The sequence below is a fragment of the Lethenteron reissneri genome, chromosome 9, assembly GCF_015708825.2.
Source record: "Lethenteron reissneri isolate LAM-NWPU_2019-01 chromosome 9, ASM1570882v1, whole genome shotgun sequence".
In the NCBI taxonomy this organism is placed as follows: Eukaryota; Metazoa; Chordata; class Hyperoartia; order Petromyzontiformes; family Petromyzontidae; genus Lethenteron; species Lethenteron reissneri.
In genome coordinates, this window is record NC_083787.1 from 9,576,251 (window position 1) to 9,708,831 (window position 132,581).

Here is a 132,581-nt window from a genome sequence, read left to right on the forward strand (position 1 = left end):
CCGAAACGTCGCGATTTAATTTAATTATTAGCATTTATTATTATTTTATTATTTATTTGTATTATTTTTTTACCTACGTGACTTTACCGAATAAACCTAAGAGTATGAATCCTTGCAGTCACGAAAGCTTCAAATCTAGAATCAGTGTAGGATATATGAAGGTCTATGCACGTCTAGTGTAGGATATATAAAGGTCTATGCACGTCTAGTGTATGATATAAAGTTCAATGCGTGTCTAGTGTAGGATATATAAAGGGGTATGCGTGTCTAGTGTAGGATATAAAGTTATATGCGTGTCTAGTGTAGGATATAAAGTTCAATGCACGTCAAGTGTAGGATATGTAAATGCCTATGCACGTCTAGTGTAGGATATAGAAAGTTCTATGCGCGTCTAGTGTAGGATATATAAAGGTGTATGCGCGTCTAGTGTAGGATATAGAAAGTTCTATGCGCGTCTAGTGTAGGATATATAAATGTATATGCGCGTCTAGTGTAGGATATGTAAATGCCTATGCACGTCTAGTGTAGGATATAGAAAGTTCTATGCGCGTCTAGTGTAGGATATATAAAGGTGTATGCGCGTCTAGTGTAGGATATAGAAAGTTCTATGCGCGTCTAGTGTAGGATATATAAAGGTGTATGCGCGTCTAGTGTAGGATATATAAATGTATATGCGCGTCTAGTGTAGGATATATAAATGTCTATGCGCGTCTAGTGTAGGATATAGAAAGGTATATGCGCGTCTAGTGTAGGATATGTAATTGCATCTGCGCGTCTAGTGTAGGATATATAAATGTCTATGCGCGTCTAGTGTAGGATATATAAATGTCTATGCGCGTCTAGTACAGGATATATAATTGTATATGCGCGTCTAGTGTAGGATATATAAATGTATATGCGCGTATAGTGTAGGATATATAAATGTATATGCGCGTCTAGTGTAGGATATATAAAGGTGTATGCGTGTCTAGTGTAGGGAAAGCAATTGCGTCGGCGGCATGGCTGTACGCGCCGCGCTGAGGCCGTTGCGCGGGGCTTTGGTCTCCCGGTTGCTCCCCGAGACGGGGCCGGGGAAGCGACACGGCTGGGCCGCCCTGCAGGCCGCGGGGGTCGCGGGGAGAGGAGGAGGAGGAGGCTTCACGCCGCGGGGGAGGACGCGTTGGGGCCCGGGCTGGGTCGTGGCTGCGGGATTCGCCATCGGGTCCCTCCACGCGGCGAGCGGCGGGGACAGAGGTGCGTGTGTGTGTGACAGTGTGTGTGTGTCAGTGTGTGTGTGTCAGTGTGTGTGTGTGTGTCAGTGTGTGTGTGTCAGTGTGTGTGTGTGTGTCAGTGTGACAGTGTGTGTGTGTCAGTGTGTGTGTGTGTGACAGTGTGTGTGTGTCAGTGTGTGTGTGTCAGTGTGTGTGTGTCAGTGTGTGTGTGACAGTGTGTGTGTGTCAGTGTGTGTGTGTGTGTCAGTGTGTGTGTGTCAGTGTGTGTGTGTGTCAGTGTGACAGTGTGTGTGTGTCAGTGTGTGTGTGTGTGTCAGTGTGACAGTGTGTGTGTGTGACAGTGTGTGTGTGTCAGTGTGTGTGTGTCAGTGTGTGTGTGTCAGTGTGTGTGTGTGTGTGTCAGTGTGTGTGTGTCAGTGTGTGTGTGTCAGTGTGTGTGTGACAGTGTGTGTGTGTCAGTGTGTGTGTGTGTGTCAGTGTGTGTGTGTGTCAGTGCGTGTGTGTGTGTCAGTGTGTGTGTGTGTCAGTGTGTGTGTGTGACAGTGTGTGTGTGTGTGTCAGTGTGTGTGTGTGTGTCAGTGTGTGTGTGTGTCAGTGCGTGTGTGTGTGTCAGTGTGTGTGTGTGTGTCAGTGTGTGTGTGTGACAGTGTGTGTGTGTGTCAGTGTGTGTGTGTCAGTGTGTGTGTGTGTCAGTGTGTGTGTGTGACAGTTTGTGTGTGTGTGTCAGTGTGTCATTGTGTGTGTCAGTGTGTGTGTCAGTGTGTGTGCGTGTGACAGTGTGTCAGTGTGTGTGTGTGACAGTGTGTGTGTGTCAGTGTGTGTGTCAGTGTGTGTGTGTGTGACAGTGTGTGTGTGACAGTGTGTGTGTGTCAGTGTGTGTGTGTGTGACAGTGTGTGTGTGACAGTGTGTGTGTCAGTGTGTGTGTGTCAGTGTGTGTGTGTCAGTGTGTGTGTGTGTCAGTGTGTGTGTGTGTGTCAGTGCGTGTGTGTGTGTCAGTGTGTGTGTGTGTGTCAGTGTGTGTGTGTGTCAGTGTGTGTGTGTGACAGTGTGTGTGTGTCAGTGTGTGTGTGTGTCAGTGTGTGTGTGTGTCAGTGTGTGTGTGTGTGTCAGTGCGTGTGTGTGTGTCAGTGCGTGTGTGTGTGTCAGTGTGTGTGTGTGTGTCAGTGTGTGTGTGTGACAGTGTGTGTGTGTGTCAGTGTGTGTGTGTCAGTGTGTGTGTGTGTGTGTCAGTGTGTGTGTGTGACAGTGTGTGTGTGTGTGTGTCAGTGTGTGTGTGTCAGTGTGTGTGTGTGTCAGTGCGTGTGTGTGTGTCAGTGCGTGTGTGTGTGTCAGTGTGTGTGTGTGTGTCAGTGTGTGTGTGTGACAGTGTGTGTGTGTGTCAGTGTGTGTCAGTGTGTGTGTGTCAGTGTGTGTGTGTGTGTCAGTGTGTGTGTGTGACTGTGTGTGTGTGTGTGTGTCAGTGTGTGTGTGTGTGTCAGTGTGTGTGTCATTGTGTGTGTCAGTGTGTGTGTCAGTGTGTGTGTGTGTGTGACAGTGTGTCAGTGTGTGTGTGTGACAGTGTGTGTGTGTCAGTGTGTGTGTCAGTGTGTGTGTGTGTGACAGTGTGTGTGTGTGTGACAGTGTGTGTGTGTCAGTGTGTGTGTCAGTGCGTGTGTGTGTGTCAGTGTGTGACAGTGTGTGTGTGTCAGTGTGTGTGACAGCTTGTGTGTGTGTCAGTGTGTGTGTGTGTGACAGCGTGTGTGTGTGTGACAGTGTGTGTGTCAGTGTGTGTGTGTGTGTGACAGCGTGTGTGTGTGTGACAGTGTGTGTGTGTCAGTGTGTGTGTGTGTGTGACAGCGTGTGTGTGTGTGTGACAGTGTGTGTGAGGAGCGATAGTGTAGCGGTTAGCGCGCTGCGCTATGAACCTGGCGACGCGGGTTCGATTCCCGCTCACGGCTAACACCAGTGACGATTATCTGAACCGGTCCCGGGCCTCCCCTAGGTCGACTCAGCCTCAAATGAGTACCTGGTGCTGTGTGTAAACATTGCCACTGGGGAGACAAAGGCGGTCGGGCGTGGTGCTGGCCACCCACCCCTCGTGTACTGTTGCGGCCTTCATAGGTGCTCGCTAACAGCACTTGCCCCTACAGTCTGTTAAGGCTATATGGGGGATCTTTGTCTTATCTTTGTGTGTCAGTGTGTGTGTGTCAGTGCGTGTGTGTGACAGTGCGTGTGTGTGACAGTGCGTGTGTGACAGTGTGTGTGTGACAGTGTGTGTGTGTGTCAGTGTGTGTGTGTGTGACAGTGTGTGTGTGTCAGTGCGTGTGTGTGTCAGTGTGTGTCAGTGTGTGTCAGTGTGTGTCAGTGTGTGTGTCAGTGTGTGTGACAGTGTGTGTGTGTCAGTGTGTGTGACAGTGTGTGTGTGTCAGTGCGTGTGACAGTGTGTGTGTGTCAGTGCGTGTGTGTGTCAGTGCGTGTGTGTGATAGTGCGTGTGTGACAGTGTGTGTGTGTGTTTGTGTGTCAGTGTGTGTGTTTGTGTGACAGTGTGTGTGTGTGTGACAGTGTGTTTGAGACAGTGTGTGTGTCAGTGTGTGTGTGTCAGTGTGTGTGTGTCAGTGTGTGTGTGACAGTGTGTGTGTGTCAGTGTGACAGTGTGTCAGTGTGACAGTGTGTCAGTGTGTGTGTTTGTGTGACAGTGTGTGTGTGTGTGACAGTGTGTGTGTGACAGTGTGTGTGTGACAGTGCGTGTGTGTGTCAGTGTGTGTGTTTGTGTGACAGTGTGTGTGTGTGTGTGCCAGTGTGTCAGTGTGTGTGTCAGTGTATGTGTCAGTATGTGTGACAGTGTGTGTGTGTGTAACAGTGTGTGTGTGTGACAGTGTGTGTGTGCGACAGCGTGTGTGACAGCGTGTGTGTGTATGCGACAGCGTGTGTGTGCGTGACACCGTGTGTGTTACAATGTGTGTGTGTGACAGTGTGTGTGTCAGTGTGACAGTGTGTGTGTGTCAGTGTGTGTGTGACAGAGTGTGTGACAGTGTGTGTGTGACAGTGCGTGTGTGTGACAGTGTGTGACTGCCAAACACCGGTACCAGCGGTGTCAGATCGGCCTCTGTGGAGGAGGAGGCTCGTGAAGGACGCTACTGGGCACTTGGAGGCAGTCGCCCTCCAATAACGCAGGGCAGAGGAGCGACGCTCACAACAACGAGCGGAGCGCTGGGCAGCTAAAATACAACAATTGGCACAATCGTGGGTACAGCTGACAGTCATCTCAGTCGGCCAACCCATGGCACAACCTGGTTCTGCTCCGTGACTTCCTGCCAGCGAGCCTTCAACACTTCACGTGATAGCCTCAAAGTGCACCTAGCCTGGCACAGGTGCCGTGGTGACGTCACCGTCACTTGGTGTGACAGCGTATGCGTGTGACGGCGTGCGTGAGACAGTGTTTGTGTGTGACAGGGAGCGATAGTGCACTGCGCTACGAACCCGGCGAACAGAGTTCAATTCCCACTCACGGCCAACACCAATGGCGATTATCTGAACCGGTCGTGGGCTTCCCCTAGGTCGACTCAGCCTCGAATGAGTACCTGGTGCGGTGTGTAAACATCGCCACTGGGGAGGCAAAGGTGGCCTGGCGTGGCACTGGCCACCTACCCCCTGTGTGCGCATGGTGGTTTTGTGTGTGGCTGTGTGTGGTGGGTGAGCCTGGTTTGCTTGTTCTTGGTTTCCTACAGGTGAGCGTCTGCTGCGGGCTGCCCGGACAGGTGACACAGTGGAGGTCAACAGGTGAGGGCAGCGTCAAGCGGGCAAGGAGGCAAAATTTAAGCTCTGCTGAGTAATCATGAAAGTTGTTACATTTGGTCTTCGCGCTACAGTATTCTCATCACCACGGAGGCGCTATGTTTAACAAAGTCTGCAATAGTTTCACAGATATGGGCGATGTTGCTATGTGTAATCCCAATTGAATGATTTACAGGTAAATTTTTGGAATTTTGACTATGACAATGGCCTGCCTACTCGTTTCGCATTGTACCATTTCATTTTTAACGTCTGCCATGAAGCGGACAGCATTTATTTGTATGGTTTGATACACTTGTAGTAATAACCAGGGCAGCCTGCCGAAATCGAACTGCTCACCTCTAAAACAAGCAGTAAAGTCGCTACGGCTGGGCCACGTCACCCCCCCCCTCCCGCTATCCTGTCTTCACTACATGGATGGGGAAGCTGCCACGGTGTTATGAGCAGCGCATTGGACTCGCAATTCATAAATTGTCGGTTCAATTCTATCTACTGGCACAGCAGTTGAAACAATGGGGCAAAATTCCTAAATATTCCCTATCGCTTCTGTCCACCCAGCCATATAAATGGATACACCAGTTAGTCGATCACCAGCTCGTGTATGTGGGGTAAAGTGTGGGTATGCCCACCTATTGCGTTTTAGGTCCGCAACCTTGCATGCGTTATAAATTATTGTTCCTGCAACATTTTCACTGAAAATTATGACCATTTTATGACTTTCTGAAATGGTAATCGATTCTTACAAGAGTTACCGTTTTCCAACCCTAGTCTTGACAAGCATGTGCTAGCAGTTTTCAGATAGGAGTTAAGTCGGTGGTTTCAGGCTTTTGTGGGTCATGATGGACACCTGCCAATCTGCCAGAGAACTGTGTTCTGAAGCAAATTGACGAATGCGTTGTGGATTATTTAACTGCATATCAGTGACGGGGGATGGACATAAGTGGCCCGCACTGTTTACCCATAAACAGATTGGAGGCTGCAGGTGCCACGTAACAATGACAGTTTAGAGGCAGAGTTTGAATGAGCAATGGCTGGGATGACTTCCAAGTACTTACCCACGCGAAAATTATGCACACGCACTCGTGCACTCAATTCACGAAGACAAACGCCAGCTACTTAACCAGGAAGGTAATTATTCCAAGGACTGTTAGGAAGCCCCCTAATTAGGGTTGTTGAAAACGTGTTTGCTTTACTGATAGTCGCATGAAAAGCCAATAAAAATCCGGTTCCCAACTTTTCACACATATAGAAAAATGTTACATTTTGACAAATTTACCTGAGGCACGAAGGGAGATGCTGCGGGTTAATGGTGTGCGCACTTACCTTGCAATCTCGTTCGATTCAATTTCCTGGCACGGTAGTTGAAACAAATGGGGAAAGTTTATTAAATATCAATACCTTTGCCTACGCAGCAGTATAAATGTATGGTATATTGTCACAGCCAGTCGGCACGTCGAGGGCAAATGTACCACGCAGGAGTTAGGCCCCTGTGTAAGGTGTCACGTTCCATTGAATACACGCATTAATGACTACATTTCCACTGGAAACGATTACCGGCTCCTGACTATTGGAACCAGTAATCTATCAGAAAACGGTCACTGGTTTACCAGTTTTTAACAATCCTAGCACCTGTTAAGGCCAGAATGGTGTATAAGGAGATGCTGGTATAGATAACACAGCATTGATTGCTCATGTCACAGTATATACATTTCCTATTTGACGTTTGGTCACACATGTGAGGCCCAGGTTCAGATACACTCCCTCCTATACCTATTGATGCATAGATGTGTGTTGTGTGCCTTGGGTTCCTCGCAGACTGCTAGCTGAAGGGGTGGATCCAGATTCTCGCCATGAGCTTGGCTGGACGGCCCTCATGGTGGCGGCCATCAACTGTCACCACAGGTGCGTGAAAGGAACAACTCTGAGCTGTGGAACTTGCACTTCCCATAGGCACACACTGAGGATTGTGTTGGGTGACCATGACGCACAAGTCAACTGATCAACAACAGTCCCCGTCTCTTCCATGGCCTGTTATTGGCACCTTCACCACTCCGTGTCAATGTGCAACTGGCCTGACACGCATGCGGCAATAACGTCATTGTCGCTAATTACTGGTAAAAATTCAGCCCCGCATTTTGGTTGCCCGTACTGTCCCATTTCGTACGCCAGTTTAGCAGCAAGACTGCCGGGAATGCACTCACGACCAGAAAATGACCTGTCCAGGCACACATACATCATTACCCTCTCGGTAATGCGCCTTAAATGGAGAAAGCTATTCTGAAACACCAGAGAAAGACTCGGCCGCGCGCCATGCATCATGGGTCACTGGTGTAGGAACGAGTGGGAGAACCTCCGATTAGCACGGTTGGCTACGTACGGTGCGAAAGAAATTCAACTTACATAAAACGCAAAATATCATCCCAAATAAACAACTCATGGAGGGTCCCACCACTACTGCCCAGCCATCAGGAAGCTCACTGTCCCACAAGCAGCAGGTTGCCTTACATCGTATGTGGACTTGTCAAGGCAGCTGCAATAAGCTTTTCCTATACAAGAGAAAATTGAAAGATTATTTCCACATGCGATTGCAGCCCACCACAACTAACAACATATTGTGAGTTTATGGGTCTCTTTGTGAGTCTCTGGGTCCTTGTGTGAACTCACGTCCACTGCGAGCTTTCTGCGGGGGCCCGATTGGTATTTCCTGGTTGTCCTCTGAAGCCAGCAGCAGGATTTACAACTTAGACATGGATTTATTGTTACTACTCAACTCGTGTCCATACGATCAAGAATGGTTAATGGTAGCTTTCGTGTGATTTCCAGTGTGGTTGAGGTGCTCCTTGCTGCTGGAGCAAATCCTGATGTTGGCGACGACTTTGTCAACGTCTACAGCACGGCACGCTCACTGGGGATGCACTCCCTTGAGGGTGAGTGTGCACACACCACGAACCACACACACACACGAGCATGAGCAGGCTCACACTCGAGAGAGGTGGATTCGTGGCAATGGATAACATCGGCTACAAGTCGTGTTTGAGGGAGTCGAAGGCAGCTGGGCATGTTATTGGCCATACCATATTCTTGTGTGCCATGTCAGCCTTAATTGGTGCTCTGTAACACCACGTGCTATAATAGTTTGTATGGCTATACAAGGGGCTCTGTGTGTGTGAGTGAGATGTGTTTGACTGTGGCTGCGTTGTTCCTAGCAGCTGCTGGAGCAACCAATACCCTTCCTGCTCGTGCTGCTGTGCCAATGTTATGATTATGTTGTATTGAAGCAACTTTGTTGTTTATATGTATACATGTGTAGCATTTATTTATGAATGTATTGTTACAATGTGAAGACGCAACACAGCCTCCAGCACAGATTTCACTGAGGAGCTGCACAGGTTCCGTTGTTGGATGATTCTATGTTTGTTGTCTTATGGATGAGAGTATCGCAATGTTTCTCAAGAAGATAGTTTTGAATTAGTGCGTACCACCTGCTATGGCATATGGATTAGAAACATGGACATTAGCGATTTTTTTTAACAAACACCGAAACTTCTTTCTTTCACACCGTACTTAGCCAACCGTGATAATTGGAGGAACAGGGTGCAAAGAAGCGTTGAGCGATGCCTGCTCAGAATTACATTGAGAGACAGAGAAACCCGTGGATTAGAGAGCCTCTGCAGGTGAATGAGATCATAAACTATTAAGAAATACGAGCGGGCTTTGCCGGGACACGTCGATTGAAGGGAGGACGGACGATGATCAAGAACAGAATGGAGCGGTAGCCTCAGGAATGGAAGGTGTCCGAGAGGGTGCCCAGCGAGGAGATGGAGCCATGAGATCAGTCCGTGCGCGGCTGCTGGATGGATTGTCACATCGCTGGATTTTGAGAGCTGGTGGCAACTTCTTCTTGGTTCTTTCGGTAAAGTCACGTAGAATGGAAATAATAAAATAATAAAAATAAAACATATTAAAATAATTTTCACGACGTTTCGGCCACAACGCATGTAGCCGTCCTCAGGTGAAGATGAATCCCTGCAGTCACGAAAGCTTTAAATCGAAAAAGCTGGTGGCAAGTTGAGAAGGCCTTCACCCAGCTATGAATTGAGCAAGGCTGATGATGATGTAGTAGTTTTGAAATTAATTGGTTTCCTGTGTCATGGTCATTTATATGTGTACAGCAAACCCTTGCCCATCGCGGGGGTTACGTTCTTGAAAATAGCCGCAATAGGCAAATCTGCGATTTGTTAACTCCAAGGCAAATGGGAAAACTATGATTTGGTTCACAGTTAATAATATGACAACCCCCCCCCCCTCCTTTTGTTTTACGTTACCCTACATCAACGAAAAAATTCAACAGGAAGCATTTTGAATGTAAAATATGCTTAATATTTTTTAGTGTTAAATATAACTTGTACAGTAAATGTATAAAATGCAAAAAGTAATGTAGTGTACAATACTGTACACGTATCTATGTACAGTACTGTACAATACAGTTATAAAAAATTGTACACCTGAACCTCATTGGCTCTTCACTGGAGGCTGGGAACACCATGTGACCTGGGACCTGCAATGGGCCGCTTGGAAGACGAGATGAACACAAGATGACGCCGTGTGTTCTTCCGTGGCAGCATCATCGTGAGCAATGCAGTTACGGATGCGTACAGGAATCTTGCGGTCGGCTAAGAATGGTCGAGACGCAGGGGCGCGATTGGCTAACTGTGCCTTAATACATGTGGCACAAAACCGCGATCGCTAATCCCACGAGAGGGAAGGGTTTGCTGTACTCATGCATTTGATCACTCATATGTGTTGGTGCATGTTTGCAATGTACATGTCAATCACCACCATAGACACCCTTGCAAATGAAATATTTTAAGAAATAAAAATGCCATAAAAATGATCATCTCTGAATGCATATGGTACTTTCTTAAATGCCTCAGGAATTCAAAGCGCATTACATAACATCTCATGGCAAACATATAAAGGTCACCCCCAGTGGCAGCTATCCCTGTGCAGTACAAGGGGACTCAGCAGTGGCCTGCAAGTGGGCATTAGTTTGCCATTACGAAGCAATGAATGCTGCCATGTGTAAAGCCAGTTTAGTAATTTACTGGTAATTTTTGGAATTGATCAAATTTGGACAATGACGCTGGCACACAATGGCCTAATCATTTTGAATGACGTGTTGGTGGTGATGTGATGTCGTGTGTTTGCCCAGTGCTGGTGGTTCGTGAGGATGAGTTTAGCGACCGCCTCAACACACGTGCCAGTTTCCAGGGAGTGACGGCGCTACACTACGCAACTCTCATCGACGATGCACGCATGGTCAAGTTGCTTCTGGATGCAGGTCATACACACAACTCCAGATCACACGCACAGCTCCAGGTCACACACACAGCTCCAGATCATACACAACTTTGGGTCACACACAGCTTCAGATCACACACAGCTTCAGATCATACACAACTCCAGATCTCACGCAGCTCCGGATCACACACACAGCTCAGCATGTTGGGCCATTGGGCCTGTGTTCCGCAAAAGTGATAAATAAAAAACGAATTCATGTCTACGCCGATATCACAAGAGCACTAAGGTAGTTTAATTTTAATAAGCTTCATATTATTCTTTGATTCTTTCGGTAAAGTCACGTAGATAAAAACATAAAAATAAAGTGAATAAAAAAACACTTATGTATACTGTAGCCTGGTTCTAAATTGGAGTAAGTGTACTGGCAGTCTATAATGTAGACTGTAGCAATGGTTATTAAGCAGGGTGAGTGTACTGACAGTCTATAATGTAGACTGTAGCCTGTTTTTTAAACTGGCGACTGTATTGGCAGTCTATGATATAGACTGTAGCAATGGTTATTAAACTGAGTGAGTGTAATGGCAGTCTTTAATGTAGACTGTAGCCTGGTTCTTAACCTGAATAAAATAAAATAGAAAATAAAATAAAAACAAAAACCATGACGTTTCAATAGCAACACAAGCAGTTGTCATCAAGAAAAGGGGGGTTAGCCTCTAAAGGCAAACTGTTTATAAAGGTTTAGAGATGGGCATAGCCCAAGTGTGTCAGCAGCATGGGGGTGGCAGCTGTTCAGTATGCTCATTCAGTTTAATAACCATTGCTACAGTCTACATCATAGACTGCCAATACGCTCACCAGCTTAAAAACCAGGCGACAGTCTACATTACAGACTACGAGTACGCTCACCGAGGTTAAGAACCAGGCTACAGTCTACATTATAGACTGCCAGTACACTGACCAAACTTAACAATCAGGCTACAGTCTACATTAGTGCCTTTTTTGTTTATAATTTTTATTTTATTTTTACAATTTTTATTCACTTTATTTTTATTATTATTTTTCTATCTACGTGACTTTACCGAAAGAACCAAAGAATATTAATTCCTGCAGTCACGAAAGTTTTAAGTCAAAATTTAAGCTTCATATTGCCAGCCATCCTGCGATAGTCTCGGTGCATGTTGACACAATAGGTGTGTACTCAGTATTGTTTTTAGTTTCCTCTTCCTGCAAAGCATTAACTATACACTATTCCCTTTTTAATTACGAACTTGTTATCCGGGATTTTGGCTGTTCTCGAATGACATCTGGAACTCTACACGACTGCATCGAAAGAGAAAGAAAGTGATGAGATAAAGTGATGAGAGAGAATGTGATGCGAGAAAGTGATGAGATTTCATAACGAAATAAAGTAATGAGAGAGAATGCTATGCGAGAAACTGATGATATAAAGTGATGAGAGAGAATGTGATGCAAGAAAGTGGTGAGATGTGTATGTTGGAGATTGTCTATGTAGGAGCAGTAATGACATCACAATGATCATCTTCACCACCATCATCGTCTTCAGCATCATCATTACTGCATCTTTCTACTGCTGAAGCATCATCATAATTTAAGGTAAATTCATTGATAATTATTATTTAATACTTTCATATTTATTTGTATTCACTTTGTTTATTACAACCAATTTGTTTTTGTGTTATGATAATTTTCACGTATTTAATAGCTCATTTATGTATTTATTCAAGGTCGTTAATTTAAAAGATAGGTTTTTGTAGGCCAATATCACACGGAGAAAATTATCTCTGGCTGTGCTTGGGTAAAATTCACACAAAGGCCTTGTTTGAGGAGCCGCTGGACTAGACAAGGGTTCCTCAGTGGTGTGCACTGCGTCTGCTATGGTTTACCGCTTTGCAAAGACCCCCCCCCTGCAGCTGTGGGGGTCGTGGGTTGATGGGACAGGGACAGATGGAGCGCCTGTGTAGAAGCCTGGGGAGGTGGGCCTGCGGTGGAGTACAATAGGTTTGTGTTTACTGTTTTGGGTCTTCTTGTCATCTGGCAAAGTGGTCGCCCTTGAAAACAGCAGACGTGCAGCCAGCCAGGTATCTGTCAAACACGCTTCCTGTGCATGTCTTGGCTGATGTGTTTTTTGCTGGGTGGGTTTGCACGTGTAAAAGGGATTCATTGCTCAAATGAGCGTTGAGGAGGTAGTGGTCATCACCTGTTCACTGTCCTGAGCCAGTGGTGGAAGTTCTACATTACTATGGCAAGAGTGAGTCTTCCCATGGGACAAACACTGTTGGCTTCCCCACAAAGTGGTACTCCTTTTATTGGCCTAGAGTGATAGTGGGTCGAGTCAACCCCCAACCAGGATTTCAACTCGCAAACCTTCCGATTGCGAACCGCTCGCTGTACCACTGAGCCCCCTGGCCAGATCAGTTTCAGTTTTCACTTTCATTTATTTTGTATCGCCCTGTGAGCCATTCGGCTCTTGAATCGGGTGCAACCGCAACAAACAAAGAACAAAAACATGAACAAGAAAACATCTTAAAGTGACTATGTGACTATGCGCAAACTGAAAATTCAGGAAAAAAACAGAAAAAATTCCAGAAAAATGCACCGTACACCAACGCTGTGTGCAAAAATCCCAGTGGGATGCAAGTCAAACAACAACAACAACCACAAGACAACTTAGATTAATTCTAGATTTGAAGCTTTTGTGACTGCAAGGATTCATATTCTTAGGTTTTTTTGGTAAAGTCACGTAGGCGAAAAATTAAAATTAATAAAAGTAAAATAAATAAAAAATATTAACTTAGATTAAGGCCATCAGTCTAACTCCGTACTACAACAGATAATTACGGCTGAAAGAGAAACATTAGTACCCTTCTCAGGTGCTGCAGTAACATCTGCTGTTTTAGTTGTGTATTTGTCAAAATATGAACGACTGAGCATTGTATGTTTTGTAAACTATAATCCTTGCAGCATTGCAATGTTCATAATTATAACGATGCTGGATGTAATTACCAGTGAAACGTCGTACTCAAAAATTTTAAATGTTGTGGTTTCACTCTTCAACACACCAGTGGGCTAAAGTAGTCAATGATTTGTCTTTTGTCAACGTAACACTTTTTTGCTGAGTGGCCATGTCGGGTGGTGGAGGGTTACGACACATTTATAAATAACGCGATCTAACCCAAAAACCTTTATTATGAATAATATTGGTCGCGAAAGCCTACGTGTTAAACTGAGCATTGCAATGCATTGCTGCTGAACTTATAGCCCGCAGCAGTCGCAAAGAATTATATGTATGTATGTCGAACGTCTTTCGCACCGTACGTACCCAACCGTGCTAATCAGAGGTGTGATTTGTGCGTTGTGCTCGCATTTGCCTCTCTGCTAGTGCACGTTTCAGTATGCATGCCCATTCATTCATCTGTGTGCGCATTCCCTCTGCTTTTATCTGTACATTTGTTCACTCGCCTGTGCCTTTGCATGTGCGCATGCAAACTTCCTCGATTGTATACGCGTGCGTATGTGCCCCAGTGTCTTCACGGATAAGAGCGCATCCTTGGCTTATGTTAGCGGAGGGAGTCAAGCCGTACTTAACCACTCGGGGTCACTCGTGCGGAACCCCCCCAAGGCTGAGTCTGTTAAACTCTGACTCCTGAGCACCCCCATTCCCTTCTGTGCCCCCTCTGTGTGTCTCTGGCGACCAGCGAACCCCCTCATGCATGACCCTTATCCTCTGTGGTCAGAGCTGGCCACAATCCAGCAACCCTGCATCCATTATTCCTAATTCCATTTGTGCTACTCATAGCTGCATTGGGCCATTGGCCTTACAACCTGAAAAATATATATTTACGATCGTAATAGATTTTGAGATTTATGTCTTTAAAACGTACGTGACCTTTCTACTGGTTTTACAAGATACGTTTGTCCATAATTGGTTCATGTTACTTTTTCATGCTTACATTTTGCATAACGGAAACACTATTTATTTCCCTAAAACACACTTGCAGATTGTAAGTCACAATTACTTCACTCTGACAAAGGGGATCGGAAGTGCACAACAGGCATGTTTTAAACTTTCAGCTCGCGTGGACTAACGCTAACAAGAATATAATAACGCAATAAGGAATAAAATAAAGAGGCCAACAATACACCCTTCACGTATTTAGCCATTCTTTAAAAAAATGTTAAGTATTTTTTACACATCCTATCAGCCACATGGCCTAAGATTGCAGAACATTGGCTGGTGAACTGCTATATTTTTATGGGCAAGAACCACGTATTTTAGATATGGGTCCTAGTTTGACACAAAATGATACAATACACAACACAAAATAATGATTAGATTCTTTGTGGAGAATATAAGTAATGAAATAAATAAGCAGACAATTTTCCACTTTCACACATCTGTCCTTCCACGTAATAAATCAATAAGGTTCAAAGGGTCATCATAGCCATTACTGGAGGTCCCACCTCCGCACTGCTGCTGCCCCCGTGGTTTGAGAGCGCACGGCCATCGAATACATTAACTACGTGGGTGACAAATCAAACCCCTAACTGTGTAATTCTCGGTCCCCTTCACAAGTTTTAAACTGTCTGCTTCGTTTACGTCGAATTTTATTTTCTAAAATATTTCACCTGAAACATCCTTTGAGAGTAAACACCTCATTTGCAAGGGTGTCCAAGGTGTCAATTGATACATCACAAACTCATAAACCTATACATACATGCACACACACTATACACAAAATACTAAGATCCCCTATATAGCCTTAACAGGCTTTTGGAGCAAGTGGGTAGCCAGCACCATAGCCTTTATCTCCCAAGTGGGGATGTTTACATATCACACCAGGTATTCGTTTGAGGCTGAGTCGATCTTGGGGAGTTCCAGGACCGTTTAAGATAATCGTCATTGGTGTTGGCTATGAGCTGGAAGAGGCCTCGGTTCACCGGGTTTGTAGTGCAGTGTGCTAACCACTGTGCCACCACTTCCCGCATATATACAAACAAGTACATTCAATGTTTATTTCTTACAGGGAAAATCCCGTTTCACAAAGTCACTTGAAAATGAATCTCTCGGAGCTGCTCTTCATTGGCCATACTAAATCAGATGGATTTTAACTTGGAGCCGGGCGAGTAAAATCTTGGAGAAACACTAAAGTCAAAGGTACACAAATAAAAGAGAGATGCAGTGAAATGCGAGATGAACACTTGAGATGTTGAGAGATGTAAGATATGGTGATACCCCGGTTTACTTTGGGGATGCGTTCCTGAAAGATGCAAATATGGAAACGACGTGAATCAAAGCAATTTGCAGTGTAGGTGGAGGTGAAGGCCGTGCTGGCCTCCATAGGTGCTCACTAACCCCACTTGCCCCAAAAGTCGGTTAAGTCTATACAGTAAAATTTCGATTTAAAGCTTTCGTGACTGCAGGGATTCATCTTATTGGTTCTTTCGGTAAAGTCACGTAGAATGGAAATAATAAAATAATACAAATAAAACATAATAAAATAATATAATCGTCATTGGTGTTATTTTCTAATGGTTTATTTTTATTATTTTATTATTTCCATTCTATACAGTAAGTTGCGGAAGACCTGACTTACGGAAATCCGACCTTACAGAAATGCTCCCATAAATAATGTAAAAAAATTCAATATGCGGAAATGTTTGCGTTAGTTATGTAAGTGCAAGTATTGCAGCACGGTGAGGTTGCAGATGAATAGCGCGTAAGACGGGGCAGCCTTGCACCTCGCTTATTTCATAGCATTACGTAATTGTTTATTTTAGAACTATGTCTTTTTTCCTACGTTTCTATCGCTAGTTTTCTTTATTTTAAGTTTATTTCATGAATTATTTACTGCGTGTCCGTTATTTAACACAATTACACTTCCATTGCTTGTGGTCTAGGCCTAGCCTAATGCACGGTAAGCGAACATTTGGAAGAGGCTGATGTTAATAATTAATATTAAAATGTCTCGTGGTATTTATAAACAATTGGATACAGTATTTACGTTCCATTAGTTTAATTATGGGTAGTGTTAGGGTAGATTTTTTATGAAATGAAAGAATCGTAGGAAGTGCGGAGGGTATGTACAGCGATATGATACGGACAGCGATATGATACGGGTAGCGATAGTTTCAGTTTCATTTATTAGGTATAACCCTGTGAGCCATGCGGCTCTTGACTCGGGTGCAACCGCAACAAAACAAGAAACATCTTAAAGTGACTACACACAACAGAAAAATTCAGGAAAAAACAGCAAAGATAGAAAATTGAAGAGAGCGCGATACGGTACTGAGAGAAAACAATCTAGTAATCGGGAAAAAATTGTTCAGTTTCCGACATACGTAAAAGTCGGGTTACGAATCATTCTCGGAAACCTAACCCTTTCGTAATCCGGGGACTGCCTGTACGGGGAATCTTTGTCTTACAGGTGCAGACTCCACACAAGTGGACGTTGCAGGCCACGCAGCGCTGGACTATGCTCGCGAAGGTGATGTCAAGAAAATGCTTTCCAAGCACCAGGTCAAGGTACGGTTGCAGTGTTTGCATAAGGGTTGTTTAAAGGTTACCGGTAAACCGGTAACAATTTTCACAACCAATTACTGGTTCCAAAAGTCAGGAACCAGTACAGTAAGTCGTCGTTTGACTTGGTAGATGCGTTCCTGAAAAGTTCCACTTTAAGCTAAAAACGCATTAAGCAAAAACAATTACTCCTTAAATATAACGATAAAGTTTGGCAAGATACGACACGTACACACAGGAAGATGGCACAACAAATAACTGAGGGTTTGCCCACCGCATTACTGTATCATTTTGTGTACTGTATCATACTGCTCAGCCATGCAGCTCAACCGCGCGTTTTGCGTTATAATGTCGCACGTTGTGCGAAAAGCGTTCCCTAATGAAAAACCGCGTTATAGCGAAAACACGTTATAGTGTGAAAACACGCGTTAGGCGAGGACTTGCCGTACCTGTTTCAAGGGGAATTTTACGAATGACCTCGAGGGCAGCCTGTCCTACAGGATGGGGCTATCTTCCCCATCGGCTCAGTCGCCTTCTCTCAACTATTCTCCCCATACCGGTTCCTCTGCCATGGACTCCACCCCTACTTTGTTGACCACTCGGAACTCACCAGACAGCTGCCACTAACCACCTGACACCACTGCCAGTCGTCCACCAGACACCTGACATGTGACCTTCTCCTGACACCTCACCACTCCCACGACACCACTTACCAGTCATCCACCTTAACCCTCACCAGACACCACACCACTTGGTAGACACACACCAGGCACTACTCTGCTGACACTTATCAGACACACTGCTATCCTGAAACTTAGCAGACATCACCCACTACTCACGCGACACCAGTTACCAGACTAATTGTCCACACACTCACCACACCCACACACCTATGACATCCACAATTTGTACTCCAACACCACACCACTGCACCACAACACTACATGAATACACCGAACCACTATAGAAGATATTCTTGTTTCTTTTGGTAAAGTCACGTAAAAGGGAAATAATAAAATATTTTTTTAAACATTTTCTTGCTGTGGATTTCACACCTGATGATGATTGCTTGTGTTGCAGTCGAAACGTCGTGAGAATTTTTATTGTTTAATATTTGTATTATTTTATTATTTCCCTTCTACGTGACTTTACCGAAAGAACCAAGAATATGAATCCCTGCAGTCACGAAAGCTTTAAATCTAAATGTAACCACTATCGAACACACTACGGAAATTGTGTACACGACTGCACTATTACACTACAATACTTTACACAAGACCACACAACTAAATGACACCGCTAAACTACACCCTCAACTACAAGTACACCAAATTAATTCCCTCATTTACTCGGTGAAACATTTCATTTTTGAAAAGTACATAGGCGCTTTAGAAAATAAGTGATTTTCACAATACATGTCAGCAGATTTGTGAAAGATGTTTTGGATATGTTTTTGAGCTAAAAAAATTCTTATTCATCTCTCATGCAGTCACTCATTCCTCTAAATCATAATTCTTAACTAACTTAATCAATCATTCCACTCATTGATTGACTCAATCGTCTCATTGATTGCATTAATTTATTCCCCATTTACTCATTCTCATTTATGATTTATTTTCTCATTCTATCCTGCCTCATTCACAAATTTCTCCCTATTTCAATTACTCTTTCCTCTCATTCATTTATGCACTCAATATTTTCACCCTCATTCTTCCCTCATTTACTCATTTTCTAATTTGCACACACGCTGTGTTCTGACGACCAGCAGTACAACTTTTGTAATGTACATAAGTGCTTTAGATAGTCGGTGTTGAATTTCACAGTCCACATAAGCAAAAATGTGAAGACATTTAAAAAAATATTTTGAGGTAAAAATTCCTCTCATTTCTCTAAAACTCATTCATCATTCATTCTCATTCTTGTATCGGTCATTTAACCATTCCATCCAGCACCCCCCACCAAGCCCCCTGATGCTTTGCTTTGACTCCTGCAAGGACCAACCATTGATAGCGATGCGTGTTGCTAGGCTCACGGTCCCTGAGGCTAGCAGAGAACCATTTGTTTCTGTAGCGCACATAAGCACGTTAGTGTTCCGTGTTTTCTTTTATTTAGTAGCCCACATACGCGTGCTTTTTGCTTTGCGCCCCTAAACTTGGCATGGGAAGATCATGGAGAACGTTTTTTTGCTTCGACATGTACAGACGACAGGCTTCGACCGACACCAAATCTGCACACGTAGCTTGAACAATGTGGATTTGTATAAAGTTTGTTCCAAGTGCGCGCATACATACCCCCAGACAGCGGAATTATTTAATATATATAGATGCACTGATTGGCACGCGCCAACGTACAAAAGTCACTGGCCAATGTCACTGTGTGGAGCCCTGCAATTGTTTGCTCACACCATGCTGGCGTAAGGGCCTCCAATGGGTTGAACTCTAGAGGGTAGGGTGAGGGATAGAGTTTGGGGTATTTGATCTACTTCCACGCTGAGCAGGCGGGCGTACCTACACTCTACATTTATTGCTCTAGAAATCTCTACATGTGCGGCAAACCGGTATTCACCAGTTTTTTACATCTTTTTCGTGTAACCGGTAATAAAAAAAAAAATTTTGCACCCCTAGTTTATTCTCATTGACCAAATAAGAGCTGAGAAAGGGCAGTGTTCAGATTGTAGCTCTGTATGCCACGTGGTTGCCGTGTGTGTTGTGTGGACGCTAGAGCAAGGAGCTAAAGGACAGCCAGGATGCAGCTGAGAGAGTGCGCTACCCGCTGGAGCAGAGGTTCACGGAGTACCTTGTGGGACAGGAGGGTGCCATCGCTACTGTGGCTTCCGGTGAGAGTCAGTCACAGACGTGGCCTGTCACTACCTCCAACATGCAGGAGACTGGCTGCCTCATTGTAGCCCTCAGAGACCAACTCTGGTTGCTAGCCAGCGTGCTGATTCTGCGTATTAATGTCCGTTTGCTAAGCGATGCACTTTTGCGCACAGCTGCTCAGGACCGATTTGTTGGGTTGGCCGTGCTGCTGGTGTTGTTTGGGCATGCGTGTCTCTGGAAAGCCATTCATACTAAAACGATCTCTGTGTTGGCTGGTCCTTAATTTTGTTGTGCACTAAATGCCCAAAATAAGGACTCGGATCAAGATGTCCTCATGGCCATTGCCATTGATACCACCACACCTCGCTATGGACGATTTCTACCCTCTGCCAGATTCTGCAGCTACTGCACAGTAGACATGCAAAACTCCAAGATATGCCCCAACAGTCTCCCACCATCTGGCCTTACATCTTCCTCTTGGTTGCCAGACTCAACTGGTCCTCCTCCAACCTGCACATATTCCACTGAGTGCCGCCATTTATTTCTAATAAAATCTAAGATACTTAACTGCTATGTTCTCTTCTGGACTTCCGCATTGCTTATCTTGTCTTGCCATTAAATGCCTAGCATCTATCTCAAGACACCTGTTCTCATATGCCAGCAACTTCTTTAAATAAATATGAATGTAAAATAAACCTAAAGTAAGACATTGTGGTAAAGCACTTAACCTGAAGCTACCTTGCTCCTCCTGTGGTTGGCCTGCTAGTATTGCTATAATTTGTGCATCGCTTATAAAACACAAGCCTTTTGAAAATAGAGGGGGAGGGAAGGAATGGGAGAGCAAAAATGATAGGGAGACGAGACCTACAGAAGGAAGGTAGAATGAAAACACGCAGGGTGTGTGATTACGTGAGTGTGTGGGTGACTGTCCCTGTATCTGACAGTCATCTCAGTCAATCAACCCATGGCACTTGGGTCTGTTCCGTGACATCCTGCAAACGGGCCTTTGACATTTCACATGGCCTCAAAGTGCACCTCGCACGACGCAAGCGCCGTGGTGACATCACCGTCACTTAGTGGTGAACGGCGGTTGTTGTTGTTCCTGTGTGTGAGGATCAGTGAGTGTTCATGGGTTGCAGGATAAGTAGATTTCATATTTCTCAGCTTCCATTTCAACCACTGTTCATACATACATGTGATGTATCTGTACAGGAACACTTTTGTTTGTGCGCGCGTGTGTGTGTGTAGCTATACGCCGGAAGGAGAACGGTTGGTATGATGAGGAGCATCCCCTTGTCTTCCTTTTTCTGGGCTCTTCCGGAATTGGTTTGTATGACACATGCGTAATAATCACAAACAAAGAAAGATGTGGAGCTTGTTGCTGTGCTCTGTTAACATCATCTTCCAGTTGAAATGCCGATACGGGATTGGACCCAGTATGTAGCAGGCTTATCTGTATTTTTTTTCTTTCTGATTATTGTTCTGTTAAAATTCACAAAGTCATTAGCAAAGTACAGATATATTGTCTACATTCTCCAAATTACTCAATTGAAATTACACAGAAACCATTGCCCCTCCAGACAGACTAATGCTCATTTACACCTGACGAAAGAAGCTTGTGTTGCCTCCGAAACGTCGTGATTTAATTAATTTATTTTTATTTATTATTTTATTATTTTTATTATTATTTTTTACCTACGTGACTTTACCGAAAAAAAAGAGTATAATGCTCATTTGCAGGTTGGTGCTAGGTCACTTGTATAATGAACACTCATCATTAATTGGCTGAAAACATCTTTCAAAAACAAAACAATAATGTGGCATTGGGTTAATACATCCAAAGTAATAACCATGGTGACCTGCCGGATACATTTAATGAGGAAACGGAGAGATGTACACTTGTCTTGTCGTACGTGGAATGATTACATCTGGTTCCTTGGTTGTGTGTGGACAGGTAAGACAGAACTCGCCAAACAGATTGCCAAGTACATGCACAAGGACCTGAAAAAGGTGTGTGATTCGTCAATCCCATCATAGGGTCTCATGTGCCACTTCGGGTGCAAATGGGAATAGGCCGTTTTGTTCTGGCAAAAAAGCAAATCAAAGATTACATTAGTATAAGCAACAACATAAATAATCAGTTGGTACAATACGCCTTTTTCGCATATTTTTGCCTTCACATAATCTGGCCAGGTGGGTCATCGGTGGAGCGAGCAGTTCACAATTGGTTGCGAGTTGAAATGCTGGTTGGGGGTTGACTCGGCCCATTATCCCTCAGGGATCGATACAGTTAGTACTACTTTGTTGGGAAGTCATCAGTGGTTTTCCGATGGATTTCACTCACTCCAGCAATAGGAATGAGGAAAATCCACCACTGGCTGGGGGCTGTATAATGGAGATGTGCTTCAATGCTCATTTTAGCATAGATATGGTTCTTAGTTTTATGCAACACTATGTTATACATAACAAAAACAAAGATAGCACATGTGCAGTGGATTCAGACGTACTCTTTGGAAGCAACACATTTATTAATACCAACACACTTAACACAAAGGGGCAACTGCCCCTTTACCAGATAACACCCTATGGTGGTGGACCACCAGGGTAACTACACTAGTTACACTGGGAGGAGCTACAATGGACAGGACCCCGGCTTGGGTCCAGGTCCACGTGTTGGTGACTTCTTCTTGGACGTAGAACGTAGAACGTAGATCTTCAGATGACAACAGCAACGCTGAACCCCGGTCCCTCTCGGGGACCCGGTTTATATGCTCGCTGGCCGTGGCTGGCCACGCCCTTGGCCAGGACCACCTTTTCGAACCCTCTAGCAGGATCTTGCCCCGGCACGTGACCACGCCCAGACCCCACTTGGGGCCCCTGTGTAGATCTTACTCGTCACGTGCCTTCCCGGGTCAACCAGAGTGCCATGGCCTGTGGTAACCTCATTCCATGGCTGACACTCTCACACCCCATCCTTTAGGGGTTGGCACTGCACGCCACACGTGGTGCCACTTGGCGCTCACCGAGCCCCCTCTAGGGCTGGTACTTCACCCATATACGGGGTGTCCGCGATGGCAATACATCGCACGCCATGCCTCGTTAGAGCCGGCATTACCCAGTGACATCCACGATGTCGCTACATACGTGATGTCTGCGATGTGAGTACATCGCATGCCGTGACTGTCTAGGGCTGGCACCACACAGTGACATCCGCGATGTCACTATACATGTACTAATGGGGACTGCATTTATTTTAGTGCTGGTTCCATTGGCTTCAGTTATATTACTATGGAAAAAATGCCACAATGAATTTGAATATGGATGAGTGGGTAATATAATCTAATCAAGCCTATACAATACAAATATGAATTTATCTATTCTTTAATATAGTTTACTTTAATATAGTTTCAACTAACAATTACCTATAGTTACTATACCTTACTGTAATAATTAACAGTTAATTGATAATTCATAAAGCAGTTAACTCCTACTGTGCTAGACACACCATGCTGTATTGGCCTTCATTAGTCCTTTATAATCGCATGTGTTAAGGCTGAAGGGAATACTTTTCTCTGTTTGCACAGGGATTCATACGTTTGGACATGTCGGAGTTTCAAGGGAAACATGAGGTAAGCAGATCTTGCCTTTGGGTATGGGTGTGGGTGTGTTACCGAATGCGTGCTCTGGCTTTCCCTGTAGAGTATTCCTCATTGACACGAGAAATCTTTCACAATCTCCTCTATGAGTGAACTCCTCTGGCAGACAGGGATGTGCTGTATTGGCTGAGTCATGTATCAAGGAAGCCCAGCCGTGTGTGCCTAAACATACACAACTCCGGACTGCATTGAAGTCAAAGTTAGATATGGAGAGCCTCGGTAACCTCCATGATTGTACGGTAGTGGTGCACGTGTGGTTTGTACGAAACAAGATATTGCTTAATTCAAGAAAATCCGAGGTTCTGCTCGTTCTGCTGGTTGCCACTTGGGCTCAGGTGAAAACATTTGTGGGAGGATCAGGTGTGGCGGTCGTAGATTGCTGGATTCTACTCACCTAAAGCGCCTCGGCACCATACTCGACCGGAATATGTTGTTTGCTCATCACGTGCAAAATATAGTCCTGCAATTTTCATATCATGACTTTACGACACATTCGACCACTATTCAGTCGTGACATACATACGTACGTGACATAGCCAACACAGCAGCGTGTAGCATAGTATCGACAAGGCTCGATTATAGCAACTCACTACTGTACGGTACATCTGGCAAAAACATTACCAAACTGCAGCATGTACATGGCACGTGTCATGATGACGGGTACTGCAAAATGCGGCCATGTCTATTCAGTGCTCGCTGAGCTACATTGGCTTCTGGTTCCCGAACGAATACATTGTAAGATCGCATTCATTACACACAAAGTGCTTTCCGCAAATGAACCACAATGCCTTGCTGATCTCGTCAAGGAGCATAAACCATCATGCAAACTCCAGTCATCCTCGCAGTGACTTTTGGCGAAAACTCGACAAAAGACGGCCACTGCATCGCGCGCTTTCAGATGCGCTTCTGTGGCTGTCTGGAACGCTCTTCCTTCCGATATTAGGGAGCCATGGGGCTATGCACTTTTAAATCTAGATTGATTTTTGTGTTTATTTGTCCTTCCCCCACACCTCCTATTAGCACGGTTGGCTTTGTATGGTGCGAAAGAAGTTCAACATACGTACAAACATCTTTTGTTCAGCTGAATAGTCGAGTCAAAAGTCAAAGCAATGTCCTGCTCAATTGAGCATTGAGGTGGTGCCAATCTCACGCCTGAGGCAGTGGTGGAAATTCTGCATTCATATGGCAGGGTGAGTCCAAAGGATAAGCACTGTCGACTTGTCCACAAAGTAGTGCGCCTTAAATGGAAAACGCCATTCTGAAACACTGGAGGAAGACTCAGCCGCACACCGTGCATCATGGGACACTGGTGGAGGGACAAGTAGGAGAACCTCCGATCCGGATGGCTGTCTATGTATGGTGCAAAAGAAGTTCGACATACAAAACATATTGACCCAGGAGGATTGGTGGGCTGAGTCAACTGTTAATCAGGATTTGAACTTGCAAGCTTACGATTGTCAGCAGCTCGCTGTACCGCTGAGCCACTTGGTGTTGGCTGCATAGAGGATGTTGAGCAGGGATGGTACAAGCTGGGGAAAGAGATCAGTTACTGTGGCACAGGAGGACTTGCAGCTGAGTTGACGTGCAGGATGGCTCATGAATTGTGTTATTGGGTGGCTTGCTGCAGACTGGGTTCCTCCAGTCTAAATAAAGATTTTGATTCTGATGAAAGCTACTTTACAGCCTAATGGGAAGCCGAGGAGTGGCTGTTAAAACCAGCGGAGCGTTGGCCAAGTAGACCACAGCGAGTTGACACAGTGAGAATTGCAGGTGGCGTATCTTTCAGTCGGCTCACTCTTGTTTACCGATTGCGGCGTTTGCGTTGAGCCCATGACCAGGAACTTTCGCGACTACATATGGCCTCAAGCGCACCTAGCCTGGCGCAATGGTCACGGTGTGTAATCCAGCATCCGCGCGCTTGTAATGGCATGCGCCGGAGCGGTGTGCAGGTGTCCAAGCTGATCGGCTCGCCGCCCGGCTACGTGGGCTACGAGGAGGGCGGCCAGCTGACCAGCCGTCTGAAGAAGTGCCCCAATGCCGTGGTGCTGTTTGACGAGGTGGACAAGGCGCACCCGGACGTGCTCACAGCCATGTTACAACTGTTCGATGAGGTGAGGGATAGTCCCAATAAGGTACAGGTGTTTCACACTATGTAAATGTTCCCTTCTAAACCAGTTTCAGTATAAGAGAGGGTGGAGGAGTTCTTATTATTAGAAAGTGTGCTTATTTATGGTCTCTAATTTGCCAGCAGAGTTATTTAAATCGGTCTTGGGCCATTTATTAATTTAACCGAGTGGAATAACCAGAATAAGCACCTCTTTTGAGACCCAAACATTGCACCTCCTGGCTTAGACCTTTCTCCAAAACGCTGGTGAAACCATCAACCGCATCAGAACACTAACAGACCAATACACACATCTCCGTTATACATGTAAAATCACAATAGTCTGTGCTCCTGCAACAGAGGAATAGAAAAACTACACTCTCTCCTGGCCAACGGATCTCGACAATGGGATGAACACATTGCCATACGTAAGAATATAATCAAATTAGTTATCTACATCTATTATTAGACTAACATAACCACCCTTTTGAAAGTAACAGCAGATGTATATATTTATGAATGTATATGTAGCACTATGGAATGTGGCCAGATATCTGGAACAATCTTTATAGATCTGTCTTGAGGATTTAAAACCCGTACATCACATGCTGCTCCTGAATCAAATGTTGGGACTATGGCCTGATGTGTTAAAATGGTTACAGTCCTCTCTTGCGGTGTTAGTCCACCCTTGCCGGCTTAGTCCTCCCTTACTGGGTTACAGTCAAATTCATTGGGTCTTTTTCGTGCAATTTTCACATTGCATACACTGCCATCGAAAAGTTGCTTTGGGGTAATTTCTGTACGCATTGCTTAGAGTACAGTATGTGCAAGTTGAAAAAGGCTTGTATGTCAAATAAATATTATCCCAGCAACTTCAGTATTCGTAAAGTGATATAAAATAGACGAATTATTCGGTGAAAATGTACGGCGTTGGCAGTGGTACACAAGTACAAACAACAAAAACGGAACACGTTCATTTCTAACACTGGCCCTTCTTCACAGCACCTCCGATTAGCACTGTTGGCTACGTACGGTGAAAAAGAAGTTCAACATACGTACATAGCGCGACCTTAGCGTAACGTGTAGCTTTGGTGTGCGTGGTGTTGCGTTATATAGTGTGTCATCCCAGGACGCAGGAATGGTCGGGTCGCTCTGCGTTGTTGAGCGCAGTGCGGTTCGTGGCTTGACCTCGCTGCACAAGACAGTTGTGAAGCGATCGCTGCCGGCCTGGTGAGGGTGCAGACGAAGAGATGTAGGGGGATGGGCCGCGGATAGAGAGAGAGCGGTTGTAATTGCATCGTTGGAAGAGGCAATATTGCCAGCAGTGCTGAGGGGCCACGTGGTGGCCCGGATTAGCACTCGCCAATAACGGCACGTCGCCAGTCGTTACCCTAATCAAAGCGTGATGCGACACCCATTAGGGACAGGCATCCCCGCACACAAACTCTTCACCATGTACATGTGCACACCCACTCGCAACATCCTAAACTGATGGGACCTACGCAGTGTGGTTACCGCTTAATGGTCGCACCGTTGGCGCTATTCTCAGCAGGAGGTTAGGTGTGGTGTTTGCAATATTGTTACGATGTCTGTTATGAAGTAATTACCCTGCAGTTGTACCTTATGCTTACCGATTCATCATAATCGTAAGCCATGTTCAATCCACTGCTGGATGAAGGCCTCCGCGAGTCACCGCCACCTCTCACAATCGTGCGGTGTAATGCCCCGCCCAGCACCTGCACGCGAGCCAACCTCATCGCAGCAGATCCCAGTCCACCAAGGGGCGGATGTCCTCTGGGATCTGCTGCCCTCCGTGGCTGCCGCTCCGTTATTGTTCTCGACCCTTGGCCATTGTCACTGAGAGCGACGTGTCCTGCTTGAGCCCACTCCTCGTAATAGTTTATAATAAGTCATTAACCTCAATATTCTCTCCTCTAATCAACGTGTTTCTTGTTCTCTCTCTCTCATTGTAATTCCAAGCACGTCTCTCTTCATGCTTGTTTGCACACTTTCAGTTTTGTGTTCTTTAATTTTTGCGAACCACGTTTCTAATCGATATGCCATAGCAGGTGGCACGCACTGATTGAAAACTCTTTTTTTTTAGGCACGTTGCTTTTCTTTGTCAAGTTTAGGTTTTCCAAAATCACTCTAGTCCGGACCGGTCCACCTATTTATTTTATAGCTGTCTCAGGCTCACATATTTTGCTGTCCTCCTGTTGTGTCTCTCCGACAGACGTCTCCGACTGTCGAGTGAACTTATTGGTACATTTCTCTAGAACTGCTTTTGTGTGTTTAGTTTTTTGCCCATCCCCCGCACCTCCGATGAGTACGGTTGGCTATGTATGGTGCGAAAGAAGTTCAACATACATGCATGTTTGTTGAACTTCATTATTATACCAACGTAATTCAATCTAGATGGTTCATGAGCTGTTCGCATTTATGCCTGTATTTCTTTAATTACATTTTCGGAAAAGATCTAGGTTTAGTGTAAGGTGTCACCTTGTCTGGCTCCCTTGGTAATGTGTAGTTTTGTATTCAACAGTGTGCATGTTCTGTTTTTGTAAATGGATATTTATTTTTACAAATATTTGTTTATATAGGCCTTGGTTTATGAGAGCGTAGATGACTGCATCAGTGTTTACTGAGGCGAATGATTTGTCATAGTCTACAGGGATGAGGCAGAATGGTATGTGGTAGATGGTAGAGAAACCTTTCCTAAACCCTACATGCTTCTGTGCTTGACTAGCCTTTAATCTGTTTATTATTCTGCTCCCAATGATGTTCGTAAACATTTTTACAATATATATATGTTCAATAAGAGGCCAACGGTTTTGTAGTTCAGTTGTTTAATAATTTTGGAATAGAAAAATGAGGCATCATTGCCTGATAGCAGTATTTCATTACCGAGTAAACATTTTACGAACGAGTTGGCTACCTTTGTTTCAGCATTTGCTCACACTTTCATGACGTCGGCAGCTGTTACGTCTGGTCCAGCAGCTTTCAGCGCTGCAAAAGGCAGTCTGACATCTGTTAACCTTCTTATCTGAGAGTCAGTTAACCATACTTCACTACACTGGTCAGTGTGAGCTGGTGATGGCAACGTATTTTGTCTCGCCTATCGCTGAGTACCTGACTGGTATGGGTGCCCCTTATCCAGCATAGCTACTCAGGTCTACAAGGCTTCTCCCCGCCTCGAAGCAGTGCCCCAAGAACAGTTGGTATCAATGAAAGCTGGTACATTGAACGTGTTCTTCGTACTGACGCCCGTGTCGTTGGTGGCACTAGGTACGCTGGGGGAGGCTGGCTTGTTGCTGGTTGTTATGGCACTTGCTCGAAAGCTTCCCAGAATCCGCACCCGGGTTTGATCCCTTCTGGTGCCTGTGTGGTGCGCCCTTGTGTTTACAGTTACGAATGTCCATGTGTTTGCTTGTCTGTGTCCGAGTGTGTGCGTGCGTGTGTGCGTGCGCGCCTATAGCTGTTTCTGTTTGCTCGTGCATCCACATGTAACGTGTCTGTATCGTCTTTGCACTCTCCATTGACCAGCAGCCAGATGGGCCCTGTTTGCTTAAGTTATTAGTCCTCACCTCCTCCCTCTCCGCTGAGACGATTATCAATGGAAACTAGGATTGTAATTCTGTTTCATGTTTTTTTATGTGCTGGGATTAATACTGAGAACACATTATGAATGGTTGAATGAATATCTTTGTAAATGTGGTTCCTCCATCAAACTGAGAAGTATCTGTAAGTGTAGACGCATGGTTATTGGTTACTCTACAATCACGGCGTGAGCTCTGTGGATGAGTGGAAAGAAATGATGTTCATGCAGTGTCCCAGACCGGTGCTGAGCAAACAGAATGATGTATTGCCTCACTGAAATGATCATTAGCTAATCTCATTTGTGGCACAGCAATTATGGACCGTCAGGTGCATGCAGCAGGCTCGCAATGTTACGCGGGTGTGTATGCGTAGAGGTGTGCTGGCATCTGAGCATGCGGGTGTTTGTCCGTGCAGCTGTATGTGTAAGCGTACGCATAAAATGTGCGTGTAGGTTATGGGGAGCGGCGATGCAGTGGTTAGCGCGCTGCGCTGCGTATCCAGAAAACCGAGGTTGATTCCATCTCATGGCCAATATCAGTGATGAAAATCTGAACCAGTCCTGAACCAATATCAGTGGTGCGATGTGTAAACATCACCACTGGGGAGACAAAGGCGGTCGGACGAAGTTATAATAGCACCACCCCCTCATGCGCAGTGCTGGCCTTCATAGGTGCTACTTGCTCACAGCACTTGCCCCAACAGTCGCTATGGCCATACGGGGAATCTTTGTCTTTATAGCTTATGTGCACACACATTTGTGTTCAAGTTGAATATACATACACCCACGTGTGTGCGGACATGTTCTCAGGTGGATTTGCCTGCCAATGTTTAAATATACAATCTCAACGTGGAGGTTTTTGCAGTCAATGTTATCATTTTTAAAATAGATGTTTGCGTTAAGCCACAAATTTATCTGGCCAAATTTGTGCAGAAAGACCCTCATTGTTAGAGTTATGACTTACTGGATTTTCCTGAAGGTGTTTGGCGCAGTTTCAAGCGAAACTTCTCGTATATCAACTGCTGTATTTGGTTGTGAGAATTATTCTTCAAATTCCCAGCGAGGCACGATGTAATAATTGCTACGTTAAACGCTTGTACACGTGGCAATTTTATTTGGCTGTGTCGGGTATTGGGAGGGTCTTTCAAAACCCATTTGTGTCATCTTCCGCTCATCTGTAACCCTGCCACTCTTCAGAAAAGATTTACACTCGGGGGGTGGGGTGGGTGATGATTTTATTGGGGGGGGGGGCACCAGGGAGGAGAGAGAGACAAGGGGGTCGGAGGGTGGCGATCACGGCAAATTAGCGGGCGCGGCGGGGACGCAGAGACGAGGCGCGCCTAGAATGCTGGCATCCATCTGCAATGGCTTAATGCGATTACCCGCGTGCGGTTATGACAGCAGCCATACATTATCAGCCGACACCGCATATGCACACACACACGCGCTGCCTCACACCTCTCCGCTTGCTCTGCATCATAGAGGTATCCCAAGATGTGCTTGCACTTGGCCCGCCTGGTTGATTCGATTACGATGGACAGAGACAGATGGGCTAGAGGGAGAAAGTACAAGGGCTGAGGGGGCCGAGCTGCCAGAGGCCCCACCTCGCTCAAAGCGATCCTGCACAAAATATCTATCTTTTGAGCGTTTTTAGATCCCTTTATTTTATTACAGCGAACTTTATTTCATTATCCGCACTTTTCATTTATTCACAATTTCACTCTGTGCTGTCCCTTAGCAATCGCGGCGAAGTCTTCCCCGTGTGCGTGCGTGCGTGCGTGCGAGCTTGCGCGATGGGGGAAGGGAGCGCGGTGGCGTGGGAGAGGTGATGCCCCGGTGGTGAGGAGCGACCGGACGCCACCCTGGCCCCCGAGCGCACGGTCGTCATCGTGCCGCGTTGGCCGCGGCGAATGTCTCGCGCATGCCGCTCTCGGGCGTGAGTGGTGACTGCGCTGCGTCTGTTGTTCTAGGGACGACTGACAGACGGCAAAGGCCACACTGTGGCCTGCCCAGATGCCGTGTTCATCATGACCTCCAACCTTGGGAATGAGGAAATCGCAGAGCACGCGCTGGCGCTGCGCAGAGAGGTGGAACAGGCAGGCACATGTTGCGCAGAACAACTCCAGCCTCGGTGAGACTTATGGTTAGGGTTGGCACGAGTAATATTTAACACGTTTCTTGAATTGAGCAAGGTTACTATGAGCGCTTGGGGGGGAAGAGACAATGGGGGTGAATTCCAAAGTGGAGCAATGCGAGGAAATAATCAGAAAGAGAAGCGTTGTGACCTGCAGTGTGGTGAGTGGGTGGTGAAAGATTGAGCGATGTCCATCTCCTGGATTGGGCTGTGCCCACACATTACAGGCGCAAGGGCCACTTCAAACATAAGACATGAGTGTGCGTGTTCGCGTGTGGTTGTGTGCAGAAGAGACACCGGCCTCAAATCAAGTAACCATTTCCAGAAGTTTCAAGGAGGATGTCATCCGGCCCATACTTAAGGTGCTGTGTGTGTTGACCTGTGCCGGTTGATTCGCGGTGTTTTTTGGAAAATCAGTAGTGTGCTTTCTGCTTTATGTTACCACGGCCTAAGCTATAGTTGTGCATACTATTTGTTATTTTACATTACCAGTGGCCGCATGAAAGAAACCATGAAAAACAATGGTTACCGGTTTTTGCCACACATACAGAAACAAACGTAACATTTCCTTTTTATTTGAGGACTAATTGTCAGCACGTTGGACTTGCCATCCAGAGGTTGCCAGTTCAATTCTGTCTCCTGTCGCAGTGATCGAAACTTATTAAAATGAGTGCATTCATCAAAAAGTTCCACTGGAAACGGCGACCGCCTCTTGACTTTCAGAACTGGTTACCGTTAAACAACCATCACCTTGAGGTTGACTCGGGTATAGAGTGGGTCAACATTAGCGATGCTTTACAACACAGGCTGTTCGTCGTGCGTGGTGTGCCTGCTTTGATAAGTGCTCACAAACACCCCATGTAGTCTCTAAAGGCTAGACGGAGAAACATTTTCCGAGAGTTCCGATGATGTTCATTTGCATCATAATATATTTTATTTGGAAAAACTTGAAAACTAACGTGTCCATGCTTGGTGAAATGGCCCAGTCATAAGCGATTACTGCTCATTGCAGAGGTTCGCAGTTCGAATTAGGCAGGCCTTCCTGGTTATTACTGCGGATGTATGCACCTTAAAATTATACGCCGTTTGCTTCACAGTGCCCTTTAAAGTGTGTCGCGATGATTTAATTTAAGTCGTTTGCCATATATCAAGCACTCTGAGATGCACCGGGATACAGGATGCTCCATCAAACACCGATTGGCATTGCAATCAGAATGCTTGACGTGAGCCCGACAGGCGCCACGTGCCAGCACGAGTGTGTGTGTGTGCGTGCGTGCGCCCGGCTCTTACTGTGGGTGCAGACGCACTTTGGAAGGGATGAGTTCCTGGGTCGGATTAACGAGATCGTGTACTTCCTGCCCTTCTCGCACGCCGAGCTGCTCCAGCTGGTGGACCGGGAGCTCAAAGTGTGGGCCCGCAAGGTAACGCAACATCGCCACAACTCGATGGCCAACAATATAGCCCATTTTACGTGATATTAATGACATTGACGATGATTTGTGATACAATACACATCACGGCGGGGAGGCTCCGTGCACTTTACACGCGATAAGCGACTTGTACCACATCTCATCTGGGCACATTCCAAGGGCACCCTCAGTGGCAGCTGTCCCTGGCATGCAAGTGGGCAATAGTATGAAGTATGGGGCAATGATTACACTATGTAATCCCAATGGAGTAATTTGCAGGTAATTGTTTACATTTAGAAAAATTGTACCATGACCCAGGCACACAATGGCCACTTGTTTAGAATGATGAGCGACGTTTTGCATTGAGTGACGTTCTCCGTGATGAGTGATGTTCCTGTGTTGAGTGACCGCTCTGTTGAGTGATGTCTGTGCTCGGTGGTCTCCATCACGGCGATGCTCTGCGATGCGCCAGGCGCACGAGCGCCACGGCATGGATCTACAGTGGGAGGCGGAGGTGCTGCACGTGCTGGCAGAGGGGTACAACGTGCACTACGGCGCTCGCTCCATCAAGCACGAGGTGACCATGCGCTCCTACGCTGCCACCCGAGTCGTTGCCGCGGCGCCATGGGAGTGGCAGAGCAGTGGCTTCGCTAACAGATGTCGGCGCTTCTCAAGCCGTGGTCCGCAAGGTCCTGCGGAGGCGGTTTGCGGTTCTCGTTGCAGATGTTGTGATATTTGTTATCAATATATTTTTTTCTGCGTAGTGGTCTGCGAAAATGTTTTGAGGGTTGACCGTGGTCCGCCTGTGCAGAAATGTTGGGAACCACAGATGAAGGAGTTGTAATTATTTGGTGTGAAAGCTCCTTGTATAGACTGCGAGGCTTTAGCACTGCAACCTGCGACAAGGGCCACTTCGTTCGTTTGCGGGTCATTCCACGTCCACTGGAGCAAAAATAAATGGAGATTCCCACCTAAAGATTTATATTTATTAATATTTTGTGCAGTGAAAGATAACCCATCGGTTCTGAAACCGGGACAAATATTGAAGTACGCTGATTAATCTTTAGTAAGGTGCATCCCCTTCAGTCAGGCGGGGGTGGGGGGGGACGATCAAAACATGTAATTCATCTCATTTTTAAGTTGTTCTTTAACATAAATGCTGAGCACAGGTCCAAAAGCCTAAAATATCAACCGGCCAGCAACGAAGAGCACCATCACATTTGTAATGTCTACGAGTTAACACATTTGTTGTATTGAGCAAGGTTAAAAGATAATGGAAGTCAATTTGAAGCCCTAAAGATGGTATTCAGAATGACAGCCCCATTGGATACTTCTGTGCAGATTAGCGGTTAGGGTTTCTGTAGAATTCATAATAAAGAATTATCAGGGCCAGCGTTTTCTTTGAGGGAACGGAGAACGCCTTATGAGCGTACACGGCTGAATGTGAACAGCAGCCTGCGACGTGCGGTGGAGCGCGCGTCACGCTGTGCGTGCAGGCCGTGTTCTTCTTGCTGCGGCAGGCCACGTGCTGTGGGGACTACATACGGTTGAGTTATAGGCACTAAAGTTCTGAGTGCAATGTAAATAGTGGACAGCTAACCCTAACAATTGCTGTAACCCTAACCATAGCCACAATGCTAACCATAGCCGTAATTATAACCCTAACCAAAATGCTAACCCCAACCCTAGTCGCAGCCCGGGGGCTTCCCTGATTATATTCTGGTTTCAGGCAAAATCCAATTTTAATAAATATATTTTAATTGATGCGGCTATTGGGCTTGTTGCACGCCTCTAGGCCATGGCTAAATAACACATTGGGTGGTCGCAATAACCTGCCTTTATAAGCATGGGGAGCGCATGGATCAATGAGCCCCAGGCCACCCTCACAGACACCGCCTGGAAGTGAGCGACACAGTCAGGGTCTTAATGACGCGCCGGCAGGGACGTACCGGCTGCTTCGCTGCCACTGCTGCACGTGTCAGCGCGTGTGTTCACTGTGGCGAGCGGTGGCGCGTCAGTTAGCGTGCTGCACTACGAACCCGGAACACCGAGTTTGAATCCCGCTCACGGCCAACGTCAGTGACGAATATCTGAACCGGTCCTGGGCCTCCCCTAGGTTGACTCAGAATAAAATGAGCTCCTGGTGCAGTGTCTAAACTGCACTAGTCGGGATACAAAAAGGCCCAGGCGTGATGCTGGCCACCCACTGCCTCATGCCCTGCCGATCTTTGTAGGCACTCATACGCAACTCAAGATGAACACGAGTTTGGGAAAGGAGGCTCGTGTGCTGACCGCAGTCGCCCTCAATCCTGAGCCCACCTCCACCTGTCAGGGGACACTCGGGGAAATGGGGTGGGCAGTGGCTCATCATATCGACACTCGCGCCATGACATACGTGATGCGGCTGGGGGTGAGGCGCACCCAGCAGGTCGCTTGCGGCATAGACCCCGTGTCCTCCTCGCCGTGGGTGTACGGCGCCAAATGGGGGTCCAACCTAGCCAAGTAACGTCAGTAGTGGTTGTGGGTGGAAAGGCTTTATTGAGCGAATAAAATCAGGGTGACTCGCACACCTTCCCACACTGACAGTCGCCCACAAACCCTCTCACATTCATTCACACACCCTCTCACACACCCTCATAAAAGACAAAGATCCCCCCGTATAGCTTTAACAGACTGTTGGGGTAAGGCCAGAACAGCACACAAGGGGGTGGGTGGCCAGTACCACACCCGGCCGCCTTTGTCTCCCCAGTGGCAATGTTTACGCACCACACCAGGTACTCATTTGAGGCTGAGTCGACCTAGGAAGGCTCAGGACCGGTACAGATGAGGTACAGATAATCGTCACTGGTGTAGGCCATGAGTGGGAATCGAATTCGGGTCACCGGGTTCAAAGTGCAGCGTGCTAACTTCTACACTACCGCACCTCACCCACACACACCCTCACTCACGCACGTCCTCATTCACACACGCACGCACACTGCCGGTTGACCCCACCGCTGCCGCGTGACGAGACCGCGGGGCGCGTGTGCGTGTGGCGAGCAGGTGGAGCGTCGGCTCGTCTCACTGCTGGCCACCGCATTCGAGCGTGGGCTGCTTCCCCGGGGCTGCGCACTGAGAGTCCGAGCGGCGTCCGGTGGCCGTGTGGGCGCGACGGCGGCGACAACGGCGACGCGCACCCTGCGCCTGGAGTTGCTTGAGGAGGGTGGGGAGGGCGCACGGCTCCTCGATGTCCACGTGCCCCTGGAGCCCGAGAACGTGTCCTGTTGGTGACAGCGCCGTCGTGGCTGTGAGGCTGCACCACCGATACGGCGGCCACGCCACTCAACGGCAGAGCGAGCGGGTGGCTCGCATCGGGAGGTTGCGAGTTCACATCCTCGTTGGGGGGTCGACTTGGTACATTATCCCTCCCTCTGGAGGCGATAAAATGAGTATTCCTTTATGGGGAAGTGATGGATATAAATGTCGAATTTCCACCATTAGCTTAGTGCTGTAAGGAGAAGATGAGCACCACCTCAATGCTCAATTGAGCAGGGAATCACATTCGACCTTTTTAGACTAATCGGAACCCCTTTAGCTTCTACTCAGCTATGCAGCAGGCACACAAGTGGAAATCCACCGAGTGATCACATCATACGACTCAGCATGTGCTCTCTGCTTATTGGGCGATGGAGCTCTGTACGAAAGTTAAAGTGCTGGTGATTACATCTTCGTATGGCTGATGTTGATGTAGAGCAACAACTGTGTTTATGTTGAGTTTGTCGAGTCAGATGATTGCGTCAGGAGTAGTACGGCATCAAGGAACTTTCTGGGGCGAAGTGCGAATGTCTCGCAAACAACGTGTCCAACTGAAGTCTTGTCAACAGCTGTTTCATCGGTCGGGTTGTAGGGCTACATTTGCGAATGTGGTGATGGGTTCCCATTGGCCTGGATGCCAGAGGCCATGCGGAGACCTCTGCTCCACCAGGAATGCTTGTTGGTTCGTGTGTCCATGTCCTGACACTGTTCATTCCAATCACAGCCATTGTATATTCTTACGAAAATAAAATATAGACATCAGTGAAAAATGCTGCCTTTGTGTTTGTGTAAATATTGGGATATATATAGTCCTTTGGGGTTTTAACATCTGCGACTGTGGGGCAGAACACCGGAGCACGTGGTCAGCTGCTGCCTGCCCATAAAGGCCATCGATGAGCACGGTTTGCTACGTAGGGTTCAAAAGAATATCAACATACATCGAACGGTCGCACAAAGGCGATTTACCAGCTCACAGTCTATAGAACCCAGACTTCATTTTAGAACTCTTGCTACTGTTCCAAACGCAGTTGCAAACTTGCCATGGAAATACGGTCCTTTTTCTGATGGGCAATGATCCAGCCAGAATGGGTTTTCTTTTTGTTCCATTTTCCCATTTAGATTCTCTGGTCCATTGACCTTGTCCACCAAGCGTCAGACTAGAACCCCTTGGCTACGGAGTCATGTACATTGATAACACACGCACACGTAAATATACACAAGGTGAGGCATCAGCACAGTTTGATGTTAGGACGATGTCGGCCTCCGATGAGCACGGTTGGCAACCGACGGTGCGAAAGAAGTTCAACATACGTATACAGTCTGCCATGCTTAATGCTACGTGACTGTATTCGCTAATAGCATTAATTTGGTTGATGGTGTAGAAAACCCGGGAATTCACACAGGTGAGGTGAATGTGTGTGCAGAGGATGCATGTTTATTGGCTAGCACCTTGGCTGGAGCAATGCAGCTGTTGGAGGTCTTCGGCAACTGAGTCCAAACGCTGGGGCCGTCGGTGTTCCCAAAGCAAAGTTGATGTCGGTAGAAACGGGGTTCCTGTAGTACCTCACAGACTTCGCTCCCGGTAAGAGGAGTGAAGGCTGAGATGGTATAGGACTGTGGAAACCACTTTGGAAGATAAGAGAGGTGAGTCTGCGTGTAAATGAAAGGGTGTATGAGGTGGAAGGATATCTGTTTGACTGCAGATCAGCGAGTTGGACCCTAGCAGCTCCAAGAGAAGTTATTGGGATTTGAAATGTAGGTGCCTGACACAAATGTTGGGAATTTCGTAGCAAGACAGAAGACGCCATACAGAAGTCTGGTGGAAAACAGGACACGTGAGTTTCGTGAAATATGGTGTTAGGCAAACACGGCTTCGCTGGGCAGGGCGCGTGTGTGGGAATGGGGGAGATCGGTTACCGAGGCCGGCACCGGAGCGGTCCCAGCGAGTGCGGCGACCATGGGCAGCGCAGACCTGAGAGCAAACACTGTGTGGGCCGTCAGGGAGAGTAGACGCTGGGGGGCCGTCAGGGAGAGCAGAGGCTGGGGGGCCGTCAGGGAGAGCAGACACTGTGGGGCCGTCAGGGAGAGCAGACGCTGGGGGGCCGTCAGGGAGAGCAGACACTGGGGGGCCGTCAGGGAGAGCAGACACTGTGGGGCCGTCAGGGAGAGCAGACGCTGGGGGGCCGTCAGGGAGAGCAGACACTGGGGGGCCGTCAGGGAGAGCAGACACTGGGGGGCCGTCAGGGAGAGCAGACACTGGGGGGCTGTCAGGGAGAGCAGACACTGGGGGGCTGTCAGGGAGAGAAGACACTGGGGGGCCGTCAGGGAGAGCAGACACTGGGGGGCCGTCAGGGAGAGCAGACACTGGGGGGCCGCCAGGGAGAGCAGACACTGGGGGGCTGTCAGGGAGAGCAGACACTGGGGGGCTGTCAGGGAGAGCAGACACTGGGGGACCATCAGGGAGAGCAGACACTGGGGGGCCGTCAGGGAGAGCAGACACTGGGGGGCCGCCAGGGAGAGCAGACACTGGGGGGCCGTCAGGGAGAGAAGACACTGGGGGGCCGCCAGGGAGAGAAGACACTGGGGGGCCGTCAGGAAGAGCAGACACTGGGGGGCCGCCAGGAAGAGCAGACACTGGGGGACCGTCAGGGAGAGAAGACACTGGGGGGCCGCCAGGGAGAGCAGACACTGGGGGGCTGTCAGGGAGAGAAGACACTGGGGGGCCGCCAGGAAGAGCAGACACTGGGGGGCCGCCAGGGAGAGCAGACACTGGGGGGCTGTCAGGGAGAGAAGACACTGGGGGGCCGCCAGGAAGAGCAGACACTGGGGGGCCGTCAGGGAGAGAAGACACTGGGGGGCCGCCAGGGAGAGCAGACACTGGGGGGCCGTCAGGGAGAGAAGACACTGGGGGGCCGTCAGGGAGAGCAGACACTGGGGGGCCGCCAGGGAGAGCAGACACTGGGGGACCGTCAGGGAGAGCAGACACTGGGGGGCCGCCAGGGAGAGCAGACACTGGGGGGCCGTCAGGGAGAGCAGACACTGGGGGACCGTCAGGGAGAGAAGACACTGGGGGGCCGTCAGGAAGAGCAGACACTGGGGGGCCGCCAGGAAGAGCAGACACTGGGGGGCCGTCAGGGAGAGAAGACACTGGGGGGCTGCCAGGAAGAGCAGACACTGGGGGGCCGCCAGGGAGAGCAGACACTGGGGGGCTGTCAGGGAGAGAAGACACTGGGGGGCCGCCAGGAAGAGCAGACACTGGGGGGCCGTCAGGGAGAGAAGACACTGGGGGGCCGTCAGGGAGAGAAGACACTGGGGGGCCGTCAGGGAGAGAAGACACTGGGGGGCCGCCAGGAAGAGCAGACACTGGGGGGCCGCCAGGGAGAGCAGACACTGGGGGGCCGCCAGGGAGAGCAGACACTGGGGGGCTGTCAGGGAGAGCAGACACTGGGGGGCCATCAGGGAGAGCAGACACTGGGGGGCCATCAGGGAAGACACTGGGGGGCCGTCGGGGAGAGCAGACACTGGGGGGCCATCAGGGAGAGAAGACGCTGGGAGGCCATCAGGGAGAGCAGACACTGGGGGGCCGTCAGGGAGAGCAGACACTGGGGGGCCATCAGGGAGAGCAGACACTGGGGGGCCGTCAGGGAGAGCAGACACTGGGGGGCCATCAGGGAGAGCAGACACTGGGGGGCCATCAGGGAGAGCAGATACTGGGGGTCCGTCAAGGAGAGCAGACGCAGGGGGGCCATCAGGGAGAGAAGACACTGGGGGGCCATCAGGGAGAGAAGACACTGGGGGGCCGTCAGGGAGAGCAGATACTGGGGGTCCGTCAGGGAGAGCAGACACAGGGGGGCCATCAGGGAGAGCAGACGCAGGGGGGCCATCAGGGAGAGCAGACGCAGGGGGGCCGTCAGGGAGAGCAGACACTGGGGGCCCATCAGGGAGAGCAGACACTGGGGGGCCGTCAGGGAGAGCAGACGCAGGGGGGCCGTCAGGGAGAGCAGACACTGGGGGGCCATCAGGGAGAGCAGACACTGGGGGGCCGTCAGGGAGAGCAGCCACTGGGGGGCCGTCAGGGAGAGCAGACACTGGGGGGCCATCAGGGAGAGCAGCCACTGGGGGGCCATCAGGGAGAGAAGACACGGGGGGGCCGTGAGGGGCAGATCTCGGAGGCCGCTGCCACTCCCGTGCAGCTGCGGGGCGATCTGGCGGAGTGGGAGAATGCGTTGGCGATGAGTGGCGATGAGTGGTGGTGGTGACATCGCCGGCTTTTGGTCACGACGATGACACGTTGATTTTGAACGGATAATGAGTTTAAAGTGGGAGGAAAGGTTAGAAAGCACACAGCAAGTTGAGGAAGAGGAGATAGGTAAAGAGATGGAGATGCTGAACCAACGTTTAAATGCACGATTCTGTAAGCGAGCAGGAAAACAGTGAGAAAATATCGGAGAGCAGTGGCAACAAAAAGATTGCAGGTGTCACCACAAGTGATGGCAGCATGGAAACAATTTACAAATGTAGCCCTGGAGGGGAAAGATGGAACCACAATAGGTGACAGAGGTAGACTCTCAATACACTGTCAATGGTGACAATTGTATTTAATCACAATTAATTTTGATACATTTCACGTGTCATTCTGTGTGTCTGTTTTCTTACATTGAAGCGAACATACTCAAAACACAGAAACTGACGGCATATACAAAATTATAAAGTTTAAGTGGGTTTCAATCAAGGCTCATGGGAGCCAAGTGAAGACATTATAAATGTTTAGGTTTCAGTGGAATTGTAAAAGCCCCTACGCCGCATCCTCGTTCTTAATCAGTCCTGTGTTTGATTTGTATCGAGGTTGAAGGGCGAAACGAAGCTGACGGTAGCGAAGCGCGAGAATGAACGAATCCGTCACGAGGCGTCCTTCCAGGCACTTACAATTCACAGAGAGAACCATCCTCGTTTAAAAAGAAAAACTCTGCACTTTCTGGCCGATCATCGCAACCTTCCCAGCGAGCTCCTCCATCGCAAAGCTTCCCAGCCACGCAGGGAGCACGAGTCTGCGTAGATAGTGGAAGGGGACGGGGGTTGAGTTGAGAATGGAGACGAATGGTGGTAAGATTTGATGCTGAGTGAAGGACGGCGATTTAAAGGTTACAGAGGTGGAGAGGTGGTGGGTTGAGGGCGCAGAGTGGTGAGTTGAAGATGGAGAGTGGAGAGAGGTGAGTTGAGGGTGGATCGTGGTGAATTGAGAGTGCGGAGTGGTGAGTTGAGAGTTGAGGGTGGTGAGTTGACGCTCGAGAGTGAAGAGTGGTGAGTTGAGAGTGGATAGTGGTGAGTTGAGAGTTGAGGGTGGTGAGTTGACGCTCGAGAGTGAAGAGTGGTGAGTTGAGGGTGGATCGTGGTGAGTTGAGAGTTGAGGGTGGTGAGTTGACGGTCGAGAGTGAAGAGTGGTGAGTTGAGAGTGGAGAGTGGTGAGTTGAGAGTTGAGGGTGGATCGTGGTGAGTTGACGCTCGAGAGTGAAGAGTGGTGAATTGAGAGTGGAGAGTGGATAGTGGTGAGTTGAGGGCAGAGATTGGTGAGTTGAGGGTGGAGAGTGGTGAATTGAGAGTGGTTCGAGTGGAGAGTGGCGAGTTGTGGGTGGTAGTGGCGAATCGAAAGTGAGGGTAGAGAGTGGTGAGTTGAGAGTGTAGAGTTGAAGATGGAGAGGTTGGAGGGGGAATGAACAGCAGCAGCAGCAGGAGGAGGAGGGCCTCCCTGAGCGGTGACGTCACGTCACCGCGGGCCATTTAAAGCGCGCGGCGCGAGCGGGTGCCACGCGCTCCGCGTCTCGGCACGGCGCGTTCCCGGCGTGCTGCTGCTGCTGCTGGCGGTGGTGGTGGTGGTGCACACATGTTCGCCATGGATTACCCGTTCCTCCACAGCAGCGCCGGCTACGACGCGCCGATTCACAGCGGCGTGGACTCCGCGGGGCTCCCGTCCGCGTACGTCGACTTGAGTCCGTGCGCGCAGCCCGGCGGGTTCCAGTACCCGCCGCTGAGGACGGCGTGGGGACCAGGCATGGGCGCGCTGCGTGAGTCGCTCACGCCCACCTACAGCTCGGGTAAGAACGCGCTCGTCCTGGTTAATGTCCACCACTAGCACTGACCTCCACCACGTAGACTGATCCCACCGCTTACACTGACCCCACCAATAACACGACCACTCACACTGACCCAACCACTTACACTGACCGCACTACTAGCAGTGACCTCACCACTAGCAGTGACCTCACCACTAATACTGATCCCACCATTAACTCTGACCCCACCACTAACACCACCACTCACACTGACCCAACCACTTACACTGACCCGACCACTAGCAGTGACCCCACCACTAGCAGTGACCCCAACACTAGCACTGACCCCACTACTCGCACTGACCCCACCACTAACAGTGACCCCAACACTAACACTGATCTCACCACTGCTTACACTGACCTTACCATTAGTACTGATCGCACCACTCACACTGACCCCACGACTAACACTGACCCCACCACTAATACTGACCCCACCACTAGCACTGACCCCACCACTAATACTGACCTCACCACTAACACTGACCCCACGACTAACACTGATCCCACCACTAACACTGACCTCACCACTAACACTGACCCCACGACTAACACTAACCACACCACTAATACTGACCTCACCACTAGCACTGACCCCACGACTAACACTGATCCCACCACTAACACTGACCCCACGACTAACACTAACCACACCACTAATACTGACCCCACCACTAGCACTGACCCCACGACTAACACTGATCCCACCACTAACACTGACCCCACGACTAACACTAACCACACCACTAATACTGACCTCACCACTAACACTGACCCCACGACTAACACTGATCCCACCACTAGTACTGACCTCACCACTAACACTGACCTCACCACTAACACTGACCCCACGACTAACACTGATCCCACCACTAGTACTGACCTCACCACTAACACTGATCCCACCACTAACACTGACCCCACGACTAACACTAACCCCTCCACTAATACTGACCTCACCACTAACACTGACCCCACTACTCGCACTGACCCCACCACTAGCAGTGACCCCACCACTAGCAGTGATCTCACCACCGCTTACACTGACCCCACCACTAACTCTGACCCCACGACTAACACTGATCCCACCACTAACACTGACCCTATCACTAACACTGACGCCACCACTAACACTGACCCTATCATTAACACTGACCCTGCCACTCACACCGACCCCACTACCTACACTGACTCCACCATTAACACCACCTCTCACACTGACCTCACCACTAACAATGACTCCATCACTCACACTGACCCCACCACTAACCCTGACCCACACTACTAACTCTGACCCCACCACGTACACTGACCCTACGACTAGCACTGACCCTACGACTAACATTGATCCCACCACTAACACTGACCCCACCACTAGCTCTGATCCAACCGCTCACACTGACCCCACCATTAGCACTGATTCCACCACTAATACTGACCCCACCACTAGCACTGATCCCACCATTAGGAATGATCCCAACACGAGCACTGATCCCACCATTAGGAATGATCCCAACACGAGCACTGACCCAACTACTAACTCTGACCCCACCACTAAAACCACCACTCACACTGACCCCACCACTAGTACTGACCCCACCACTCACACTGACCCCACCACTCGCACTAACCCCACCACTTACACCACCACTCACACTGACCCCACCACTCACACTGACCCCACCACTTACACCACCACTCACACTGACCCCACCATTCACACTGACCCCACCACTTACACCACCACTCACACTGACCCCACCACTAGCACTGACCCCACCACTAGCACTGACCCCACCACTCACACTGACCCCACCACTAGTACTGACCCCACCACTCACACTGACCCCACCATTCGCACTAACCCCACCACTATCACTGACCGCACCACTATCACCACTACACTGACCCCACCATTAACACTGACCCCACCACTAGCATTGACCCCACCACTTACACTGACCACACCACTAGCACAGACACCACCACTCGCTATGACACTAGACCAGGTCCTTATCCGTCCAGAATGCGGAGCCCAGGCCACCGTGCGCTCCCCCACCAGCCCCACGCTCCTCGCCGCTTTGAAGCGCCGCCCTTCGCCCAACCGCGGCAACAATCGTCTCGAAGCCGCTGCCCGCAAATCGAGCTAGCGAGAGCAAGCGAATACCTTTCGTGCTGCGCGGCTGGCAAACGGCACGATGGGAGGAGCGCACACGGTATATACGACACACTTAATCCCGCTACTTAACCGCCAAATTAAACCGAGGAATCTAATAGTTGCACGGTTAATTAGATCGGTCAGGCACCGCGTTCTTCCCGGGCGCCTCCGCACGGGACATTCACCGAGACAAACCCGCGAGCTTCACCTGCACACCTCTCTCCACCTGCGCCGCTCTGCCCACCTGAGCCCCTCTCCTCACCTCGCCCTCTACCCCACCCCCCTCTCTTTCTGTCTCTGCCGCGCTATTCTCCACGCCGCCTCCTGCTCGTTCCTTGCCCTTGACACCTCCAGGCCTGAGCAGTCTCAAGAGGTTTGCAATGAGCGAGTTCGTGATGGGGATGCTTGACTCATTTCTATTCTCGGTGGCTTTGGGTGTTGGGTGGGTGGGGGAACCCCCGAATCAGCACGGACCAAGGCTGGCAGCATCGGGTTTTTCATGGTTTTAATAAAAAAAATCCGATCATCTCCGATGGCCAAACATCCGGTTTTATTCGGTTTTATTGCCTGTTAATCCCTATAATTATAGCCCCCACCAAAGAGAAGACAAACAGCACGTCGCGCTACAAGATGATGGTGAAAGGTCGCAAGACGCCGATGGAGTCCTGGCTGTCCTATGGAAGTGAGTGGCCCGAGCTGCAAAAGATCGCGCCGTCAAGCTGTCCAGCATCGCCACGTCCAGCGCCGCATCCGAGAGGAACTTCTCCACCACGGCCTTCGTTCACTCCAAGCTGAGGAACAGCCCGAGCGTGAAGTCGGTGGAGAAGCTCGTCGTCTTCATCAAGAGCAACATGCACACGCCTTCTTCGACGGCGTGGCTGAGATGATCGCAGAGGACAGCGAATCCAATGACTCTGGCGCCGATAGACGACAACTTGACTTGCCGGATTAAAACCATGTATTTTTTCGACAAAATCGGGTTTATTTTAAAAAATAAAACCAATAACCCCAATAAAATTTGCCAACAAAAATCGGGGTTTTCCCACCCTTGGCACGGATCGCGCGTGGTTGTAGCTCTGCCCCCACCCCCAACCCAGATGGTGACGCCTCTCAGGCCGGCACGTGGGTGCCATGCACGAGCGTCCAGTTGCGCAGGAGTTGATGCAATTCCACGTCTGTGGCTACTTCCCCGCGTGTTCACTCCCGACAAGCGGTCTCCTTGCCCGTTGTCTCCAGTCTGACGGGTTGTCTCGCGTGCCCCCCCCCCCACCCCAACCAGTCCCCTACAAGTTGTTCGGGGAGCCGGGATCTTTGGCCGAGAAGCGGAAGCAGCGCCGCATCCGCACGACGTTCACGAGCGCGCAGCTGCGCGAGCTGGAGCGCGTGTTCGCCGAGACTCACTACCCCGACATCTACACACGGGAGGAGCTCGCGCTCGGCATAGACCTCACGGAGGCGCGCGTGCAGGTGGGGCAGGCTGGATGGGCACGCTGCTACCACCACAACTACTACTACCACCTCCTCAACATCACCACAACTACTACTACCACCTCAACACCACCCCACCACTACCACCTCGACACTACCCCACCACTACCACCTCAACACCAATACCACATCAACACCACCACCAATACCACCCCAACACCACCAACACTAGCACCTCCACCACCATTACCACCTCGACACCACCCCTACTATTACCTCAACACCACCACCACCACTACCACAATTACCACCTCAAGACCACCCCACCACTACCACCTCAACACTACCCCACCACTACCACCTCAACACCAATACCACATCAACACCACCACCAATACCACCCCAACACCACCAACACTAGCACCTCCACCACCATTACCACCTCGACACCACCCCTACTATTACCTCAACACCACCACCACCACTACCACAATTACCACCTCAAGACCACCCCACCACTACCACCTCAACACTACCCCACCACTACCACCTCAACACCAATACCACATCAACACCACCACCAATACCACCCCAACACCACCAACACTAGCACCTCCACCACCATTACCACCTCGACACCACCCCTACTATTACCTCAACACCACCACCACCACCACTACCACAATTACCACCTCAAGACCACCCCACCACTACCACCTCGACACCACTACCACTTCAACACAAACACCACTACCACCTCCATCACCACTACCACCTCAACACCACCACTACCACCTCAACACAAACACCACCACTACCACCTCAACACCAGCATCACCATCACCTATACTCAACACCAGCACCTATACTCAACACGACCACCAGCACTCAACACCACCACCACCTATACTCAACACCAGCACCACCTATACTCAACACCACCACCACCACCTATACTCAACACCAGCACCACCTATGCTCAACACCACCACCATCTCAAGACCGACAGGAACGTCAGCACAACACCTTCACAATCAACCGCCAGCTTGTGGTTGTCGTGCCGTAGTGGAGTCCCGCTTAGGTTGACACAGCATACTCGCTCGTGTGTGTTCCTGTGGGAGGTGCTCGATAACAGCACTTGCCCCACCAGCCTGTTACAGGCTATACGGGGATCTTTGTCTTTGTTTGTACCTGTGGGGAGCGGTGGTGTAGCGGTTAGCGCGCTGCGCTACGAACCCGGCCACCCGAGTTCGAATTCTGATCACGGCCAACACCGGTGACGATTATGTGAACCGGTCCTAGGCCTGCCCTAGATCGATTCGGCCTCAAATGAGTACCTGGTGCGGTGTGTAGTAAACATCATCACTCGTGTGCCGTGCCGGCCTTCATAGGTGCTCACTAACAGCACTTGCCCCAACAGTCTGTTCAGGCTATACGGGGGATCTTTGTCTTGTGTGCCTGTGTGTGTACCTGTGTGTGTATGTATCTGTACCTGTTTGTGTGGGGAGCGGTGGCGTCGTGGTAAACGCGCTGCGCTGCAAACCTGGTCGCTAGAGTTCGATTCCCGCTCACGGCCAACACCAGTGCCGTGCTGGCCTTCATAGGTGCTCACTAACAGCACTTGCCCCAACAGTATATCAAGGCTATACGGGGTTCTTTGTATTTGTATTTCTTGCTGTGTAACGATGTGGAAGCTTGCTAGCCTGTCACTCTGCTTGAAGCTTTTGGTCTTCTCGGCCACAGTTATGCTCTCTCTCGTCTCTATGCTTGCGACACGTGGACCCCTCTGATGGGTCATTTACATTGGTTTGAAACATTTAGGCTGATCTGCCTACGATCCATCCTTGGTTTAACCAGGCTAGATTGTGTGAGAATCTCTAAGATCTTAAAAAGATCTGGACACTCATTCATCAGTGAGCTCTTCCAGCAGGCGAGCCTGCGTTGGCTGGGTGATGTAGCCCACAGGCCCCTCCACAACATGCCCAAGCAGATTGTTTGCCCCCACAGAACGAGTGGCGGCATGGGCTAGAGAAGAGATAGGCTGATGCAGTTACAGAAGGTTGGAGGCAGTCACCCTCCAACAATGCAGAACGGAGGCGCGACGCTCAAAATAGCGGGTGGAGGGCCGGGTGGCTAAAGGGCAGGGATTTTGTGCTGTGGGGAGCACAGGTGTTGCATCTGCCAGTCATATCAGTCAACCCATAACACCTGGGTCTCCCCCGTGACCTTGTGTCAACGAGCCTTCGACACTTCACGTGACCTCAAAGTTCACCTAGCCTGGCGCAAGTGACTTCACCGCTACTTAGCGGCGAATGGCGCCTGTTACTGTCGTGTGCTCGTTGTGCGGTGTGGCTTGTGCGAGCTCGTGCCGTTGGTGACTTAGTTGTTGCGCATCGTTCCCTCCGTCCCAGGTTTGGTTCCAGAACCGCCGCGCAAAGTTCCGCAAGCAAGAGCGCGCAGCCGCGGCGGCCAAAGGCGGCGCGCAGCACGGGGCGCGCACACCGGGAGGCGAGGAGCCCGACGCGGCCGGAGCGGGGATCAGGGAGGCCAAAGCGCCGGTGCCGGACAGCACGGGGCCCAGCGCGGGGCCCGGCGCGGGGCCCGGCGCGGGGCCCGCGGCGTGCGAGCTTAGCCAAGGGATCGTGCCCACGCCGGCGACCTCGTCTGCTGGGAGCCCCAGACCGCAGTCACTGGCGTGGGCAGGGCCCCCGCCGAGGGTCCCGGAGCCCCTCGGAGGGCCCTTCGCCAGCGTCTTGTCCTCGCTGCAGCGACACTTGCCGCACAAACAGGGACCCTAGGGAGTCTGCCCCCACCTCCCCCCTCGCTTCACCCCCTGTGGCTGGCCTAGGGGAGATTATTTATAACTCTTCGCGACGAACAAGGGGACGGTTCTCGTTTGGTTTTTTCTCGCATCGCGGCTCTAGAACTGCCAGGGGCACAGCGGGCCCAGCGTGCCCGAGGGACGATGCAGGCTGTGGTCGAGGAGAGCTGCGTTGCTCTGTCTTTGTTCTACCCAGGGTGGTGAAACCGCGTGTTTTGGGGAGTGCCATCAGAGGTTTTCAGTATAATTCTAGCTGGAAGATGTGGGCGCGCCCACACATTACCCCACCACACGCGCCCTGTAACCATCCATACCACTCGGTGGACAGAAGCGGGAGGGGGTTTAGGGGCCGTCCATAAATGACGTCACGCACCTGGGGGGGGGGGGTCAGACATTTGTGACGATATGTGACGAGGGGGGGGGGTTGAGAAATGTGACGTCACATCAAAATGCGCAACTTTAAACAAATATAGAAAACACGTTCTACTTAATTAAATAGACGTTTTAATAAATGTTTTCTCCTACAACATCAGAGTGCAGCACCACATTAAATACGCACTACAATGACAATAGTTTAAAGCGATTTGAAGCATGTTTTTGTTTTTAGGGGGGGGGCAGAGCTTTGTGACGTCATATTTGAGGGTGGATCTGACTTTTTGTGACGATGGGGGGGGGGGTAAAAAATCGTCCAAAATCGCGTGACGTCATTTATGGACGGCCCCTTAAGAAAAGTGCCCCCATTGATTTAACTCGCGCGCGCCTGGAGATGGAATCAAACCCGCCGATCCTCGTGATGGCAAGTCCAGTGCGCGCGCCGTGCGTCACACCACGGCAGCTATTTTCGATGTCGAATTTTAGAAAGGTAACAATGGTCATGCGTCTCGATAGACGTTGTACGTGTGGCCAAGTGGCGATCGGTTTGCCCGGCAGAGGCGACTGCGCGGATCATCCTTGTCGGCGCACAGCGTCGTGCCCGTTCCCTGTAACTCGGGTGATTGTTGTTGTTACAATTAAATGTTAAGTTATTACGTTTGCGTCCTGACATTTTTTGTTGTTGTAAACTATTATATACCATTTGGTGACAAAAGGCGACTCACTGGACGCGTCATCGGTGAGTGCGAGGCTCACGAAGGGTGATGCTGGGTAACGCCAAGGTGGTCGAGGCACGGCAAAACCAGACCATCCCTTCACTGCCAAGCAATGTATAGCAGTGTAGTGGTGTATAGTGTATAGTAGTGTAGTGTATAGTAGTGTATAGTGTAGTGTATAGTAGTGTATAGTGTAGTGTATAGTGTATAGTAGTGTAGTGTATAGTAGTGTATAGTAGTGTAGTGTATAGTGTAGTGTATAGTAGTGTATAGTGTAGTGGTGTATAGTGTATAGTAGTGTAGTGTATAGTAGTGTATAGTGTAGTGTATAGTAGTGTAGTGTATAGTAGTGTATAGTGTAGTGTATAGTAGTGTATAGTGTAGTGTATAGTAGTGTAGTGTATAGTGTAGTGTATAGTAGTGTAGTGTATAGTAGTGTAGTGTATAGTAGTGTATAGTGTAGTGGTGTATAGTGTATAGTAGTGTAGTGGTGTATAGTGTATAGTAGTGTAGTGTATAGTGTAGTGTATAGCAGTGTAGTGTATAGTGCAGTGTATATTGTAGTGTAGTGTATAGTGTAGTGTATATTGTAGTGTAGTGTATAGCAGTGTAGTGTTTAGTGTAGTGTATAGTAGTGTAGTGTATAGTGTAGTGTATATTGTAGTGTAGTGTATAGCAGTGTAGTGGTGTATAGTGTATAGTAATGTAGTGTATAGTAGTGTATAGTTGTGTAGTGTATAGTGTAGTGTAAAGTAGTGTAGTGGTGTATAGTGTATAGTTGTGTAGTGGTGTATAGTGTATAGTTGTGTAGTGTATAGTGTAGTGTATAGTCGTGGTGTATAGTGTAGTATATAGTAGTGTAGTGTATAGTTGTGTAGTGTATAGTGTAGTGTATATTGTAGTGTAGTGTATAGCAGTGTAGTGGTGTATAGTGTATAGTAATGTAGTGTATAGTAGTGTAGTGCATAGTTGTGTAGTGTATAGTTGTGTAGTGTATAGTGTAGTGTAAAGTAGTGTAGTGGTGTATAGTGTATAGTTGTGTAGTGGTGTATAGTGTATAGTTGTGTAGTGTATAGTGTAGTGTAAAGTAGTGTAGTGGTGTATAGTGTATAGTTGTGTAGTGGTGTATAGTGTATAGTAATGTAGTGTATAGTATATAGTAGTGTAGTGTATAGTGTAGTGTATAGTTGTGTAGTGTATAGTGTAGTGTAAAGTAGTGTAGTGGTGTATAGTGTATAGTTGTGTAGTGGTGTATAGTGTATAGTTGTGTAGTGTATATTGTAGTGTAGTGTATAGTCGTGGTGTATAGTGTAGTGTATAGTAGTGTAGTGTATAGTAGTGTAGTGGTGTATAGTGTAGTGTAATGTAGTGTATAGTGTATAGTAGTGTATAGTGTAGTGTATAGTTGTGTAGTGTATAGTGTAGTGTAAAGTAGTGTAGTGGTGTATAGTGTATAGTTGTGTAGTGGTGTATAGTGTATAGATGTGTAGTGTATATTGTAGTGTAGTGTATAGTCGTGGTGTATAGTGTAGTGTATAGTAGTGTAGTGTATAGTGTAGTGTATAGTGTAGTGTATAGTAGTGTAGTGGTGTATAGTGTAGTGTATCGTAGTGTAGTGTATAGTAGTGTAGTGGTGTATAGTGTAGTGTATCGTAGTGTAGTGTATATTGTAGTGTAGTGCATAGTAGTGTTGTGGTGTATAGTGTAGTGTATCGTAGTGTAGTGTATATTGTAGTGTAGTGTAGAGTAGTGTAGTGGTGTATAGTGTAGTGTATAGCAGTGTAGTGTATAGTCTAGTGCAGGGGTCGGCAACCAAAATAACAAGAAGAGCCATTTCTTTCCAATTCGGTACAAAATTCAGTATTTCAAGAGCCGCAATGCATCTGAGTACATACTGTACATATCGTCAAGAAGCAGCCTGTAAAGAGCCGCATGCGGCTCCAGAGCCGTAGGTTGCCGACCCCTGGTCTAGTGTATAGTAGTGTCGTGTATAGTCGCATACCTGTCAACACTGGCGGAGCCAGTGGGGGGGTGGGGTGGCATCTGCCCCCCCCCCCCCCATATTCAGATCGAAATCCCTAATTTCGATCAGATCATTGGGTTTATTCGTAATAAATCGGCATTTTGCGACCTCCCACTGCCACTGTGTAGCATAGTATGTGCCATGGACTCTATGAGATGATAGGACATTAGTCTGAGTCCATAATTGGCAATAAGTAACGGCAAAGCAGTTATAAGTGACTCGCAGAATTGTGCGCAGTTGCGTATACAGGACACGACTTCCCTGAAGGCAAACATCTTCAGCGAGCACGATGCCGATCACACAACGCGGTTCGAATTCGACCCTTGATCGACGGCTGCGCCTTTGCCGCACACGCGTCGAATAAAAAGCAAGGGGCAAGTCCTTACTTACTAACAACTATAATGTTTCATTGCTGGAGGGGTTGCCCCCTCTACCTGAAAATTCTGGCTCTGCCATTGCCTGTCAACCCATATAGTTTATCCGTATTCTTGTACGGGGAAATTGAATTTTCAGTTCCATATGGTGTACAGCCGTTTCAATATGGGCAAACAAATGTTATGTCTATTTGTCTGCGTTTCTCCCATGTGACGTGACTTTGTAGGATGAACGTTGAGATTTATCAGGGCACGGGGGTGACCAATTAGGTCTGCATTGGTCTGTAATAAGGTAGGGGGGGGCATTGATAAGGGGTTGACAGGTATGCACGGGGTGCAATCGGTGTCGTCCACCTCCTTGCTCACGCTGCTCAGAATTTTTTTTCTGCAATCTCTTCAATAATCTCGCGCGCACCTTCTCCCCGCATCGCGAGTCCAAACGGGGGAACGTTCTTCGGAGCTGGGAATCGTCACCGTTTGGTATCGAACCGAGTATAACGCAAAGGGGGGTTTTGAGACCAGCACAGTATATCTGTTATAAATAACGTGACAATTTTAAACTGCATGCTGTGTTGTTGTTTTAGTGTCTCTGCCGTGGTGATTGTCGTGAATGGTATTCACACAAGACGGACAATTCCTCGCCATTCGTACGAGACGTTTAGAATCACAGACCCATCGCCACTCCCTGGGCCCGAGGACGCGACGGTTCGGGCCACACCCCACACGGGCGCTGACTGCTGCTGCTCGCTCCACGTTGCAAAGAACGATGTTCACAGAAACCAACTTAAATGTTGATGAAACAATGTTTTGAAGCGATTCGAATTTTAATAGATGTCATTGTATGTATATGATCGTACAATGAAATAGATGTACACACACCTTTGATATATATTTCATTGTAAATTTTACAGATAATTCGCCGAATTTTGCCATTAATTGCGTTTGTGACCCTCCAGAAAACGGAGGAAAATGTATAATTTTCAGGCCTAGTACATATATAAAAAAAAATCACAGGTGACGAATTCAATACAGTACAGCATTTACTACGGTGTTTCTCATCGATGACAAGCGGTGTAAGGAGCGTTGAGCAAAAGTGGACTCTGATCGTCGCGAAACACGACAGAATCAAGATCTTTATTTAAACTGGAGAAATCCGATGAGTGATGAAGCTCTTTTTCACAAATGTCCAGAGACAATGACCCACACGCCCCACTCATTCAGTGCCAATATTTTGTGAACATTGTAGTTATGCAATATACTGTCAAATATACACAACCCTGGAAATTACCTTATTATTGATTGTTTCCAATGGAAAATGCGTTAAATGTTTACATTTGTGTTAATTAATAATTTCTATAGCATCGTAACATGGCAAACCATTACAATGGTGCTGAAATGGGTATCTGGTCTCTTTGTGAGTCTATGGGTCTCTAAGTCTATGGGCAAAGAAATTCAACATACATATCTGTATGAGTCTATAGGTCTGTGTGAGTCTGTGGGTCTCTGTGAGTCTATAAGTCTCGATGTGAGTCTGTGGGTCTCTGTGTGAGTCTATGGGTTTCTATGTGAGTATGGGCATCTGTGCGTATATAAGGTATTATGTAAGTCAATAGGTCTCTGTGTGAGTCTATAGCTCTCTTTGGAAATCTGTGGGTTTCTGTGAGTTTTTAGGATTTTGTGAGTCTGTGAGTCTCTGTGTGAGTGGGTCTCTATGTGAGTCTGTGGGTTTCTATGAGTCTATAGGTTATTGTGTGAGTCTATGGGGCTCTGTGTGAGTCTGTGGGTCTCTGTTTTAGTCGATGAGTCTCCGTGAGTCTATGGGGTTTTGTGTAAGTCTATGGGGCTCTGTGTAAGTCTGAGCCTCTGGAAGTCTATGGGTCTCTGTGTAAGGCAGTCCCCGAGATATAAACTTACAACTTACGAACATCCGCACTTACGAACGAACCTCTACCGTAAGACATTATTTTTAAGCCTCCAACTTGTAAACATACCGTTGTACTTACGAACCGAACCACGGAACTATTTTGCTCGGTGGAGCGATCCTCCACGAGATGTAATTAGTCCCAGCATCCTCTGTGATGCATAACGACAGTGAACCGTTCGACTCAAGGTAAGTGAAATATAACATCATTTTTTTCATGTTATTTCATGTTGCATTTACAATACATTTGTAGTGGGTTTCAGGGAGACCGGAGACGGAGCGCTTGAGGCACACGTTTATTCAATACAACTGCGGGATACACGGGTCCCTAACACAGAGGGGTAGCGGCCCCTCTACCCGATACCCAAGGAGGTATAGCCTCCGGGCTAGCATGTCCTAACCACTGGGACGACACTCACGTTCATCCGGCTAAGGGGTCCTAGGGGGAGGCTATCTGACCCGACCCAGCCAAGGTCCTCTGGTCCCGACCACTGGCCCACTCGGTCACGGCCCTTAGAAGGACGGCGGGTCTGGGGGTTCCCAGGGTCCTAGCCTAACTGGTCTTCTTTCTTCAGCTTGACGAAGACTGCCAGACTCGTCCAGAGGTCCGGCTTTTATATCCGTGGCCACGCCCCCCTACTGGAATTCTCTAGGGGGCATAATAAACGTTTTTGGGTTAGATCGCGTTATTTATAAATGTCGTAACCCTCCACCACCCGACACGGCCAATCAGCAAAAAAAATGTCACGTTGACAAAAGACAAATAGTTCACTGCTTTAGCCCACCGGTGTGTTGAAGCGTGAAACCACAACATTTACAATTTTTGAGTACGACGTTTCGCTGGTAATTGCATCCAGCATCATCGGGCATGGTTTTAAGAAAATTATCCTCCCCATAGAGGTTAGTCAGTTTAACACAGAGGCTTTCGCGACCAATATTATAAATAACGCGATCTAACCCAAAAACGTTGATTATGAATAATATTGGTCGCGAAAGCCTACGTGTTAAACTCTCTAGGGGGCTCTGGAATATCCCCCCCAACCCCTCTCTTGGGATTGGAAGAGCCTCGTGTCTCAACGGCCCGGCTCATCCTGCCTATCCCGGGTTACCACCCCCTATGGACACATGTGTGCTACTACAGGTAAGTGTGCATAACAATGCTATATACAATGCCTGACACCGACGCTACACATTTATTACAGTACTAGCTGTACTACCCGGCTTCGCCCGGGACTTGTATCCACCACGGCCGGCCGCCTTTGTCTCCCCAGTGGCGATGTTAATACGCCACACCAGTTACTCGTTTGAGGCTGAGTCGACCTATGTGAGGTTCAAATAATCTTGATCGGTGGTGGCCATGAGCGGGAATCTAACTCGGTTCGCCGGGTTGGTAGCGCAGCGTAGCGTTAACCACTACACCCACCGCTCCTCACACACACAGACGCACACACACACAGACACACGCAGAAACACACAGACAGACACAGACAGACACAAAGACAGCACGCTAACCACTACACTACCGCTCCCCACACACCACACACGCAGACACACACACAGAACACACACACAGACAGACACACACACACAGACACACAGACAGCACGCTAACCACTACACTACCGCTCCCCACACACCACACACGCACACACACAGACACACACACAGACACACACACAGACACACACACACAGACACACACACACAGACACACACACACAGACACACACACACACAGACACACAGGCAGCACGCTAAGCACTACACTACCGTTCCTCCTACACACCACACACGCACACACACAGACACACACACACAGACACACACACACAGACACACACACACAGACACACACACACAGACACACACACAGACACACACACACAGACACACACACACACACATAGACACAGGCAGTACGCTAAGCACTACACTACCGTTCCCCCTACACAACACACGCGCGCGCGTCCATAGGTACACATACACGCGCTTGCTGCAGACACACACATACACACACATACATAACCGCACATACACACAAACACATACACACACATGCATACACACAAACATACACATACATACAAACACACACATACATACACACAAACACATACACAATACACACACACATACATACAGACACACACATACATACACACAAACACATACAGACACATACATACACACATACATACAGACACAGAGACATACACATAAACACATACACACATAGTCATGACCCGGCTTTGCCCGGGACTTGTATCCACCACGCCCGGCCGCCTTTGTCTCCCCAGTGGCGATGTTAATACGCCACACCAGTTACTCGTTTTGAGGCTGAGTCCCTCCCTCGCCACTCTGCCTCCCTCGCCACTCTGCCTCCCTCGCCACTCTGTAGAGGACGTGAAATTTGTATGAATTTACCTCAGAGTGGCGTGTTGGGTGTCGAGGCCTAGCACCGTGCAGAGCCTCCCGCCTTGCCTGATTTTCCCACCCGGCGAACGCTGGGTACGGGTGCCGGTCCCCCCCCCCCCCCCCCCCGCGCTATTAAAAATGGCGTCCACCCCGCGGAGAAAAGTTGCTATTCGTTGCCAGGGGCAACCGCCGTCCAATGAAAGCGGCGAAGGCGTGGCTAGCCGTTGCCAGGGGCAACCGCCGTCCAATGAAAGTGCAGTCCACACACACACACACAGACACACAGACATGAACGATTTTATATATATAGATTACTTTACATGCAAATGTGCAATATATTTGTTTTATTTCTGAGTTTAATGCTTCCCTTTTTTGTTGAGCCAAAACACATTTTATAACACTGACCGTATGTACAATAAAAAAATGTTCAGTTCTGAGATTCGAACAAATCGATTTACGAACGAGTCTCAGGAACACTATCCGTTCCTAAGTCGAGGACTGCCGTATATTGGCTGGGTGACTAAAAAGCAGAGCTGGCGCAGCGGGGAGCCATAGCTGGTGCATCTGCCAGCCATCTCAGTCAGTCAACCCATGGCAGAACTTGGGTCTGTTCCGTAACCTGCCAGCGGGCCTTCGTATGCATGTTGAACTTCTTTCGCACCGTACCGGCATACCGTGCCACCCCATATGGATTACCCCGTATTCTGGTAAAGGGAAATTTAGTTTTCAGATCCGTACGGGGTACAGCCGTTTCAATACGTGCAAACACATTTTTTTGTCAATTTTTTTTGTGATGGGACTTTGCAGGATGAACGTTGAGATTTATAATGGACATGGGGTGACCAATAATGTCTGAATTGGTCTGCAATAAGGTAGGGGGCACTGATAAGGGGTTGACAGCAAGGAGGTGGACGATGCGGTGCATCGGCATCATCAAATAAAAATCACCCTGACTTTGTTTGTCAATCAAAGTGGGTTGACAGGTCTGCGTTCGTAGCCAACCGCGCTTCATCTTGGCATTGCAGCAGGGCACGAGCGCCACTTAGCGGCGACCGGCGGTTATTGCTGCTGCTGTTGCTGTTGTTTGGCTCATCGTGAGTCTGTTGCGAGTCTCGGCGTTTCGAGGCTTTGTGGTGGTGGTTGTTGTAGTGGTTGTGGCGGTGGAGAGGGTTGTCTCCTGTGTCTGGCGTCTCCGCTCGTCGTCGTCGATTCTCCGCCACTCGCTCCGCGGTCGCGGCTCAAGTGGCGTGGGGTTTGGTGGCGGCAGAGACTCGCGTGGGCCCTCGCAGCCATGGCCTCCACTCAGCAGGCCGCCCCCACTCTGTCCGTGGACCAGGCGAAAGGTGAGACGCTCGTTTGGGGGCGACACCATCACCATCATCACCACCATTACCACCACCATCATCACCATCATCACCACCACCATCACCACCATCATCATCACCACCACTATCATCACCACCACCACCATCATCATCACCACCACCATCATCATCATCACCACCACTATCACCATCACCACCACCACCATCACCACCATCACCACCACCACCGTCACCATCATCACCACCATCACCACCACCATCATCACCACCACCATCACCACCACCATCATCACCACCATCATCACCATCATCACCACCATCATCATCACCACCACTATCATCACCACCACCACCATCATCATCATCATCACCACCATCATCATCACCACCACTATCATCACCACCACCACCATCACCACCATCACCACCACCACCATCACCACCATCATCACCACCACCATCATCATCACCACCACCACTATCACCATCACCACCACCACCATCACCACCGCCACCATCACCACCGTCACCATCATCACCGCTACCATCACCACCACCATCACCACCACCATCACCACCACCATCATCACCACCATCATCACCACCATCATCATCACCACTACTATCATCACCACCACCACCATCATCATCATCACTATCACCATCACCACCACCACCATCATCACCATCACCACCACCATCATCACCACCACCATCACCACGGCGTTGAGCCGCGTGTCTGGCGGACGTGGCAGTGGTGCTGCTGCTGTTTCACCAAAACTTCACCGCGTGCGGTCGCCAAAGTCCAGGTCAGGTTGGGATATCGCTCGAGTCCTCATTGTTAGCCGTGTCGTGCTCCGAGCCAAGCACTTGCTCTACGATCCTGTACATGCACATCCATTTTCAATCCACTGCTGGATGAGGGCCTCCCCACGCCATGCGGGTCGCGGGTTGTTTATAACCACGCCGACATGATAATGAAGCCTGTCTAAATGCATCCGGGAGAGTTGACCCCGAGTCTCAAGACGTACATCTCAGGAGGGTGCTGCTCACGCGGTGGCGTTTGTCCAATTCCTTCCGTGCGATGTTTGGGTAACGATCCATTGATTCATCGCCACCACGCAGCGATTTCGATGGGCGAGAGTTGCGTTGCGATTCAAGATCCTCAAATTCTGGTGGTTTTAGCTTTGCGGTGAGTGTAAGTGGCCCTTCCGGCAATTGTTTGACCTCCCACGTAATCCATTATTACTACAACAACAACAACAAATGCGACCCGTGAACATCGATATCTTTACATGCTGACATTGTTTAACGTTAATCGATCCTTCGTAACAACGCGGGTTGGCTTCGTGTGGTTAGGAAACGGGAGAAGCTACGAGGCGAGGGGATGGCAACATTTGGCTCTGACCTCTTGAACCCCAGGGCCGGATTAAGGTTCTTGTAGGCCACAAAATGGGACATTTTTTTGCCAGTATCAAAGTTTGAAAAAACAAGAATAGGTTTTACCATTGTTTTTATTCTTGTAGGCCCTAGGCACTTCTTTTTCGTTGACCTTCAGTGGTAACTTCCTACAGTACTGCAGCCCTTATTACCACCCTCTAATAAGAATGCGAAAAAACACAATTTGAAGATGTTATTGCCAGTTTTTTTTATGAAAAAAAATCTCGAAAAGTTCATCTCCGGTGTTAATTTCTCACACCTTACAAAAACATAGTTTTGACTTGACTCCTTTGTGTATATACACAGTGCCTATCCAAGCTATATAATCAATAATATATCTTGGTTACATTTTTTAAAATCGTACAAACAAACCAAACACGGTAAAATAAATTCGTTGGCCCTTCAGTTTTCGTAGGCCGTAGGCACAGTGGTAAATTTAAGAGGCACAGTGCCTACTGTGCTTTTGGATAATATGGCCCTGCTTGTCCCGTACGTTCCACTTGTTGTGCAGCCGTTCTCAGAGGCTCAAACCTGTTTAGCGCAAACGTATCATCACAGGCCGATGCGCACATAAACTTCACGAATGGAAGATTAAAGGCATGCCACAGTAGTCCGACTGGCCATTGCAACCTAAATTCTGGACTATACAGTAAGCCACTGTAGTCTGCTCATTCAATGGAGCAATAGCAAACCTACAACTCTCTCTTGAAGCCCTCCCGTTGCCAGCAGACATCGACTGCGGTATTTAGCTCTTAAACATATCGCCATCATGGGCAAGAATAGGACACAATTCTGAATGCATGGAATCTCATCAGATTGAGGATGCCAAACAGGGTTGAGCCTGGTTAGTACTTAGGAGAATGCCTGGGAATGCTGATTTTTTGAAATCAGAATCTTTATTTATCTTGGAGAAAGCCAATGAGCTATGAAGCTATTTTCACAGATGTTTAGTAAGAGAGGGTCAGACGGTTACTGAGAAATGGACAGGTTATAACAGGTCATTAATGGATTCTTCAACTTATATGTGAAGCTTGATACAATCTTATATGAATGATGGTTTTCTCCCACATGAAGCCAAATAATATAATCGTCAATGTAATTGGACAAGCATAATGTGACCCTCCTGAAAGAGTCATGTATGTATGTATGTTGAACTTCTTTCACACGATACATAGCTAACGGTACTAATTGGACGTGCGGGGGGAAGGACAACAAATTAAACCCAAAAAGCAGTCCTAAAGAAGTGAGTCTTCAATCTTGATTTAAAAGTGCATAGCTCCAGTGGCTTCTTAATATCGGAAGGAAGAGCATTCCAGACAGTTGCAGAAGCGCATCTGAAAGAGCGCGATGTAGTGACCATATTTGTTCGATGTTTAGCCAAAAGCCACCGCGAGGATGAGTGTGTCTTTCCCTGAGTGAGTCTTTCCGGAGTGAATAAAGGGCACTATTCATGTGATTTTGGATCTCCCGATTCCTATGTATGAATGTGTCTGCTTGTCAACATTTGCCATTTATACTGAATCTCAAGTCTCCCTAAGTGTGTAAGTCTGCATATGTGAGCCACTTGTCCTGCCAATCTCAAGTAATTGATACTTATGCCTCGCTGAGCATTTAAACTGATTCCTTAGAGTAGTGATGGTGTCTCTGGCTTTTGATATTTCAAAAGGAAGATAAACATTTTCAAAACTTGGAGAAGCTTGTGGTTGGTTCGCCTCTACATTTTCCTTTATTCTGTTCCCAATGATCCTTGTGAACAAATTATAAATGTACAATAAGAGCGGAGAGGCAAACGGAACCAAAAACCGTATCTCTAAATTCGAAACTGTGGTTTTTGACGAACCATTGTGCTTCTACACCCAATAATTCCATATTGTATCGGACATGTATTGTACTGTACATTAGTAAACTATGTGTAACTGTATTCCCTGCCCACCCTGCTTTCCTCCCTGCCCCTCACGCCCCCCCACAGCTGTCCTGGCGGAGGTGTTGGCGGCATTTGCGCTGCCCGAGAATGCATCGCGCATGGAGGAGGCGCGCGATGGAGCCGCTAACGACATGTGCCGCACGCTGCAGCTCGTGCTGCCGCTCGCCACGCAGATCCAGCAGGATGTGGTCAAGACGTACGGCTTCACCAACGACGGAGAGGGTACGTGGCAAGTCGCCGCGTGACCATGGCGGACTTGTGCATGGCCGCGAGTCTCTCGATAAAACTTTCCAACGAGTTGCATCAATCCACGTGTTAGAGAATGTTTCTTGGAAGGAAATCTCATAGAACTACTGAGTGATCTCTTATCCACAGACCTACTCATAAATGTTTCTTTGGTGGCAGTGAAACTGTTAATTGTATTTCTCAGGGCTAGCATTTTGGTGAATTAAGTGCAAAACTAAATTGAATGTGGGCTGAGATCATCAACTCTACACTTGGAACCCGGTTTGATCACAACCCAGTCTATTTAAGACCATGGGTTTCTATATTCGTCTGTCGGTCACTGTTTTAGTCCAGGCTGAGACCATCAACTCCACAGGAGAGAACCTGGCTTAATAAAGGGTGTCTTTAGCCTAGATGAGCACGAAGGGTCCCAGCAGTACCCAGCCATTCCAGGAACATCCTGACACTGGCTCTGCTTGCTTTTTGTACCAACGCTTCAGGTGTCATATAAATTTGTGGGCTCAGCCACTGCATCTCCTGCACCCTTACACCTGCAAGGTTTAATGCTGACATAGGCAGGATAGCATACGCAAGGTTCTTAGTGCAATAGCTACTGTGTCACCAAACTCTGCCCCTCATCGTCTATCATTATAATCCGCCATAATTAATTCACTGCTTGATGAAGGCATTGCCATCTCTCCCAGTTCTGCGATTTAATAATCCCCCTCGCACCTGTACATACATGATTTAAATGCTCCATCTCCTCGATAGATCTAATCTCAGACGCGTTCCATTGCTTGGCTGCCACTATCACTATTTAAAAAATCGGCGATCATCCCTTGTGATGTGGTCTGTCCAAATCCACTTTTTGACAGTATTAATTGACTTCATCTTTGTATGTTATCTTCCATGTGTTAATTTTTCTCTCAACGTAATTCCAAGCCTTCATTTCTAAATATTTTGTGAATATTTTGTTAATTTTGTTGTAAATTACCATGTATATGATCCATATGTAAGAGCATATAGTTTATGAAGTTGAGCGCTGAGTGTTCCGGTCTCACTTTGTGAACCTCGCCTTGCTGCCCCTGTATGCAATGTGTGCAGGTGTGCTCAAGTTCACGCGCCTCATCCGCAGCTACGAGTCCCAGGACCCCGAAATCGCCAGCATGGCTGCCTCGCTGAAGGCCATGTTCATTCCCCCGTTGCCTGCGGCCCTGCCTCATACGAACCATACCACAAGCTGACATTGACGCCGCCGATTGGGTCCTACCGTCCATTGTGCACCGTAGCCTGCTGAGCAGACCGGGGTCATTCACACGATTGCTGCCAGACATCCTGGTTTGGCCGGCACAGAGCTGGTGTCAGAAAGGTCCCCCCCCCCTCTCTGCCAAAGCTTTTGTGAAAATGTAGATTTTGTCCTGGTTAAAAGTGTCCTGGCTCGCGCTTATCTTATACAGGCAAAGGACAGGGATAGCTGAGTCATGGGTCGGATTGGCTGAGGAATGGGCACGGTCTATGAGCAGCAAGTGGCACCATGAATGAGTGGTCGAGGTCTCACTGAGTGGGGCTGTTTGCTGTGAGCCTGGCGAGCCTGGCCTGGCACAAGCGCTGTGGTGACATCACTGCCACTTACTGGGTAATGGCGGTTGTGTGGGCGGGCAATTGGTTGTGTGGGTGGGGCTAGTGGCTGTGTGGGCAAGGTTGTGTAAAAGTGGGCAGGGCTGATGGATGTGCAGCCGGATCACCATGATGTGTCCAGGTTGAGCCCCAGATATTTGGTAACTTTAATTTACACTGCCCTTGGGTGGGGTGCCCAGTATATCCATTTTTTTTTTTACATTTCTGAGGTCAAATTTATCACGTTTACAACTTGTATTTTTTGAGTGCTAAACAATTCCTATTACATGAAAAAGTATACAGCATAAATGTATAAAGTAACTTAAAACAATACAACAATTATAAGAAAGTACTTGGTCTGGAGAAGTGGGAGTGTAGCGAGAGACTTTGTTACTGTACAGGAACTAATTATGGTATAATTTGTTACAGTACTAAAATGGGACTGCCTAGCACTTGATGTTTCTACATAGCGTATGTTTGCAACTGAAAACCACTCGACATTGCTTTTAATGGTGTTTTATTAATTTTTTGGGACTGCGATTTTATTTTTCCAATTTTCCCAAATTTTTTACCTCCTGCCCCTAACAAAACCCCTGTTATATACAGGCCACAGTATACCCACCTACATGATTTCAAGGAGACAAACTTTACAATTGTAATTGGCCATTCTTAATTACAGTCACAATGTAACTTCAGTACATGTTGCTTCTGTAATGATGGTAATAAAAATTGACCCCAGGTCTGGTGTGCTTGTGTGCTGCTTTTTTCATAAAATCTTCACTGCTTTGTGTAACGTTCATTGGTTTCTAATTTGCTACGTGGTGACGTGTTTTTGAACAGCTATAGTCAGCGTTTGAGAATTTTCTGGTTCATGTGATACTCCACTGAGCACCTACACACAATCGATTTCATTGCTCCAATAACAATATTGTCACAGAGTAAAATGTATTTTAGGAGGTTAATATGCAGTATTTGGCAGCACTTCTTGATGAAGGCCTTCATTAAAATAGATTTTTCCACGACGGAGGTACTCTGTTCATGAAGCCATCCAGGTCTATAAACACAGACAACTTCAACCGAGAAGATGGGTACCAACTGAGCAATCCTTGGAAGGGCGTTATTAACTAGGTAAAGTCTTAACTGACTGTGATGTTTCCATCCTACCTGCCTTTGTCAGCTGTTATTTCCGACTGTCTCTATGCCTCTCTTAGATCTCTCACATGTCCTTTGGATTGCACATCTCAGGCTCACATGCCCTTTGGATTGCACTCTCATGGTGCTAATCTCTCATTAACACTGCTTTTATGCGCATATGCGGGCATGATACTCTTATGTGGCGACGGAAGCTCATTCATGCTAATCTCCCTCCCTAATCCCTCTCTCCCTCGTCTCCCCCATTAACACAACTGACGTGCTTACGTCCGTGGATGGAATTCCTTTCCAGCTCAGACCCCGCTTGCTTTCCCAACGCCACATATATAACCTTGTTGTAACTGCTCTCTCGCTGGTTCAGCAGTTCCACTGCTGGATTATATTTTTTCCGCCTGAGGACGACCGCTTGTGTTGCGATCGAAACGTGATTTAGTTTATTTTATACCTACGTGACTTTACCGAAAGAACCAAAGAGTATGGTCATGAGTGTTTTACGATACTTCACACTCGTACATGTGGGTTGGTGAAGGGAGGAGGGGCATCCAGGACCAGTTCAGATGTCACCACTCGTGAGCTAAGGCTGGGAATTAAACTAAGGTCGCCATTTTCATAGTTAAACTAAGGTTGGCTACGTATGGTGCGAAAGAAGTGTAACATGCATACATGCTAATAACTATGCAACCAAGCCATCCCGATTATAAAGAATGTACACATTGGCACAAAAGTCAGGATGCATTAATCTCCATATATATCAAATGGAAATTTGTGAATGTGTCTGTTCAAAATGTTTAGCGTACTTCCCGACATGCAACAAACTTGAAATTTGCCATGTGGGTACTTTCCAAACTTTACACCATGCAATAATTATAAAAATAGACTTTTGTATTTGGGGGGGGGGGGGGGGCGCAATTATGCATATACTGTATTTTGCACGGCAAGTGAGCTGTGACGTCACATCTGTCATGTCACCCGCGCATGCGCAGTGCTTAGCGCGCTACGCTACGAACCCGGCGACCCGAGTTCGATTCCCGCTCACGACCACCACAGGTGACGATTATTTGAACCGGTCCTGGGCCTCCCCGAGGTCGACTCAGCCTCAAACGAGTAACTGGTGTGGTGTGTGAACATCGCCACTGGGGAGACAAAGGCGGCCGGGCGTGGTGAATCCAAGTCCCGGGGGAAGCCGGGTAGTAGTCTATACTGTATATATAAAAGGAAAATTTGTGAATGTGTGTCTGTTCAAAATGTTTAGCATACTTCGCGACATGCAACAAACTTGAAATTTGCCATGTGGGTACTTTCCAAACTGTACACCATGCAAAAATTCTAAAAATACACTTTTGTATTTTTGGGGGGGGGGGCACAATAATGGATATAATTTGCACGCAAGTGAGCTGTGACGTCACATCTGTGATGTCACCCGCATGCGGCAGCGTCACGCAGTGTGCCTGCTGACGTCACGCGTTGGCCGTGTATTAATCCAAGACAAGAATCCAAGTCCCGGGGGAAGCTGGGTAGTGAAGCTAGTACAGATAGTCCCCGAGTTACGATGGTCCGACTTACAATATTTCGATCTTACGATAGCGATACGACAAAATTGTGAAATATTTAAAATTTCGCGCGGCAGGCACACGTAGCAGCGTACGAGGTACGAATCTTGGTGAGTACAGTGCAATATACGTTACGATCAATGCATGTATGATGCGTAGCTTTAACGATTTCATTTTAGGCTTACCACGATACGATACGTTCAATGCATGTTAAAAGTTTTTTCTATAGCAGATAGGATTGTTTCCTGAAAAAACTTTCCATTAAATTGCAGTTCATATAGGTAGGCTAAGAATTTACCTTGTTTTTTTACTTTACATTTTACTGTGCAATACAGTCTTGTAATTAATAAATACATACAGTATATAGTTTATACAGTACGCTACTGTAAATTGCTCTGTTTTGCTAAATTATCACCATTCTTTAAGACTCCTGGGTAGGCTAGGCCATCTTCGACTTACGATATTTTTGACTTACGATGGGGTCGTCGTAACGCATCTCCATCGTAAGTAGAGGACTACCTGGATTAATATAAACGCCCAACTTTATCATAGATGAATATGATGAGCGTTGCACTTCCCCTCGTTTTCATGCAGGGGGCGCTGAAAACCTACACGTGCCCCGTGCATGAACGACGTCGGCGTAGGGACAGACGTTCGATTACGTTGGGATCAGCAGACGGTGGTCTTCTCGCACGGCCAGCAGCTCGATATCGCCTTATCTCGATCCCGCAATCCCAAACAGGTGAAAGTCCGCATCGAACCGAACCCCCAACAAGGACATCTACTTAACGAGAGAAAATTCACACGAAATGTCGTTTTCAATGAAGTCTTCCAGATGTAAAATGATATATATAAACAACTGTATCTGTCTTCTTGGTTCTTTCGGTAAAGTCACGTAGAAGGGAAGTAATAAAATAATAAAAATAAAACATAATAAAACAATTCTCACGACGTTTCGGCCACAACGCAAGCAGCCGTCCTCAGGTGAAAACCAGGTCCGTCGAGGCGACAGAGTCTGAATGAACTGCAGCTACGTGACTTTAGGTCACCTCAGGCTCAAAATGAGTACCTGTATTGTGTTAAGAGACTGTAGGGGCAAGTGCTGTTAGCGAGCATCTATGAAGGCCGGAACGGTACACGAGGGGGTGGGTGGCCAGCACCACGCCCGACCGCCTTTGTCTCCCTAGTGGCGATGTTTACACACCGCACCAGGTACTCATTTAAGGCTGAGTCGACCTAGGGGAGGCCCAGGACCGTTTCAGATAATCGTCACTGGTGTTAGCCGTGAGCGGGAATCGAACCCGGGTCGCCAGGTTCATAGCACAGCGCGCTAACCGCTACACTACCGCTCCCCCTACACACCACACACGCACACACACAGACACACACACAGACACACACACACAGACACAGGCAGCACGCTAAGCACTACACTACCGTTCCCCCTACACAACACACGCGCGCGCGTCCATAGGTACACATACACGCGCTTGCTGCAGACACACACATACACACACATACATACACGCACATACACACAAACACATACACACACATGCATACACACAGACATACACATACATACAAACACACACATACATACACACAAACACAATACACACACACATACATACAGACACACACATACATACACACAAACACATACAGACACATACATACACACATACATACAGACACACAGACATACACATAAACACATACACACATAGTCATGACCCGGCTTTGCCCGGGACTTGTATCCACCACGCCCGGCCGCCTTTGTCTCCCCAGTGGCGATGTTAATACGCCACACCAGTTACTCGTTTTGAGGCTGAGTCCCTCCCTCGCCACTCTGCCTCCCTCGCCACTCTGTAGAGGACGTGAAATTTGTATGAATTTACCTCAGAGTGGCGTGTTGGGTGTCGAGGCCTAGCACCGTGCAGAGCCTCCCGCCTTGCCTGATTTTCCCACCCGGCGAACGCTGGGTACGGGTGCCGGTCCCCCCCCCCCCCCCGCGCTATTAAAAATGGCGTCCACCCCGCGGAGAAAAGTTGCTACTCGTTGCCAGGGGCAACCGCCGTCCAATGAAAGCGGCGAAGGCGTCGTTAGCTGTTGCCAGGGGCAACCGCCGTCCAATGAAAGTGCGTATGGTCCGAAATCCACACACACATACACAGACAGACAGACATGCACGATTTTATATATATAGACTAGCTGTACTACCCGGCTTCGCCCGGGACTTGTATCCACCACGGCCGGCCGCCTTTGTCTCCCCAGTGGCGATGTTAATACGCCACACCAGTTACTCGTTTGAGGCTGAGTCGACCTATGGGAGGTTCAAATAATCTTGACCGGTGGTGGCCATGAGCGGGAATCGAACTCGGTTCGCCGGGTTGGTATCGCAGCGTAGCGTTAACCACTACACCCACCACTCCTCACACACACAGACGCACAGACACACACACAGACACACACACAGACACACGCAGACACACACAGACAGACACACAGACACACAGACAGCACGCTAACCACTACACTACCGCTCCCCACACACGCACACACACACAGACACACACACAGACACACACACACACAGACACACACACACAGACACACACACAGGCAGCACGCTAAGCACTACACTACCGTTCCCCCTACACACCACACACACACAGACACACACACACAGACACACACACAGGCAGCACGCTAAGCACTACACTACCGTTCCCCCTACACACCACACACACACAGACACACACAGACACACACACAGACACACACACAGACACACACACACAGACACAGACACACAGACACACACACACAGACACACACACACAGACACACACACAGACACACACACACAGCACACACAGACACACACACACAGACACACACACACAGACACACACACACAGACACACACACACACACACACACACACACGACACATACACACCACCAGACACACACAACAGACAACACACACACAGACACACACACACAGACCACACACACACACACACACACACAGACACACACACACACACACACAGACACACACACACACACACAGACACACACACAGCCACACACACACACACACACACAGACACACACACCACACACACAGACACACACACACACACAGACACACACACACACACACAGACACACACACACACACAGACACACACACACACACAGACACACACACAGACACAGACACACCACACAGACCACAGACACACACCACACACAGACACACACAACACAGACCACACAGACACAGACACACACACAGACACAACACACAGCACGACACACAGACACACCACCACCACAAACACACACACACAGACACACACACAGACACACAACACAGACACACACACACACACCACACAGACACACCTACACACACACAGACACACACACAGACACACACACAGACACACACACAGACACACACACAGACACACACACAGACACACACAGACACACACACAGACACACACACACACAGACACACACACAGACACACACACAGACACAACACACAGACACACAACACACAGACACACACACACACAGACACACACACACAGACACACACACACAGACCACACACACACAGACACACACACACAGACACACACACACAGACACACACACACAGACACCACACACACAGACACACACACACAGACACACACACACACACACACAGACACACACACACAGACCACACACACACACACAGACACCACACACACACAGACACACACACACACACACAGACACACACACAACACACAGACACACACACACACACAGACACACACACACACACACAGACACACACACACACACACAGACACACACACACACACACAGACACACACACACACACAGACACACACACACACACACAGACACACACACACACACAGACACACACACCCACACAACACACACAGACACACACAGCACACACACACACAGAACACACACACAACACACAAATACACACACACACAACACAGACCACACACAACGACAAACACATACACACAAGACAAACACATACACACAACAGACACACACATACACACACAGACAAACACAGACCACAAGACACACACAGACCACACAGACACCACAACACACACACACACAGACACAAGACAACACACAGACAAAGACACACAACAGACACACACACACACAGGCGCACGCTAAGCACGACCTAATACGTCCCCCTACACACCACACACGCACACACACAGCACAGACACACCACACAGACACACACACACAGACACACACCACAGACACAGGCAGCACGCTAAGCACTACACTACCGTTCCACCTACACGACCAATCAACGCACGCACACACACATACACACACACACACACAGACACACACACACAGACACACAGACACACAGACACACAGACACACACACAGACACACAGACACACACACAGACACACACACACAGATACACAGACACACACACAGGCAGCACGCTAAGCACTACACTACCGTTCCCCCTACACACCACACACGCACACACACAGACACACACACAGACACACACACACAGACACAGACAGCACGCTAGCCACTACACTACCGCTCCCCACACACCACACACACACACACAGACACACACACAGACACACACACACAGACACACACACACAGACACACACACACAGACACACACACACAGACACACACACAGGCAGCACGCTAAGCACTACACTACCGTTCCCCCTACACAACACACGCGCACACACACAGACACACACACACAGACACACAGACAGACACACAAAGATCCCCGGTATAGCCTGAACAGACTGTAGGGGCAAGTGCTGTTAGCGAGCACCTATGAAGGCCGGAACGGTACACGAGGGGGTGGGTGGCCAGCACCACGCCCGACCGCCTTTGTCTCCCTAGTGGCGATGTTTACACACCGCACCAGGTACTCATTTAAGGCTGAGTCGACCTAGGGGAGGCCCAGGACCGGTTCAGATAATCGTCACTGGTGTTAGCCGTGAGCGGGAATCGAACCCGGGTCGCCAGGTTCATAGCGCAGCGCGCTAACCGCTACACTACCGCTCCCCACTACACACACACACAGACACACAGACAGCACGCTAACCACTACACTACCGCTCCCCACACACCACACACGCACACACACAGACACACACACACAGGCAGCACGCTAAGCACTACACTACCGTTCCCCCTACACAACACACGCGCACACACACAGACACACACACAGACACACACACACAGACACACAGACAGACACACACACACAGACACACACACAGACACACACACACAGACACACAGACAGGCAGCACGCTAAGCACTACACTACCGTTCCCCCTACACAACACACGCGCACACACACAGACACACACACAGACACACACACACAGACAGACACACACAGACACACACACACAGACACACATACACAGGCAGCACGCTAAGCACTACACTACCGTTCCCCCTACACAACACACGCGCACACACACAGACACACACACAGACACACACAGACACACACACACAGACACACACACACAGACACACACACAGACACACAGACAGACACACACACACAGACACACACACAGACACACACACAGACACACAGACAGACACACACACACAGACACACACACAGACACACACACACAGACACACAGACATACACATACATACAAACACACACATACATACACACAAACACATACACAATACACACACACATACATACAGACACACACATACATACACACAAACACATACAGACACATACATACACACATACATACAGACACACAGACATACACATAAACACATACACACATAGTCATGACCCGGCTTTGCACGGGACTTGTATCCACCACGCCCGGCCGCCTTTGTCTCCCCAGTGGCGATGTTAATACGCCACACCAGTTACTCGTTTTGAGGCTGAGTCCCTCCCTCGCCACTCTCCCTCCCTCGCCACTCTGCCTCCCTCGCCACTCTGTAGAGGACGTGAAATTTGTATGAATTTACCTCAGAGTGGCGTGTTGGGTGTCGAGGCCTAGCACCGTGCAGAGCCTCCCGCCTTGCCTGATTTTCCCACCCGGCGAACGCTGGGTACGGGTGCCGGTCCCCCCCCCCCCCCCGCGCTATTAAAAATGGCGTCCACCCCGCGGCGAAAAGTTGCTACTCGTTGCCAGGGGCAACCGCCGTCCAATGAAAGCGGCGAAGGCGTCGTTAGCTGTTGCCAGGGGCAACCGCCGTCCAATGAAAGTGCGTATGGTCCGAAATCCACACACACATACACAGACAGACAGACATGCACGATTTTATATATATAGATGGGTCCTTAAGTTAATCCCATCTGTGAAGGATGTCATTCCTGACATGCAACATCCTGGAGTCTACAAACTAAGTTGCACCTGTGGTGGCTGTTACATTGGGGAATCGAAACGATACATCTCTGACCGTGTTCGTGAACACAAGGCAGATCTGAAACACGACAGAACCAATTCCTCTGCCGTGGCTGACCATTGTTATAACGCCGTGGACTCGCATGATAGTTTTTTACCTACGTGACTTTACCGAAAGAACCAACGAGTATTCAACACGGGAGTTTTGGATGCTTTGGCTCGAGTCTCGCCCTGCCCGATGTCACTGAAGTGCACGGACACGCGGTGCCCTCTCGTGGGCGAATCTATGGCTGCAGATTATTGAGTGAAGCTGCGTTGCCAGCGGAGCGCGAACGAAATTAACATCATCAACGACTCAACGAATTTGCCAAATAGCACTGTTGTCTGAAGACAACAACGCGTATGGCCGACGTTTCGGGCAATGACCCTTCTCTCCGAGCCGGCGGCTCGCCTCTTCGGCGGGGACGGCCTTCCGCCCCGAGTGGCCGGGTCGGCGCGTGCCGTCGTCCCGCGACCTCTGGTGGTGGGTGGAGGTGGCAATGAACCTGAACCCTGGGAGCAGAGGTCGCTAACGGGTTTTGATTTCTTACCCGTACCCGTACCCGGCCGCACCAGGGTCTCAAATGGGTACCTGTACCTGGCCGGGTACGGGTAGCCGGGTACCGGGTAGGGTACGGGTAACGGGTACCCGGTTGCGACCTCTGCCTGGGAGGAAGGCCGCCTCCGTGAGCTAGACGATGTGACCATCACGGACGACCGCTAACTAACACAAGGGGCCGTCCATAAATGACGCCACGCACCTGGGGGGGGTGGGTGGGTCAGACATTTGTGACGATGGGGGGGGGGTGGTGAGAAATGTGACGTCACGTAAAAAAATTCTTCAACACGTTCTACTTAATTAAATGGACTTTTTTATAAATGTTTTATCTTACAACATCAGAGTGCAGCGCCATATTAAATACGCACTACAATGACAATAGTTTAAAGCGATTTGAAGAATTTTTGGGGGGGGGGGGGGCAGAGCTTTGTGACGTCACATTTGAGGGGGGGTCTGACTTTTTGTGACGCCGTGTGACGAAGGGGGGGGGGGTCAAAATCGTCCAAAATCGCGTGACGTCATTTATGGACGGCCCCTAACCAACACGGACACCCGCTAACTAATATAACCAACATAGACGCCTGCTAAATAACCTAACCAATATGGACTGCAATGTTAAATCCTCCCCGATAATTTTATGTTAAATGCTCTCCTCGAGTTCAATGTTATCGGCTCCCATATACTTCAATGTTAAAGGTTGCCATAGACTTCAATGTTAAAAGTTTCCATAGACTTCAATGTTAAAGGCTCCCATAGACTTGAATATTAAAGGCTCCCATAAACATCAACGTTAAAGGTTCCCATAGACTTCAATGTTAAAGGATCCCATAGACTTGAATGTTAAAGGTTCCCATAGATTTCAATGTTAAAAGCTCCCATAGACTTCAATGTTAAATGCTCCCATATACTTCAATATTAAAGGCTCCCATGGACTTAATGTTAAAGGCTCCCATAGACTTCAATGTTAAAAAATGAAATTAAAATTAATAAAATTATAAAAAATCACGACGTTTCGGAGGCAACACAAGTCTCCGTCATCAGGTGGGATCGTCACAGCCAGATTTGCTGTATCAAGTGAGGCAGGGATTCCAAGATGCAAGTTCTTAAATACAAGTGAAGGGGGAGGAGAGGGGGAGGGAGCTTATCAGAATGTGGTCGCCAATCAATAGAACGTATCGGGAGGGGGGGGGCTAAAAGAGAGCACGAGGTGCACGTGTACGTGGACATGCCTGTGAACAAGCACCTGTTGGTGCACATGATAGAAGAGAAACGAAAATGCCCATGTTGTTTATACCAGTGTTGGTTGACAATAAAGAGAGTACTGTTAAACGCTGGGGATGTTAACACTCGGTAAAGTAAAATAGTGCCTGTCAGATAAGATGGTCCAAAATGTGTAGTTAAATCTTTTTTGCATGGTTAATAACATCTTTCCAATGATTTTTCCGAGACCAAGGTGCTCTGCAAACCCTCTGGCTACCTTCAAAGGTTTGTACACGAAGCCATTCAGATGTACAAACACAGACATAATTTCAACCGTGATGATGGGTACAAACTTTATAATCATTGGAAAGATGTTATTAACCATGCAAAAAAGATTTAACTACACATTTTTGGACCATCTTATCTGACAGACACTATTTTACTTTACCTATAAGGTATTAAATTATATACTGTATTACTATACACCACCCTATACCTTATAGGTATAGGGTGGTGTATAGTAATACAGTATTAATTTAATGTTGGGTTTGTCTATGGCAGTATATAGTACGGGGGTAGACCCGTGTGATGTAAGAGAAAAAAGTTTAGCTGGAAGCATATTATATTTTTTGCGACGTAGAATTGTAATGTATTACTTACTGTTAGTAGCTCAGCTTATTGGAGAGTATATTCAGTATATTGATGATACTATGTAGTTTATGCTTTAGTTTTTTACGTGGTGGTTTAGTTACTGCAGCTACATACTATTAACATTCCTTCCCTTTATTAATGCTACCCCTTTCCCCTCCCTTTTATGCTGCTAATCCTGCATAATGCACGGGCATAATATGACTTTGAAACCCCACGCCCACCTCCTACGCATTTCACAAGTAGTACTAATCCCATAGCTGCATTTCCCATAAATATGCTAAATTCCTCTTGATATGCAAATTATTTTGTCAAGGCGCTCTTTTCCCTCCAACCCAGCTTAAATATACGCTGCCAAGCCTGGTGGTGTTCATTCAGACGCTGTCTTCCTGACAGACCTGTTCTTCACCTGAGGACGGCTGCTTGCGTTGTGGCCGAAACGTCGTGAGAATGATTTTATAATGTTTTATTTTTATTATTTTATTATTTCCCTTCTACGTGACTTTACCGAAAGAACCAAGAAGATGGCTCCCATATACTTCAATGTTGAAGGCTCCCATAGACCTCAATGTTAAAGGCTCCCATAGACTTCAATGTTAAAGGCTTACGAGAGAGGACGTCACGTTAAAATAAGTTTTCCTGGAGTGTTGCCAAACCTAACAGCTATTTTTGTACAAATTTAAACTGTACAGTTCACTGTACTGTTCTTTCATTTGTATCGGTGAATAAGGAAATGTAATTTTGATGTGCGTCTGCTACATAGCGTTGACTTGAGAGTGGAGACCAAAAATGGATGGAACTGGACCAAGCTGTTGTGATCAAGCAAGATAGATACCGGTTTTTTTAAGCAATGCAAATGACAGACGTCTAATGTAAATCAGAGGCATTGTTCGGGTTAGGGTCAGAAGACACCAGTGTTAAATTCCAGAAAATAAAGTGCTAGTCTGCTGCCAGGTGATATGGATAATTAAAATGGAGAAGTTTGTTTAAATACAGGCATACGAATGCGGGAGTTACATTCATGGAAATTGCCGTTTTGGGAAAAAATCATTTGACAAATAATATAACTTATTGGAAAAATATGCTTGAATTATTGCGTCCGAAATTATCATCCCCTCCCTCTGTCGAGCGAATTCTACGTGAATTCCGCCCTTGTTATTGTATGAAAGGATGCTGTGTCGCCCTTCATTTCTTGCGTGTGCACACTATTTTGTTTTTCAATTTCACCTCAACACAAAACACCCATCTCCATTACTCTTTCTGCACCATGGCACTCACGCCCAACGCTCGCCCCTAACACTGAATTTCCAGCCCAGATGTTCGCCCATCACACTTGAATGTTAATGATTCGGTATTTAGACATTGATATGACTCACATCATCAACGACTGGACAGCGTGATGCATGTGTAGTGACATAGGCCGTCACTACTGTGTCGGCCCGTACGAGGGCTGGGGTCCCAAGGGGGTGCCTGGGGGGTCACGTGGTGGAGGGACCCAGACCTCCCATGAGGTGGGGGAAGGGAGGCGTGGCCTGGGAAGGGAGGCGTGGCCTGGGAAGGGAGGCGTGGCCTGGGAAGGGAGGCGTGGCCTGGGAAGGGAGGCGTGGCCTGGGAAGGGAGGCGTGGCCTGGGCAGGGAGGCGTGGCCTGGGAAGGGAGGCGTGGCCTGGGAAGGGAGGCGTGGCCTGGGCAGGGAGGCGTGGCCTGGGAAGGGAGGCGTGGTCTGGGCAGAGCCGGCCACGCCAGAGCAGATATAAGCGTGGTGTGAACGCAGAGCGGGGCTGTTGAACTCCGAAGTGAAGACGATATCATCGGTCCTCAAGTCCCGGGTCGTCGTCCTGGACCAGGCAGCCCGTGGCTGCCTGGTCCACTCTGTGTCGTGTTCCAGAGTGTTAGTGAGTTGAGGAAGGTGGTCACCACCTCATGTACAGTGTTATATTACTTACCGTTTAATAAATAGTGTTGCCTCCAAGCTGCGTGTGTGTGCACCAAATTCGAACCCACTACACATGCGACAATGTGCGAACATTTGCTTTGTGCCACTGTGCGTGATATTTGCGTGACATTATCACACAAAAATACATGCTAAGTAAATTAATTCACACCTTCCGACGGATGCAGCACTCTCATGACATTACTTGTCGACGCAGAGATGATAATCTTATCAGCGTAAAATCGCGTACAGCCACAACATCATCCCCATGTTCTGGAAAACAGACCTTGGGTAAACCGTCTATAGCCAAAATACACATTTGATGAAGCTGCGTTAGGCAAGTATTTCCTGTACAATAGTGTTATCTACATTCTCACCTGCTAACACAAGAAGACTGCACCATTTGTGGAAGCCGACGTCCGCCCCCTCCACTCCCTCTTGCCCCTCGTCGGTCGCCTCTCGCCTGGCCCCCGCCGATCGGGTGATTCCCCCCCCCCCCCCGCGCCAGCGCCCTCTCTGAGGGATATGGCTCACTGGCTGGCTCACCACCGCCCGGGGTTATCCCGCGCCTGCAGGGGCGCGCGCATTCAATGTCGTGAATAACTTGTTGCGGTTGGCCCAGTGAACCTTTTCCTTCTGTGTCCATACAATTTTAAGCCAATTTAGGGGCACCACAATGTAACCTGCCCTGTGGCACCGGGAAACCGTGGGACTCTTCCTCTTGGGGCTCTTTGGATTAAAACCCGATGTGCTAGGCAATCCCCCGTCAGGACACTACGTGGGTGCAAGCGCTGCATGTGTGCGTGTGCTCAGGGTGGGGGGTAGTGGACAATCGCGGCGCTTGCAGAGCTGCTCTGCGGTCATGGCACCACACATTTATCCTTGTACATATTATTGCTGTTATGTTAAAATTTTTATGATTTAAAAGATTAACTTTGTTCAATAAAAAAAAAACTTGCCATTGTGTGCGCCTTGCCCCAGGAGGTCAAACAGAATGTATGTTCAACTTCTTTCGCACCGTACGTAACCAACCGCGCTAATCGCAGGAGCTGGAAAGACAAAAAACTAAACGCAAAAAAGTTGTCCTAAATAAATTAGTTTCCAATATAGATTAAAAAGTGCTTAGCACCAGTGGCTTCCTATATATGAAGGATGAGCGTTCCAGACGGTCGCAAAAGCACATCCGAAAGCATGCGATGCATTGACCATCTTTGTTCGATGGTTAGCCAAAAGCCACTGCGAGGATGACTGGAGTTTGCGTGATGGTTTATGCTATTTGAGATCAGCAAGGTATTGTGGTTCATTTGTGTCAAGCACTTTGTGAAATGAGTGCAACCTTATAATATATTCGTTCAGCAACCAGAAGCTAATGCAGCTCGGCGAGCACTGGACGGGCATCGTCAGATCTTGCAGTACCCATCACGACACGTGCCAAATAATTTTATAGATGCTGCAGCTTGGGAATGTTTTTGCCAGACATCCCATAGAGTAGTGAGTTGCAATAATTCAGCCTTGTTGATACTATGCTACATGTCATCGTGTTTGCTATGTCACGACTCAATAGAGGTCAAATGTGTCGGAGAGCCCTAATATGAAGATTTCACGACCTTACTATATTTTGCACGATGCTAAAACGACGTATTTTGGTCCAGTATGGTGCGGAGGCTCTTTAGATGGGTAGAAAACTGAATCCTGGAGTCTGCGACTGCCACACCTGAAACCTCCCACAAATGTTTTCGCCTGAGTGCTAAGCAGCAGAACCTCAGATTTTTCTGGATTAAGCAGCATTTCGTTTTATGTGTAGTGGCATAAGAAGGGAGGGGCTGCTGGGGGCTCTGGGATCCCAGGCGAGTCCAGACGCTTAAGCCTCTGGGCGCCAGGCACTGGGTTCCCAGGGGGTCCAGACGCTTAAGCCTCTGGGCACCAGGCGTTGAGTTCCCAGGCGTTTAATCCCCTGGGCGCCGCCAACGGGGGGGGGGGGGGGGGGGGCTGTATGTGCTCTGTGGGATGTCTGGTGGTGCACACGGCCCCACCCCTCGTTGGATCAGGCATAAAAGGAGAGCTCCCTGGACGATCGGGGCCCAGTTGTAACTCAAGACCCAAGACCCACGACCAGCCATCTGAAGACCCTGGGACGCTGTGAGAGCCAGCGCTGGGACTCTGGAACTCCCGACGCTACGACCTTGTGAGGGCGAGTCCAGAGCGTAGCCAGAGTAGAGTATCTAGAGTATCTAGGCTGTGTAGCTAGGCTGGGTACCTAGGCTGTAACAGAGTATCAGGACTGTTGGAGTGTTGTATTGTAATAAAGAAGTTACCTCTACAAGTGTCTCTGGAACCCGTTACATATGAAAACCACACGTGCACTGCTCGAGAGCAATATTCGAGGTTACCGAGGCTCTACATATCTAAGTTTAACTTCGATGCGGTGTACAATTGTGTATTATCAGCATAATTATGGAACTTTATGTCATGCGGTGAGATGACATTGGCGATCGGAGACTATATTGAAAATTGGAAGGGCAAAAGGATGGACCACTTTGGTACGCCAACTAAACATGGCATAGGCGATGACTGTTCGTCACCCAGCTTGAGAAACTGTGATCAGCACGTAGGTATGACTCAATCCACCCCAGTGCCATACCCTATACACCGAACCTTGACCTTAGCCACCCGATGATAATCTCATGGTCGATGGTGTCGAAGACGGCTGTGATATCGAGGCCAACCAACGCTGTGGTGCACCAGTCATCCCGGATCTTGTTGAGGTCATCCGTGATCTTTATTAGAGCCATCTCAGTCCTGTGGAACTTCCGGTATGCTAACTGCGACGGGTTGAATCTGCCTATCGCAGCGACGTGGGGAAGTAACCACTGCAGACAAAGGCGCTCTATGAGATTTTAAATTGTATTCAGGTTTGAGATCGGACGATCATTTGCGGGGTCACTGTGGCTCAAGCCAGTAGTGCTACCTGCGCCATTTTGAACCAGTCTGGGAGAGAGTCCTTGCTGAACGATTTGCAAGGTGGACAATCAGCGACGAAATCACATCTGGGTATGATTTGGGAATCGACATGTGGATGCAGTCCAGCGGCGATGTCTTATGATGAACATCGACACCTCTCCCACCGACGTTGGTGCCAGGGTCCCGAGTTTTGCATTGGTTCCAGGTTGATCAAACTCAGGTGACAGACCGGGAGAATGCGTTGCCTTCAAGTTATAAATGGCCGTCTTGATATTCACTGTTTTATTGGCGACAAACGTGGACTATTTGATGGATGGTAGAAGTGCAGCAGACCCTTTACGATGCACTTGCAAAGCACAGGGGTCACGAGCCAACTCATTGACACGCAGAGCACAGAATGATTTGTGACACTCAATAATGAACCGGTTGGCAGATCTGCAGGTGGCCCTGTAAGCGAGTTGGACAATCTAAAAACCAGTTTTCTTTCAAAAATACTCCAGCCTCCTCCTCGTCTGCTTCACAGCGATCGCCTCTGGTGACAGCCAGTTACCGTCCGCTTAGCCCGTTTTCTCTGTGCTTGTTTGGATGGGCACGGGTTTTTCAAGAACAGCAGTGATGTAATTTTATCATTGATATGTAAATTAATCGACCGTCGATGCAGGATTTAGACATTCCGATGACGACCAGTATGTGCTGACGGAAAGCATTGTGGTCCAGTTGTTTCCAAAATGTGCGGGAAAATGTGCACCATCTCCATCCACATACCACAGTCCACAATGGCAATTCAGGTGAATAAAGTTAACCTCGCCGTGATCAACGTCATGTCTTTTTTTGTGATGTAGTTAGCCAGCCTGACGATCTCGGCAGAAGAGAGACCTATATTGTTTTATTATGGACTTACAAAAAGAGAGGCGGCTGATTTGATTCCTGACTCAGCAGTTGAAACAATGGGCAAATTTAATCAATTCCCCTGCCTGTTCACTCAGCAGTCTAATTGGGTATACCACATTCAGTCAGATCGCGTGTGGTGGGGTTATTTCCTCCAAGGTGTCTGGCCAGCGTTGAAGAGTATGGGAAAAATATCCTTCACAAGGGTTCTTCAGAGCTTACTTTCGTGGAGGCCCCTTCTGTCAGCAATGCCTTTAGCAAGCAACTGCAGGGCTGCACCTTTTACTTTTGTTTTCATAGCCGCCAACCTAGAGAGCTGGATAGACCCGTGTGGTGATGGACTCAGCAATGGATTTAGGGAATTTATTTTAAATATACGGAAATAAGTAAATGTTATATTACATTTTATTCCTGGAATGTTCCAAATTAAACCTAAAACATTATTTTTTATTTGACCAGATAAAGCCCACGAAGCTATATAGCTCTTTTCCAGCAGTGACCTGGTCATAAATGATAGTTAAACGAAGTAGTTTATCACGTGGAAATTCATAGCAAATCAAATACCTTAAATTCATGTTTATAAATGTGGAGGGAAAAACCAGAGTACCTGGAGAAATATTCCAACTATAAATGTACAGGCATCAGGGTCAGGATCGAACCCACGACCTCCTGTATACTAGACAAGGTAGTTAAAATCTCGGCACCGAGATGTTAACATTGTAAAATCATAAAATAATTTTACAGAATAAAGAATGATGTAAATGTATAACATTCCTTCCGTTTTTCATTTCAAGTATTTTTGCGTGCTTTTAATCTGCATTCTAGCCTTCATTTTGAATAGTTCCAAAATGTTTAATTCCATTCCATTTACAGAAAATGCCAGCTTGGATAGTTTTGCTTATTAGTCGAATTTGAGCCATGAACGTAACCTTAATTTAAAGCAGAGCGAATTTACTTACTATAATCATAATTTGCCTAAACATTACCTAACCTGTTGACATTGGATTTATAGATTGATCAATCATGAATACATTTGTATGAAAACAAATATTTGATAAATGCTTTAGAATTTCACAATTTTGTAACAGTAACATTTACTTAAAAACACACACACACCCACCATAAACAGGTGTGCTGAATATTTTGTAAACATTTAGGATTTTATTTTCTCCCAAAATATTCCAGGAACATTCAAACTTTTCCGTATAATAAAACAAGAGTTAAAATGCCCTTCATTATATTTGCAATCATCAAAGTACAAAGCTAAAATGTATAGAAACCTAGATAATCTGATATATATTTTTCGAAGGTAGTGTTGTTACGCAAGTGTTGAGTTTTTTGTATATTGTGCTTGTGCACCACGCTAATGCAGTATCAGCAAATACTTGATTAATCTGAGGCATAATTCGAGAAATTTAACTCGTATTGGATGCAATATATCCCTATGGCTCCCACACATCGTAATAATAAAAAAGCGATAAAATATTTACGAAGTGTTTTAATTATACAAAATCCAATAGAATTTTTGCTGCAAGTATTAACACGCGTAAAATATTATGATGGTTACGTGTGGTCTTGTCATACATGTGTAGACAAGACAAAACAACGTAGTCAAAAAACAAAAAAGAGAAACACAACTTAAATAAAAGCCCTTCCCATTTAAGACCTACATTTCGTATGTAATAACAAGTGCATATGATTAAGCAGTGTGTGATTGCTGTTTGTGTACATGGCGGTGTGTGTGTGATGCTCTCAAAAGTATGGGAAAATAATGTGTTACAAAAAAGATTCCATATTGTGAAGAGTTTACTATTTAAGAAAACTAGTAGTAGTAGTTTTCTGGTGTAGAAACTATACGTTTACATTTTAAGACATGTTTAGGGAAGTTGCTTATATTTTATCTTCACATTCTGCTGTGGAAATAATTTCTTCATATATATTTGTATCTGTCATTTAGGAGGAGAAAAACAACCACATTCAATAATAATAACAGCAATGTACAACACAGTTAAAAGGTTTCCATTATTGCCCACCATTTATAATAAATAGGTGAAAAACATTTGTTTTATTGTCTACAAGATAAGTCAGCTTCTCACCTCATTCTCCATTTGATTGATGCTCAGAGATGGATCAAAATCCAACTTGACTTTAAAATTATACTTTGCTGTAATACACGAAGGACGAAACAGTGTTAATGTAAATGTCAATGTACACCAACATTTACTCACAGTGGCAGGTAACAAAACACAAAATAAGAATTATTTTCACAAAGACTGAGAGGATACACTGGCTTACCTGGTCTGCATAAAAATAAAGCTTCATCCGAGCCATCTACACAGTCCACTTCGCCATCACAAACAAGAGAAAGCGGAACGCATCCACTGCTTTTGCACTGAAAGTCCCCATAAACACAGGCTGCAAGGCACACATTACCACACTATTGGTGAGTTTTAATTGACACTTGGTCAATGTGATTATCAAAGGTTTGGTAGCTCAAAAATGAAAATGCTGAGCTAAGCCACTCACTGCAGTTGCCCTCATCTGAGTAATCCCCACAGTCGTTGACTCCATCACAGAAGCTCTCCTTCGCCAGGCAGGTCCCATTGCCACAAGACAGTTGCAGCTCTGGGAGACATTGGCAGCTGGGAGTCTCATCGCTCTGGTCTGCACAGTCGGCCTCTCCATTGCAGTAAAACCTCCCAGAGATGCATTGCTTCTTGTCAGCACAGCGGAAATCACTCACTGCACACTCTGAGTTGTCACACGATAGACGACTATTGGTGTTAGTTTTTTAATTAGAAAACCTTTCATACATTTACTTTGTTGGGAGAAATACGAGAGGTGTGTCTTTTGAGCACAATGGGGAAGCATCATTTACGTAAAAAATATAAATGAAAGCAAAATCGGGATGAAAGTTACCGATATCACAACCAATTTCATCCGATCCATCACTGCAGTCCGTTTCTCCATCACAAACAAACATCGAGTCCACGCACAGCCTGCTGCTTCTGCACATGAACTGGATTGGTGAACAAGCTGCACAGAAAATGAGAAGCAATGGTTAAACAATAGTTTATGTAACACGACTTATTTAATTGAAATACATTTTTTCAATTGGAAAGACATAACACTCACTGCAGTTGGCCTCATCTGAGTAGTCCCCACAGTCGTTGACTCCATCACAGAAGCTCTCCTTTGCCAGGCAGGTTCCATTATCACAAGAAAGTTGCAGCTCTGGGAGGCAATGGCAGCTGGGATTCTCATCGCTCTGGTCTGCACAGTCGGCCTCTCCATTGCAATGAAACCATCCAGGTATGCACTGCTTCTTGTTAGCACAGCGGAACTCATGCACTGCACACTCTGAATTGTCACAAATACAAGTTAATTGGTGATTATTTTTACTTTTAACGTCCATCTAAAAACTTTTCTGGTGGTACTCAGAGCTACATTTCTTTAGGATGAACATAAACACGTTTCATTTTAATATATTCATTCTAAGTAGAAAAACAATCGATGTTAAAGTTACCGATATCACAGCCAATTTCATCTGATCCATCAATGCAGTCCGTTTCTCCATCACAAACAAACATCGAGTCCACGCACAGCCCGCTGCTCCTGCATGTGAACTGAATTGATGAACAAGCTGCAAGGAAAATGAGAATCAATAATTAAACAATAGTTTATGTAACACGAATTATTTAAGCTTTGAACCAATTTCTCAACCACATCAATTCCATACACTCATCCATCAAATTCACCATGGAAGTGGAGAAGGATGGTAAGCTACCATTCCTGGATGTTTTATTTGAGAAGAGACCTGACGGCTCGTTGGGACACTGTCTCTAGGAAAGCCACCCACACAGATTCCTATCTGAAACCTGATTCCCACCACCATCTGGCACAGAAGAATTCCCTCATCAAAACACTACACCATAGGGCCCAATGCATTTCCGACCAACACCACCTAGCCAGTGAACTGGAACACGTACACCAGGCCCTCAAGATGAATGGGTACTCGGACCGCATTAATCGCAAAGCTGTTTCTCCAACCATGGCGAAACAACCCCCTGAGAAGCCGATCAAAACCATCATGTTACCATACATAGCAGGTGTTACCAATTTTTTTTCCAAAATCTTAAACAGAACACAAGATCCAGGTCCGATTCAATACAGTACACAAAATCCGTGATCTAATCCCATCTGTGAAGGATGTCATTCCTGACATGCAATATCCTGGAGTTTACAAACTGAGTTGTACCTGCGGTAGCAGTTACATTGAGGAAGAAAAACTACATGTCTCGGACTGTGTCCGCGAACACAAGGCAGATCTGAAACACGGCAGAACCAATAACTCTGCCATGGCTGATCAATGTTATAACGCTGTGGGCTTGCATGATATTGTTTTAACCGAGACCAAGGTACTCTGCAAACCTTCTGGCTACTATCAAATGTTTGTTCATGAAGCCATCCAGATATATAAACATAGACATAACTTCAACCGAGAAGATGGATACAAATTGAGCAATCATTGGAAGGATGTTATTAACCAGGTAAAATCGTAACTGCTTTATGGTTGTCTATCATATCTGCCGGGTACTAGTCTATTTTTCCGAGTTAATTTCTCCCCCCCCGCATCCCCAGCTTTCTCGGCCTCCCACTTCCAGCCCCGCCCACTTCCCCCCCCTGCCTCACGTCCTCTCTCCTAGCGCTCATGCAGCGCCCCCCTCCCCTTACCCCATACCCCCCCCTCTCTCCCCCCTGACCCTCCCCCTTCTTACCTATATCACCTCTTGCCACGGCAGCACTCTTTCTCACACTTCAGCAAAAAAAAAATATTGCCGTGGTTTTCCCACCTGATGATGATTGCTTGTGTTGCAATCGAAATTTCGTGATTTGTTTTATTTTAATTAATTTCTGACTACGTGACTTTACCGAAAGAACCAAAGAGTATGATATACATTGTTTTCAATTGGAAAGACATAAAACTCACTGCAGTTGGCCTCATCTGAGTAGTCCCCACAGTCGTTGACTCCATCACAGAAGCTCTCCTTTGCCAGGCAGGTCCCATTGCCACAAGGCAGCTGTTGGTCTGCGTGGCACTTGCAGTTCGGAGTCTCATCGCTCTTGTCCATGCAGTCCGGCTCCCCATTGCAGTAAAACCGCCCAGAGATGCATTGCTTCTTGTTAGCACAGCGGAACTCATTCACTGCACACTCTGGGTTGTCACATGATAGACAACTATTGGTGTTAGATTTTTACTTCGAAAACGTTTCATGTGTTAATTTTGTTGGGAGTAATATGAGATGTGTCTTTAAAGGACCATAATGAGGCATTATTTTAAAAAATTTACGACAGTTAGAAATAGTACAATCGTGATGAAAAGGTACCTATATCACAGTCAATTTCATCAGATCCATCACTGCAGTCCGTTTCTCCATCACAAACAAACATCGAGTCCACACACAGCCTGCTGCTCCTGCACGTGAACTGGATTGGTGAACAAGCTGCAAGACAAAAGCACGTGTAAATATTGATTGTAAGCAATGGTTCAATAGAGAAGTACACATTATTCATATACATTGTTTCGTATTTTGATAGACATTTCACTCACTGCAATTGGCCTCATCTGAGTAGTCCCCACAGTCGTTGACTCCATCACAGAAGCTCTCCTTTGCCAGGCAGGTTCCATTATCACAAGAAAGTTGCAGCTCTGGGAGGCAATGGCAGCTGGGATTCTCATCGCTCTGGTCTGCACAGTCGGCCTCTCCATTGCAATGAAACCATCCAGGTATGCACTGCTTCTTGTTAGCACAGCGGAACTCATGCACTGCACACTCTGAATTGTCACAAATACAAGTTAATTGGTGATTATTTTTACTTTTAACGTCCATCTAAAAACTTTTCTGGTGGTACTTAGAGCTACATTTCTTTAGGATGAACATAAACACGTTTCATTTTAATATATTCATTCTAAGTAGAAAAACAATCGATGTTAAAGTTACCGATATCACAGCCAATTTCATCCGATCCATCAATGCAGTCCGTTTCTCCATCACAAACAAACATCGAGTCCACGCACAGCCCGCTGCTCCTGCATGTGAACTGAATTGATGAACAAGCTGCAAGGAAAATGAGAATCAATAATTAAACAATAGTTTATGTAACACGAATTATTTAAGCTTTGAACCAATTTCTCAACCACATCAATTCCATACACTCATCCATCAAATTCACCATGGAAGTGGAGAAGGATGGTAAGCTACCATTCCTGGATGTTTTATTTGAGAAGAGACCTGACGGCTCGTTGGGACACTGTCTCTAGGAAAGCCACCCACACAGATTCCTATCTGAAACCTGATTCCCACCACCATCTGGCACAGAAGAATTCCCTCATCAAAACACTACACCATAGGGCCCAATGCATTTCCGACCAACACCACCTAGCCAGTGAACTGGAACACGTACACCAGGCCCTCAAGATGAATGGGTACTCGGACCGCATTAATCGCAAAGCTGTTTCTCCAACCATGGCGAAACAACCCCCTGAGAAGCCGATCAAAACCATCATGTTACCATACATAGCAGGTGTTACCAATTTTTTTTCCAAAATCTTAAACAGAACACAAGATCCAGGTCCGATTCAATACAGTACACAAAATCGTGATCTAATCCCATCTGTGAAGGATGTCATTCCTGACATGCAATATCCTGGAGTTTACAAACTGAGTTGTACCTGCGGTAGCAGTTACATTGAGGAAGAAAAACTACATGTCTCGGACCGTGTCCGCGAACACAAGGCAGATCTGAAACACGGCAGAACCAATAACTCTGCCATGGCTGATCAATGTTATAACGCTGTGGGCTTGCATGATATTGTTTTAACCGAGACCAAGGTACTCTGCAAACCTTCTGGCTACTATCAAATGTTTGTTCATGAAGCCATCCAGATATATAAACATAGACATAACTTCAACCGAGAAGATGGATACAAATTGAGCAATCATTGGAAGGATGTTATTAACCAGGTAAAATCGTAACTGCTTTATGGTTGTCTATCATATTTGCCGGGTACTAGTCTATTTTTCCGAGTTAATTTCTCCCCCCCCACATCCCCAGCTTTCTCGGCCTCCCACTTCCAGCCCCGCCCACTTCTCCACCCTGCCTCACGTCCTCTCTCCTAGCGCTCATGCAGCGCCCCCCTCCCCTTACCCCATACCCCCCCCCCCCTCTCTCCCCCCTGACCCTCCCCCTTCTTACCTATATCACCTCTTGCCACGGCAGCACTCTTTCTCACACTTCAGCAAAAAAAGAAATATTGCCGTGGTTTTCCCACCTGATGATGATTGCTTGTGTTGCAATCGAAATTTCGTGATTTGTTTTATTTGAATTAATTTCTGACTACGTGACTTTACCGAAAGAAGCAAAGAGTATGATATACATTGTTATCAATTGGAAAGACATTAAACTCACTGCAGTTGGCCTCATCTGAGTAGTCCCCACAGTCGTTGACTCCATCACAGAAGCTCTCCTTTGCCAGGCAGGTCCCATTGCCACAAGGCAGCTGTTGGTCTGTGTGGCACCAGCAGTTTGGAGTCTCATCGCTCTTGTCCATGCAGTCCGGCTCCCCATTGCAGTAAAACCGCCCAGAGATGCATTGCTTCTTGTTAGCACAGCGGAACTCATTCACTGCACACTCTGGGTTGTCACATGATAGACAACTATTGGTGTTAGTTTTTTACTTCGAAAACCTTTCATGTATTAATTTTGTTGGGAGTAATATGAGTTGTGTCTTTAAAGGACCATAATGAAGCATCATTTAACAAAATTACGGCAGTTAGAAAAAGCACATTCGTGATGAAAAGGTACCTATATCACAGCCAATTTCATCAGATCCATCACTGCAGTCCGTTTCTCCATCACAAACAAACATCGAGTCCACACACAGCCTGCTGCTCTTGCACGTGAATTGGCTTGGAGAACAAGCTGCAAGACAAAAGCACGTGTAAATATTGATTGTAAGCAATGGTTCAATAAAGAAGTACACATTATTCATATACATTGTTTCGTATTTTGATAGACATTTCACTCACTGCAATTGGCCTCATCTGAGTAATCCCCACAGTCATTGACTCCATCACAGAAGCTCTCCTTTGCCAGGCAGGTCCCATTTCCACAAGCCACTTGCAGCTCTGGGAGGCAATTGCAACTGGGAGTCTCATCGCTCTGGTCTGCACAGTCGGCCTCTCCATTGCAATAAAACCATCCAGGTATGCATTGCTTCTTGCTAGCACAGCGGAACTCATGCACTGCACACTCTGAATTGTCACAAATACAAGTTAATGGGTGTTTATTTTTACTTTTAATGTACATCTATATACGTTTCTGCTGGTACTCAGAGCTACATTTCTTTAGGATGAACATAAACACGTTTCATTTTAATATATTCATCTTAAGTAGAAAAACAATCGATGTTAATGTTACCGATATCACAGCCAATTTCATCCGATCCATCAATGCAGTCCGTTTCTCCATCACAAACAAACATCGAGTCCACGCACAGCCGGCTGCTCCTGCATGTGAACTGAATTGATGAACAAGCTGCAAGGAAAATGAGAAGCAATTATTAAACAATAGTTTATGTAGCACGACTCATTTAAGTGCTATACATTGTTATCAATTGGAAAGACATTAAACTCACTGCAGTTGGCCTCATCTGAGTAGTCCCCACAGTCGTTGACTCCATCACAGAAGCTCTCCTTTGCCAGGCAGGTCCCATTGCCACAAGGCAGCTGTTGGTCTGTGTGGCACTGGCAGTTTGGAGTCTCATCGCTCTTGTCCATGCAGTCCGGCTCCCCATTGCAGTAAAACCGCCCAGAGATGCATTGCTTCTTGTTAGCACAGCGGAACTCATTCACTGCACACTCTGGGTTGTCACATGATAGACAACTATTGGTGTAAGTTTTTTACTGCGAAAACCTTTCATGTATTAATTTTGTTGGGAGTAATATGAGTTGTGTCTTTAAAGGACCATAATGAGGCATTATTTAAAAAATTACGACAGTTAGAAATAGTACATTCGTGATGAAAAGGTACCTATATCACAGTCAATTTCATCAGATCCATCACTGCAGTCCGTTTCTCCATCACAAACAAACATCGAGTCCACACACAGCCTGCTGCTCTTGCACGTGAATTGGCTTGGAGAACAAGCTGCAAGACAAAAGCACGTGTAAATATTGATTGTAAGCAATGGTTCAATAAAGAAGTACACATTATTCATATACATTGTTTCGTATTTTGATAGACATTTCACTCACTGCAATTGGCCTCATCTGAGTAGTCCCCACAGTCATTGACTCCATCACAGAAGCTCTCCTTTGCCAGGCAGGTCCCATTTCCACAAGCCACTTGCAGCTCTGGGAGGCAATGGCAGCTGGGAGTCTCATCGCTCTGGTCTGTACAGTCGGGCTCTCCATTGCAATTAAACCATCCAGGTATGCATTGCTTCTTGCTAGCACAGCGGAACTCATTCACTGCACATTCTGGGTTGTCAGAAATAAAAAAAAGGTGTTTGTTTTAGACTTTGAATGCCTATTTATTTACTTTGCTGGTGGTATTAGGAGCTGTCTATTCATGATGAAGATAAATCACTGTGTGCGTGAGCTGTGTGAGTGAGTGTTAGTGATCTGTGTGTGTAAGTGTTAGTTAATAGTGCAAGTGGCACAGCTTGAGTGAGGCCTATTTAATAGTGCACCTGGCGCAGCCTGAGTGAGGCCTAGTTAATCGTGCACGTGGCGCAGCCTGAGTGAGGCCTAGTTAATCGCGCACGTCGCGCAGCCTGAGGCCTCGTTAATAGGCCGGCTGTAGCCTCCAGCGAAACATCGGCTACAGTCGTACACACACACATGGAACACGTGTAGGCAAAAACAGAGACAAATATCCACCGTATCGCCTTAACAGACTGCTGGTTGCAAGTGCTGTTAGCGAGCACCTATAAAGGCCGGCACAGCGCATGAGGGGGTGGGTGGCCAGCACCACGCCTGGTCGCCTTTGTCTTCCCAGAGGTGATGTTTACTACACGTCACCTGGTTAGCTGTGTTCCTGCCAAGGCAATATTGCCACGGACCCCAAGCTGTGTTCCTGCCAAGGCAACATTGCCACGGTCGTACATGTGTGACGAGTGCAGCAAGACGTTTTCTCACGCTTGGCCTTCAAGTATATATCTTAGTTTTTCGCTTCTGTGTTAAACTGTGTGTAACCCTGATATTTTAAAGATGGCAATTCTCCTGCTGTGTATCCTACTGCTGTCCCTCCCAGCCATATCTAGTGCCACACTCAACTCTACAAACGGCTCCCCACGTTACTTCGCGTCCATACTTATTTCTCAATTTGCCACTACACCTGCTAATGAAACAGCTTATAGACACTTCTACACTCCATCATTGTATACTTTTAAACCCTATCTTTGTCCCATAACTTCACCAGCACTCCTTCCAAACTTCATTCTGCTCTTAAAAATATCACCATCTGCGAGCTACTGCTATTTGTCCAAGGTTTGCCGCTTTTCATCCTTTTGTAGGGGTGTCAGGGGAAGGATTCCCACCAATAGGAGGGTTAGTGGGGAGGGGTGATCGAGTAGATATAAGGGGAGAACAGGCGGGAAGAAGGGGCCTTTGGCGGGAACGAGATTGGGACGGCTGGGGACAGGTGTGGATGGGAGACAAGGATTAAAAGACGAAACCCCTGCAATCTTGTGTCGGCTCTCCTTTACATCTGGTGGCAGCGGTGGGATCTACAAGGGCTATGAAGAAGAATCCCCGCGGAAAAGAGCCAAGAGAAGAGGAAGCAGGGGCTGGAGATCCTTCCCATCCCGGGCAACAAGGGGGCCTGCTACCAGAAGCAGCAGCAGGGGGCCTGGATCGCCTGGAGGACCCCATGGAGGACCGCATGGCCCGCGTGGAGAGGGCACTCCAGGAGCTACTGCAGAGGCTCCCTATGGGGGGCCCGCCAGCACCGGGACCCCCACCTCCCGCGTACTACGGGAGGAGAGGCCACGGGACCCGGAGGCCGACCAGCCGGCCGGGCAGGAGCCGCAACCAACCTCGTCACGCCAGCCGCCGCCGCTCCCGCCAAAACCCCCAGGGCTAAACACCCAACACGGAGAGCAGGTGGCAGGACGGCCGCGTCGGCTGGGGCCCGTCAACAAGTTCGTGGCCGAGGAAGAAGATTGGGAGGGGTTTGTCTGCCGATTCGAGGCTGCCTTCCACACTCTCGAGTGGACAGACGAAGAGGCACTACGAGCTTTTCCATCCGTTCTGGGCGAAGAGGCACTCTTCTCTTACACCTCCCTTCCCTCGCACAGCAAGACCACGCTACAGGCGGCCTACGAGGCTTTGGGGGAGATCTATTGCCCGGCGGAAGGAGCCTTTAAACGGTTCCAGGACCGCCAGCGAGGGGCTAGAGAATCCCCTTTAGCCTACAGGGGTGCGCTGCTCATGTTGGCGAGAGCTGCCATGGATCACCATGCGCTGGTGGGAGCCGAAACTATTGTACAGAGGAACCAGCATCTGTTCATTCAGGTGCTGAACACCTCTGATAGAACAGCGACGGTGGAGGAGGGAACAGTTCTGGCCCACGTTAGTCCCTTGTCACTAGGAGCCCCAGGGACAGAGCCCGAGCTTGTAGGCAGCATCAGCCAGTCCGAGGACAGAGGGGCCGAATCGTGGATGGACCAGCTGGTGGGGCCTGAGCCGGGATTGCCGCCCGACCAGAAACACCAGCTGCACTCGTTATTGCACGAGTTCTCGGACGTGTTCAGCCGGGGACCGTTCGACCTAGGGCGCACAAATCTGTGGCAGCACCACATCAATACGGGAGATGCCGCACCCCTGCGCCAAAACACATATAGAATGAGCCCAATGGAAAAAGGGCACATTCAACAAGCGGTGCAGGAGATGCTGCGGGCCAACATAATTTCTCCATCCTCGAGTCCCTGGGGGGCACCGGTGGTCCTAGTCAAGAAGTCAGACGGGTCACTGAGATTCTGTTTGGACTTCCGACGCCTCAATGCCGTCACGCTGGCCAACGCATATCCCCTACCACGTATCGACGACTCATTGGATGCACTGGTGGGAGCAACATTTTTCAGTACAGTGATACCTCGGTTCACGAACGCTTCGGTTCACGAACAACTCGGTTCACGACCAGAAAATTTCATAAAAATATGCTTCGGTTCACGAACTCCGCTTCGGTTCACGAACAGGAGCCGCGCCCATTTTTATGCTAATTCCAGGCTGTCACATGGTCGTGATTTATTGTAACGGGAGCGAGCAATGCAAAATCAGCCGAGGGAGTACCCGCCTCCTCCTCCTCCTCCTCGGGGGCTCGCGACACGTGGTGCGCCCGCCTCTTCTGCCCTTCACGTGCAGGCTACACGCGCGCGCGCACGCACGCACGCGCACGGACGCACGCGCATGGACGCACGCACGCGCACGCGCACGCACGCGCGCGCACCCCGGAATGAGCGGAGAGGCACACATGCGCCAGCTGTGACAGTCATCCCTCTTCACCTAAAAATAAAAAAACCCCGAGCGATGGATTTTTTTCCACGTATTTTCGTCAGCGTTGACCACAGCCCCCCGAAACGATCTCTCCTTGAAAAATCTATTATGCAAAAATGGAATGAGTGCCATGACTTTTTTGAAAACCACCACCCCAACATAGCTGTCACGAACAGAGTGTTAAATCTCATGAATGATAATGTGGTCTCTCAAAAAAAAGGTCAGAACGGATTAACCGGATTTACATTGAACCCTATGGGAAAATGTGCCTCGGTTCATGACCAATTCGGTTCAAGACCAGAGTCATTTCACGAATTAAGTTCGTGAACCGAGGTATCACTGTACACTGGATTTATTGTCCGGGTTCTGGCAGGTCCCACTAGATGCGGACTCCCGGCCTAAAACAGCGTTCCGGACACCACAGGGCCTGTTCGAGTTCAACTGCCTGCCTATGGGCCTCCAGACTGCGCCGGCGACGTTCCAACGCATAATGGAGTGGCCTTAGCAGGCCTCCAATGGGAAACGTGCTTCATCTACCTGGATGACGTCATTGTCTTCAGCCGATCATTCGAGGAACACCTTGACCGATTACGTCAGGTATTCCGGAATGCGAACTTGAAGCTCAAGCGTCGAAGTGCCACCTTATGCAGTCGTCGGTACGCTACTTGGGCCACGTCGTCAGTGAGTCTGGAGTGGCTACAGACCCGGAAAAGACGGCCTGCATGAGGGCCTGGGCTGTTCCCACAACGGTTCCAGAGGTACGCCGGTTTGTGGGTTTCGTTTCTTACTACCGCCGGTTTGTACCCAACTTCGCAACCATTGCCAAACCCTTGCACGTGTTGACGGCGAAGAACCAGAGGTTTTATTGGGGCCCTCTGGAGGAAGAGGCATTCCAGCATCTGCGCTCACGTCTGACAGATGCACCACCTTTTGGCCTCCCCTTTATCCTGGACACGGACGCCAGCGATGTGGGCATCGGCAGTGTTTTGTCACAAGTCCAGCAGGGTCGAGAGGTGGTTATCGCCTACGGTAGTCGCGTGCTTTCATCAGCGGAGCAGCGCTACTGCGTCACACGTAGGGAACTCCTGGCAGTCGTTCACTTCGTGCAGCAATTCCGACCCTACCTGTATGGTCACAAATTTACGGTCCGCACTGACCACGCGGCCTTGCAGTATTCGCTCCGCATCGACCAGCCTTCGGGCCAGCTGGCCAGATGGATAGAGCGCCTGCAGGAGTACAGGTACCAAGTGGTGCATCGCAAAGGGACCAGACACGCCAACGCAGACGCATTGTCCCGACTGGCGCCCCAGGGCCCTTGTGCATGCACCACAGGCGGGGCACGCTGCAAATAGGCGAGGCCGGAAGGGACGGTCACCGCTCCCGTACGCACGGCGGAGGGCGCACAGGGTGAGGTCCAGCTGACTGACCACGACCTGGGGCTGACCTTGGACGATTGGAGACGGCTACAGCTGGAGGAAGCCCCACTGCGAACGCTACGCGCCTCAGCAGAGGCAGGGGGGGAGGAGTACATCGTATGGGAGGACCTCCTCATGCGATGGGACCTGACAGGGCGCCGGCGATGCCTGGTAGTTCCGGAGTCGCTGCGTCAACAATTGGTTATGGACGTACACGGCCGCCAGCTGCTGCACCTGTACAGGGTCGGTACTTTTGGCCAGGTATGACCGGTGACGTGCATCGATGGGTCGCTACCTGCGTCGAATGTGCGCGGCGAAAACCACCACCCCGGGTAAGCCGGGCGCCCCTACAGCCCATCACGGTGACCAGGGTCAACGAATTGGTTGCGTTGGACATCCTGGGACCACTGCTGGTCACGCCACGGGGAAATAAATACCTGTTGGTCGGAGTTGAGTACTGCACGAGGTGGCCGATGGCGTGGGCCCTCCCGGACCAAACGGCACAGACCATCGCCGATGCCTTCGTGGGAGGCTATGTCCTTGATAAGGGGGCACCGGAGTGGTTGCTCACGGATCAGGGCAGGAATTTCTCCTCACGGCTATTGAAGGACGTCTGCTCTATCCTGGGCACTAAAAAGGTCCGAACATCTCCGTATCATCCCCAGACCGATGGGATGGTAGAGCGGCTTAACCGCACCATAGTGGCCATGCTGTCCCAAATGGTGGACGAAAACCATTCCGACTGGGACCTCCACATTCCATCGGTCTTAGCGGCGTACAGGGTGGCCCCGCACGCGGCAACGGGGTTCTCGCCGTTTTTCCTGATGTACGGACGGGATCCTGTTCTGCCTATTGAGATGCAGCTGATGGACATTCCCGCAAGAGCTGACACATGGCCGAAGGCACTAAAGACCTCCCTCATTTATTTGAGAGAGGCCTGCCAAGCAGCCGAGGTCGCATCGGCCACGAGCCAAGAGAGTAATGTACGGATACGGGAGAGGACAGTGACAGCCAAGCCCTTTAAAGTCGGGGACCAGGCATGGCTACACTGTCCTCAGGTGCCGGTTGGCCTCTCACCAAAGCTGCACCGACCCTGGAAAGGGCCAGTCGAGGTCATTAAAGCACTCCGACCGCAGTGCGTCCAGGTCCAACTGGGTAAGCGATGATGGTTTGTACACCCCACCCGCCTTAAGCCATACATCTCTCCACCGTCATCTTCACCAACATCACCACCAACATCACTGCCAACATCATCATCATCCCTACCCAGGCCAAGGTCGCCGACCACCACGCGCCGACCGGCAGGGAGTTCGGTGCCCTGTGTTCCCTTGTCACCTACAGCACCCCATGTGAGGCCTGACGGAGCAGTGGCACGAGCGGGGGCCGGAGAGACAGCGGCGCCAGGCAAGGCGACACCGGCACCACCGAACCAGGGACCGCGACGAGGAGGGGGCCGCCACGGTCATCTGCTGCCTGTGGATGTCCGGGCTGTTACGGGACGCTGGCTGGAGACCTGGGCAGGCCGCGCAATTGATTTTGTTGTGTTATATTGCATTGTATGGTTGTGGGGGGGTTAAGGGCTGTCGTCACTGTCAGTGGTGGGAGGCATTGGGAGATTTAAATGGTCCATGGGGGAGGCAGAACCGAGGACGTTTTTTTTTTCTCCGGGGGGGGGGGGGGGGGGTGATGTAGGGGTGTCAGGGGAAGGATTCCCACCAATAGGAGGGTTAGTGGGAGGGGTGATCGAGGAGATATAAGGGGAGAACGGGCGGGAAGAAGGGGCCTTTGGCGGGAACGAGATTGGGACGGCTGGGGACAGGTGTGGATGGGAGACAAGGATTAAAAGACGAAACCCCTGCAATCTTGTGTCGGCTCTCCTTTATACTTTCACAGAAAATACCTGTGCAAACTATTAATTCTACTTTTCTTATTTTTGGGCGGTATTGAGTTTCATCCTGGCCCAAATGTAAAGAACTCGTTAAATTATTTAGATTTTTCTGGCAGAAAAGGTGTCGGTGTTCTACACATCAACATCAGAGGGCTTGTGATTAAATTAAGTCAACTAAAACAAGAAGTGGCAAATCTGGACCCAGACATTTTTTGCCTAACAGAAAGATTTCTCAATCCGGTCGTCAATGACTTCCAGATTACGATTGACAACTACAACCTTTTTCGGCTTGACCGAGGATCTAAAGGAGGTGGAGTTGCCATCTATGTCCGTAATACTATTGCATGTTCACCAGCTCACTCCTTGTTTGAAAAATGTTGCTTTGAAGGTCTGGCTCTTAGAATAACTCTCCCAATAATCAACAGATATTGGTAGTGTGTTGCTATAGACCGCCTAGTGGGAAGGATGTTGAAGCTGCGTCTGCACTGAGAGAGCTTCTTGGGGGCCTCCCTAAAGGTGAAATAGTGTTAGTCGGTGATCTAAATTGGAATTGGCTAAACCTGCCGGCCGTGGCCAAAAATTTAGCAGATTAATTTAACCTCTTTCAATTAATAAATGTCCCCACAAGACCCAACCTAAAAAATCCAGGACAGTCATCTCTGCTTGATGTCCTATTGACGAATTCCCCTCACAATTTCGCACTGACTGGTGTTCTGGATAATAGCCTTAGTGATCACTCCTTCATATTTGGGGTGAGATTATCAGGCATACCCAAAGCGCCCCCCCTCCTAAATTGGTTGAGAAGCACATCATGAGACACTTCAGCTCTCAGGCATTTACTAATTGTGTGCTTCACTCGGATATTGACAAGGTCTGTGATATCCCCAACCTGACTACGGCTTGGAGAGACCTTCAGGTACACGTTTCTCCAAATTATTGACAAACATGCTCCTTTGGTTAGATTTAAAACTAAAGGCAACCGCCCACCATGGTTTTATCCTTTGATTACTAAGCTCATGAAAACTAAGGACAAGGCTTGGGCATGTGCTCAGAAAAGTAATTTGGTCAATGACTGGCAAGAATACAGGATTTTAAGGAATAGATGTGTACAAAAAATTCCTACTTTTCCTCCACTCACATCAGCTAGTTGATCTTAAACTAGTCCTGAATACCTCCAAAACCAAGGTGCTATGCTTCTCACCAGGACTAAAGCAGGAAGTTATTTTTCCCCATTACATTCCTTAAATAATTATCAAATAGAGCAAGTCAAGATATATAAGTATCTTGGGGTCATCCTGGATTTAAAACGGAAATTTGAAGATCACATTGATTATATTGGTAAAAAGACAAAAATAAAAATTGGTTTTCTGTATCGATACAAGCACTGCTTCCCCCCTATGTTCTGTTTGGAATTGATAAAAGCTACCATACTGCCTTTACTTGACTACTGTGACATCGTATACAAATCAGCCCTAAGCACTTTACTGAGGAAGCTTGACTCAATTTATCACTCGGCCTTAAGATTTGCATTGAACTGCCCATATATGACTCACCACTGTGTTATCTACATTGGGTCAAACTTAACATCTCTTAATGTTCGACGGCTTGTGCACCAGATCTTATTTATTCACGATGTACTTACAAAAAAATCCGCAGACTACCTGCTGGATCTCCTCTCTGTTTCGAAGAACAAATGTGACCTAAGGTCTTCGCTCATTTACCAGCTTCACATTCCTTATTGCCGTACAAATAATGGAGGAAGGGCCTTGGCTATTGAGGCCCCCAGGGTCTGGAATGCAATTGCCAACAAACTGCAACTTGAATCACTACTTATGAGATCTTCACTCAAAACTGCTCTAGAGGAGTTGTACACCCCTTGTTGCCACTGCTATTCAGTGGCCTAAAATCAAATGTTTTCGTTCCGGATGACCACTGCAACATATGATCTTGTGTTTTGATTTAGTGTGCTGATCTTTAAAGGTGCATTTGAAAATGTTTTATACTTCTGTAATAAAAGGACTCAGACACTTCTTGCTGACTCCGTGTCCTTTATTTGGGGTTCGCGTTCTCCTTCCCACACGGCACTCCTCCTGAGACTCTCTCCCTGGCAGCCCCACATCTGCCTTCGCTCCCGTAGCCTTCCACGCTCCTGCAGCTCCGCTGCAGGCTCTTGGTACAGCCCTCTGGCTGCTCCCCCAGCAGCTCCATCGCTGCTCCCTGTTCCTCCGTGCGTGGCGATCTCGCCACCTCCCAATGTCAGCCCTTCGTGGCCTCTATGGCTATCTCGCCATTTCCTACCTCAGCCCTTCGTGGCCTCTGTGGCTATCTCGCCATTTCCTACCTCAGCCCTTCGTGGCCTCTGTGGCTATCTCGCCACTTCCTACCTCAATCCTCCACTCTCTCTTCCACCCCGCTGGCTGGCGCCGTCATGAGCCCCTCAGCCACCAGGCTGAGGCACGGCGACCACCCAACGTGTTCACCACCCTTCACTCCCCCGACTCCCTCAGATAGCTTCCTGTCTCCCCGCTATAACTTCTCCCCCACGTCACCCTGACTCCTCCCTCTTGGATCGTCATATCCGCCCTGCCCATTTACGCCCGCATTACACTACCCTCCCCCGTAGAGAAAATTCCAGCCGTCCTCGGCTGAAACAGAACAAAATAATGCGGGCGAAGGCATCACAATCAGGAGTCCCCCAGACACAACGGAGATTATAACAACAACACAAGCAACGAAAGGGGAGGTATCAGGAACTGGAACAGAACACCGGCCTGTCCTCCGCGCAACAACAACAAGAATAAGAATGGCACAATGAACAACAACGGCAACTGACACGCAAGAACGGCCAACGCGCACAACCCAGAAATGTGATGTTTTAGTGCGTGTCCATGTTGCAGTTCCATCCGCTCGGCTCAAGTCCAACGTCAAAGAGAAAGTGGTAGAGCAGGAATGACGAACGGGCGCTCAACCACTCCTTCAAGTCTTCATCCAGCTAGCACACCAGGTAACACCCAGTGCGACGGGAGCTGAAGAATCTGTGACGAGAAGGAGAATCCAATCCCCTGAGGCACAGCACAACAACGCACATCCACATGTCGTACACGACAGCCACCCGGCCTCAGGGTAGTGGAGATGATGTAAATCCGGCCCGCTTAAAAAAACTCCCCATAAATACCCAAAATAACGCAATGGATGCCCCAGTATTTACCTTTTAACAACAATATTATTTACACGTGACAACAACAACAACAAAATTTCCTGCTCTTACCCACCAGCAGTCCTCCCTTGAGGACCAGCACAGACATCGCACGTACACAGCATGTACCTACGGTCACTCTCAGCAACCCAACAAAACACCTAATCACACACCCTCGCGTGGAGAGAGCCACGCTCCCCAGCGGTAACGTTTAACTCGCCCTAACCCCCACCGTGGTCGTCAACCCACAGCAACATCCACTGACCATACTCTCAGCTAGTGCAATTTCGGGGATGAGCAGCAACTCGGCCACGCTCCTCCCTTACTATCCCATCAGAGATGGACACACACCAGCCTCGTATAGTCCGATGCTTTATAGCCCAGGGAAGGTTCATCCCCCAGCAATGCCAGACCCCATGTACTCCCCCCACGGGGCAATGTTCTCTTATAGAGACAATAACACCCTAACCCAGATCCCGTGAGCCCCCGGCACACCAGGTTCAGTCTGCCACCGCACAACTGAACCATGACTCCCCGAGCCATATGAGCACATGGCCCATTAGGTTAAGACATACCACGGAGGTTTCGCCTCCGGGCTGTCAGGTCAGCCATCAGCCATAGGCCGATGTGACCACAACTCGTGCATCACCCAATCAACAATGGCAGGCATAACAGATGGAATACTTGCCCCACCGCGGTTTTTCCCGCGCGCTCAAAATGGCGTCCCCCTTCGCCCAGCGCGTTCGCGCAATATCTCGCGCGCACTCAAAATGGCGGCCCTTTCCGCAAAGCGCATCGTCGCCATACCCCGCGTGCGCGCAAAATGGCGGCCCAGCGTGCGAACACGTGGCCAGTTTTCTCCATTCGTGCACCCCAGCTTCCCTTAGCTGGGGGTCACAAGACGCATCCCCCGTCACGTTATAACAACCCCACCAACGATAGACGCACAGCCCCAGCTTGCTGCGCACAGCTGTCATATCGTGGAATTTTTAACCAATATTTTACCAACCACATTGGTTACACAACCCAACTCGCCAAGCAACTCGTGGCTGCATGCGATCAACCGAATACGCGACGCCACTTGGCGCCAATTTACGGTCCCATTAGCATTAACCTTTGAGACACCCACAACGGCGTCATCACGCACCCTCAAAGCGCGCTCTCTCTCTCAAAAAGCGCAATTACCCATAATATACACGAAATCTCGTGTGCACAACACCCATACAACCAATGTTTAGGTCCCCCTCTATAATATACACGCAATCTCGTGTGCACAACACCCATACAACCAAATTTTAGGGTCCCCCTCTATAATATACACGCAATCTCGTGTGCACAACAACCATACAACCAAATATTTGGGTCCCCCTCGAATTTGTTACCAATTTCCAACAGGTACGCACAATATAATAACAATCCCAATTCCAATAATCAACCACTGCATCGCACCCCATAACCATACAGAACGATATAACAGCACATACAATCAGCATATTGCGATCACACACGTACATTTAAACACAATAGCAAGCAGATCTGCAGGCAACCAACACACCATTAATCCTGTCGTAACTTTGCAGCAACAACACAATTATTTTCTCTCTTGCAACAATCGCATCGCACACAGCACCTCGCAGCACAATACACCAAAAAAAATATATATATATATTTTTTTCCAATTAAGCCCATCGCACAAGGTAACCCACAAATAATACAGCGCAAGATACCCGACGCTCCCAAGTTAATAATTAACTTCACCATCAAGATAAGAACTCCACGCAGCAGCGCACACACACAATTTGACACTCAGCAAATACAGCAGACTCTCCGTCCATTCTCAACACACGCACACACTTATATTGACACCAAGCAACAAGCAGATAGCGCGTTCATCGTTATTACACACACATACACACAGTCCGAACCGCGCTCCGCACAATCGAGTCATAAGAGAAAACCAAAATAGCCCCCCCCGGCCCTCAAAAGATGAGTGAGGTGTGTGTTAAGGCCGGGTGCGTATCGTTATGACTCGCCCGGGGCTGCAGCAAGAAGAGGACGGCAGGGTGGCAACTTGAGACGCCTCGCAGAACTCGTTCGGCGACTTGACGGCTCCGTTGTCACGCACCCGAGCCAGGACGGGAAGCTCCCGCCCCAGCAGCTGCAGCATCGGCGTCTTCTCCTCGCAGCACCCCCTCGAAAAACAGCAGCTCACAGCAGGCTGCTCACCCCGCGGCACCTCCAGATGGCAGCGCAAGGCTGCCTCTCCGCCGCGATGTTGAAGATGGCGGCGTCCTCCCGCCGCGGTGAAGACAAGATGGCGGCTTCCCGCCGTTTCTCCCCTGCCACGCCCAAGATGGCGTCTTCGTGCCACGTGGCAATGGCGCTGGCAGCGCAGGAAAGGCAGAGGCCTGCGGATCACCACCGGGCCTCCCCGACGTCGTCCTCGGCGTGGTGAACTCACACAGTTGCGCCAGCACGATTTTCAAGGTCCCCATCTGCATCGCCATCTGTCTCCATCGTAAGTTGGCGTCCTCCGGCACAGACAGGTCCACCGACGCGGCGACACCTTGCTCACCCGGACCCGTACTCGTTCCAGAACGGATCTCCTCTTCCATCGCAGGCAGGTCCACCGTCTGAGGAAGGTCGTCGTCGTCGGATGATGTAGCAGGAATATTCTTTTTTTTCTTCTTTCTCTCAGTTGTTTTGAGATGCCGTTTCACTTCTGACTCCAGTGTAATAAAAGGACTCAAGACACTTCTTGCTGACTCCGTGTCCTTTATTTGGGGTTCGCGTTCTCCTTCCCACACGGCACTCCTCCTGAGACTCTCTCCCTGGCAGCCCCACATCTGCCTTCGCTCCCGTAGCCTTCCACGCTCCTGCAGCTCCGCTGCAGGCTCTTGGTACAGCCCTCTGGCTGCTCCCCCAGCAGCTCCATCGCTGCTCCCTGTTCCTCCGTGCGTGGCGATCTCGCCACCTCCCAATGTCAGCCCTTCGTGGCCTCTATGGCTATCTCGCCATTTCCTACCTCAGCCCTTCGTAGCCTCTGTGGCTATCTCGCCATTTCCTACCTCAGCCCTTCGTGGCCTCTGTGGCTATCTCGCCACTTCCTACCTCAATCCTCCACTCTCTCTTCCACCCCGCTGGCTGGCGCCGTCATGAGCCCCTCAGCCACCAGGCTGAGGCACGGCGACCACCCAACGTGTTCACCACCCTTCACTCCCCCGACTCCCCCAGATAGCTTCCTGTCTCCCCGCTATAACTTCTCCCCCACGTCACCCTGACTCCTCCCTCTTGGATCGTCATATCCGCTCTGCCCATTTACGCCCGCATTACACTTCTATTGATGCTACTGCTGTTGTGGAGTGGCTCATGCAACCAGCTATGGCTACAGGGTTTGGTGGTACATGTTGTTTATGTCGTTTATTGTAAAATTTCGGTCACAGTACCTATGATCACTGTTACATTGCTTAGGGCTTTATTTTGGTGATTTCGAAAAGTTTTTTGGTTTGGCCATGTTTGTTTGTTGTAGTACAGAGTTAGAATGATGGCTTTAATCTAAGATGTCTTGTGGTTGTTTGACTTGCATCCCACTGGGATTATTGCACAGCGTGGGTGTATGGTGTTTTTTTTCTGGAAGACTTAGCAGTTTTTTCTTGGATTTTTCTGTTTGCGCATAGTCACTTTAAGATTATTTCTTGTTCATGTTTTTGTTTTTTTGTTTGTTGCGCTTGCACCCAATTCAAGAGCTGAATGGCTCACAGGGCTATTCCAAATATATAAAACTGAAAAAATATGAAATGATATGAAATACAATTTTCATTTTAATATATTTATAATGATAAAAAAAATTCAACATGAAGGTTACCGATATTGCAGCCAATTTCATCTGATCCATCACTGCAGTCCGTTTCTCCATCACAAACAAACATTGAGTCCACGCACAGCCTGCTGCTCCTACATGTGAACTGAATTGGTGAACAAGCTGCACAGAAAATGACAATCAATTATTCATGAATAGTTTATGTAATACGACTTATTTAATTGTTCATTGTTTTCAATGGGAAAGACATTAAACTCACTGCAGTTGGCCTCATCTGAGTAGTCTCCACAGTCGTTGACTCCATCACAGAAGCTCTCCTTTGCCAGGCAGGTCCCATTGCCACAAGGCAGCTGTTGGTCTGCGTGGCACTTGCAGTTCGGAGTCTCATCGCTCTTGTCCATGCAGTCCAGCTCCCCATTGCAGTAAAACCGCCCAGAGATGCATTGCTTCTTGTTAGCACAAAGGAACTCATTCACTGCACACTCTGGATTGTCACATCATAGACAACTATTGGTGTTTGTTACTTCTAAAACCTTTCATATATTTATTTTGTTGGGAGTAATATGAGGCGTATCGTTAAATGACCATGATGAAGCATCATTTTCAAAAAAATTACAACAGTAATAAAAGCACACTCGTGATGAAACGAACCTATATCACAGCCAATTTCATCAGATCCATCACTGCAGTCCGTTTCTCCATCACAAACAAACATCAAGTCCACACACAGCCTGCTGCTCCTGCACGTGAATTGGCTTGGAGAACAAGCTGCAAGACAAAAGCACGTGTAAATATTGATTTTTAGCAATAGTTTACCAAAGAAGTAGACTATATTCAAATACATTTTTTGTATTTTGATAGACATTTGACTCACTACAGTTGGTCTCATCAGAGTAGTCTCCACAGTCATTGACTCCATCACAGAAGCTCTCCTTTGCCAGGCAGGTCCCATTGCCACAAGTAAGTTGCAGCTCTGGGAGGCAATGGCAGCTGGGAGTCTCATCGCTCTGGTCTGCACAGTCGGCCTCTCCATTGCAATAAAACCATCCAGGTATGCACTGCTTTTTGTTAGCACAGCGGAACTCACGCACTGCACACTCTGAATATTCACAATAGTCAATGGGTTACATTTTTTAGTCCATGGGTGTTTTTTTTACTTTTAATGTCCATATATATCCTTTTCTGATGGTACTCAGAGCTACGTTTCTTTAGGACGAACATAAACACGTTTCATTTTAATACATTAATTCTAAGAAGAAAAACAATCGATGTTAAAGTTACCGATATCGCAGCCAATTTCATCTGATCCATCAATGCAGTCCGTTTCTCCATCACAAACAAACATCGAGTTCACGCACAGCCTGCTGCTCCTGCATGTGAACTGAATTGGTGAACAAGCTGCAAGGAAAATGAGAAGCAATTATTAAACAATAGTTTATGTAACAAGACTTATTTAAGTGGTATACATCGTTTTCAATTGGAAAGACAATAAACTCACTGCAGTTGGCCTCATCAGAGTAGTCTCCACAGTCGTTGACTCCATCACAGAAGCTCTCCTTTGCCAGGCAGGTCCCATTGCCACAAGGAAGTTGCAGCTCTGGGAGGCACTGGCAGCTGGGAGTCTCATCGCTCTGGTCTGCACAGTCGGCCTCTCCATTGCAATAAAACCATCCAGGTATGCACTGCTTCTTGTTAGCACAGCTGAACTCATTCACTGCACACTCTGGGTTGTCAGAAATAAAAAAAATTGGTGTTTGTTTTAGACTTTGAATGCCCATTAATTTACTTTGCTGGTGGTATTAGGAGCTGTGTGTCTTCATGATGAGGATAAATCACCGTGTGTGAGTGAGCTGTGTGAGTGTAAGTGAGCTGGGTGTGTTAGTTAACCGTGCACGTGGCGCAGCCTGAGTGAGGCCTAGTTAATAGTGCACATGACACAGCCTGAGTGAGGCCTAGTTAATAATGCACGTGGCGCCGCCTGAGTGAGGCCTAGTTAATCGCGCACGTGGCGCAGCCTGAGTGAGGCCTAGTTAATAATGCACATGGCGCAGCCTGAGTAAGGCCTAGTTAATAATGCACATGACACAGCCTGAGTGAGACCTAGTTAATCGCGCACGTGGCGCCGCCTGAGTAAGGCCTAGTTAATAATGCACGTGGCGCAGCCTGAGTGAGACCTAGTTAATCGCGCACGTGGCGCAGCCTGAGTGAGGCCTAGTTAATAATGCACGTGGCGCAGCCTGAGTGAGACCTTGTTAATCGCGCACGTGGCGCAGCCTGAGTGAGGCCTAGTTAATCGTGCACGTGGCGCCACCTGAGTGAGGCTTAGTTAATAATGAACATGGCGCCGCCTGAGTGAGGCCTAGTTAATCGCGCACGTGGCGCCGCCTGAGTGAGGCCTAGTTAATAATGCACGTGGCGCAGCCTGAGTGAGGCCTAGTTAATCGCGCACGTGGCGCAGCCTGAGTGAGGCCTAGTTAATAATGCACGTGGCGCAGCCTGAGTGAGGCCTAGTTAATCGCGCACGTGGCGCAGCCTGAGTGAGGCCTAGTTAATAATGCACGTGGCGCAGCCTGAGTGAGGTCTCGTTAATATGCTGGCTGTAGCCTCCAGCGAAACGTCGGCTATACGCGTACACACACATGGAACACGTGTAGGCAAAAACAGAGACATTCACCGTATCGCCTTAACAGACTGCAGGTTGCATGTGCTGTTAGAGAGCACCTATAAAGGCCGGCACAGCGCACGAGGGGGTGGGTGGCCAGCACCACGCCTGGCCGCCTTTGTCTTCCCAGTGGTGATGTTTATTATACGTTGTCTGGTTAACTGTGTTCCTGTTAAGGAAACATTGCCATGGACCCCAAGCAATGTTCCTGCCAAGGCAACATTGCCACGGTCGTACATGTGTGACGAATGCAGCAAGACGTTTTCTCGCGCTCGGCCTACAAGTATATATTTTAGTTTTTTGCCTCGGTGTTAAACTGTGTGTAACCCTGATATTTTAAAGATGGCAATTCTCCTGGTGTGTATCCTACTGATGTCCCTCCTGGCCACATCTAGTGCCACACTCAACTCTACAAACGGCTACGCTCGTTACTTTGCGTCCATACTTGTTGCTCAATTTGCCACTACACCTGCTAATGAAACAGCTTATAGACACTTCTACACTCCATTATTGTATCCTTTTAAACCCTATCTTTGTCCCATAACTTCACCAGCACTCCTTCCAAACTTCATTCTGCTCTTAAAAATATCACCATCTGCGAGCAGCTGCTATTTGTCTAAGGTTCGCCGCTCTTCGTCCTTTCACAGAAAATACCTGTGCAAACTATTAATTCAACTTTTCCTATTTTTTGGAGGTATTGTGCTTCATCCTGGCCCAAATGTAAAGAACTCGTATCATTATTTAGATTTTTCTGGCAGAAAAGGTGTCGGTGTTCTACACATCAATATCAGAGGGCTTGTGATTAAATTAAGTCAACTAAAACTAGAAGTGGCAAATCTGGACCCATACATTTTTTGCCTAACAGAAACATTTCTCACTCCGGCCGTCAATGACTTGCAGATTACGATTGACAAATACAACCCTTTTCGGCTTGACCGAGGATCTAAAGGAGGTGGAGTTGCCATCTATGTTTGTAATACTGTTCACCAGCTCACTCCTTGTTTAAAAAAAAATGTTGCTTTGAAGGTCTGGCTCTTAGAATAACTCTCCCAAATAATCAACAGATATTGGTAGTGTGCTGCTATAGACCGCCTAGTGGGAAGGATGTTGAAGCTGCGTCTGCATTGGGAGAGCTTCTTGGGGGCCTCCCTAAAGGTGTAATAGTGTTAGTGTGTGATCTAAATTGGAATTGGCTAAACCCGCCGGCCGTGGCCACACATTTTGCAGATGAATTTAACCTGTTTCAATTAATAAATGTCCCCACAAGACCCAACCTAAAAAGCCAGGACAGTAATCTCTGCTTGACATCCTATTGACGAATGCCCCTCACAATTTCGCACTGACTGGTGTTCTGGGTAATAACCTTAGTGATCACTCCTTCATATTTGGGGTGAGATCATCAGCCAGACCCAAAGCCCCCCCCCCCCCCCTAAATTGGTTGAGAAGCACTTCATGATACACTTCAGCTCTCAGGCATTTACTAATGATGTGCTTCACGCGGATATTGACGAGGTCTGTGATATCCCCAACCTGACTACAGCTTGGGAGACCTTCAGGTACACGTTTCTCCAAATTATTAACAAACATGCTCCGTTGGTTAGATTTAAAACTGGAGCCAACCGCCCACCATGGTTTGATCCTCTGATTACTCAGCTCATGAAAACTAGGGACAAGGCTTGGGCATGTGCTCAGAAAAATAATTTGGTCAATGACCGGCTAGAATACAGGATTTTAAGGAATAGATGTGTAAAAAAAATACAGCATGCAAAAAATGCCTACTTTTCCTCCACTCTCCTGGAATCACCTGGAAATGCCAGGATCTTCTGGAAAACAATCAAATGTATCGAAAAGGCATCCAAACAGATCATCTGCCCGTTGAGCTTAACCGAAACGGGGAATATTTTTCAGAGCCCAAAAAAATAGTAGACAATTTTAACCTTCATTTTTCTGAAGCTGGAAACCTTTTTGATAATGTATTGGGAGTCACCTCTGCCCATGCAAATTCCTACACCCCTGTCCAAACATTAAACGAATTTAGTTTCCAGCCAATTCACGAAAGTAATGTTCTGAAACAACTGTCCTACCTCACAGGGTTCCATCCTCGGCCGCCTCTTGCTCTCTCTTTATGTCAATGACTTGGGCACTGACCTGGATCATTCCAGGGTAACTCTTTTTGCAGATGACACAATACTGATTACTGCTGGCCGCTCTCCGGATGACGTGATTGCTAAGCTCCAGGGTGATTTCCACAAACTACAACATCAGCTAGTTGCTCTTAAACTAGTCCTGAATTCCTCCAAAACCAAGGTGCTATGCTTCTCACCAGGACTAAAGCAGGAATTTATTTTCCCCCCATTACATTCCTTAAATAATTATCAAATAGAGCAAGTCAAGATCTATAAGTATCTTGGGGTCATCCTGGATTCAAAACTTAATTTTGAAGATCACATTGATTATATTGGTTAAAAGACAAAAATAAAAATTGGTTTTCTGTATCTACACAAGCACTGCTTCCCCCCTATGTTCCGTTTGGAATTGATAAAAGCTACCATACTGCCTCTACTTGATTACTGTGACATCGTATACAAATCAGCCGCAAGCACTGCACTGAGGAAGCTTGACTCAATTTATCACTCGGCCGTAAGTTTCGAATTGAACTGCCCATATAGGACTCACCACTGTGATCTCTACATTGGGTCAAACTTAACATCTCTTAATGTTCGACGGCTTGTGCACCAGATCTTATTTATTCACGATGTACTTACAAAAAAATCTCAGACTACCTGCTGGATCTCCTCTCTGTTTCGAAGAACAATGTGACCTAAGGTCTTCGCTCATTTACCAGCTTCACATTCCTTATTGCCGTACAAATACTGGAGGAAGGGCCTTTGCTATTGAGGCCCCCAGGGTCTGGAATGCAATTGCCAATTAACTGCAACTTGAATCACTACCTGTGAGATCTTCACTCAAAACTGCTCTAGAGGAGTTGTACACCCCTAGCTGCTACTGCTATTCAGTGGCCTAAAATCAAATGCTTTCATTCCGGATGACTGCTGCAACGTATGATCTTGTGTTTTGATTTAGTGTGCTGATCTTTAAAGGTGCATTTGAAAAATGTTGATACTCCTACTGATGCTCCTGCTGTTGTGGAGTGACTCATGCAGCCAGCTATGGCTACAGCGTTTGGTGGTACATGTTGTTTATGTCGTTTATTGTGAAATTTCGATCACAGTTCCTATGATCACTGTTACATTGCTTATGGCTTTGTTTTGGTGACATGGCCAAACCAAAAAACTTTGGTTTGCTTGTTGTAGTACGGAGTTAGAATGATGGCTTTAATCTAAGTTGTCTTGTGGTTGTTTGACTTGCATCCCACTGGGATTTTTGCACAGCGTTGGTGTATGGTGCTTTTTTTCTGGAAGACTTTGCAGCTTTTTTCCTGGATTTTTCTGCTGGCACATAGTCACTTAAAGATGTTTTCTTGTTCATGTTTTTTTTGTTTGTTGCGGTTGCACCAGATTCAAGAGCCGAATGGCTCACAGGGCTATACCAATACATGAAACTGAAAAAAAAAGAAATGAAAAGGAAAATACTTTCATTTTAATATATTTATAATGGTGATAAAAAAAATCAACATGAAGGTTACCAATATCGCAGCCAATTTCATCTGATCCATCACTGCAGTCTGTTTCTCCGTCACAAACAAACATTGAGTCCACGCACAGCCTGCTGCTCCTGCATGTGAACTGAATTGATGAACAAGCTGCAAGGAAAATGACAATTAATTATTCATGAATAGTTTATGTAACAAGTCTTATTTAATTGTTAATTGTTTTCAATTGGAAAGACATTAAACTCACTGCAGTTGGCCTCATCTGAGTAGTCTCCACAGTCGTTGACTCCATCACAGAAGCTCTCCATCGCCAGGCAGGTCCCATTGCCACAGGGAAGTTGCAGCTCTGTGTGGCACTGGCAGTTCGGAGTCTCATCGCTCTTGTCCATGCAGTCCGGCTCCCCATTGCAGTAAAATCGCCCAGAGATGCATTGCTTCTTGTTAGCACAACGGAACTCATTCACTGCACACTCTGGGTTATCATATGATAGACAACTATTGGTGTTAGTTTGTTACTTCTAAAACCTTTCATGTATTTATTTTGTTGGGAGTAATATGAGGTGCGTCGTTAAATGACCATGATGAAGCATCATTTTCAAAAAATTACAACAGTAATAAAAGCACATTCGTGATGAAACATACCTATATCACAGCCAATTTCATCAGATCCATCACTGCAGTCCGTTTCTCCATCACAAACAAACATCAAGTCCACACAAAGCCTGCTGCTCCTGCACGTGAATTGGCTTGGAGAGCAAGCTGCAAGACAAAAGCACGTGTAAATATTGATTGTAAGCAATGGTTCAATAAAGAAGTACACATTATTCATATACATTGTTTCGTATTTTGATAGACATTTCACTCACTGCAATTGGCTTCATCTGAATAGTCCCCACAGTCATTGACTCCATCACAGAAGCTCTCCTTTGCCAGGCAGGTCCCATTTCCACAAGGCATTTGCAGCTCTGGGATGCAATGGCAGCTGGGAGTCTCATCGCTCTGGTCTGCACAATCGGCCTCTCCATTGCAATAAAACCGTCCAGGTATGCACTGCTTCTTGTTAGCACAGCGGAACTCACGCACTGCACACTCTGGGTTGTCAGAAATAAACAATTGGTGTTTGTTTTTAGAATTTGAATGTCCATATATTTACTTTGCTGGTGGTATTAGGAGCTGTCTCTTTATGATGAGGATAAATTACTTTTCATTTTAATATATTTATAATGATAATGAACAAAAATCAACATGAAGGTTACCGATATCGCAGCCAATTTCATCTGATCCATCACTGCAGTCCGTTTCTCCATCACAAACAAACATTGAGTCCACGCACAGCCTGCTGCTCCTGCATGTGAACTGAATTGGTGAACAAGCTGCACAGAAAATGACAATCAATTATTCATGAATAGTTTATGTAATACGACTTATTTAATTGTTCATTGTTTTCAATTGGAAAGACATTAAACTCACTGCAGTTGGCCTCATCTGAGTAGTCTCCACAGTCGTTGACTCCATCACAGAAGCTCTCCATTGCCAGGCAGGTCCCATTACCACAAGGCAGCTGTTGGTCTGCGTGGCACTTGCAGTTCGGAGTCTCATCGCTCTTGTCCATGCAGTCCGGCTCCCCATTGCAGTAAAACCGCCCAGAGATGCATTGCTTCTTGTTATCACAAAGGAACTCATTCACTGCACACTCTGGATTGTCACATCATAGACAACTATTGGTGTTTGTTACTTCTAACACCTTTCATATATTTATTTTGTTGGGAGTAATATGAGGCGTATCGTTAAATGACCATGATGAAGCATCATTTTCAAAAAATTACAACAGTAATAAAAGCACACTCGTGATGAAACGTACCTATATCACAGCCAATTTCATCAGATCCATCACTGCAGTCCGTTTCTCCATCACAAACAAACATCGAGTCCACACACAGCCTGCTGCTCTTGCACGTGAATTGGCTTGGAGAGCAAGCTGCAAGACAAAAGCACGTGTAAATATTGATTGTAAACAATGGTTCAATAAAGAAGTACACATTATTCCTATACATTGTTTCGTATTTTGATAGACATTTTACTCACTGCAATTGGCCTCATCTGAGTAGTCCCCACAGTCATTGACTCCATCACAGAAGCTCTCCATTGCCAGGCAGGTCCTATTTCCACAAGGCATTTGCAGCTCTGGGATGCAATGGCAGCTGGGAGTCTCATCGCTCTGGTCTGCACAGTCGGCCTCTCCATTGCAATAAAACCATCCAGGTATGCATTGCTTCTTGTTAGCACATCGGAACTCACGCACTGCACACTCTGGGTTGTCAGAAATAAACAATTGGTGTTTGTTTTTAGAATTTGAATGTCCATTTATTTACTTTGCTGGTGGTATTAGGAGCTGTCTCTTTATGATGAGGATAAATCACTTTTCATTTTAATATATTTATAATGATGATAAAAAAAATCAACATGAAGGTTACCAATATCGCAGCCAATTTCATCTGATCCATCACTGCAGTCAGTTTCTCCGTCACAAACAAACATTGAGTCCACGCACAGCCTGCTGCTCCTGCATGTGAACTGAATTGGTGAACACGCTGCACAGAAAATGACAATCAATTATTCATGAATAGTTTATGTAATACGACTTATTTAATTGTTCATTGTTTTCAATTGGAAAGACATTAAACTCACTGCAGTTGGCCTCATCTGAGTAGTCTCCACAGTCGTTGACTCCATCACAGAAGCTCTCCATTGCCAGGCAGGTCCCATTACCACAAGGCAGCTGTTGGTCTGCGTGGCACTTGCAGTTCGGAGTCTCATCGCTCTTGTCCATGCAGTCCGGCTCCCCATTGCAGTAAAACCGCCCAGAGATGCATTGCTTCTTGTTAGCACAAAGGAACTCATTCACTGCACACTCTGGATTGTCACATCATAGACAACTATTGGTGTTTGTTACTTCTAACACCTTTCATATATTTATTTTGTTGGGAGTAATATGAGGCGTATCGTTAAATGACCATGATGAAGCATCATTTTCAAAAAATTACAACAGTAATAAAAGCACACTCGTGATGAAACGTACCTATATCACAGCCAATTTCATCAGATCCATCACTGCAGTCCGTTTCTCCATCACAAACAAACATCGAGTCCACACACAGCCTGCTGCTCCTGCATGTGAACTGAATTGGTGAACAAGCTGCACAGAAAATGACAATCAATTATTCATGAATAGTTTATGTAATACGACTTATTTAATTGTTCATTGTTTTCAATTGGAAAGACATTAAACTCACTGCAGTTGGCCTCATCTGAGTAGTCTCCACAGTCGTTGACTCCATCACAGAAGCTCTCCATTGCCAGGCAGGTCCCATTACCACAAGGCAGCTGTTGGTCTGCGTGGCACTTGCAGTTCGGAGTCTCATCGCTCTTGTCCATGCAGTCCGGCTCCCCATTGCAGTAAAACCGCCCAGAGATGCATTGCTTCTTGTTATCACAAAGGAACTCATTCACTGCACACTCTGGATTGTCACATCATAGACAACTATTGGTGTTTGTTACTTCTAACACCTTTCATATATTTATTTTGTTGGGAGTAATATGAGGCGTATCGTTAAATGACCATGATGAAGCATCATTTTCAAAAAATTACAACAGTAATAAAAGCACACTCGTGATGAAACGTACCTATATCACAGCCAATTTCATCAGATCCATCACTGCAGTCCGTTTCTCCATCACAAACAAACATCGAGTCCACACACAGCCTGCTGCTCTTGCACGTGAATTGGCTTGGAGAGCAAGCTGCAAGACAAAAGCACGTGTAAATATTGATTGTAAACAATGGTTCAATAAAGAAGTACACATTATTCCTATACATTGTTTCGTATTTTGATAGACATTTTACTCACTGCAATTGGCCTCATCTGAGTAGTCCCCACAGTCATTGACTCCATCACAGAAGCTCTCCATTGCCAGGCAGGTCCTATTTCCACAAGGCATTTGCAGCTCTGGGATGCAATGGCAGCTGGGAGTCTCATCGCTCTGGTCTGCACAGTCGGCCTCTCCATTGCAATAAAACCATCCAGGTATGCATTGCTTCTTGTTAGCACATCGGAACTCACGCACTGCACACTCTGGGTTGTCAGAAATAAACAATTGGTGTTTGTTTTTAGAATTTGAATGTCCATTTATTTACTTTGCTGGTGGTATTAGGAGCTGTCTCTTTATGATGAGGATAAATCACTTTTCATTTTAATATATTTATAATGATGATAAAAAAAATCAACATGAAGGTTACCAATATCGCAGCCAATTTCATCTGATCCATCACTGCAGTCAGTTTCTCCGTCACAAACAAACATTGAGTCCACGCACAGCCTGCTGCTCCTGCATGTGAACTGAATTGGTGAACAAGCTGCACAGAAAATGACAATCAATTATTCATGAATAGTTTATGTAATACGACTTATTTAATTGTTCATTGTTTTCAATTGGAAAGACATTAAACTCACTGCAGTTGGCCTCATCTGAGTAGTCTCCACAGTCGTTGACTCCATCACAGAAGCTCTCCATTGCCAGGCAGGTCCCATTACCACAAGGCAGCTGTTGGTCTGCGTGGCACTTGCAGTTCGGAGTCTCATCGCTCTTGTCCATGCAGTCCGGCTCCCCATTGCAGTAAAACCGCCCAGAGATGCATTGCTTCTTGTTAGCACAAAGGAACTCATTCACTGCACACTCTGGATTGTCACATCATAGACAACTATTGGTGTTTGTTACTTCTAACACCTTTCATATATTTATTTTGTTGGGAGTAATATGAGGCGTATCGTTAAATGACCATGATGAAGCATCATTTTCAAAAAATTACAACAGTAATAAAAGCACACTCGTGATGAAACGTACCTATATCACAGCCAATTTCATCAGATCCATCACTGCAGTCCGTTTCTCCATCACAAACAAACATCAAGTCCACACACAACCTGCTGCTCCTGCACGTGAATTGGCTTGGAGAGCAAGCTGCAAGACAAAAGCACGTGTAAATATTGATTGTAAGCAATGGTTCAATAAAGAAGTACATATTATTCATATACATTGTTTCGTATTTTGATAGACATTTTACTCACTGCAATTGGCCTCATCTGAGTAGTCCCCACAGTCATTGACTCCATCACAGAAGCTCTCCATTGCTAGGCAGGTCCTATTTCCACAAGGCATTTGCAGCTCTGGGATGCAATGGCAGCTGGGAGTCTCATCGCTCTGGTCTGCACAGTCGGCCTCTCCATTGCAACAAAACCATCCAGGTATGCACTGCTTCTTGTTAGCACAGCGGAACTCATGCACTGCACACTCTGAATTGTCACAAATACAAGTTAATGGGTGTTTATTTTTACTTTAATGTCCATATATTTCCTTTTCTGGTGGTACTCAGAGCTACGTTTCTTTAGGACGACCATAAACACGTTTTATTTTAATACATTCATTCTAAGAAGAAAAACAATCGATGTTAAAGTTACCGATATCGCAGCCAATTTCATCTGATCCATCAATGCAGTCCGTTTCTCCATCACAAACAAACATCGAGTCCACGCACAGCCTGCTGCTCCTGCATGTGAACTGAATTGGTGAACAAGCTGCAAGGAAAATGAGAAGCAATTATTAAACAATAGTTTATGTAACAAGACTTATTTAATTGGTATACATTGTTTTTAATTGGAAAGACATTAAACTCACTGCAGTTGGCCTCATCTGAGTAGTCCCCACAGTCGTTGATTCCATCACAGAAGCTCTCCTTTGCCAGGCAGGTCCCATTGCCACAAGACAGTTGCAGCTCTGGGATGCACTGGCAGCTGGGAGTCTCATCGCTCTGGTCTGCACAGTCGGCCTCTCCATTGCAATAAAACCATCCAGGTATGCATTGCTTCTTGTTAGCACATCGGAACTCACGCACTGCACACTCTGGGTTGTCAGAAATAAACAATTGGTGTTTGTTTTTAGAATTTGAATGTCCATTTATTTACTTTGCTGGTGGTATTAGGAGCTGTCTCTTTATGATGAGGATAAATCACTTTTCATTTTAATATATTTATAATGATGATAAAAAAAATCAACATGAAGGTTACCAATATCGCAGCCAATTTCATCTGATCCATCACTGCAGTCAGTTTCTCCGTCACAAACAAACATTGAGTCCACGCACAGCCTGCTGCTCCTGCATGTGAACTGAATTGGTGAACAAGCTGCACAGAAAATGACAATCAATTATTCATGAATAGTTTATGTAATACGACTTATTTAATTGTTCATTGTTTTCAATTGGAAAGACATTAAACTCACTGCAGTTGGCCTCATCTGAGTAGTCTCCACAGTCGTTGACTCCATCACAGAAGCTCTCCATTGCCAGGCAGGTCCCATTACCACAAGGCAGCTGTTGGTCTGCGTGGCACTTGCAGTTCGGAGTCTCATCGCTCTTGTCCATGCAGTCCGGCTCCCCATTGCAGTAAAACCGCCCAGAGATGCATTGCTTCTTGTTAGCACAAAGGAACTCATTCACTGCACACTCTGGATTGTCACATCATAGACAACTATTGGTGTTTGTTACTTCTAACACCTTTCATATATTTATTTTGTTGGGAGTAATATGAGGCGTATCGTTAAATGACCATGATGAAGCATAATTTTCAAAAAATTACAACAGTAATAAAAGCACACTCGTGATGAAACGTACCTATATCACAGCCAATTTCATCAGATCCATCACTGCAGTCCGTTTCTCCATCACAAACAAACATCAAGTCCACACACAACCTGCTGCTCCTGCACGTGAATTGGCTTGGAGAGCAAGCTGCAAGACAAAAGCACGTGTAAATATTGATTGTAAGCAATGGTTCAATAAAGAAGTACACATTATTCATATACATTGTTTCGTATTTTGATAGACATTTTACTCACTGCAATTGGCCTCATCTGAGTAGTCCCCACAGTCATTGACTCCATCACAGAAGCTCTCCATTGCCAGGCAGGTCCTATTTCCACAAGGCATTTGCAGCTCTGGGATGCAATGGCAGCTGGGAGTCTCATCGCTCTGGTCTGCACAGTCGGCCTCTCCATTGCAATAAAACCATCCAGGTATGCATTGCTTCTTGTTAGCACATCGGAACTCACGCACTGCACACTCTGGGTTGTCAGAAATTAACAATTGGTGTTTGTTTTTAGAATTTGAATGTCCATTTATTTACTTTGCTGGTGGTATTAGGAGCTGTCTCTTTATGATGAGGATAAATCACTTTTCATTTTAATATATTTATAATGATGATAAAAAAAATCAACATGAAGGTTACCAATATCGCAGCCAATTTCATCTGATCCATCACTGCAGTCAGTTTCTCCGTCACAAACAAACATTGAGTCCACGCACAGCCTGCTGCTCCTGCATGTGAACTGAATTGGTGAACAAGCTGCACAGAAAATGACAATCAATTATTCATGAATAGTTTATGTAATACGACTTATTTAATTGTTCATTGTTTTCAATTGGAAAGACATTAAACTCACTGCAGTTGGCCTCATCTGAGTAGTCTCCACAGTCGTTGACTCCATCACAGAAGCTCTCCATTGCCAGGCAGGTCCCATTACCACAAGGCAGCTGTTGGTCTGCGTGGCACTTGCAGTTCGGAGTCTCATCGCTCTTGTCCATGCAGTCCGGCTCCCCATTGCAGTAAAACCGCCCAGAGATGCATTGCTTCTTGTTAGCACAAAGGAACTCATTCACTGCACACTCTGGATTGTCACATCATAGACAACTATTGGTGTTTGTTACTTCTAACACCTTTCATATATTTATTTTGTTGGGAGTAATATGAGGCGTATCGTTAAATGACCATGATGAAGCATCATTTTCAAAAAATTACAACAGTAATAAAAGCACACTCGTGATGAAACGTACCTATATCACAGCCAATTTCATCAGATCCATCACTGCAGTCCGTTTCTCCATCACAAACAAACATCGAGTCCACGCACAGCCTGCTGCTCCTGCACGTGAATTGGCTTGGAGAGCAACCTGCAAGACAAAAGCACGTGTAAATATTGATTTTTAGCAATAGTTTACCAAAGAAGTAGACTTTATTCAAATACATTTTTTGTATTTTGATAGACATTTGACTTACTGCAGTTGGTCTCATCAGAATAGTCCCCACAGTCATTGACTCCATCACAGAAGCTGTCCTTGGCCAGGCAGGTCCCATTGCCACAAGGAAGTTGCAGCTCTGGGAGGCAATGGCAGCTGGGAGTCTCATCGCTCTGGTCTGCACAGTCGGGCTCCCCATCACAGTAAAGACGTCCAGGGATGCAATGCTTCTTATCGGCACAGCGGAACTCACTGTTGGAACACTCTGGTATGACAACGATGACAGGATACATATTGGTGAAATGTTATACTTTGACATTATGACCATGTGCTTAATTGGCCTTGCATCTGTCCCAAGTTACTTTATGGAATGTAAACTGACAAATGTGTAGATAAAACGCATCCATGTTTAGGTTATTTACTGGCAGTTAATAGAGTTATTCTGTATACAAACCTCTTTCACAGTTGCTTTCATCAGATCCATCGCTACAGTCAGTTTCTCCATCACAGACGAAGAGGCGCTCCAAACATTCGGTGTTGCTGTTATTGCATTTGTACTGGTTCGGATTGCAAGCTGGAAAAAACAATGTCAATTAATATCTTCCTATCAATGATACAGATTTCACATTGAGATATAGCATTCGTATTTTAAAGTATATATCCCATGTTTTCACTCACTGCAGTTGATTTCATCTGCATAGTCTTCACAGTCGTTGACTCCATCACAAACGAACACTATTCCAAGGCAGGTGCCATTGCCACAACGGATTTGGTCTGAGCGGCATTGGCAGTTTGCAGTCTCATCGCTATGGTCTGCACAGTCGGGCTCCCCATCACAGTAAAGATGTCCAGGGATGCAATGCTTCTTATCGGCACAGCGGAACTCACTGCTGGAACACTCTGGTATGACAACGATGACAGGATAAATATTGGTGAAATGTTATTCTTTGACATTGATGACTGTGTGCTTAATTTGGCCTTACATCTGTCCAATTTACTTAATGGAATGTAAATAAAATATTGACTTAAAGCTTTCGTGACTGCAGGAACTCATATTCTTGGGTCTTTCGGTAAAGTCACGTAGATAGGTTCAAAGAAAATAACAAAAAAACCCTATATTTACTGATTCGACATCTTTGATCGAACGAACCAAGCGATTTTCCTTAAAACCCTCTGCTGCTAGACTACCCAGATCGTTTGGCTTCCCAAAAAGTACATGAAGAAGGGACACCCCTTCGTCCTATCGTCTCCACCATTGACTCACCCACCTACAAACTGGCCCAATTTCTGTCTGAGACCTTACAACCATTCACTGGTAAGACCACCTCATCTGTACTCAACTCGCACTGCCTGCCTCACCAACACTTACTTCACCTGGAATGGAACATTCTACAAACAAGTTGAAGGTACCCCAATGGGTTCTCCCTTATTTCTAGTTGTAGCCCATGTTTTCATGGAAAGATTTGAGACAGATGCCATCCAGGCATCCACTCTTTGTCCGTCCTTGTGGAAGAGGTACATAGATGACATGTTCGTCATCTGGCCACATGGCCGACCAGCTCTGAACCAATTCCTCAACCACATAAATTCCATACACCCAGCCATCAAATTCACCATGGAGGTGGAAAAAGATGGCAAGTTACCATTCTTGGATGTTTTAATCGAAAAGAGACCAGATAGCTCAATAGGACACTCTGTCTACAGGAAAGCCGCCCATATGGATGCCTACCTAAAACCTGACTCCCACCACCATCCATCCTAGAAGAATTCCCGCATCAAAACTCTACACCATGGAGCTCAATGTATTTCCGACCGTCATCACCTAGCCAGTTAACTGGAACACATACACCAAGCTCTCAAGATGAATGGATATTCAGACTACACAGTCCATAAAGCTATCACCCCAACCGTTGGGAAAGAACCATCTGAGGACCCATTCAAAACCATCACCTTGCCATACATAGCAGGGGTCACTAAAAATATTTCCAAAATCATGAGCAAACACAAGATCCAGATTCGATTTAACACAGTACATAGAATTCCTGACATGCAATACCTCGGCATCTACAAACTAAGCTGTGTCTGCGGCAGTAGTTACATTGGGGAAACTATTCGACATATCTCGGACCATGTTCGTGAATATAAGGCAGATCTGAAACACGGTAGGACCAATACCTCGGCCATGGCTGATCATTGTGTAGTGGGTAGAATGGAGAGCGAGACCTAATAGAGGCAACACGTTTATTATAACAATAATGACCTTAACATGAAGGGGTAACGGCTCCTTCCACCCGATATTCTACACAGGTATATCCTCCGGGCTAACGCGCACTAACACTGGGGAGGTTAACTTCGACCCGACCCCGGCTAGGGTCTGGGTCCCATCTTCAGGTTCTTCTTCAGGGCTCCTCTTCAGGTCTTCAGGTGGCGGCTTTGGGTCTTCAAGTATACAACAGCAGCCGGACCCGTTCAGGGGTCCGGCTTATATAGTCAGACCCGGCTCTCTCCGTCCCTAGCCACGCCCTCCTTCTCAAACCTTCGAGAAGGACCTGGGCTGTGGACACGTCATCCCACCAGCCCCCTCTTGGTGGTCCTGGGGTGAATTCCTCCGGTCACGAGCCCCCCTGGAATCAACCTGAGTGCCACAGCCCAGCTCGATCCAGGCACTCTTCCACCCCCTGGCGTCCTGGGGCTGGCACTACATCCGGGGAGCAGTGGCATCACCCAGTAATGCCACTACATCATTCCCCCCCTCGTAGAACCCAGCCGTCCCGGCTGCCAACTCCCCCTCAAAGCGAATGAAGCAGGTAACATAACAACAACCAAGCACGTGTGCCTCAACAAACAGCCACAACAAACAGCAACCACACAGCATCCCAACAATAAATACCCTAGCCCACCTAGTCAAAAGACACTCAGGAGCACCCTTGTCTAAGACATAGACATGGAGAAAGGCGTCAGTGATGGCCGTCGCCAACTGGTTGGGGAGCGGCCAGGCCATAGGCCAGCATGAGAAATATTCCACCCCAACCAGCAGTACTTATTACCCTGGGGGGTGGCAGGAAAGGGACCAAGGATGTCCAGAGCAACAAGCTCATTAATGCGGGACACTTGGATCGATTGCAAAGATGGCTTAGCTGGCAGTTTCCGTTGCGCACACTGCACACAGCCCTGCAGTAAATCAGCCACATCCTTTGCCATGCTTGGCCAAAAGAAGTCAAGCTGGAGCGTGGCAAGGGTCTTGTGTACCCCCAAGTGCAAAAGGCGCTCATGGACAGCCCATACAGTCTTACCCCGCAGGGCGGTGGACACGATGATCTGGTATCAACACGCGCTGTCATCCCATTTCATCAAGAGGCTATCGCGCAAGATAACAGATGCAAATCCCCCACGGCCCTTATCCCCATCAGGCCGCATAGCGCAGCGGCGCAACTTTAGAAGGTAAACGTCCTCCACTTGGAGTCATCCCCAATCAGCAAGGTCGAAGCTGAGAACGGCATCCTGTGCGACACACTCATCAGCCACCTTGGAGGAACCCACCCCTGAGGAAGCCATTTTGGCTGACGCCGCGAGAGGTGGGGGCGAGCTGTCAACTGGCTGCTTACAGCGCCCTGAGCCCAAGAAGCATGCGCATCCGTCGCTCGGTAGTAACCGCAACAAAGCATCGGCGTTCAAGTGCTGGGTACCCTTCCGGTAGGTGACGGTGAACGAATAGTCCTGAAGGACTTCCAGCCAGCGAGAGAGTTAACCGGATGGTTGGTCAACTCGCAACGCGTATTGCAGCGCCGCGTGACCAGACCATGCCGTAAACTGTCTGCCTTATAGATATGGCCAGTATTGCTGCACAAAAAAAAAACTATGGCTAGCAGCTTCTGGCGCGTAACGCAGTAGCGTTCCTCCGCCAGGGACAGCACTCTGCTGCCATATGCAACGACGCATTCTACCCAACCAATGCCGGTGTTGCTGGCATCTGTGTCGAGGATGAACGGTGTGGCAAAGTTGGAGTAGCATAGGGGAGGGGCATTAACCAATGACTCACGAAGCGCGACAAATGCGGCCTCCTCCCCCCAATGAAATTTTTGGCCCTTGGCCATCAGCACGTGGAGGGGCTTAGTGATGGAAGCAAACCCTGCCATAAACCGACGAAAATAAGATGCAAACCCGATAAAGCTCCGCACCTCCCCCACCGACGTGGGGGTCGGCCACGTCTGGACGCAAGCCGTCTTCTCCGGGTCAGTGGCAATGCTTGATTGGCTGACGTGCCCGAGGTACCGCATGGATTCCCGCAAGAGGTGACATTTTTGGGGCTTGAATTTGAGATTGGCTACTCGCATTTTAACAAAGACAGCCCCCAAGCGATCTAGGTGTTCCTCAAACGTGCGGCTAAAGACGATAACATCGTCCAAATATATCAGACATGAGTCTCACTGAAGCCCAGTGAGGACCAGTTCCATGAGACACTGGAATGTCGCTGGAGCAAAGTGGAGGCAAATCGGGAGCCAGTTGAATTAAAAAAGGCCCTGTGGCATACAAAAGGCCGTTTGGGGCTTGGAGGCCTCATCCAGAGGCAATTGCCAAAAGCCGGACAGAAGGTCCAGTGTGGAAAAATAAAGTGCACCCGCCAGGGCATCCAGGGATTCGTCCATCTGAAGAAGGGGATAAGCGTCCGCTACCGAAATTGTATTCAGTTTGCGAAAATCCACACATCGCAAGCTGCTATCATGTTTTTTAATGAGGACGATCGGAGCCCCCCACAGGCTGAATGTCATTAACAGTCAATCGGACATGCTCCTTTTCCGTTGGACTCAACTGATAGGGGTTCTGCCGGATGGGAGCGGCATCACCCGTGTCAATATGATGGCTTAATATGTTAGTGTGCCAATGTCAAATTTAATCTTGCTAAAAACGTCAGTAAATTCCTGCAAGAGCGCCTGCAATTTTTCCCTCTGGGATTCTAACAGGTTGCCAGCCTCTGAGCAAAATGAATTCAACCACCGTCCATCCAGATCCGCGTGCGGCTGCGGCCGAGGCACGGCCCCAACATGCCCCACAACAAAATCACCTTGGAGTTCCGGTGTCGCGTGAGTGAGCACGGTACCCTGTGGTATGACGGAAGTCCGCAACCCGGCATTCAAGATCTGGATGAAGGGCTCCCTGTCGTTGGACACTATGGTTTGTGCCCCGACCAGCTACAACCCCCGCACAGCCATTTTCTATGGACCCAAGAGGATTCCCCCTGCCATCGCCACCGAATCGAGTGGTTTGCGCAAGTGAAGGGGAACAAGCATTTGCGCTCCAGGGGGAATGCGCACTGTCCGGAACATCAGTGCCTGCACAGTGGCGTAGACAGTACACAACCGAGTGAGGGAGGGCAGGAATGTCAACCGATGGCTGGATGGCAATTCAATGCATGCCTGGTCGATCAAAATTTTGATAGGCATCTGACCCAAGAAATCAGTCCCCAGTAAGCACAGAACGGCAAGGGATGAGGAAACCAGAATCAGGCCCATTAATTAAATTTCACCAATACAAATTTGGGCAGTAATTTGGCCAATGATGCCCAATGAACCCCCGTTATCGGCGAAGCATGCCACCTTAACGGGGTATAGGGAGCGGCATTTCTCGGGTAAGATGTTATAAATGAGTTCCGAAATGATGGTCGCCGATGCTCTCGTATCGACCAGCATCCGGAAAGTGACACCCTCAATAGAACCGATAACGACCGAGGATCCCGCGGTCGCGACAACAACCCTATGAACCAGCTCCGACCACTGACCCGGTCGGAGTGGCCAGGCGGATTGAGCGCATTCTGGCCCCCCTACACCCGATGCACAACGAACGCGTGAGCCGGCACAAAGAGATGCATGAGGTGAAGGCAGGGGCCGTGTGTGTATGGTGGCGCGACTCGCCTCAGGTTGCCGCGAGATAAGGATGAATGAGGGGACGATGACAGCCTGATGACACGTGTCCCCGCAGTCCGCAGTTGTAGCAGGTGACGGCCCGGTCCCATTGCGGTGACGTCCATCTCCGCTGCTTGGAGCTATCCTGACATGGCCGGTCGTCCGCTCGCCATCCCCTGTCCCGGGTTGACACGAAGGCCCGGGTGGGTTCCGCCTCCTCCGGCGGACTGCGCGCCTCGTCCGGCGCAGCACAGGCTCGCAAGGCCCGCTTCCCACTGTAGGAGCAAGTGCACCTGGATGCACTTGGCAGCCCGGAGGGAGCACAGGTCTTCAACGTCAATGGCGTGTATGACTACCCGCAGGTCCCACGCCAACGCCAGCATCTTCTCCAGGACCAGAGCATCAATGTCCACGTGGTCCATGCGGGGGAAGGCGGCCTTCATCAAAGCCAACAATGCACTGCGGAAGGCTAAGGGGTGTCTCAGATTCACCCCTCCTCCGTGCAGAAAAGCGACGGCGCGTGTCCGATGGTGGTCCATAAATCTCCGCCATCTTTTGCAGCGCTTGCTGCAACGTAGAGTGATCCACCCGCGAGATGGTGATGAGGGCAGACAGGGCGTCGTTGTCCAGGGCGGCCGGGAGCGCTCGCAGCGCCTCCGCCCCACCCCGCCATCTTGCAGTTGGAGAAGAATTTTCTTTGGAAGGCCGCCCAGTTGCCTCCACCTGCGTAGAATTCTTTGAGGATGGGCAGGCGTTGTTGGAGAGACGAAACGCGGCCCGCTCCACTTAATTCTTGGCGGGAACTGATCCGCCGTCTGAAGGTAAGATGGCGGCCCCTTCCGCCAGTCGCGCCAAATTTGATGTGGCAATTCCTGATTGGTGGGAATCGTGGGCGGAAGCCCCGAAGATATCTAGGTGACCGAGGCTTCCGGCGGAAGTTCCCCCACTTTTAGCGGAAAAATTAAAAATCTTGGGAGGGAACTGCAGCCCCGCGCAGCTCCACTCCTCCCTCCTCCGCCGCTGGCTCCCCGCGATGTATCTTGTCGAGGATGGATGCCGCCGTGTGCAGGAGTTCGGCGAGGCGGGAGTGCGCCACCTGAAGCACCCATCCCCGACGATGGTGAGCTACCGGGCGGCCGGGCAGTGTGCAGCTCGGCCGGCGGCACTTCTCCTCCCCCGTCCGGGGATGCCAACCCCTGGGCTGTTGAGTCGTCCTCCTCTTCCTCCGGAGCCCTGGTACGAGTTTTTTTCGTGTTTCCATAATAGCAATTTAGCTACATATTTGGCCACTTCTGACGCCAGTTGAAGTGGGTAGAATGAAGAGCGAGACTTAATAGAGGCAACACGTTTATTATAATAATGACCTTAACACGAAGGGGTAACGGCTCCTTCCACCCGATACTCTACAGAGGTATATCCTCCGGGCTAATGCGCCCTAACACTGGGGAGGTTAACTTTGACCCGACCCCGGCTGGGGTCTGGGTCCTGTCTTCGGGCTCCTTTTCAGGGTGACGGCTTCAGGTCTTCAGGTGGTGGGTTCGGGGGTCCGGCTTATATAGTCAGTCCCAGCTCTCTCCGCCCCTAGCCACGCCCTCCTTCTCAAACCTTCGAGAAGGACCTGGACTGTGGACACGTCATCCCCCCAGCCCCCTCGTGGGGGTCCTGGGGTCCATACCTCCAGTCACGAGCCCCCCTGGGTTCAACCTTAGTGCCACGGTCCAGCTAGATCTGGGCACTCTTCCGCCCCCTGTCGTCCTGGGGCATCACCCAGTAATGCCATGACAATTGTTTTAATGCGGTGGGCTCACAGGAAATAGATTTCTCTAAGACGAAGGTAATTTGCAAGCCCACTGGCTGTCAACGGATTCGTTCATGATGCCATCCATATATATAGACACAGACACAATTTCCACCGAGAAGATGGATACAAACTGAGCAATCATTGGAAGGACGTTATCAACCAGTTTAAGTCATAATTGGCTATGATGTTCCCATCCTACCACCTTCCGATGTTAGTTGTGCTTTACGCTCATTTCAAACGTACGCTTTCACACTCTGCGATTTGCCAATAACATGCTAATCTCTCTTTAACATGCTAATTTTTCCCTGGCAGCCCTTTGCTGAAAAACCAATCACCGTCGGGTTGGCTGCTTACATTATCATTGGCTGCTGACAGGCTACGCCAATTTCAAACCCTTATAAACAGTTTGCCTTGGAAGCTAATCCCCTTTTCCTGAAGACGACCGCTTGTGTTGCGATTAAAAGTCTTAGTTTTTGTTATTTTCTTTGAACCTATCTACAGTGAGGGAAAAAAGTATTTGATCCCCTGCTGATTTTGTACGTTTGCCCACTGACAAAGAAATGATCAGTATATAAGTTTAATGGTAAGTTTATTTGAACAGTGAGAGACAGAATAACAACAACAAAATCAGAAAAACTCATGTCAAAAATGTTATAAATTGATTTGCATTTTAATGAGGGAAATAAGTATTTGACCCCTCTGCAAAACATGACTTAGTACTTGGTGGCAAAACCCTTGTTGGCAATCACAGAGGTCAGATGTTTCTTGTAGTTGGCCACCAGGTTTGCACACATCTCAGGAGGGATTTTGCCCCACTCCTCTTCGCAGATCTTCTCCAAGTCATTAAGGTTTCGAGGCTGACGTTTGGCAACTGGAACCTTCAGCTCCCTCCACAGGTTTTCTATGGGATTAAGGTTTGAAAACTGGCTAGGCCACTCCAGGACCTTAATGTACTTCTTCTTGAGCCACTCCTTTGTTGCCTTGGCCGTGTGTTTTGGGTCATTGTCATGCTGGAATACCCACCCACGACCCATTTTCAATGCCCTGGCTGAGGGAAGGTTCTCACCCAAGATATAACGGTACATGGCCCCGTCCATTGTCCCTTTGATGCGGTGAAGTTGTCCTGTCCCCTTAGCAGAAAAACACGCCCAAAGCATAATGTTTCCACCTCCATGTTTGACGGTGGGGATGGTGTTCTTGGGGTCATAGGCAGCATTCCTCCTCCTCCAAACACGGCGAGTTGAGTTGATGCCAAAGAGCTCCATTTTGGTCTCATCTGACCACAACACTTTCACCCAGTTGTCCTCTGAATCATTCAGATGTTCATTGGCAAACTTCAGACGGGCATGTATATGTGCTTTCTTGAGCAGGGGGACCTTGCGGGCGCTGCAGGATTTCAGTCCTTCATGGCGTAGTGTGTTACTAACTGTTTTCTTGGTGACTATGGTCCCAGCTGCCTTGAGATCATTGACAAGATCCTCCCGTGTAGTTCTGGGCTGATTCCTCACCTTTCTCATGATCATTGCAACTCCACGAGGTGAGATCTTGCATGGAGCCCCAGGCCGAGGGAGATTGACAGTTCTTTTGTGTTTCTTCCATTTGCGAATAATCGCACCAACTGTTGTTACCTTCTCACCAAGCTGCTTGGCGATGGTCTTGTAGCCCATTCCAGCCTTGTGTAGGTCTAGAATCTTGTCCCTGACATCCTTGGAGAGCTCTTTGGTCTTGGCCATGGTGGAGAGTTTGGAATCAGATTGATTGATTGCTTCTGTGAACAGGTGTCTTTTATAAAGGTAACAAGCTGAGATTAGGAGCACTCCCTTTAAGAGTGTGCTCCTAATCTCAGCTCGTTACCTGTATAAAAGACACCTGGGAGCCAGAAACCTTTCTGATTGAGAGGGGGTCAAATACTTATTTCCCTCATTAAAATGCAAATCAATTGATTCATTTTTTGACATGCGTTTTTCTGGATTTTGTTGTTATTCTGTCTCTCACTGTTCAAATAAACCTACCATTAAAATTATAGACTGATAATTTCTTTGTCAGTGGGCAAACGTACAAAATCAGCAGAGGATCAAATACTTTTTTCCCTCACTGTACATGACTTTAACAAAAGACCCAAGAATAGGAATGGAAATTGCCAGATATGTAGATATGACGTATTAATATTTAGGTTATCTACTGGCAGTTAATAGAGTTATTCTGTCAACAAACCTCTTTCACAGTCGCTTTCATCAGATCCATCGCGACAGTCAGTTTCTCCATCGCAGACGTAGAGTGGGTCCAAACATTCGGTGTTACTGTTATTGCATTTGTACTGGTTCGCATTGCACGCTGCAAACACACAAAATCAATTAAAATCTTCCAATAAATGATACAGATTTTACATTGAGAAATAGCTTTCATATTTAAAAGTATACATTCCATGTTTTAACTCACTGCAGTTGATTTCGTCTGAATAGTCTTCACAGTCGTTGACTCCATCACACACGAACACTATTCCAAGGCAGGTTCCATTGCCACAACGGATTTGGTCTGAACGGCATTTGCAGTTTGGAGTCTCATCACTCTGGTCTGCACAGTCGGGCTCCCCATCACAGTAAAGACGTCCAGGGATGCAATGCTTCTTATCGGCACAGCAGGAACTCACTGTCAGAACACTCTGGGATGACAATGATAAAAAGGTTCAATATTGGTGACGTTTTATACTTTGACAATTATGAATTTGTGCTTAATTTGGCTGAGCCGCTGTCAAAGTTACTCATGGAATGTAAATTGACAGATATTTAGATAAAATGCATACATGTTTAAGTTATCGAATGGCAGTTAATAGAGGTATTCTCTAAACAAACCTCTTTCACAGTCGTTTTCATCAGATCCATCGCTACAGTCAGTTTCTCCATCGCAGACATAGATCAGGTCCAAACATTCGGTGTTACTGTTATTGCATTTGTACTGATTCGGAGTGCAAGCTGCAAAAACAAAATGACAATTAAAACCTTCCTATAAATGATACCGATATTTTCATTGAGATATGGAATTCTTAACTTAAAGTATACATCCCATGCTTCAACTCACTGCAGTTGCTTTCATCTGCATAGTCTCCACAGTCGTTGACTCCATCACACACGAACACTATTCCAAGGCAGGTTCCATTGCCACAACGTATTTGGTCTGAGCGGCATTGGCAGTTTGGAGTCTCATCACTCTGGTCTGCACAGTCGGGCTCCCCATCACAGTAAAGATGTCCAAGGATGCAATGCTTCTTATCGGCACAGCGGAACTCACTGTCGGAACACTCTGGGATGACAACGATAAAAGTTTAAATATTGGTGATATTTTATACTTTGACAATTATGAATTTGTGCTGAATTTGTCCTAGCCGCTGTACACGTTACTTTATGGAATGTAAATTGACAGATCCTTGAAGCTTTCGTGACTGCAATGATTCATATTCTTAGGTTTTTTCGGTAAAGTCACGTAGGTAAAAACATTAAAAAGTAAAATAAAATAAAAATCACGACGTTTCGGAGGCAACACCTGAAGACGGAAGCTTGTGTTGCCTCCGAAACGTCGTGATTTTTATTTTATTTTACTTTTTAATTTTTTTACCTACGTGACTTTACCGAAAAAAACTAAGAATATAAATTGACAGATATAAAATGCATCCATGTTTAGGTTATCTAATGGCAGTTAACAGAGTAATTCAGTAAACAAACCTCTTTCACAGTTGCTTTCATCAGATCCATCGCTACAGTCAGTTTGTCCATCGCAGACGTAGAGTGGGTCCAAACATTCGGAGTTACTGTTATTGCATTTGTACTGATTCGGAGTGCAAGCTGCAAAACAAATGTCAATTAAAACCTCGCTATAAATGATACAGATGTTTTCATTGAGATATGGAATTCTTAATTTAAAGTATACGTCCCATGTTTTAACTCACTGCAGTTGCTTTCGTCTGAATAGTCTCCACAGTCGTTGACTCCATCACACACGAACACTATTCCAAGGCAGCTTCCATTGCCACAACTGATTTGGTCTGAGCGGCATTGGCAGTTTGGAGTCTCATCACTCTGGTCTGCACAGTCCGGCTCCCCATCACAGTAAAGACGTCCAGGGATGCAATGCTTCTTATCGGCACAGCGAAACTGACTGTCGGAACACTCTGGGATGACAACGATGAAAGTTTAAATATTTGTGGCATTTTATACTTTGACAATTATGAATTTGTACTTAATTTGGCCGAGCCGCTGTCCAAGTTACTTTATGGAATGTAAATTGACAGATTTGTAGATAAAATGCATCCATGTTTAAGTTATCGAATGGCAGTTAATACAGGTACTCTCTAAACAAACCTCTTTCACAGTCGCTTTCATCAGATCCATCGCTACAGTCAGTTTCTCCATCGCAGACGTAGATCAGGTCCAAACATTCGGTGTTACTGTTATTGCATTTGTACTGATTCGGAGTGCAAGCTGCAAAAACAAAATGACAATTAAAACCTTCCTATAAATGATACCGATATTTTCATTGAGATATGGAATTCTTAACTTAAAGTATACATCCCATGCTTCAACTCACTGCAGTTGCTTTCATCTGCATAGTCTCCACATTCGTTGACTCCATCACACACGAACACTATTCCAAGGCAGGTTCCATTGCCACAACGTATTTGGTCTGAGCGGCATTGGCAGTTTGGAGTCTCATCACTCTGGTCTGCACAGTTGGGCTCCCCATCACAGTAAAGATGTCCAAGGATGCAGTGCTTCTTATCGGCACAGCGGAACTCACTGTCGGAACACTCTGGGATGACAACGATAAAAGGTTAAATATTGGTGATATTTATACTTTGACAATTATGAATTTGTGCTGAATTTGCCCTAGCCGCTGTACACGTTACTTTATGGAATGTAAATTGACAGATCCTTGAAGCTTTCGTGACTGCAATGATTCATATTCTTAGGTTTTTTCAGTAAAGTCACGTAGGTAAAAACATTAAAAAGTAAAATAAAATAAAAATCACGACGTTTCGGAGGCAACACCTGAAGACGGAAGCTTGTGTTGCCTCCGAAACGTCGTGATTTTTATTTCATTTTACTTTTTAATGTTTTTACCTACGTGACTTTACCGAAAAAACCTAAGAATATAAATTGACAGATATAAAATGCATCCATGTTTAGGTTATCTAATGGCAGTTAACAGAGTAATTCAGTAAACAAACCTCTTTCACAGTTGCTTTCATCAGATCCATCGCTACAGTCAGTTTGTCCATCGCAGACGTAGAGTGGGTCCAAACATTCGGTGTTACTGTTATTGCATTTGTACTGGTTCGCATTGCACGCTGCAAACACACAAAATCAATTAAAATCTTCCAATAAATGATACAGATTTTACATTGAGAAATAGCTTTCATATTTAAAAGTATACATTCCATGTTTTAACTCACTGCAGTTGCTTTCGTCAGAATAGTCTCCACAGTCGTTGACTCCATCACACACGAACACTATTCCAAGGCAGCTTCCATTGCCACAACTGATTTGGTCTGAGCGGCATTGGCAGTTTGGAGTCTCATCACTCTGGTCTGCACAGTCCGGCTCCCCATCACAGTAAAGACGTCCAGGGATGCAATGCTTCTTATCGGCACAGCGAAACTGACTGTCGGAACACTCTGGGATGACAACGATGAAAGTTTAAATATTCGTGACATTTTATACTTTGACAATTATGAATTTTTACTTAATTTGGCCGAGCCGCTGTCCAAGTTACTTTATGGAATGTAAATTGACAGATTTGTAGATAAAATGCATCCATGTTTAAGTTATCGAATGGCAGTTAATACAGTTATTCTCTAAACAAACCTCTTTCACAGTCGCTTTCGTCAGATCCATCGCTACAGTCAGTTTCTCCATCGCAGACGTAGATCAGGTCCAAACATTCGGTGTTACTGTTATTGCATTTGTACTGATTCGGAGTGCAAGCTGCAAAAACAAAATGACAATTAAAACCTTCCTATAAATGATACCGATATTTTCATTGAGATATGGAATTCTTAACTTAAAGTATACATCCCATGCTTCAACTCACTGCAGTTTCTTTCATCTGCATAGTCTCCACAGTCGTTGACTCCATCACACACGAACACTATTCCAAGGCAGGTTCCATTGCCACAACGTATTTGGTCTGAGCGGCATTGGCAGTTTGGAGTCTCATCACTCTGGTCTGCACAGTTGGGCTCCCCATCACAGTAAAGATGTCCAAGGATGCAGTGCTTCTTATCGGCACAGCGGAACTCACTGTCGGAACACTCTGGGATGACAACGATAAAAGGTTAAATATTGGTGACAGTTTTATACTTTGACAATTATGAATTTGTGCTGAATTTGCCCTAGCCGCTGTACACGTTACTTTATGGAATGTAAATTGACAGATATAAAATACATCCATGTTTAGGTTATCTAATGGCAGTTAATAGAGTAATTCAGTAAACAAACCTCTTTCACAGTTGCTTTCATCAGATCCATCGCTACAGTCAGTTTGTCCATCGCAGACGTAGAGTGGGTCCAAACATTCGGAGTTACTGTTATTGCATTTGTACTGATTCGGAGTGCAAGCTGCAAAACAAATGTCAATTAAAACCTCGCTATAAATGATACTGATGTTTTCATTGAGATATGGAATTCTTAATTTAAAGTATACGTCCCATGTTTTAACTCACTGCAGTTGCTTTCGTCCGAATAGTCTCCACAGTCGTTGACTCCATCACACACGAACACTATTCCAAGGCAGCTTCCATTGCCACATCGGATTTGGTCTGAGCGGCATTGGCAGTTTGGAGTCTCATCACTCTGGTCTGCACAGTCCGGCTCCCCATCACAGTAAAGACGTCCAGGGATGCAATGCTTCTTATCGGCACAGCGAAACTGACTGTCGGAACACTCTGGGATGACAACGATGAAAGTTTAAATATTCGTGACATTTTATACTTTGACAATTATGAATTTTTACTTAATTTGGCCGAGCCGCTGTCCAAGTTACTTTATGGAATGTAAATTGACAGATTTGTAGATAAAATGCATCCATGTTTAAGTTATCGAATGGCAGTTAATACAGTTATTCTCTAAACAAACCTCTTTCACAGTCGCTTTCGTCAGATCCATCGCTACAGTCAGTTTCTCCATCGCAGACGTAGATCAGGTCCAAACATTCGGTGTTACTGTTATTGCATTTGTACTGATTCGGAGTGCAAGCTGCAAAAACAAAATGACAATTAAAACCTTCCTATAAATGATACCGATATTTTCATTGAGATATGGAATTCTTAACTTAAAGTATACATCCCATGCTTCAACTCACTGCAGTTTCTTTCATCTGCATAGTCTCCACAGTCGTTGACTCCATCACACACGAACACTATTCCAAGGCAGGTTCCATTGCCACAACGTATTTGGTCTGAGCGGCATTGGCAGTTTGGAGTCTCATCACTC

At 47.5% G+C, this 132,581-nt stretch overlaps 5 protein-coding genes across 6 annotated transcripts; 3 read left to right on the forward strand and 2 right to left on the reverse strand.

Moving 5' to 3' along the window:
* The first annotated feature begins 976 nt into the window (after window positions 1–976).
* Window positions 977–36,597, forward strand: CLPB (ClpB family mitochondrial disaggregase). Its single transcript, XM_061548038.1, is given in 17 exon segments — window positions 977–1,233; window positions 4,921–4,972; window positions 6,800–6,886; window positions 7,808–7,911; window positions 10,197–10,325; window positions 16,732–16,829; window positions 19,545–19,659; window positions 20,891–20,968; window positions 21,597–21,652; window positions 23,227–23,271; window positions 25,248–25,409; window positions 30,968–31,093; window positions 31,095–31,128; window positions 31,420–31,493; window positions 32,433–32,552; window positions 33,013–33,117; window positions 35,583–36,597. Coding segments are annotated over 17 exon segments (1,848 nt in total). The 5' UTR covers window positions 977–998; the 3' UTR covers window positions 35,811–36,597.
* Window positions 36,598–41,669: 5,072 nt separating this feature from the next.
* Window positions 41,670–48,682, forward strand: LOC133340335 (paired mesoderm homeobox protein 2B-like). The gene is made up of 3 exons (XM_061548478.1): window positions 41,670–41,926; window positions 45,382–45,569; window positions 47,942–48,682. The coding sequence occupies exons 1-3, from the start codon at window positions 41,716–41,718 to the stop codon at window positions 48,326–48,328; spliced, it is 786 nt and encodes a 261-aa protein (XP_061404462.1). The 5' UTR covers window positions 41,670–41,715; the 3' UTR covers window positions 48,329–48,682.
* Window positions 48,683–57,268: 8,586 nt separating this feature from the next.
* On the forward strand, window positions 57,269–63,442 carry C9H12orf57 (chromosome 9 C12orf57 homolog). Its single transcript, XM_061548045.1, has 3 exons — window positions 57,269–57,515; window positions 60,907–61,083; window positions 62,191–63,442. Exons 1-3 carry the CDS (start codon window positions 57,464–57,466, stop codon window positions 62,328–62,330), a joined length of 369 nt encoding a protein of 122 aa, XP_061404029.1. The 5' UTR covers window positions 57,269–57,463; the 3' UTR covers window positions 62,331–63,442.
* Window positions 63,443–81,253: 17,811 nt separating this feature from the next.
* On the reverse strand, window positions 81,254–111,851 carry LOC133339943 (low-density lipoprotein receptor-related protein 2-like). Of its 2 annotated transcripts, XM_061548053.1 has the most exons (33): window positions 111,743–111,851; window positions 111,354–111,578; window positions 111,130–111,246; window positions 110,739–110,963; window positions 110,525–110,641; window positions 110,135–110,359; window positions 109,911–110,027; window positions 109,516–109,740; window positions 109,302–109,418; window positions 104,492–104,716; window positions 104,275–104,391; window positions 103,868–104,092; window positions 103,645–103,761; window positions 103,253–103,477; window positions 103,039–103,155; window positions 89,432–89,656; window positions 89,208–89,324; window positions 88,813–89,037; window positions 88,596–88,712; window positions 88,205–88,429; window positions 87,981–88,097; window positions 87,585–87,809; window positions 86,117–86,233; window positions 85,726–85,950; window positions 85,502–85,618; window positions 85,105–85,329; window positions 83,641–83,757; window positions 83,250–83,474; window positions 83,034–83,150; window positions 82,641–82,865; window positions 82,410–82,529; window positions 82,211–82,278; window positions 81,254–82,060 (listed from the first exon to the last, which is right to left on the reverse strand). In XM_061548053.1, the coding sequence occupies exons 1-33, from the start codon at window positions 111,804–111,806 to the stop codon at window positions 81,992–81,994; spliced, it is 5,334 nt and encodes a 1,777-aa protein (XP_061404037.1). In that variant the 5' UTR covers window positions 111,807–111,851; the 3' UTR covers window positions 81,254–81,991. The 2 variants fall into 2 exon arrangements, with proteins under 2 accessions (XP_061404037.1, XP_061404042.1); XM_061548058.1 differs by lacking the exon at window positions 103,868–104,092.
* Window positions 111,852–111,885: 34 nt separating this feature from the next.
* On the reverse strand, window positions 111,886–127,979 carry LOC133340357 (low-density lipoprotein receptor-related protein 2-like). The gene is made up of 24 exons (XM_061548501.1): window positions 127,950–127,979; window positions 127,537–127,759; window positions 127,312–127,431; window positions 118,075–118,296; window positions 117,851–117,970; window positions 117,437–117,661; window positions 117,214–117,330; window positions 116,823–117,047; window positions 116,609–116,725; window positions 116,220–116,444; window positions 115,996–116,112; window positions 115,605–115,829; window positions 115,391–115,507; window positions 115,002–115,226; window positions 114,785–114,901; window positions 114,395–114,619; window positions 114,171–114,287; window positions 113,780–114,004; window positions 113,566–113,682; window positions 113,177–113,401; window positions 112,953–113,069; window positions 112,562–112,786; window positions 112,348–112,464; window positions 111,886–112,181 (listed from the first exon to the last, which is right to left on the reverse strand). Exons 1-24 carry the CDS (start codon window positions 127,977–127,979, stop codon window positions 111,886–111,888), a joined length of 4,089 nt encoding a protein of 1,362 aa, XP_061404485.1.
* Between the last annotated feature and the right edge of the window lie 4,602 nt (window positions 127,980–132,581).

Coding starts and splice junctions, on each gene's coding strand:
- LOC133340335 (XM_061548478.1), top strand. CDS start 41,716: ATGTTCGCCATGGATTACCCGTTCCTCCACAGCAGCGCCGGCTACGAC. Junction 41,927..45,381: donor CACGCCCACCTACAGCTCGG/GTAAGAACGCGC, acceptor CACCCCAACCAG/TCCCCTACAAGTTGTTCGGG. Junction 45,570..47,941: donor TCACGGAGGCGCGCGTGCAG/GTGGGGCAGGCT, acceptor CCTCCGTCCCAG/GTTTGGTTCCAGAACCGCCG.
- C9H12orf57 (XM_061548045.1), top strand. CDS start 57,464: ATGGCCTCCACTCAGCAGGCCGCCCCCACTCTGTCCGTGGACCAGGCG. Junction 57,516..60,906: donor GTCCGTGGACCAGGCGAAAG/GTGAGACGCTCG, acceptor GCCCCCCCACAG/CTGTCCTGGCGGAGGTGTTG. Junction 61,084..62,190: donor CTTCACCAACGACGGAGAGG/GTACGTGGCAAG, acceptor CAATGTGTGCAG/GTGTGCTCAAGTTCACGCGC.
- LOC133339943 (XM_061548053.1), bottom strand. CDS start 111,806: ATGTTTGTTTGTGACGGAGAAACTGACTGCAGTGATGGATCAGATGAA. Junction 111,247..111,353: donor CTCAGATGAGGCCAATTGCA/GTGAGTAAAATG, acceptor TTTGTCTTGCAG/CTTGCTCTCCAAGCCAATTC. Junction 85,619..85,725: donor CTCAGATGAGGCCAATTGCA/GTGAGTGAAATG, acceptor TTTGTCTTGCAG/CTTGTTCACCAATCCAGTTC.
- LOC133340357 (XM_061548501.1), bottom strand. CDS start 127,979: ATGGATCTGATGAAAACGACTGTGAAAGAG. Junction 127,432..127,536: donor TTCAGACGAAATCAACTGCA/GTGAGTTAAAAC, acceptor GTGTGTTTGCAG/CGTGCAATGCGAACCAGTAC. Junction 114,902..115,001: donor CTCAGATGAGGCCAACTGCA/GTGAGTTTAATG, acceptor TTTTCCTTGCAG/CTTGTTCACCAATTCAGTTC.